The sequence below is a fragment of the Aquarana catesbeiana genome, linkage group LG08 (genome assembly GCF_042186555.1).
Source record: "Aquarana catesbeiana isolate 2022-GZ linkage group LG08, ASM4218655v1, whole genome shotgun sequence".
Classification (NCBI taxonomy): domain Eukaryota; kingdom Metazoa; phylum Chordata; class Amphibia; order Anura; family Ranidae; genus Aquarana; species Aquarana catesbeiana.
Window position 1 is genome coordinate 267,001,406 of NC_133331.1, and position 144,179 is coordinate 267,145,584.

The 144,179-nt window shown below is 44.2% G+C and overlaps 4 protein-coding genes and 1 pseudogene across 7 annotated transcripts; 3 read left to right on the top strand and 2 right to left on the bottom strand.

Annotated features, from left to right (window-relative positions):
* Window positions 1-33,062: 33,062 nt before the first annotated feature.
* On the bottom strand, window positions 33,063-48,336 carry LOC141106415 (uncharacterized). Its single transcript, XM_073597184.1, has 5 exons — window positions 48,209-48,336; window positions 43,360-43,492; window positions 40,973-41,116; window positions 37,498-37,630; window positions 33,063-35,635 (listed from the first exon to the last, which is right to left on the bottom strand). Exons 2-5 carry the CDS (start codon window positions 43,480-43,482, stop codon window positions 34,620-34,622), a joined length of 1,416 nt encoding a protein of 471 aa, XP_073453285.1. The 5' UTR covers window positions 43,483-43,492; window positions 48,209-48,336; the 3' UTR covers window positions 33,063-34,619.
* A 7,355-nt stretch (window positions 48,337-55,691) lies between these two features.
* Window positions 55,692-75,277, bottom strand: LOC141106417 (uncharacterized). 2 transcript variants are annotated; one of them, XM_073597185.1, is made up of 5 exons: window positions 75,139-75,277; window positions 67,664-67,822; window positions 61,626-61,778; window positions 61,441-61,510; window positions 55,692-60,717 (listed from the first exon to the last, which is right to left on the bottom strand). In XM_073597185.1, the coding sequence occupies exons 1-5, from the start codon at window positions 75,196-75,198 to the stop codon at window positions 59,078-59,080; spliced, it is 2,082 nt and encodes a 693-aa protein (XP_073453286.1). In that variant the 5' UTR covers window positions 75,199-75,277; the 3' UTR covers window positions 55,692-59,077. The 2 variants fall into 2 exon arrangements, with proteins under 2 accessions (XP_073453286.1, XP_073453287.1); XM_073597186.1 differs by lacking the exon at window positions 67,664-67,822 and having other exon boundaries at window positions 75,139-75,271.
* On the top strand, window positions 64,767-67,313 carry LOC141106416 (nucleolar RNA helicase 2-A-like; annotated as a pseudogene).
* A 34,509-nt stretch (window positions 75,278-109,786) lies between the features above and the next one.
* Window positions 109,787-137,137, top strand: LOC141106418 (uncharacterized). Of its 2 annotated transcripts, none has more exons than XM_073597187.1 (5): window positions 109,787-109,917; window positions 120,221-120,384; window positions 123,790-123,942; window positions 124,228-124,318; window positions 128,617-137,137. In XM_073597187.1, exons 2-5 carry the CDS (start codon window positions 120,262-120,264, stop codon window positions 131,040-131,042), a joined length of 2,793 nt encoding a protein of 930 aa, XP_073453288.1. In that variant the 5' UTR covers window positions 109,787-109,917; window positions 120,221-120,261; the 3' UTR covers window positions 131,043-137,137. The 2 variants fall into 2 exon arrangements, with proteins under 2 accessions (XP_073453288.1, XP_073453289.1); XM_073597188.1 differs by having other exon boundaries at window positions 128,620-137,137.
* LOC141106420 (uncharacterized) lies at window positions 131,072-137,137 on the top strand. 2 transcript variants are annotated; one of them, XM_073597190.1, is made up of 3 exons: window positions 132,699-133,020; window positions 133,149-133,592; window positions 133,669-137,137. In XM_073597190.1, exons 1-3 carry the CDS (start codon window positions 132,699-132,701, stop codon window positions 133,839-133,841), a joined length of 939 nt encoding a protein of 312 aa, XP_073453291.1. In that variant the 3' UTR covers window positions 133,842-137,137. The 2 variants fall into 2 exon arrangements, with proteins under 2 accessions (XP_073453290.1, XP_073453291.1); XM_073597189.1 differs by having other exon boundaries at window positions 131,072-133,020; window positions 133,149-137,137.
* Window positions 137,138-144,179: the final 7,042 nt, after the last annotated feature.

Genomic DNA, 144,179 nt, shown 5'->3' on the forward strand with positions numbered 1-144,179 from the left:
CTCAACACACAGCCATTAATGTCTAAACCGCTGGCAACAAAAATAAGTACACCCCTAAGTGAAAATGTCCAAATTGGGCCCAATTAGCCATTTTCCCTGCCCGGTGTCATGTGACTCGTTAGTGTTACAAGGTCTCAGGTGTGAATGGGGAGCAGGTGTGTTAAATTTGGTGTTATCGCTCTCACTCTCTCATACTGGTCACTGGAAGTTCAACATGGCACCTCATGGCAAAGAACTCTCTGAGGATCCTCCTGATCCTCGGGAGGAGCCAAGGACGCTCTGTGCAGATCAGCAGTATCACACAGTGTACTGCACTGAATCTGCTCCTGTCTAAGGCGGCTGACTGCTATAGTAAAACCTGCATATGCCTTATCATTATAAGGCACACGTGAGTGGATTGAAGTTTGCCTGTGTACCTTGGTATCCTAACTATTGCACAATGATTGGTTTTTTCTCTTATCTGCCTGTTTATGATTCTCACATTGGTTGTGAATAGAAGCAAAAAGCATATTGTTACTATGAAGGTCAATGAGCACCTTAATTAAGCAAGTGTTTTTAAACAGCTTTGCTAGTGATCAAAAGCTCTATACCAATCAGGATTCTACACCTGTATAATTGAACCTTCTGAATACATCCCTATATATTTATTTTTATGTGGATTTTTTATGTGAATTTTTTTACACATTTGGTGTCACTAATTTTTTATAATTTTACACTATTTTGATTGCTGGATTTTTTAGGAATTTTTACTCACCGCTGGATTTATTTGACTATTTATATTTATTCTTATATATTCATTTTCATGCACATTGTGAAGCGCTTCAAATATCATTATTTAGTATTCCAACATAACAACCCCAAACACACCTCCTAGACGACCACTGCCTTGCTAAAGAAGCTGAGGGTAAAGGTGATGAACTGGCCAAGCATGTCTCCAGACCTAAACCCTATTGAGCATCTGTGGGGCATCCTCAAACAGAAGGTGGAGGAGCGCATGGTCTCTAACATCCATCAGCTCTGTGATGTCATCATGGAGGAGTGGAAGAGGACTCCAGTGACAACCTGTGAAGTCTGGTGAACTCCATGCCCAAGAGGGTTAAGGCAGTGCTGGAAAATAATGGTGGCCACACAAAATATTGACACTTTGGGCCCAATTTGGACATTTTCACTTAGGGGTGTACTCACTTTTGTTGCCAGCAGTTTAGACATTAATGGCTGTGTGTTGAGTTATTTTGAGGGGACATCAAATTTACACTGTTATACAAGCTGTACACTCACTACTTTACATTGTAGCAAAGTGTCATTTCTTCAGTGTTGTCATATGAAAAGATAAAATAAAATATTTACAAAAATGTGAGGGGTGTACTCACTATTGTGAGATACTGTGTGTAACCCTGGATACTTTTACATAGTTACGTATTTGTCATATATTTCTATTATTTTGTTGTTTTTTGAAAAATCAGATAGCAACAATTAATGTATAATTCCTCTTGACATCCGGTGGCCGTCATATGACGGCCTCGACTTTCGGGGGTTATATCTGAATGATGTCTAAGGCTACAGACATCATTCAGATACCGGCATTTTCAGCCAGCGATTCCGTACACCATAGGAACGATCATAGCGGCTGTTGGTGCTTCTACCGACTCACCTCAGCGATCGGTGAGTCGGAGAGCAGATCCGCCGGCGCCGGATGTAGATCATAGAGATTTCCGGCGGACCAGATGTTCGCCGGAGTCTCTATGATCGTTCGGAGGCCGGGCGCGATGTTATGACGTCACGCCCCGCCTCTGCATTCAAAAAAACGGCACCACTTTGGCTGGGAAGCGGTGATCGTTTTTTTTTTTTTTTTTTTTTTTTTATTTTAGGCTTCCCAGCCTAGAGGTGAGATGTGGGGTCTTATTGACCCCATATCTCACTGTAAAGAAGACCTGTCATGCCATATTCCTATTACAAGGGATGTTTACATTCCTTGTAATAGGAATAAAAGTGATCAAAAAAAAAATTTTTTTTTTTAAAGTGTCAAAATAAAAGATTTTAAGTAAAATTAACAATAAAAAAAAAAGAAAAATTTTAAAGCGCCCCTGTCTCCGTGAGCTCGCACGCAGAAGCGAACGCATATGTAAGTCCCGCCCACCTATGAAAACGGTGTTCAAACCACACATGTGAGGTATCGCCGCGAACGTTAAAGCGAGAGCAATAATTTTGGCCCTAGACCTCCTCTGTAACTCAAAACATGTAACCAGTAAAAAATTTTAAAGCGTCGCCTATGGGGATTTTTAAGTACCAAAGTTTGGCGCCATTCCACGAGCGTGTGCAATTTTGAAGCGTGACATGTTAGGTATCTATTTACTCAGCGTAACTTCATCTTTCACACAATGCAAAAAAATTTGGCTAACTTTGCTGTTTTGTTTTTTTTTAAAGCATGAAACTGTTTTTTTTTAAAACGCATTTGAAAAATTGCTGCGCAAATCCCGTGCAAGATAAAAAGTTGCAATGACCGTCATTGTATTCTCTAGGGTCTCTGCTAAAAAAAACATATATAATGTTTGGGGGTTCTATGTAATTTTATGGCAAAGAAATTATGATTTTTGACATGTAGGAGCGAAGTGTCAGAATTGGCCTGGATGCGAAGTGGTTAAGAAAAACTGTGTAGTACATTGCATTTGTGTCCGTATAGTTGGGACAATGCATGTATGCTTTGCTAGCTCCTGAAGAAGTCAACTCAAGTTTGTCAACAAACTAAGAATCTGTATAATGCATATGATATTCCGTCATTTGATTTCATATGTATTTACATTTTAATATCAATTTATAATAAAACTAAAGGTGTCAACAGATAAATATCATAAAACATCAAAGTCCCATTTTTCTGCTGTTTCCAAAAAATCGTCCACACTAACTGTGTTGATGGAGGAATCAAGCAATTTTCTTTCTTGCAACCTATGGTTGAAGGGAAAAAAAAAGCATAATGTATTGCCAGCCTGTACATTGTAACTTTGCTATGTTTACACATTATCAGCCACCCTTGGACAAAGTGCAACAAAGTTACTTCATAGGCACCAGGATTACAGGATTGCATTATGTAAAGGACAGATTTTATAACTTTATGTCAACTCCTGTATGTAATGTGAATTTTTAGAGTAACCCAAGATGTAAAATTCAGATCTTCGACTTGAAGGAAGCAGAGGTCCACTTAAATGAGTGGCTGTGTATATTGTTTGGCACATGATCATTTATGATATATAATTCTTTTTATAACCTTTTTTCTCATTGGGTGGGTCTGGGGATGTTTACGCATTTGAAGGGTTTTTATCTTGCAGTAAAACCTGCATACCTAAGCTTCCATTCACATTTGACATTTCTAGAATGCACAACGAAACGCACAGAAAACACACGGTTTGCCACATGTTTCGGAATCACGCAACAAACGCGCGTTGCTTTTGCAGTGGCATTAATTATTATTAGCACCCCAAGAGTGGGTAGCAGTTGCGTGTTTAATGCAGGTTTCGTCATATCGCAAATGCACTACAAACGTGTGGTGAAAAAACCACAACACTCCACCCAAAAAAAGGTTTTAGAGCTTCTTGGGGGCGTTTGTTGCATGCAGGGCAGCGCTTTCAAGTGAATGGGCTGCCCCCTATGCACGACAAGCGGAAATGCTAAAATAATTTTTTTTAAAGATGCAAGCAGAAATTTGAGTTCCCTCAGATGTGAACCTAGCTTTAATAGTTATTGTGGTAGTGTTTTCACATACTGTAGTTACATAATTATATTTTCCCAGTAGTTACATAATTACAGTTTTTTTTAATCACGTTGAGCACATTTGCACCATCTTGTGGTTGAAATGCAAATTGCAACACAGGCACATTCAGCAGTGTTTGACCTCTCTGTGTATTCACTTATAAATATAAATCCTAAATACACTATATTACCAAAATTATTGGGACGCCTGCCTTTACACACACATGAACTTTAATGGTACCCCAGTTTTAATCCGTAGGGTTCAATACTGAGTTGGCCCACCCTTTGCAGCTAAAACAGCTTCAACTCTTCTGGGAAGGCTGTCCGCAAGGTTTAGGAGTGTGTCTATGGGAATGTTTGACTATTCTTCCAGAAGTGCATTTGTGAGGTCAGGCACTGATTTGGACGAGAAGGCTTGGTTTTCAGTCTCTACTTTAATTCATCCCAAAGGTGTTCTATGGGATTGAGGTCAGGACTCTGTGAAGGCTAGTCATGTTCCTCCACCCCAAACTTGCTCATCCATGTCTTTATGGACCTTGCTTTGTGCACTGGTCCAAATCATTTGGTGGAGGGGGGATTATGGTGTGGGATTGTTTTTCAGAGGTTGGGCTTGGCCCCTTAGTTCCAGTGAAGGGAATTCTTAAGGCGTCAGCATACCAAGACATTTTGGACAATTTCATGCTCCCAACTTTGTGGGAACAGTTTGGGGATGGACCCTTGCTGTTCCTACATGACTGCACACCAGTACACAAAGCAAGGACCAAAAAGACATGAATGAGTGAGTTTGTGTAGGCCAGTCATGTTCCTTCATCCCAATAGTTTTGGTAATATAGTGTAGCTTGAAACAAATCTGTCAGTTCCTCTTTCCTTCTCAGCTGTCACTCTCTTTAACCACTTGACAACCTCTGCACGACGAAGTACGTCAGCAGAATGGCACGGGTTGGTAAATGGGCATACCTGTACGTCCCTCCCTCATAGCAGACTAGCGGGCATGCGCCACGGGAGCGTGCCTGCGGGTCCCGCGGACTCAATATCTAGCGTTGGCCCGCGATCGTGGTCCCCTATATTGTAGACGCTATAACTTTTGCGCAAACCAATCAATATACGCTTATTGCAATTTTTTTTTACAAAAAATATGTAGAAGAATACATATCGGTCTAAACTGAGGAAGAAATTCGTTTTTTATATTTTTGGGGGGATATTTATTATAGCAAAAAGTAAAAAATATTACTTTTCTTTCAAAATTTTCCATCCTTTTTTGTTTATAGCGCAAAAAATAAAAACCGCAGAGGTGATCAAATACCACCAAAAGGAATCTCTATTTGTGGGAAAAAAGTTTCTTTGGCTGCAACGTCACACAACACATGTCAGTTAAAGCGACGCAGTGTCGTATCACAAAAAATGCTCTGGTCATTAAGGGGGCAAATCTTTCCGGGGCTGAAGTGGTTAATATGCTGTATAGACTTAAATATACATTTTTTATAGAACTATCTATAACATTTTTTTTTTAAAAAGTAGTGTTGAAAAAAGCACTTGTGGGTTTATAGCTGATCTATGGGGAAAAAGTCTGCTACCTTTCCCACCCCACCACTCTTGGACTAATCACTGGACACTTTCCATTGCTTGTCAGAAGAATACATTACAGAGGCCCTCAAAGGGCCTTCAAGATTTTAAGTGACACAGCATCATGACATCACATCTCATGGCAACAAGACTGGTGATTCGGCCTGGACTTCAGCTTCTACTCACTGGTCTCTATTACTAGAAGAGGCTGAAGGTCACAATGGATACAGATAAATAAAACTGGACATATATATTTAATAGCTGGGCAGCTGGGTACGAAGGATTATTTTCCCTTATGGAGATGGACTTTAAGTAATCATTTCTTTATAAAAAATATTAAAATATGCCCCCAATCAGTGTACACAATAAAAAAAGCAGCTCAGGCTAAAATACTCAACTTCAACCTGGAGTTTGCCATCCTAGTAATTTTTTGCTTTGAGGTGTCCTCAGTAGGGATGAGCTTCGTGTTCGAGTCGAACCCATGTTCGACTCGAACATCGGCTGTTCGATCGTTCGTCGAATTGCGAACGATATGGGCCGTTCGCGCCAAATTCGTGTGGCGCGTCACGGCCCATAATTCACTGCGGCATCGCAGTGCATTGCTTGCTGATGATTGGCCAAGCATGCACTATGACCCGCATGCTTGGCCAATCACAGCGCCGCCTTAACAGAGAGCCATAATTGGCCAAAGCCAAGGAGGCTTTGGCCAATTATGGCTCAGGGGATTTAGTACACGCCCCACACTATATAAGGCCGCCTGCACGGCGGCCCTGTGCAGTGTGTTCCGGTGTGCTTAGAGAGAGAGAGAGACAGTGTAATTTCATTTGAGTTAGCTAGATTAGGCAGGACAGTCAGTCAGTTAGCTGCACTTAAAGTGTATTGTGTATATATATGCATCCCAGGTGTTGCATATATATATATACACTGTATTCAGTTTAGCTAGATCCATTCCTGTTATCTTCTAGACTATTTACATTTAGTGCAGTGCGTCCTGCTCACAGTGTTCAGCTAGATCCGTTCCTGTTATATTCCTACTGACAGGCAGGCTTGTCTTGTTACAGCATTTTGAAGAAAATTACTGGTGTTCTTTTGATCCTATTAGTACCACAGTCAGGCAGCTAGACTATTTACATTTAGTGCAGTGCGTCCTGCTCACAGTGTTCAGCTATCTGTTATCTTCTTACTGACAGGCAGGCTTGTCTTGTTACAGTATTTTAAAGAAAATTACTGGTGTTCTTTTGATCCTATTAGTACCACAGACAGGCAGCTAGACTATTTACAGTTAGTGCAGTGCGTCCTGCCCACAGTGTTCTGCTAAACCTACAAGTAAGTGGGGTGCGTCCTGCTCACAGTGTTCAGCTAAACCTACAAGTTAGTGGGGTGCGTCCACCTCACAGTGTTCAGCTAAACCTACAAGCTAGTGGGGTGCGTCCTGCTCACAGTGTTCAGCTAGATCCGTTTCTGTTATCTTCTTACTGACAGGCAGGCTTGTCTTGTTACAGTAAATAGAGCTACCTGAAGAAAATTGCTGGTGTTCTTTTGATCCTATTAGTACCACAGTCGGGCAGCTAGACTATTTACAGTTAGTGCAGTGCGTCCTGCTCACAGTGTTCTGCTAAACCTACAAGTTAGTGGGGTGCGTCCTGCTCACAGTGTTCAGCTAAACCTACAAGTTAGTGGGGTGCGTCCACCTCACAGTGTTCAGCTAAACCTACAAGCTAGTGGGGTGCGTCCTGCTCACAGTGTTCAGCTAGATCCGTTTCTGTTATCTTCTTACTGACAGGCAGGCTTGTCTTGTTACAGTAAATACAGCTACCTGAAGAATATTGCTGGTGTTCTTTTGATCCTATTAGTACCACAGTCAGGCAGCTAGACTATTTACAGTTAGTGCAGTGCGTCCTGCTCACAGTGTTCTGCTAAACCTACAAGTTAGTGCAGTGCGTCCTGCTCACAGTGTTCTGCTAAACCTACAAGTTAGTGGGGTGCGTCCACCTCACAGTGTTCAGCTAAAGCTACCTGTAGAAGGTTGGTGGTGTTCTCATACTACAGGCAGGCAGTTGATTTTGCTAGCTGCAGTATCAGTACATATATATATATATATATATATATATATATATATATCCCAGCTTAGTGCAGCTACAGGCCATTAGTATGTCTGGAAGGCCAAGAAGGAGAGGCAGACAGTCACAAGCCAATAAGAGAGGGCAAGCAGGCTCTGTGTCTAGTGCTGGTCGTGGAGACGGTGCATCCTCATCAGCACGTGGCCATGGGACACACTTGGCCTTTTTTTCGGCAGCTGGCCATGTTGAGCCGCAACATGCGGAAGACTTGGTCGAGTGGATGACCAAGCCGTCCTCATCCTCCTCATCCTCTCTCACCCATGCCCAGGGTACTTTGTCTGGCAAAGCAGCGGCCTCTTCCCTCGGCTCAATGTCATCAGTGACTCCTTCCCTAGCCCCACCATGTCCTCCTGAGGAGTCCCTCGAACTGTTTGACCACAGTGTTGGGTACATGCTCCAGGAGGATGCCCAGCGTTTGGAAGGCTCTGATGATGATACTGAGCTCGATGAAGGCAGTAACACGAGCACGGACAGAGGGGGTGCCCAAGAAGGACAGCAATCTGGCAGTCATGCTCCCCCTGCTGCAGCATACTGCCAGGTTTGCTCCAGTGATGAGGAGGGAGGGGATGATGAGGTCACTGACTCAACGTGGGTGCCTGATAGGAGAGAGGAGGAGGAGGAGGAGGAGGAGGAGGCGGCACATCACCAACGAGGCAGGATGCCCTCCAGGGGCCAGCCTAAGGGCAGCACATTGACTGCATCACACCCCAAAGCTCCACATGTGCAGGGCGCTGCAGTCTCTGCACGTTATTCAAAAAGTTCTTTGGTGTGGGCCTTTTTTGAGTGCATCAGATCGCACCGCTGCTATTTGCAACATATGTCTCAAGCGTATCTCGCGTGGCCAAAACATCTCCCGCTTGGGTACCACATGCTTGACCAGACATATGTTGACCTGCCATGCAGTTCGTTGGCAAGCGTATCTAAAAGACCCACACCAAAGAACAAAGAGGACCTCTGCTTGCTCCTCATCAGCTGAGATTTCCAACCCCACTAGACCTTCAGTCCTCTCTGAGACCTGCACTGAGAGGAATGAAGGTGTAGAATTAGGTGTGTCACAGCCACGTACTTGTGGGCAATCTGATTTTGGCACACCGACGTCAGATTGTACCAGGCAAATTTCCCTGCCCCAGCTGCTGCACCGCCGAAAGAAGTTTGCTCCCAGCCATCCACATGCCCAACGGTTGAATGCTAGCTTGGCAAAATTGCTAGCACTTCAACTGCTGCCTTTTCAGTTGGTAGACTCTGCCCCCTTCCGTGAGTTTGTGGAATGTGCGGTTCCTCAGTGGCAGGTACCCAAACGCCACTTTTTCTCACGGAAGGCGATTCCGGCTCTCTACCAGCATGTGGAAGGCAATGTCCATGCCTCGCTGGACAGGGCGGTCAGCGGTAAGGTGCATATTACCGCTGACTCATGGTCCAGCAGGCATGGACAGGGACGTTACCTAAGTTTCACGGCGCATTGGGTGACTCTGCTGGCAGCTGGGAAGGATGCAGGACAAGGTGCAGTAGTGTTGGAGGTTGTTCTGCCACCACGCCTCCAAAATGCTAATGATTGTGACACACCTCTCTCCTCCACCCCCTCCTCTTCTTCTTCCTCCATGGCCTCTTCCTCGGAACCAGCGGTGCTCCGTAGTCATTCAAGGGGCTACGCAAGTACGCAGGCCAAAAGATGCCATGCGGTGCTTGAGCTGGTGTGCTTGGGGGACAGGAGCCACACTGGGGCAGAGGTTCTGTCAGCTCTGCAGGGGCAGGTTCAGAGGTGGTTGAAGCCACGCCAACTTAAGGCAGGAATGGTGGTTTGCGACAATGGCACCAACCTCCTCTCTGCCCTCCGACAGGGACAAATGACCCATGTGCCCTGTTTGGCTCACGTCCTTAACTTGGTGGTGCAGCGGTTCTTGGGCAGGTACCCGGGCTTACAGGATGTCCTGAGGCAGGCCAGGAAAGTCTGTGTGCATTTCCGCCGGTCATATAATGCCAGTGCTCGGCTGACGGACCTCCAAAAAGAGTTTAACCTGCCCAAGAACCGCCTAATCTGTGACATGCCCACCAGGTGGAACTCAACGTTGGCCATGCTGCAGCGGCTGCACACGCAGCAGAGGGCCATCAATGAGTACCTGTGCGACTATGGCACCAGGACAGGGTCAGGGAAGCTTGTTTTTTTTTCCCCACGCCAGTGGGCCATGATCAGGGATGCATGCACTGTCCTGTCACCATTTGAGGAGGCCACGAGGATGGTGAGCAGTGACAGTGCATGCATCAGTGACACTGTCCCCCTTGTCCACCTGTTGGAGCACACGCTGCGTGGAATAATGGACAGGGCACTTGAGGCAGAACAGAGGCAGGAAGAGGAGGACTTCCTTAGCTCTCAAGGCCCCCTTTATCCAGACAGTGTTCCTGCGTGCCCGCCGATCACACAGGAAGAGGACGAGGAGGAAGAGGAGGAGGAGGAGGAGGAGGAAGATTGTGTCAGTATGGAGGTGGAGCCTGGCACTCAGCATCAGCAGCAGTCTTTAAGGGATCAGTCCCAAGAAACACATGGACTTGTACGTGGCTGGGAGGAGGTGGCTGCAGACCATGACGTCCTTAGTGACCCAGAGGACTCCGGACCGAATGCCTCAGCAAACCTACGCTGCATGGCCTCCCTGATCCTGCAAAGCCTGCGTAAGGATCCTCGTATTCGTGGTATCAAGGAGAAGGACCAATACTGGCTGGCAACCCTCCTTGATCCACGTTACAAGGGTAAGGTTGCGGACCTTATCTTGCCATCGCAGAGGGAGCAGAGGATGAAACATCTTCGGGAGGCCTTGCAGAAAGGTCTGTGCAACGCGTTCCCAGAGACTGGGAGGTTACAAACTCCTGTTTCTGGACAACGTGTTGCTGAGGCTTCGGTCAGTCAAAGAAGGAGCGGTGGAGAAGGTGGCCGTCTGACCGATGCGTTCAGACAATTTTTTGGTCCGCAGCCCCAAGGTATGATCGGTTCCAGCAACCATCGCCAGCGTCTGTTTTACATGGTGCAGGAATACCTAGGGGCAAGATCAGACTTGGACACCTTTCCCACCGAAAATCCTCTGGGTTACTGGGTCTTGAGGATGGATCACTGGCCAGAGCTTGCACAGTATGCAATTGAGCTACTGGCCTGTCCTGCATCCAGCGTTCTTTCGGAACGCACATTCAGTGCTGCTGGAGGCGTGGTAACCGATCACAGGGTGCGTCTGTCCACTGACTCGGTCGATCGACTGACCTTCATAAAAATGAATGAGTCTTGGATCACCACCAGCTACCAAGCACCTGATGCTGATGTAACCGAATAATTTTTTTTGAAATCTCAGATCCCTTCAAAGACTGCCTATGCTGATGCTGAGTGACTATCCCTGAGTAATTATCCTCTTCCTCCTCAATCATCACGCTGATAGCTTGTAAGAACATTTTTGGTTCTGGGTGCCACCACCAGTGCCTAAGGCACAATTTTTCAGCCCCTGTTTAACAGGGGCGTGTAATTACGATTTTTGATGTAATACTTTGCAGCAGGGCTCGTTCCTGCATTCCAACTAGAGTGTCTGTGAGGGGTTGCAGTGTTGTGGCACCAGCACCAGTGCCTAAGGCCCAATTTTTCAGCCCTTGTTTAACAGGGGCGTGTAATTACAATTTTTGATGCAATACTTTGCAGCAGGGCTCGTTCCTGCATTCCAACTAGAGTGTCTGTGAGGGGTTGCATTGTTGTGGCACCAGCACCAGTGCCTAAGGCCTAATTTTTCAGCTCCTGTTCAACAGGGGCATGTAATTACAATTCTTGATCTAATATTTCACAGCAGAGCCCTGTGAGGGCTTACAGTGTTGTGGCCACAGCAACACCTAAGGCCCAAATTTCTGCTGAGTATATAGGGCAGGACCCTACTTTCAAACAACTAACTTACAAACAACTCCTACTTGCAAACGGAAGGAGACAACAGGAAGTGAGAATAAATCTACCCCTAGGAAGGGAAATTCTCTCCTGTAAGAGTTAATATGGGAAAAACATTTCTCCTTTCCACTGATGCTTTCCAATCCATTGGGACAAAAAGTGAGGTGAAATCTTCTGAAGAGGAGGAAAGACAGCAAAACAAATGTCACAGGGGTGATAACCCTTCCCTATGTTTTCCAAAAAGCTTAAAAAAGATTTTTTGGCTGGAGCTAAACACGTTAAAAATGTACCCGTTCAAAATTACAAAGAGATTCTACTTAACAACAAACCTACAGCCTGTATACTGCTGTTCAGAGTATATAGGGCCTGGTGGCCCCACACCTTTCCTTATTTTAATTTGGGTGCGGGGTTCCCCTTAATATCCATACAAGACCCAAAGGGCCTGGTAATGGACTGGGGGGTACCCATGCCGTTTGTCTCACTGATTTTCATCCATATTGCCAGGACCCGACATTACATTAAACCCGCAAGCAGTTTTAAATGAGATTTTTTCCTTTAAAAATGACATTTGGTGCAGGGACTGTTCTAAACACGGGAAACACGCGTCACTTTACAGGCATACTATAGACACCCCTCAGGTACGATATTTAAAGGAATATTTCACTTTTTTTTTTTTTACTTTAAGCATAATTAAAATCACTGCTCCCGAAAAAACGGCCGTTTTTAAAAGTTTTTTTTGCATTGATACATGTCCCCTGGGGTAGGACCCGGGTCCCCAAACCCTTTTTAGGACAATACCATGCAAATTAGCCTTTAAAATGAGCACTTTTGATTTCGAACGTTCGAGTCCCATAGACGTCAATGGGGTTCTAACGTTCGTGCGAACTTTCGGTCCGTTCGCAGGTTCTGGTGCGAACCGAACCGGGGGGTGTTCGGCTCATCCCTAGTCCTCAGTCTACCCAGATAAATGTCATTCAACTTGGAAGATGTAGGACATGTTATGAATGCAAGATGTCAAGATGTCACCATGACATCATTCATTCTGTAGCACCCTCTTAGAGTAGTATAGGCTGTTAGGTAAATTTAGTTAGCTCTTCTGTAATCAATCGAGCAGGGGTGGATTGTTCAGGACTGCTCAGTGTCTCACAAGCTGCTGCTCTGATAAACTTCTTTCTGTATTCTAGAGAAATCTATAATTATAGCAGGAGAAAGAACAGAGTGGGCAGACTAAATATTTTTGGAACTCTAGCCAATCCCTGGGGAGGCATGTCTAAGTGGTGGTGAGGGAGCTCATAAATAGTCTGAGACCAGCAATCCTGCTGGAGGAGACCCCTGTGCAGGGGGGCTCTGCCCCGGGTTAGAGTTCTGGAAGAAGCCATTAGGAAGTCACTGAGGTCCCAGTTAAGCTTAGCTGGGGGCCTATTCACAAGTTTGAGTCCAGGGATCAAGTTGGGTCTGGAGAAGCTCACTGGAGAGAGCCAGGAGGAAGTTGGTGGGAAAGAGTCAACGTCTCCTAGTGAGGGAGACGTAGACTCACACCACCACAGGACGAGGATATTGTCTGTGGCTGTGTGAGTAAGCAACCCCAGAGCTGAAGAGTAGTGACTGTGTGTAGCTTTTAAACTCTGGAAGGAGTACAGGTCACCATCAGCATAGGGATCCAGAGGGACATTCCTTTTTTGTACAAGTGCAGCCAGAAAGTTGAGAAGTCCTCAAGTTATTCAGATCTACATTTTATTGGGATATCCCATGCTCCCTCTCTGTATACAAGTTCATCGTTACCAATGAAAAAAAGAAACCCCTAGACTGTTCTTTGAAGACAGTGGATGAGTGAGGAAAATGCTGGGTGCCTGGCTGTGTGTGCTCTAAGTGGGGAAATAGAACCAAATTTACCAGCTACTCCTGCGTGGGTGCACTACAATTCATAGTGTATTGATGAAGAGAGTGGTGTGGATGTTACCATCGTTCTTTGCATCCTCAGAGGGCCAGTAAAGAAGTGATCCGGATCATCACATGACCAACCAGACATCTGAAAAGGTAGATATTGAAAAGAAACCATTAAAAAAAACTTGAGTAAAGGGGAGCTTAGTGCAAAGTTGGGTCTCCATAAATGAGTTTAGCATGGGTGTGTCCTTTGCCTACATATTCAAAAAGAAGGGAGGTATGGTCTTGTGTGGTGCACTGGAAAAGTGTCTTATCAGTTGGGTTCTTCCTTAATCTTTCATTTACCTGTCTCCGAGTTCGGACAGAGTTGTCATGTAGACTACCTGCTTATCTTAACTTTTATGAAATTACATTTTTGTCTGTTAAATGGATCTGGGCTTTGGTTATCTGAACGCAGGTCAACAGTCACCAGTCAGGCAAAATTGAGATTTATAATCTGAGAATACAAGGAGGGTTCATATTAACCCATGGCATAGATATTTCACAGTGAATTGATCAGGCATCAGATAAGAATAGAGGTAGGATATGACATTTGTTTAATCATTTTATATTACTTTTACATCTTTATTTATCTTGAGTTCTCAGTGTAGAGTCTAATTCATGTTGTAAACCTTTGCTGATCTTATTTTACAAGAATGCATTCTGCTCAGTTAAGGTTCTAGGGTCACAATAGCAAGCTGTGAAACCGATCTAAGATAAGATATCTTCGGATTGTTCAACAGTAGATAATATGCAAAACACAGTGATGCCTAGCAGCCAGTTTTCACTTTACTGTAGTATAATACAGGGAAGGGCCTATTTGCAATGATATAGTGGTCTGGCAAGGCTTCCATATACAGCAAGTGATTGGAGGTTTGATGACAGAAATTTGGGGCTGTTTCTCCCATTGAACCTTTACCTCTACCCTTATCTGATAAATATGATTACTTGTAGGCAGGTTGCCTATTTCAGCCCAGTTAGATGCTGCCCCAGTCGTGAGGGATAGAGTTAATTATGTTTCCCAGGGACAGGGGTCCAGAACCCAGAGAGTCCTTGACTGCTCATATGGTTGCCAAAGCCAGTCCTGCCAGCCTGCTGATATTCCGAGACTGGAGCTCCAACTAATGTACATCCGTTTTCAAGATCCTCTGACAGCCTAGGGGGATTGCTGGGACCTGTTGTCCATCCTGAAGATGCCAATCCTGGATACTACCATTGTGGACTCAGCTAGAAATTGAGTCTATCCTGTGCAGGTATGCTGGGGCAGCCACAGGCCTGAGTTAGGGATTAGTTTAGGGAAAGACCGTTGCCTTTGCTTGACTTTCATGCCATGTTTTTTAAGTAAAGCTTTTAAAATTTTGCCTTTGAATGGTCTGAAGTTACTCAAGGGGTGTAATGCAAGTAATCGGCACACATAGTCTACAACTCGGGTCAACTAAGCATATTGGGGTATGAAGACATTAGTGTAAAAGTTAATACAGTGTGAAGACACAAGTGGCTACCAAGGATAACCAAGGGTTTCTCTAGCAGCCTGTCGTAAGCATGTAGATGTGGCAGGTGGGATAGCCTCTTGCAGGTGGAGTTGTTGTCGGCACTTTCTCCATGAGTAGGTCCGTCTCCCATAGCAATGGGAGCAGATCAGCACCGCAAAGGTCCTTAGTCTGTGCACAGGTACTGAAGAGGAGGAGTTAAGTGAAGTGCACGTATGGAGTCCGCACTAGGTGCACAGACGGACTACATACCATTACTGGGAGTGAGGTAGTGGTGATATGCTGGAGAGGGCATTGGCTTTGCGTGTCCCTCCTTAAAGCAATAGAGACTGTGGTGGTGTATAATTACATTGAGAGAGTTTACTAGAGTTCAATCATCTGTTCAAGTAAAGGTACCCCATGCGTAAGGCAGTGACCCCAACTAAAGTGGCTAGCATAGCCCAGAAGAACCCACCCCAGGCCTCTCATGTGACCCTCTCCTCTTAGCGCACAACAAGGAGGGAAGCATTGAGGACGTGACTACCACCCCATGACCCCTGCACTTCTACATACTGTTCATCAGATAAGAGTACCAGCAGAATATAACATTTGCTGTGATCCATTTATATTACTTTTACAGCTTTCTTTATCCTGAGATCTCAACGTTTGGTCTAATGCATCTTGTAAGCCTCTTTAGATCTTATCTGACAAGAATGTATACTGCTCGTTTAATGTTCGATTGCGGGGACTGGCAACCCCTGACATGCCTTCCCTGCTGGCACATAAGGGCATTGGCTGTAACTGACAGCACTTGGGGGGTAGGGGGAAAGCAGGCAAAAAAAGTTCTACATTTTTAGGACGCTATCATCCCTAATACAGCAAGCATGCAGGGGGAAATATGGGGGCTGTAAATATAGCACCCAAGACTGCTTTTATACAGCAAAATACTATTTTTAAAAAGATATATAAATTATATTATTACAAAATAATAAAATCCAAAATATACATTAAAATCTTTATGCATACATAAATATATACAGTGATACATGACCATTACATAGTCAGTGTTTTTCATTTATAACCCATTCAAAGGTCAACGCATTTCACAGATTGGATCCATTTCTTTAGGACCCGTATGGAGGATAACTGTTGATAGACTTCACTTGTTTGGTCTTTACATTTGTCTCTAGAACAATTTATATAGTTAATAACTGATTCATGTCTGTAAAATAAGAGTCCACATGCGGCGCTAAAAGAACAGTTAATCCAAGAAGGGAGAGTTGATAAACCCATCACCAGCTTCAATGTGTATGGAAAAGCACACCACACCACGTGGAAATCCAATCTGATTACCGGAAAGCTGTTATAAGTAGGCATGTAATAAACAGACTGAGACCACCGCTACACTCTCCAGCCTTGAATGGTAGGTGTATAATATCCAAATACAGGACTCAGCACTATGCGCGCCATGAACGTTAGCATTATGCGGTGTTCGAGGCAAATTTGAAAGCCGCGGAACACCGTTAAAGTCTATGGGACACTAACATGAAAAACCAAAAGTGCTAATTTTAAAGGCTTATATGCAAGTTATTGTCATAAAAAGTGTTTGGGGACCTGGGTCCTGCCCCAGGGGACATGTATCAATGCAAAAAAAAAGTTTTAAAAACTGACGTTTTTTCGGCAGCAGTGATTTTAATAATGCTTAAAGTGAAACAATAAAAATAAAATAGTCCTTTAAATATCATGCCGGGGGGGTGTCTATAGTATGCCTGTAGAGTGGTGCAGTTTTCCCGTGTTTAGAACAGTACCACAGCAAAATGACATTTCTAAAGGAAAAAAGTCATTTAAAACTGATCGTGGCTGTAATGAATTGTTGGGTCTTGGCAATATAAATAAAAGTAATTGAAAAAAACGGCATGGGCTCCCCCCAGTCCATTACTAGGCCCTTTAGGTCTGGTATGAATATTAAGGGGAACTCTGAACCAAAAATATAAAAACAATTGCGTGGGGGTCTCCCCAAAATCCATACCAGGTCCTTCAGGTCTGGTATGGAAATTAAGGGGAACCCTGCGCCCAATTAAAAAAAAAATGGCGTAGGGGTCTCGCCCAAAATCCATACCAGACCCTTATCCGAGCACGCAACCTGGCAGGCCGCAGGAAAAGAGGGGGGACGAGAGAGCGCCCCCTCCCTCCTGAACCATACCAGGCCACATGCCTTCAACATGGGGAGGGTGCTTTGGGGTCTGACCCCAAAGCACCTTGTCCCCATGTTGATGGGAACAAGGGCCCCACCCTTGCCCGGTGGTTGTGGGGGTATGCGGGCGGGGGGCTTATCGGAATCTGGAAGCCCCCTTTAACAAGGGGACCCCCAGATCATGAGGGCATGTGGCCTGGTATGGGTTAGGAGGAGGGGCGCTCTCTCGCCCCCCTCTTTTCCTGCAGGCCTGCCAGGTTGCGTGCTCAGGTAAGGGTCTGGTATGGATTTTGAGGGGACCCCTACGCCGTTTTTTTTTAATTTGGGTGCAGGATTCCCCTTGGGGGGGACCCCCACACAATTTTTTTTTTTAAATTGGGTTCGGGGTTCCCCTTAATATTCATACCAGACCCAAAGGGCCTGGTAATGGACTGGGGGGGGGACCCATACCGTATTTTTCAATGAGTTTTATCTATATTGCCGAGACCAGACAATTCATTTCAGCCGCGATCAGTTTTAAATGACAATTTTTCCTTTAGAAATGTCATTTTGCTGTGGTACTGTTCTAAACACGGGAAAAATGCGCCACTTTACAGGCATACTATAGACACCCCCCAGGCACGATATTTAAAGGAATATTTCATTTTTATTGTTTCACTTTAAGCATTAAAAAAAGCACTGCTCCTGAAAAAAACGGCCATTTTTAAAAAGTTTTTTTGCATTGATCCATGTCCCCTGGGGCAGGACCCAGGTCCCCAAACACTTTTTATGCCAAAAACTTGCATATAAGCCTTTAAAATTAGCACTTTTGATTTTTCATGTTCGTGTCCCGTGGACTTTAACGTTCATGTGTTCTACTGAATTTTTTGCCTGTTTGCATGTTCTGGTGCGAACATAACCGGGGGGGTGTTCGGCTCATCCTTACACAGCAATCATCAGACACTCACATACAACTAGGTAATCTCGAACTCCAACATAAGGTGATGAGACATCCAAACAAAGGAAGAGATACGGCAGCCAATAGTGAAGCCAGTATGGCGAACACCTGGCGTTACCAGAACGTGCAACAAACGCAGTTTTGCCGCATGGTTTGGAAACACGCTGCAAACCCATGTACTGTTTGCAGAGCCATAATTTTGCTAATATATGTATTATCAAAAAACGCAATGAAACTATAAGGTAATACCGAAAGGTTTCTCAATAATCCTCTAACTTGAAAAAAACGTACATAAATAAATTAGATGGGATAGACCAGGCTTCACAAAAGGGCAAACCACGGTCTGGATCTGGACCAAATCACTGTCCTATGCGGACCCACCGCAGTCACGCCATTTAGGAGCCAGTTCTTCCCCTCAGCAGCCGCTAGCGCTGTCATCTTCGCAGACAAGGCAGCACAGCACTGATAAATGTACATATTCACTAGCACACCAAGGATCCTCAGATATCGTCCAAAAGCTTTTATTGCAGAAAGATCACATCACAAGGACAAGTGCAACGTTTCGGAGCCACGCAGGACCCCTTCATCAGGCATTTGAGGATCCTTGGTGTGCTGGTGAATATGTACATTTATCTGAGAGGTTTTTAGGATTCAGCTGGTAGTCAGTACAGCACCCACTACTGATGAGCTTTGTTTCCAGGAACAAGGCAGCACAGCACTGGACGGAGAGCGGGTGATGCCCCAGTTACCTGACTGGTTGCTAGGATGCAGGACAGTCCTAGCAACCAATCACAGCCTGATTAACAGGAAAAGTTGTGCAACCTTGGCCTTTCATCCAGAATTGTCCTGCCTCCTGATGTCAGCTCTAGACCAGCTGCACCTCCTGCCCTCCACCCTGTGTAAAGTAGGACAGGGAAGATGGCTATGTCACTGCTATCCATGAAGGATGGGGGGGGGTGTGAAGGTAGTTTGGAGACTGCAATGTGAAGGAGCAGGGGGGTGATATAAAAAGGGGGCAAGGACAGGTATGTGAAGGGGTGATGTGAATGGGGGGCTGGGGACTGCAATGTGAAGGAGGAGGGGGGTGATAGAGAAGGGGGGCGAAGACAGAAATTTGAAGGGGTGATGTGAAGGGGGGCTGCAATGTGAAGGAGTGTGGTGATATAAAGGGGAGCTGGGGACTGTAATATGAAGTGGGGCTAGGGACTGCAATGTGAGGAGGGGGGGTGATGAAAAGGGTAGGTTGAGGACACTGCTGTGAAGGGGGTCTAATGTGAAGTCTGTGATGTAATGGGGGGGAATCTTTCTTGATGTGAAGGGGGGCTATGATATGAAGGAGGGGGTTGTGATCTGCAGGGGGGACTGAGAACACTGATGCAATAATAGGATTGTGATGTGAAGGATCATTCAAGTGGGCTGCCTTATGTGCAGCAAGCAGAAACGCTCCAAAAAAATGCCAGCAGGAACACAAATTCCAAAACGCTCAGATATGGACCCAGCCTAAGCCTTCTGGAAAAAAAATACATGCAAATTGTACTACAAGAAAAGAAGGGTCCATGCCCCCCCCCCCCAAAGTTATTTGAAACATACTATTTTAAGCTTTCAAAATCATTGCTCCATGCATAGATCTCTAGCTCCCTCCTCTAATTCCCTACAAGCGGTATAGCTGTAGGAAAGAGGGAATGTGGCCTGCTTGAAGAGGACTACATGTCCCATTCTGCCCACCACTGCTGCAGTCTGTGGGTGGCCTTTAGGCTGTTTAGCTGTATGTTCTTTCATGCTTTGCGTCTTCATATAAGGCAGCAGCCACAGCACATTTCCTGGGGTGACAATGCTGTTCCCCCAAACACTTCATATCCCTGATATATACCTGCTGTACCATGTACTTGTATAAGAAAGTATCCTGTTCTCTTTGTATGCTTTCTTTGTGTGATATCCCTGGCGTTCCTGCTAGTCCCCTTTCCTAATAAAAACTGACCACACTAAGCAGGAGAGCAGAGTGTGGTCAGTTCTCTAGCTGTGCTCTCCTCCTATGATTAAACTTGTCCTGACATGCCCCCACTGCACAGCCATTTCCGTGTGCTGCTGCTGCTTCTCCTCCCCCAGCTCGTATGCAGCTGAGAACAGAGGAATGTGATCACTTATAGAAAAATGATAAATACCTATTTTCCCTTTTTTATATCTCTACACAAATGTTTTGCATTTAAAGTGTAAGTAAACCCTCCAATCGTTTTCAGCCAAGGAAGCTGCCTTCTTTGCCTCTGTTTATTCTACAACTGCCATGATGCTGCACATGTGATCAGTTATGACACCAGCCATTGGATGGTTTGACAGTTTGGTTGAGAGCCCAACCAATGGGAGTGTTTCATTTCGGCACATGCCAGAAATGTAACCGTTTTATGGATGGGTTTACTTCCGCTTTAATTTCTATTTTAAACTGAATAGGCTGTTTTACAAGGTGATAGTTTACAATCACACTAAATGATATTCTTTTGCTGTCTCCTTGTAACATTCTCTGTGAGCACCTGAATCTTTCCTTTACCTCCTCATTTTAGTGTGGAATGTTATTGCCGTCATGTGCACTGCTCTTTGGGATTTGTAGTGTGCATAGTCCAGAGCCTTTAGTCCAGACATGTCCAAAGTCCGGCCCGCGGATGGGGTTCATACAGCCCCACTGGTAATTTGGATCAATACAGTATATCTTTTGTGCCTCCCAATGAATCCCAGAGTGCTGAGAGGCACTCAGGGATTCGTTGGGGGGGAGAAAAGATATTTACTGTATTTTTCATTCCTCGGAGGGGACAGGGAGGGGGCGGGATGAGTGCCATTAGATTACATGCATGCCATGCCTACCTGTTTACTCTGTGGCCTCTGTAATAGGAAGTCTTGTCTCCTGGGCTGGCATTGCACGACTGTTCTGTCTGTCATAGGAGGCAGGACTTTGTATTAAAGAGGCCGCCGAGTAAACAGGAGATTCTCCTGTATGTAATCTGTTGGCGCTTGTCCCACCCCCCCTCCCTGTCCCCTCTGAGGCTGCAGATGGGCATGGATCAGGCTGCACTGATGCCAATGGTGAGGCTGCATTCAAAGGCTGCATTCATGGCACTGGTAAGGCTGCATTCATGGCACTGGTAAGGCTGCATTCGTGGCAATGGTGAGGCTGCATTCATGGAAATGGTGAGGCTGCATTCGTGTCAATAGTGAGGCTGCATTCATGGCACTTGTGAGGCTGCATTCATGTTAATAGTGAGGCTGCATTCATGACAATGGTGAGGCTGCATTCAGAGGCTGCATTCATGGCAATGGTAAGGCCGCATTCAGAAGTGGCATTCATGGCAATAGTGAGGCTGCATTCATGGCAATGGTGAGGCTGCATTCAGAGGCTGCATTTATGGCAATGGTAAGGCTGCATTCATGGCAATAGTGAGGCTGCATTCATGGCGATGGTGAGGCTGCATTCATGGAAATGGTGAGGCTGCATTCATGTCAATAGTGAGGCTGCATTCGTGGCAATGGTAAAGCTTCATTCATGACAATAGTGAGGCTGCATTTATGTTAATGGTAAAGCTGCATTCATGTCAATGGTGAGGCTGCTTTAATGTCAATGGTGAGGCTGCATTCATGGCAATGGTAAGGCTGCATTCATGGCAATGGTGAGGCTGCATTCATGTCAATGGTGAGGCTGCTTTAATGTCAATGGTGAGGCTGCATTCATGGCAATGGTAAGGCTGCATTCAAGGCAATGGTGAGGCTGCATTCAGAGGCTGCATTCATGGCAATGGTAAGGCTGCATTCATGGAAATGGTGAGGCTGCATTCATGTCAATAGTGAGGCTGCATTCATGGCACTCGTGAGGCTGCATTCATGGCAATGGTGAGGCTGCTTTAATGTCAATGGTGAGGCTGCATTTATGTTAATGGTAAAGCTGCATTCATGGCAATGACAAGGCTGCTTTAATGTCAATGGTGAGGCTGCATTCATGGCAATGGTGAGGCTGCATTCATGGCAATGGTGAGGCTGCTTTAATGTCAATGGTGAGGCTGCTTTAATGTCAATGGTAAGGCTGCATTCATGGCAATGGTGAGACTGCATTCATGGAAATGATGAAGCTGCATTCATGTCAATAGTGGGGCTGCATTCATGGAAATGGTAAGGCTGCATTCATGGAAATGGTGAGGCTGCATTCATGGCAATGGTGAGGCTGCATTCAGAGGCTGAATTCATGGCAATGGTAAGGCTGCATTCATGGAAATGGTGAGGCTGCATTCATGTCAATAGTGAGGCTGCATTCATGGCAATGGTGAGGCTGCTTTAATGTCAATGGTGAGGCTGCATTCATGGCAATGGCGAGGCTGCATTCATGGCAATGGTGAGGCTGCTTTAATGTCAATGGTGAGGCTGCATTCATGTCAATAGTGGGGCTGCATTCATGGAAATGGTAAGGCTGCATTCATGGAAATGGTGAGGCCGCATTCATGGCAATGGTGAGGCTGCATTCATGGAAATGGTGAGGCTGCATTCATTTCAATAGTGGGGCTGCATTCATGGCAATGGTAAAGCTGCATTCATGACAATTGTGAGGCTGCTATAACGTCAATGGTGAGGCTGCATTTATGTTAATGGTAAAGCTGCATTCATGGCAATGATGAGGCTGCTTTAATGTCAATGGTGAGGCTGCATTCATGGCAATGGTGAGGCTGCATTCATGGCAATGGTGAGGACGCAGATGGGCACTGACCCTTATTTTGCTTCACAGTTCTTTATTTAAAATTAAATTTTTTCCTTAAACTTAAAGTGAAGGTGCGTGTTATATGCTGATAAATACGATATATCCAAATAACACGCCCAAGCTCATCCTAATGCCCCGTACACACGGTCGGATTTTCCGATGGAAAATGTCCGATTGGAGCGCGTTGTCGGAAATTCCGACCGTGTGTGGGCTCCATCGGACATTTTCCATCGGATTTTCCGACACACAAAGTTGGAGAGCAGGAGATAAAATTTTCCGACAACAAAATCCGTTGTTGGAAATTCCGATCGTGTGTACACAAATCCGACGGACAAAGTGCCAGGCATGCTCAGAATAAATAAAGCGATGAAAGCTATTGGCCACTGCCCCGTTTATAGTCCCGACGTACATGTTTTACATCACCGCGTTTAAAACGATCGGATTTTCCGACAACTTTGTGTGACCGTGTGTATGAAAGACAAGTTTGAGCCAACATCCGTCGGAAAAAATCCTAGGATTTTGTTGTCGGAATGTCCGAACAAAGTCCGACCGTGTGTACGCCCTATTAGACTCTTCACCACACACAGCCACAAAGGCAAGAAAATTCTTGTTGGACAGTGTATTAGTTAATTTGCATTTAATTTTAATGGTTCAAAGAATGCCAGGCAAAATGGTTGGCCCTCACGCATGTTCACTTCATCAAATCTGGCTCTCTTTTAAAAAAGGTTTAGACACCCCTGCTTTAGTCCATCTGGGGAGGAGCTGTTTTCTTACATACAGTGGGACCATGGAGAACAAACGTAGTCACACTCTAATGAGCGGTTGGTACTGATCACTCACTGTGTTCATTCAGAAAATATTACTTATTTGCCAGCCCCTTCCCCTGCTTTTTATCCTGAAAGCATCCCTTGCAGCAGCCAGCAGGAGAGAAGAAACGCTGGCAGCACTGTGGAGGGACAAGGTGGGGCCAGGGGAGCACCACGGGGTCCAGGCAGCAGAGGGAATCAGATGGATAGTCAGTGATGATCAGTGTGACAGACGGGGGCAATGACAAAGTAGGGGGTGGGCGAGAGGGATACCTGCCCTGGGCGCAATGGTTTACTGTAGGGATGGGGCACCTTCCTTCTGTTACAAGGCTGACAGAAGTAGCAGTAGCTGACAGTTTCGCATGGGGACTGGATGACCTTGTCCCAGCACTGATTATAAGAACCATTCTCCCTGTATGAGTCTCTCTGCAGCAGCTAAAAGCTGCAGGAAGGAGAGGAAGAGCTGGCTTTTAGCTGCTGTGCAGAGAGCCATACAGGGAGATTGGTCCCCACCGTGCGGATCAACCCCGACTGTCCATGGGATTCCCCCTGCTATGGGAGTTTTCTATGCATTTTGGCACAGTTCACCTGTGGAGTGGTGCGAAAACTGCAGCAGTGTTGCAGTTTTCTGCACCGCAGGGGACAGCTCATGGGAAAGTGTGAATGGGGCACATAGAAAACCACTGGTTCCTGTGTGTCCTTGCAGAGAACTGTGTTTTTCTTATGCAGAAAAATGCAGCTCTCTGCTATAGTGGAAACGAGCCCTAATTCTGATTGCTAGCTCTTTAAACAATAAACCTCTTTCTGATTTTTGTTTGTTTTATTATTAGAATTATGTGGTTGATTTGAGGTTAGTGGTCACTTTTTTTTTTTTGCTGTAAGGCTTCCCTTAATAAACGTAGACTTTTGTTTCAGAGAGGATATTTGGAGACTAATTTTTTTCATTTTTTTGTTTTTTCTTTCATATTGATAGGACCCTTTACATTTGGAATGCAGCATTCACATGTTACTGACCTGTTCTTAGAGCTGCCCTTTGCTCACAGCATGCCCAAAAACGGAAAGGAGTTCATGAAAAGTGTGAAAGGAAACCACCACATTACTCACATTCACCACACGATTATACTGTAGATAAAATAAAAGTTAGGCATAGACTGATTAGGCCTTTTATCCCTGATTACAATTGTCTCCCGTGGGTAAATTTTATACTACTTCATCTTCTGTATTTTAATTCTTGCAGTAAAGTTCTAGCCTGTGTTTTTTCTCTAAGAATTAGGAGACAAATTACACAGCACCACATTTTTTAGAGTACAAGCAGAGATTTTACTACCTTTCATATATCTTAGCCAATTCTACCTCATTGATAACGAGCAGGGCCCTCTGATTCCTCCTTATGGAATTTTATTGTAACAGTACTGTTTGTGCAGCGCTTTACAACGTTAGGGCAAACTGTTGGCGCTATATAAATCCAGAACAATAATAGGGTAAAGTTGGCCACCAACAGGACAATTTTAATTATCATCTGTAGTCTCTCTCCGTTCTTAAAGGAGTTGTAAAGTCTCATGGTTTTTCCCCTTAATGCATTCTATGCATTAAAGTGAAAAACCTTCTATGCTACAGTTGCCCCCAGACCCCCCTTTTTCTTACCTGAACCCAATCGTTCCACCGATGTGCACAAGCCCAACGGCTCCAGCCGCTGTCTCGGATTCTCATTGGATAGATTGATAGCAACAGGAGCCACTGGCTCCTGCTGTTGTCAATCAACTCCAGTGACACGGGAGCCAGGGGTGGGGCCGAGCCCTGCTGTCTGTGTCAATGGACACAGCAGCAGAACTCATGAGCTCGCCCGCACGGGTGCCCCCAGGGAGAGTAGCTCTCCGTGGGGGCACTCGAAGAGCAGGAGCGCCACCAGGGCACCCCAGAAGAGGAGGATCGGGGCTGCTCTGTGCAAAACCTTCACAACATGTTTAATGAAGTTAAATTGATAGAAAATGGGCAGAATTTTGCTTAGGCTTTCCCTGTTCTCCTTGATCCAAAATTGTCCTGAACAATTTCTATCTGCAGGTCAAAATAGGTCTACTTATAGCGGCAGGTTGGCTCTATTGTGCAAAATCACATACCTGTACGCGATTTTGTGCAATAGCCGCGGATTGGACACAGGGGATGCCAAACAGCAGGTCCGGCAGACCCGATGACCGCCGCCCACCCACGATCGTTCCCCAGAGAGGCAGAACAGCGATCTGCCTTTGTAAACAAGGCAGATCACCATTCTGACAGGGAAGAAGATGCAGGAACATCTCTGTCTTTATCCAGTCAGACCATCCCTCACACAGATAAAAAGCACCCCCTAGGAGCACACTTAACCCTTTGATTGCCCCTGATGTTAACCCCTTCCCTGCCAGTGTCATTAGTACAGTGAATATTTTTAGCACTGATCACTGTATTAGGCTAGGTTCACACCTAAGACCTATCCGTCTCACAGCAGGGGTCTGGTGCGTGCTGGTTCACTGTTTCAGGTACGATTTCAGCCTGAATTTTGGGCTGAATAAGCACCTGAATATGGACCAAAACACGCACCGGACCTGCTGCGGAGATATGTGAACCGGCTCCATAGAGAGACGGTCAAAATCTCCTACTATTGTGATTTGTAATCCCCGCATCCAATTCGCATTGATGTGAACCCAGCCTTAGTGTCACTGGTCCCCCAAAAAATGTCAAAAGTGTCAGTTAGGTGTCCGATTTGTCTGCCGCAATGTCGCAGTCACGCCAAAAAATAAAAAAGCTGATCGCCGCCATTACTAGTAAAAAAAAAAAAAAAAAAAAAAAAATTCCATAAAAATATTCCACCATTTGTAGACGCTATAACTTTTGCGCAAACCAATCAATATACGCTTATTGGGATTTTTTTTACAAAAAATATGTAGCTGAATACATATTGGCCTAAATTGATGTAGAAATTAGATTTTTTTACATTTTTTCCATATTTTTTATAGCAGAAAGTAAAAAAAAATAGTTTTTTTTCTTTTAAGAATTGTTGCTTTGTTCTTGCTTATAAATAAAAACCACACAGGTGATCAAATACCACCAAAAGAAAGCTCTATTTGTAAGGGAAAACAAAAAAAGACAGCAATTTCATTTGGGTCCAACCTTGCACGACCACGCAATTGTCAGTTAAAATAACGCAGGGCCGTAATCACAAAAAATGGCCTGTCATTAAGGGGGTAAAACCTTCCGGGGCTGAAGCGGTTAATGAAAAAGTGTCACTGTTATAACTTCCTAAGAAAAACAAAAGACAATTATAATATAAGAGACAATAAAAAGGAGATATTTTCCAAGTAGAGTTTCTATCCTTTAATCCAACAAAATAATACATCCTTTATCCCCGGTCCCCTTCATCACCTAATATGACGGCTAACTTAGTACTATGCGGTACAAGAAAGTTTTATCATAGTCACATATCTCAGTTGGTTTACAGATGGAGGAGCTTTCGATCACACAGTTGTGAATAACATCACAAAATTCATTCCTCTATTGTCAATTCATTTTTTAGGCTCTAGCCTTTCAAAAGTACGGACAGCAATCTGTATTTACATACAACAGTTCATGAAAATACTATACTACATTACAACCATTTATACAAAAGAGGATTAAATGCATATTCAAAATTGTTGTTTTATATCCAAATATGACCTCCAAGTTGGCTGAAAAACTGTACACAGATGGGGAAATATAAAAAAATAATAGTTTCCCATAATAGAGAGAACATTATAATTTTTTGGTATCCAAAAGGATGTTTGAATGCAAATACTGCATGTGCCTTTGTGCATAAAGATTAGTAACTCCAGCCTATAGTATTTTTTCCTTTTTTAATGTAACAGAGGGTGCTAGAACAAACAATGATGGGTTGACACCAGATTTAAAAATATAGAAAACATTTTTTAGACAATTTTGCACTTCCAACCTTGTGGCAACAATGTGGTGAAGGCCTTTTCTGTCCCAGCATGACTGTGTGCCCATGTATAAAGCCATAAACACATGGTTTGGTTAATTTGGCATGGAGGAATTTGACTGGCCTGCAGAAAGATTCTTTGGCCTTAACCCTACTCAATACCTTTGGGCAAAATTGGAACACTGAAAATGTACTCGCACTTGGAAGAACTTGGCTGGCCTACAAAAAGATTCCTTGACCTTAACCCTACTCAATATCTTTGGGCAGATTTGGCACACTGAAAATATACTCGCACTTGGAAGAACTTGACTGGCCTACACAAAGATCTTCTCATCCGACATTAGTACCTGACCTCACAAATGTACTTTGTGGGTTTTACAGCTTTTATTAGGTTTTCCACAAGATTTGGGCTGTTTAGACCAAAGGAAGAGGAGGCCGGGGACACAGGCATAACTCAATATTAATGCCTAGAGCTTTAGAATGGGATGTCAACCATCGCACTTATATTGTTGAAGTGTCCACATGCTTTTTGTTGTATAGTGTAAGGCCCCTTTCATACGGGCGAGCCGATCATTTTTTCAGGCGGACCTGATGTCCGCTAACACCGGTCGCCATCAGTAACAGACAAATGGGGGACCCATTCCCCATCCATCTCATGGATCGGATGGAAATTGATAGGTGGTCAGTTTCCATCCAATTGCCCCATAGACGAGAGCGGGCTGCGTCGGCACTGCATGGCGGAGTGGACTTGTCATCTGCCTGCTCAGAGGAGAGAGAACCCCTGCTGAACAAGCGGATCCCGCTTCATGGAGGCACCCATGTGAAAGGGGCCCAACTTCAATCTCTTAATAAGAACACATACAAAAGGCTCCAACTGAGGCATGTCAGAGCTCTGGCAGATGGTTATCTCCCTGTAATGCCCCGTGCACACGCTCAGATATTCCTACGGAAAATGTTCGATGGTAGCTCCTTGTCGGAAATTCTGACCGTGTGTAGGCTCCATCGGACATTTTCCATCGAAATTTCCGTCACACAAAACTTGAGAGCTGGTTCTCAAATTTTCCGACAACAAAATCCGTTGTCGTAAATTCCGATCGTGTGTACACAATTCCGACACACAAAGTTCCACGCATGCTCGGAATCAAGCAGAGGAGCTGCACTGGCTACTGAACATCATTTTTCTCGGCTCGTCGTACGTGTTGTACGTCACCGCGTTCTTGACGTTCGGAATTTCCGACAAGATCTGTGTGACCGTGTGTATGCAAGACAAGTTTGAGCCAACATCCGTCGGAAAAAAATCCATGGATTTTGTTGTAGGAATGTCCGATCGTGTGTACAGGGCATAAGAGTTCAAATCAGAAATTCTTCACTGTGGAGTCCTGTGTGGCACCGCACACTTTGCAGAAAAAAATTCTGGTTGGGACCTATGCTCACTACGCATGAGCATTGCGGCCTCATTCATTTCCAAGAATGGTCTGTACACGACAGGCTCCAGCCTTGCAGCAGACTACAGTTCAGCCATTGGAGTACACAGGGCTGCAGTAGGCACGGGACCCACCTCGGACTTTGTTTCCTGCCGAGTCTGTGTGGCGCAGGACTGGGCTGCTCAATGAGGATCTGCATGGTGGGCTCAAGGTAATTATTTAGGTGTGTGGGTGACACTGAGGCGGGAAAACTTTCATGGATAACTTTATTAAAAGTTACGTTCTTCTTTAAAAGCTTCGCTAATGCAGAACAAAGAAATAAACAAACACTTTAAGTGAACCTATAACCCCAACCCTTCATATATTCCTGATATGTGGGTGCTGTACCATGTACTTGTATTAGAAAAGTATACTGTTCTCTTTGTATTGTTTCCTTCATGTGAAATCACTGGTGATTCTGCCAGTCCTTTTGCTTTCCTATTAAAAACGGACCGCACTAAGCAGGGGAACACAGCGTGGTCAGTTCTTTAGCTGTCCTGGGAACTCAGCCTGCTCTCCTGCAATGATCAGACTTGTCCTGACACGCCCCCACTGCACAGCCATTCACTGGGAAGCTCAGTGTACTGTCGCTTCTCCTCCCCCCAGTTTTTATGCAGCTGAGAACAGAGGGAACGTGATCATTTATAAAAATAAAAAAGCATTATAAAATACCTTATTTATTATTTTTTTTTTTATCTATACAAAAATGTTTTGCCTTTCATTTCTTTTTTAACCACTTGCTACCCAGGCCAATTCTGACACTTCACTCCTACGTGTAAAAATCATCATTTGTTTGCTAGAAAATTACTCAGGACCCCCAAATATTATATATGTTTTTTTTTAGCAGAAACCCTAGGGAATAGAATGGTGGTCGTTGCAACTTTTTATCTCACACGGTATTTGCGCAGTAATTTTTCAAACGCTTTTTTGGGGGGAAAAAAACCTTTCCTGCATTAAAAAAAAAAAAAAAAAAAAAAAAAAACCAAAACAAAAAAAAACAGTAAAGTTAGCCCAATTTCTTTGCATAATTTGAAAGATTTTTTTACGCTGAGTAAATAGATATCCAATGAGTGTGCGCAATTTCAAACTTTGGTATATAAAAATCCCCGGTGACACTTTAAACAGGTAACTTGTAAAAATTGTTTTGAGTTACAGAGGAGGTCTAGTGCTAGAATTATTGCTCTAACGTTCATGGCGATACCTCACATGTGGCTTTAATATCGTTTACATATGTGGGCGCGACCTACGTATGCGTTCGCTTGTGCGCGCAAGCACGGGGGGGGGGGGGGGGGGGGCGCTTTTTTTTTTTTTTATTGTTTATTTTACTTTTCATTTTTCTATTTTGACACTCCCACTGCCTGTAAGAACGATCAAGCTGCTGAACAGCCGCTATGATTGTTCTTACGGTGCAGGGAATCGCCGGCTCTAAAAGATGATATCTGAATGATGCCTGTAGCTGCACTCCACTCAAAGTCTTATGATGTCGTTGGAAGTGAAGTGGTTAAACTGAATGGGTTGTTTAACAAGGCGATCGTTTACAATCACTTCAAAGTAGGATATATATACAACCCTTATCAACTATACCCCAAGCAAAAAAAAAAATTTAAAAAGTCCTGACTGGAGTGCTACTTTAATTATTTCAAGTAGAAAAATAAAAAAAATCCTATTAAAATAGTCATGTTATATAGGCCCATGGGAAGTTTAGAAAAATACATATATTTTTAGTTATGGTGTTTCCATGCCTCATGCTCACCCTTTTCATAATAGATTAGGTCTGAATCTGTAAAAAAAATAAATGAACAATAATTATGATTTGCCTGGCTGCAGCTGCTGGAACATGTTCCAAAAGGTGAACTTTAATCATTATGCCTGGGTTATTTGCAGCTACCTTCAGGTGATTAGGCACGTTCAAAAAAGAAGGCTGCAGGGACATCCCTCTACAACACTTCCCACTCCTTGCTAGCCTAAGGTTGGCCATACATTGTACAACTTTCCTTTAGGATTTACCAAAACCCATATAATAGGAGGTCAAACCTAAACACTTTCCATAAACCGGCCCTTGTACTACATAATGAAAGTAAACTGAATAAGAAAATTGTATGGTGTATGGCCAGCTTAAGTCTAGTAGCAAGCAATAGGGAGATTATAAGAATGAGAAGGACCTGCATCCCATATCGTACTCCAAGAAATGGATTTTATTGGCAAGACAAAAATCCTAATTTTCTTAGTCATACTGTATGGAACAAAGGCTCTGTAAAAGTGATTCTAAAGGAAAGAATAATAATAATAAAAAAAAAAAACCTAAAGCATGTCATACTTACCGGCTCTGTGCAGTGGTTACGCACAGAGCAGCCCCAATCTTCTTTGTGGGTCCCCTGCTTGCAGTCCTGGCTCCTCCCACCCACCGAGTGCCCCCAATAGAAAGTCAACAAAACTGTTTCATAGGGGGAAGTAGAAGGGGTCAAAGCTGTGCTCCTTTTATCTTTGGCCTGGAAAAAGCCTGACATTCTGCCCATGAATTCTGACATTGGGTCAGAAAATTCCTCTCTGGAAGGAAGGGCAAGAGGAAGTTAGTGTGGCAGACGGGTTAGCAGAAGAGACACTACAAGGGGGGGGCTGGCACACAGGTGCACTAGCATAGCACCATTTCAGGTGCAAAATAGCAGCTAGAAACGGCGCCAAATTTAAAGGCAACCCGATGCAACCACTGACAGTATGGTTGGTGGCTCCCACACACCCCAGATGGGATCCAGAGCTAGAAATTGGGCACTGAGATTTAACAGGTGTCCACCCTGTAATCACCACTGATGCATCTGTAGGCAAGATTAACAGGGGAAATCCCCCATCATGGCTTTGACCTCCAGGATGGGCATACCCTGGCAGATCATGTCCCTGGAAAGCAGCCTGAACTCCAAGCATTGCCTTACGTTCCAAGGCAAGAACCTGCAGCAGAATCCAGTGTATGGCAGCAACATTATAGGTTGGCCCTGCTTCTTCCATGCAGCAGGGTCTGGGTCTGGTCCCTCTGAGGCTCTGCCGAGGAGTGCACAAATCTAGAAGCTACATTATGGAGGCACAATAGCTATGGTGTAGGACACGGGTCTCCAAACTTTCAAAAGTAAGGGCCAGTTTACTGTCCTTCAGACTTTAGGGGGGCCAGTGGAAGTAAACAATACCCCATAATTGATTTTAGTGGAGGGAATAGTGCCCTATTGTTGATATCAGTGGGAGTAATAGCACCCCACCCTTGGTGCCAGTGGGAGGAATAGTACCCTCATCATTAGTGTCAGTTGTGGATGGAAGTGCCTCAAGGGCCAGATAGAGGCGAGCCAAGGGCCACATCTGCCCCCAGGGCTGCAGTTTGGAGATCACTGGTGTAGGAGGAATCTTGATAGAAGAATCAGCTCGGTGGGATATCTTTGTCTTATTGTGTTTTCCTTCTATATCTTTCTGAGGGATAAAGGTGAGCTTCTATCAGAGAGAAGAGGTCCATCACCTAAGGAAACTAGCAAAAACTGCGGATAGCTGGGCGTAAGTGGTGGATGTTCCGGCAGACTTTTAATTTTTTGCCAGTGTGTCCAATCACCTGAGAGTAGCTGCACATGACCCAGTCCTAATGATCACAGAGCCTGTGTTCCATACTGTATTATCCCAGAAGAAATGCAACTCATCCCTACTCACTTCCTACCATGCAACACCACATATACTTTGCAATTGGCTGGGCTGCTCAGGCACCCAGTGTCAAAACATGGAGCAGTCGGAGTGTTCTCAGCCCTTTGTTTGCAACCTGGAGTGAAGAGAAGAACCCTGTTTAAGAGCTCGGCCACACTTTATAGCCTACAAAGTGGTGGGGGAACACAGGGAAGGCAGCCATTAGTTGCAGGGGCTGGAATTAAAGCTGAACACCAGGCAGATACTATATACACAACTTAATGCTCCTATGTAATCATTAATACATATTTAAATGCATTTTTTTTAATGCAAGCAGTATTTGTACCCGAATTGACTTGGTGTCAGCCTTTTGCCTTCCCTGTACAATAAAGCTCACACTGGGGGAGGGAGAAGCAGTACAAGGAGTCAATTAATTGTGCTGCAGTGCAAGAAGCATGTTGATGGGAGGAGAGAGCAGAATAGCAAAGAGATGAGCTCGTGAGTCTGCAGATTCTCCATTTGCTATCCAGTCCCATGATTAAGGTGGGGGGGGGGGGAGTAAAGCTGTATGAAGGACAGGAGTCCCTAGCACAATGATGGTGAATATTGGCACCCCAGATGTTTTGGAACTACATTTCCCATGATGCTCATGCACACTGAAGTAGTTGAGCATCATGGGAAATGTAGTTTCAAAACATCTGGGGTGCCAAGGTTCGCCATCACTGCCCTAGCAGGTAAGTCATGCACGGTACATGCATTTAAAGGCTTAATTTTGACCATTGTACAGTTAACCACCCAAATGAGTTTGTTACTTCCCTAAAAGAAAAACTTCCAACAGAGTCAGAGCTTATTTACACTTGCTTCACCTTTAACACACATTAAAGCACCTACCACTTCAACATGCTAGTTTGATGCTTCGGTGATGCTTTTTTTGAAGCTTGGCAAATGCCCAGTGTGTTGATTTTCTATTTGTTATAAAGGGGCCCAGTGGAACCCCAGCTCAGTAGTATCCCAGCTTATTAGTACCCTCGTTCAGCAGATCCCCTGCTCAGTAGTAACCCCCAGCTCTGCCGATCCTCAACCCTCTCTCCGGTTCCTGCTCACCTCCCACTATATTGCTTCCATGCTGCGCACTACATGTGACATTGACAGTTTCTCCTGCTCTGCTGATCCTCTGCCGCTCAGTCCTCTCTTCAGTCTCCACTCACCTTCCTCTATAGCGTTCCCATGTTGCACTCCACGAGCCATCTGCCAGTTGCTCTGCACCCTGCTCACTAGATGTGACGTCTGCACCAGACACGTTCAGGATATATACACGTGAAATGGAAGGAACTGCTGACATCTTTCTGGTTTGCTTGTTGGTTTCCCAGTGCATCCTGGGATATCTCATATCTGCAATACCGCCAAACCGAAGGCTCAATAAAAGCCCCTAAAAAACTTCAGGTGCGATGAGCAAGCATTTATAGACTTCTAGGGAGGCTTTATACCCCATGCTTTCTCGGTGCTTCATTTTTTTTTTTTTTTTAAGCGAAGCAAACAAAATGGTTACCTTAGAGTCCTGTTCACACGTTGTATTTAGTGACGGGGCTTTGATTGCTATTCAGAGTGCTTTAGAAAAACGCATCCAATGCCGCATTTTGAAGCAAGTATAAACAATCCCTTAGTGAGTCAAGTCAATAAACAGTGAATTTAAAGAATATCTAAATCCATTTTTTTTTTTACCTTTGAATAGAGTAGGAAATGACTAAAACCTCTGAGGTACAGAAAAAGCGCCCCCATCGAAGATTTCCCCCTCTATTCCAGTTTCAGTGACAGCTCAAAATGTTGGATCCCTCCCTAATGTTTTATAGGTCAATAAGAGAATGCACCCAGCAGACAGCAATAAAAACTTGAAAGTTTAGCCATTTCGACACACCTAAAAAAGGTATACATTAGTGTTTTCCTTTGCACCCAAGTAAATTCTATAGCAATATGTCCGATAGTGGAAAAAGAGAACTGTTTTTATGGTTATAATGATCTTCTACTCAATCCTGAACTCTTTGGGATCGAAGTGCTTACACAGCAGCACTGGTCTCCGATTAGCAATTCAAGGTCCTTTAAACTTTATTGGAAAGAACTCCATTTGCTCTAGTCATCCATATAGAAGAAAAGAGAGTCTTATTTCCAATACTTAGTGGGTCTTCCAATGCCTCTTCAGCTGGCTCTTCAGCCCAAACCCCTTCCCACAATCAGAACACTGGAACTTCTTTTCACGCATGTGCGTCTTTTCGTGGTTGCTGCAGTGTGAGCGCCGGGCAAAGCACCTCCCGCAGTGTTTACAAGGGTATGGCTTCTCGCCCGTGTGACAACGCATGTGCTTAAGTAAGTGAGAGCGATCTGCAAAACTCCGGCCACAGTCAGTGCACGGGAACGGCTTCTCGCCTGTATGCATGCGCTGGTGGATGATCATGTGCGATTTAAACGAGAACTTTTTATCGCACTCGCCGCACGAGAAAGGCTTCTCCCCCGTGTGATAGCGACGATGGGTCACCAAATTTTCTTTGTTCGTAAACCGCTTGCCGCAATGCTCACAGGTATATGGCTTCTCGCCCGTGTGAATGCGTTTGTGCCGTGACAGATGTGAGCTCTTGACGAAGGATTTGCCGCACTCGGTGCATGTAAATGGTTTTTCTCCGGTATGAATGCGACTGTGTTTAATCAGGTTCGCCAGGCAGGAGAAACCTTTGCTGCATTCGGTGCAGGAGAAGGGACGCTCGCCGCTGTGTAATCGCTGGTGTACTTCAAGGTTAACAAGGCGGGGAAAATGCTTGCCGCAGGTGGGACAAGCGAACGGCTTCGATTCAGCATGCTGCTTCTTGTGCTGGATAAGGAGCTGCTTGTTTGACAGAAAAATGCCGCAAAGGTTACATTTAAACACCCGGGTGTGAGCTCTTTGATGAGATAAGTAGGCGGCCTTGTTCTGGAATTTTCGGTCACACTCTTTGCACTTCACCATCAATCGGGGGTCGAAGGTTTCATCGCTCTCATCAGTTTTGTACCCCGTACCATTTTCTGAGGTATGGTTATCCTGTGAGGCGGGCTTCCTGTCCTTTTTCCGGATGTACCTTCTTTTTCGCGGCCCTTTCACTATTTTAGTTCTTCTGCGTTTTGGTTGCGGATTGGCTGCTTCTTTGAGAACTGTTCGACCTAAAAAAAAAAATAAAAAAATAAGGGGTTGAAAGTGAAAAATCACCGGTAAAAACCCAAACAAAACAAACCTTATCACAAGGAGGCGTTTCGATTTGCCTATTAATTCTGTATCTTGGAGTACAATGCAGGACACAGGCTGCACATCCATTGACCTTGGGTTATAGGCTGCTACCTTCAGGTGATCAGACACCGGCAAAGCTTTGCTGGGCTTACACCCCGGGCATTATTCTAAGAGCCAACCCCTCCTAAAGTCCTCAATTTTTAGAAAGGAATGCAGAGTCACAGAGAGGATGGTGGCCTGAGCCCTGTATTAGAGTACTCCAAGATACAGAATATACAGGCAAGTCAAAGGACACAGTAATGGCAAATTAGCCATCATAAATGGCATTAAAATGGCTGTAAACCCTCACATTAGTCGTCCATCAAGTCTGCTTGTTTTTATGTTTCTTAAACAAAAAAAGTTAATGAAAAATAGAAAAGTGACGGCAGAAAAGGGACAAAGTATAGACCTAAGTTTGTCCCAAGCATGTTTGAAGCAATTTACTGTTGACTGTCTCACTACCTCTGCTGGATGTTTATTCCAAGCATCAACTACCCTTTCAGTAAAATAATACTTTCTAGAATTCATTTTGAAATATACCCCGACTGGCCTCAGGTGATACACAGATGATACAAAGCCTCCTACACAAGTTCTACTTGTTTATCTGCAGTCTTCTCTACAGCCTAAGTCCAGAATTTATAAAGCTTGTCTGAAGGTTTGGGAAAAAAAAAAAAAAAAAAAGGGGGCAGAGAGCTGAAATCACACACTGCAGAGCTCAGCGAGGAGAGCAGATTGGAGGAAAGGAACACCCCCTTCACACAGGAACAGAGCTGAGGCTTTCAACCAGCTGGAGGTCCCTCCCCTGTCACCATTTTTCTCTTGGCACCAAGAAAATTTGTCAGAAGCAATTCCTGCGGATAGCAGAGGAATGAAGCAGCAGACAGAAATTACACTTAGGCTACTTTCACACTGAGGTGGGTGCCGGCAGTAAAGCGGCGCTATTTTTAGCTCCACTTTACCAACGTTTTATCGGCGCTAAGCGGCAGCTGAAAGCAGCGGCGGTTTGGCGGCGCTGCCCCATTGTTTTCAATGGGCAGAGGCGCTTTAGGAGCGGTGCAAAGATGCGGCTTGCAGGACGTTTTTGCAAGCGTACCGCTCCAGCGTGGAAGCCCTCGGGCTTTCACACTGGAGAGATAGGTGAGGCGCTTTACAGGCGCTATTTTAAGCGCTGTAGCGCCTGTAAAGCGCCACAGTGTGAAAGTAGCCTTAGTGCTCTGGATTGAGACAAGTACACATTATAGGGGGACATGCTTTGTTCAGATTTCATGTCTGAGGTTTTACAAGAACTTTCAGCCCAGACTCAATTAAAGTAGAATTCCAGCCTAAACCAATCTGCAAAATAGTTCGGTCAAAGAAGAATGGACAAAAAAATGTCACTCTAGATGTGCAAAGCTGGTAGAGATGTCCCCAAAAGGACTTGCGGCGAAAGGGGGTTCTACAAAGTATTGACTCAGGCAGGCTGAATACAAATGCACCCCACACTTTTCACATATTTGTAAAGAAAATTGAAAACCATTTATCATTTTCCTGCCACTTCACAATTATGTGCCACTTTTATTGGGATTTTATGTGATAGAACACGACAAAATATATTTATGTTTTTTAATTGTAACATGACAAAATGTGGAAACTGTACATTATAATTTACTGAAGACAGTAGTAAAGCACATCTACATCTTAAGAGAAATTTCTTCTCTCCTGTTTTGCAGGAATAACCTTACCGGCTTCTGATTGCATCCCTTAACCCTTGAAGACTTACGTTGTAATCGCTCAGATCGCGGAGTTTCTGTCGCTGCTATAAGGGTGTCACTGTAGAGGTTCTTGTGCTCATTATAATACTCCCATTCATCCGTGGTGAAGAAAACTGCAACATTTTCATGTTTGAGAGGGACCTGGAGCACAAAATAACATGATCAGTGTATGCAAAGGCACTCTATTGGATAGAGTGTGCAGTGGTTAGACCCATTCCTACATAGACCCAGATTGACCCTTCTATCTGTCCTGCTGAGCCCAGTCTCCAGGAAATCCAACATTTTAACCACTTCCTGACCAGGCCATTTTTTTGTTATACGGCCACTGCGTCGCTTTAACTGACAATTGCACGGTCGTGCAACGCTGTACCCGCAAAAAATGTATGTCCTTTTTTTTCCCCACAAACAGAGCTTTTTGATCACCTCTGCGGTTTTTATTTTTTGCGCTATTAAAAAAAAAAAAAAAAAAAAAAAAAAAGAAAGAAGGAAGGATGGGCAATTTTGAAAAAAAAAAAAAAAAAACCTGCAATATTTTTTACTTTTTGCTATAATAAATATCCCCCAATTTTTTTTTAAAAAAACACAATTTCTTCATTAGTTTAGGCCAATATGTATTCTTCTACATATATTTTTGGTAAAAAAAATAAATAAAATCGCAATAAGCGTATATTGATTGGTTTGCACAAAAGTTATAGCATCTACAAAATAGGGGATAGATTTATGGCATTTTTATTATTTATTTTACTAGTAATGGTGCTGATCTGCGATTTTTAGCGGGACTGTAACATTGTGGCAGACAGAGTGGACACTTTTTTGGGACCACTGACATTTACACAGTAATCAGTGGCTATTTATAGCTCTGATCGCTGTATAAATGTCACTGGCAGGGAAGGGGTTAACACTAGGGGGCAATCAAGGGGTTAAGTGTGTCCTAGGGAGGTGTTTCTAACTGTATGGGGGCTGGGCTGCCTGGAAGAAGAGAGAATGATGTTCCTAAACACTAGCAGCAGCAGATCTCCCTCTCCAACCCTGACAGGACGGGGATCTGTCTGTTTACACTGATAGTTCAGGCTCTCTGTAGCGCAATCGCGGGTGGCCATCGTGCCCGCCGGCCACACGCATCGGCTCCAGGGACACGCGGCAGATGCACGCCAGCTATAGCGATTTAAAGAGCCGACGTACAATGATGGCGATTCACGCAGCCGTGCCAACTTGCCGCATTACAACTGTGGCAGCTGGTCAGCAAGTAATTAAAGATGTCATGAGATAAACAGTTGAGGCAAAATCTTCCTGAATTCAGCACATCACTCCACCTCAGCTCTTGAGAGGAAAGTACTATCAGCCCCGATATGCAAATATCAAATGCCTTGATGGGTGGGTGCCACTCTGGAGGAGTGGGCATTCTTAGGAAGGCTGCATCTGCATATAGGCCACCCTGGGTTTTGCCCGCAATTGATGCCTAAGCTCCATATTTGAAAGAAATGAAATCCAACGAATAAAAGTGGGTGGGCCGGGGATAGTCAGCCTGGGGCAGAAAAGGCTAGATGATGCTGATGTCATCCAGACAGACTAAGGCTGGCCATAGATGGTTTGAATCGTAATTGGCTGAGATTTGAACTATGTATGGGCAGGCTGAATGCAATAGGTTGATAGATTTGGGTACAACCAGCCTGTCAGATTTTGCTTGCAGTTATCACTAGCGGATGCTGGCAATTATCACTGTCTTCCTACAGCAAGGGGGGGGGGACAGAAGAGAACACAATGTTTTGGTGGGAGGGATTCCCGTGTGAGAGCTTCTGCATTGATGGGGAAATCGTGTAAATTTCTTTTCTGCAACCAATTCACACCGTCTATGGCCTAACTTTCTGCAGCTTCGTAGCCTCCCTGGCGGTTTTCCCGAGTGTGGCTCGGGGTTAGAAATCAGGACCATTAGCGGTAACCCCGAGCCACACTCGGGATTACATCGCAGGATCCTGGTGTGGCTTTACTTACCTTGTCCCCGGGATCCTGCGATGTCCCCCGCAGTGTCCGTGAGCTCCGTCCTCCTCCGAAGCCTCTCCTTGCCAGGCTCCGTTCCCTGCGAGCGTCGCAACGCATGGGGGCGGAGCCTGGCAGCAAATTAAAAAAAAAAGTAAAAATCATAACACATACAGTACTGTAATCTTACAGATTACAGTACTGTATGAAATTATTTCACATCCCTTTTGTCCCCAATGCTTGGCCCATGCCCTGCATGCAGTTTTATGTAATATATACTGTTCTTTCTGCCTGGAAACTGGAGATTGTCCATAGCAACCAAAAAGTGTCCCTTTACGTCAAAAGTGGCTTTAGACCAGCTAGAAAACAGCGATAGTAAATTAGAACACTTGCAGATTTGAGCGATAGTGAATCGTGGGGAAATTTATTTTATTACTATTTATTTTTTTTAATTATTTATTTTTAATTATTATATTATAATTTATGTTTTTGTGTTTCAAACTTTATCATACCCGGGATATCTACTAGACTCTTGTTTGGACAGATCTAAGTGTGTTATTGTTAAGAATTACAGACCTACAATATAAAACGCCAAATTTCCATGCAAAATAATTGTACCGCTTTCAGCACCTAAAATGCGAAATAATCATACCGCCAGGGAGGTTAAGCACACAGGGTGCAGCGGAATCAGAACAAGCTATTTCAGTCTACGAGAGGAGCCTGTACAACTGTGGAAGACTGAAGGGAACACTGGAGCTCAGCTTTAAATAAATAATTGTACTGAACTTTTAAAAGCCATGAATGGGAATTTAGGGTACATTTACTAAAACTGGAGAGTGCAAAACGTCGTGCAGCTGTGCATGGTAGCCAATCAGCTAAGGAAAAAAAAGAAAGAAAAAAAAACCACACACACAACACGTGGAAGTTGCACCAGATATTGCACTCTACAGTTTTAGTAGATCAACCCCTTAGTGTTTAAGAGACCCTGTCATCAGATTAAAGTTTCTCAAATAATACCCTCCATATCTCAAGGCTGCTTTCTAAGCCACTGTCAGTGCCGGGTGCAGGATCTCAGCCTCAACAGCAGCTTGACATCTGTCAGTGCAAGGAGAAAAAAAACATAGCAGGAGCAACTAGAGCTTACTGCTCAATACGGTAGAATACATTTGAGGGACGGCAGCATAAGAACAGTGTAGTGACCGCACTGTCTACAGGGTGATAATGATGTACTACATAAGATGGTGGTGCCCCGCGGTGATCTGGGACTTTTTTTTTTTTTTTTTTTTTTATATAATTTGCCCTTTTCTCAGCAAAAAGTTATTCCAAACACATTTATTTCCTATTAAATTTATTATATTTTTACCTTATATTTAATTTATTTTATATTTGATCTTTGGAGTCCTTGTTTAACAGAAATTAAACGTTTTTCGGAGTGTGGAAAAAATACAAAGTGAGCATGCCAACTACTTAGCCATCACGATGCCTGGAACCTTCGGTGGTGCTCACCTCTCCAGTCAACAGCTGAATCATGTGGTTAGTGAGCTCTAGAATCTTGGCGTTGTTGATGGTCTCACTTGTTGGAGGTAGATGATTCAGGCTGAACCCTTCAGGGACAATGAGGTCACCCGGCTTCTTCACCATGATGTATTCCTGTGAATTGACACACATGTGTATATATGTAGTCAAAGGCCTTCAATGTGAAAGAGCAATGTATCATTACACCTGACTAGGCAAAGGGACAGTCTCTTTAATGGGACCCTGTCACCAGTTTTCAGTTTAAAACCTTTGTTAAATATGGACAATACAAGACAGTTGGATGGGAGAGATTGTCAAGGTGGACAATACAAGACACTTTGATGGGAGAGGTTGTCAAGGTGGACAATACAAGACAGTTGGATGGGAGAGATTGTCAAGGTGGACAATACAAGACAGTTGGATGGGAGAGGCGGTCAAGGTGGACAATACAAGACACTTTGATGGGAGAGGTTGTCAAGGTGGACAATACAAGATAGTTGGATGGGAGAGGTTGTCAAGGTGGACAATACAAGACACTTCGATGGGAGAGGTTGTCAAGGTGGACAATACAAGATAGTTGGATGGGAGAGGTTGTCAAGGTGGACAATACAAGACACTTCGATGGGAGAGATTGTCAAGGTGGACAACACAAGATAGTTGGATGGGAGAGGTTGTCAAGGTGGACAATACAAGACACTTCGATGGGAGAGATTGTCAAGGTGGACAATACAAGATAGTTGGATGGGAGAGGTTGTCAAGGTGGACAATACAAGACACTACGATGGGAGAGATTGTCAAGGTGGACAATACAAGATAGTTGGATGGGAGAGGTTGTCAAGGTGGACAATACAAGACACTACGATGGGAGAGATTGTCAAGGTGGACAATACAAGATAGTTGGATGGGAGAGGTTGTCAAGGTGGACAATACAAGACACTTCGATGGGAGAGATTGTCAAGGTGGACAATACAAGATAGTTGGATGGGAGAGGTTGTCAAGGTGGACAATACAAGACACTACGATGGGAGAGGTTGTCAAGGTGGACAATACAAGACACTACGATGGGAGAGGTTGTCAAGGTGGACAATACAAGCTAGTTGGATGGGAGAGGTTGTCAAGGTGGAAACGGTTAACAGAATGAGCAGGTTCCTGTTTAATGCCAAGTACCATCACAGAAGGTCTATCTGGCATGCATGTTAGGGGGAATCTTAATGGGCTTTCTATATCAGCTACTAGGGATCATAGAAACATAACTTTTTTTACTGCAATTCCTTCTGTACAAAGTTTACTGAAGAAAGAAATAAGGTATCACCTAAAAAAAACAGTTTACATATGCGGCTGGGACTTCTGCTTCTCAAAAAAAAAAAAAAAAAAAAAAAAGCAATCCATGATAGGGTCACGTTTCGGAGGTATTTCACAAGTGGTGAGGTGGCACTGTGTGTTGCTTTCTCACCGTCTGCTTTATCCTCTTGGACCCTGCATGTGGTTACAGGGTACTTGCAGAATGGCCCCATTCACTTGAATGAAGGTATAATTCCTGCTGCATTTGTACACCGCAGGCCCCTGCTTCTACAGCTTAAAGCGGAACTTCACTCTCTGAATCAACATTGACTATTTTTTATCCATATGCTGCTGGCATTAGTAAACAGATACAAAAGTACACTATTTTGCCAAAAGTATTGGGACGTCTGCCTTTACACGCACATGAACTTTAATGGCATCCCATTTTTAGGGTTCAATATTGAGTTGACCCATCCTTTGCAGCTATAGCAGCTTCAACTCTTCTGGGAAGGCCGTCCACAAGGTTTAGGAGTGTGTCAATGGGAATGTTTGATCATTCTTCTAGAAGCTCATTTGTGAGGTCAAGTTCCTCCACCCCAAACTCACTCATCCATGTCTTTATGGACCATTGCGTTTGAAAGATCGCTGCCTGAATACAGCACTACATGAAATATTGCAACAACCGCCATTTTATTCTCTAGGGTCTCTGCTAAAAAAAAAAAAAAAAAAAAAAAAAAAAATACAATGTTTGGGGGTTCCAAGTAATTTTTTAGTAAAAAATGCTGATTTTTATTTGTAAACAAATGTCAGAAAAAGGCCTGGTCTTAAAGTGGATATAACCATACATGGTAACCATTTTTTTATTTGAACAATGGTTTATTTGTATAATAAACCTCTTGGATATTTTATTGATTTACTGATTGTAACACATTTGAAGTCCCAAAGTTACCTCTTCCATCTCAAGTACTTGTGGGGTTGGAGGAAGGATTCTGTAGGGTTTCTAGATAAAGAGATGGTGCCCTAGGAAAGATTATAGGAAGGTCCCACCACCTAATAACATATTTGGTTCCATTAATGAATCTCCCAGAATTTCTTACCTGGCCAGTCAGGAGGAAGGCGATTTCCATAGTGATTTTTAGGATCCTTTCAGGGAATGGATTCAATCCCTTGTCTTTTTCCTCCAGGTCAGAGAATTGGTCTGTATACTGGAGATAATCCATGCTGTGATCACTGGAGGAACGATAGAAGAATACACCACAGGAAGAGCAAGTCAAAAAAGGAAATGAATAATAATAATAATAATAATAATAATAATAATAATAATAATAATAATAAGTAATACTAATACACCCAATCTAATTAAAAAATAGGGTGTTTGATGGTTCTGACTGATGAAAACATTATTATTTTATTACAGGTATTTATATAGTGCTGACAATTTACACAGCCCTATACATATTGTACATTTACATCAGCCCCTGTCCCCAAGGAGCTTACAATCTAAGGTCCCCAACTCACATGCATACAAGTACACATACAAAGGGCCAGTTTTGGGAAGGAGCCAATAAACCTTCCAATAATCAGTTGTATACATCTATTCCTTTCCCTAGAATAGTAGTTAAAGCGGGGGTCCACCTATCTATCGTTTTTTTTTTTTTTTTGAGTTCATTCACAAACTTTTCTTCTCAGCATTACATACTCACATATTGTGTGTAATATGTCCGCCTGTGTCAGATTTCATCGTAAAGAATAACTTATATTATTCACTGCAGGCGGTTTCCATCTTCATTGTGGGCATTTGAAGCCCACAAGCATTTATTTCCTGGATGTGGTGAATGCTGTGCTCCCAGCATTCCCTGCTCGTTCCCGCACATGCTCAGTGGCATCCTGGGAAGCCTGAGACTAGCTCCCAGGAGACTGTGCGGAGTCTGGGAGAGGCTAGAAACACGCCTACTCCCACGGGAGGAGAACCAGGAAGTGCAAAGAAGAATAGAAAAATAAAAGGTAATTACGGCGATTTAAATTTTTTTTTAAATGGCATGTCAGCATCTAGGCAAGGAAGAGAATACATACAGATATTGTTCAAAATTTGGGTGGAACCCCTCTTTAAAGTGGTTGTAGACCCTTCTATAGCCCAAAGTTTTTAGAGCTTGTCTGAGCTGTCAGACAAAAAGGGGTGGAGAGCTGAAGTTACACACTGCACAGCTCAGTGAGGAGAGCTCCGAGAGCTGATTTGGGGGATGGGGGGCACCCCCCTTCACACAGCACACAGGTACAGAGATGAGGCGGACAATCAGCTGGAAGTCTCTTCCCTGTCACCATTTTTCTCTTGGTGTCAGGAAAACTTGTCAGAAGTGACTAACGCTGACAGCAGAGGAATGAAGCAGCAGACAGAAATGACACTTAGTGCTCTGGATTGAGACAAATACACACTAGAGGGATGAGCTTTGTCCATAACTTGTGTCTGAGGTTTACAACCACTTTAGAAGCCTCAAAAGGCCAGGAGGTGGCCAGCGGAGAGGGGTTGAATGCCGGGAGGCAGAGGTGGGCATTCGGATCATGTAACCGCTGTGATTGGCTGTCATAGTGGTCACATGATCGGAAAGCTCCTGATTGCTAGTATGCATCGGGAGCTTCCCAGTAACCGCTGACTACCGCGCTGGGAGCGTGCTCTCCGCACAGTGTTTTACACAGGGCCACATATATGAAGGCCCACAAGCCGAGAGGCCCCATATATATGCATTCAGCCAGCATGAAGAGGTTAAAGTGGTTGTAAACCCTTTACAGACCACTTTTCACTACAGGTAATCCTATAATAAGGCTTACCTGTAGCTACCCCGGATATCTCCTAAACCTGCACGATTTAGAACATTGATGTCAAACCTTGGCACCCCAGATGTTTTGGAACTACATTTCCCATGATGCTCATGCACTCTGCAGTGTAGTTGAGCATCATGGGAAATGTAGTTCCAAAACATCTGGGGTGCCAAGGTTCACCATCACTGGTTTAGGAGATATCTATCCCTGCATCTGCCAACGTCATCGGCACATGCACACTGAAGCAATGGCTTGTTCGTGCCATTACAGGTGGCTCCCGCGCGGGAGTGACGTCATCGCGGCTCCGGCCAATCACAGCGCCGGGCAGAGCAGTGTGTGGGGCCTTCGATCTAAGGTAAGTATTTCATAATGAGCTAGTATGCTATGCATACTAGCTCGTTATGCCTTTGTCTTGCAGGTTTTTTTTTTGTTTACCTTAAAGTGGTTGTAAACCCACGAAAAAAGAAAAGAAAACGCCCCAGTACATATACAACCCCCGTCCCCAAAGATGGTGTGATTTTCTTTCAAAATCGCACGATTCTCCCATCGATACATTTAGTGTTGATGGGGAGGGTGTAGCCGCCCCACCTGAGAGAATACTCAGTGATTATTGTTAGTGGCTACAACTGCTGGAAAAAATTGCATGAAAAATCTGACAGGCTGGTTGTACCAAAGTTGATCGATTGACCAACTTGGGTAAAATCAGCCTGCCCATACATGTTTCTAATCTTGGCTGGTCCCTGCTGAACCGGCTGAGATTTGAACCTTTTATGACCAGCTTAAAGTGGTTGTAAACTAGGGTTGCCACCTCATCCCTTTCAACCCGAACACATATGAATTACACGGTTTCTGAGGCTAATGTAATGCAGGTAAGACACCAAGTGAGTTTAATTACCACCTTAATCAGCCACAGAACCTGTGTAATTAATAGATGTTCGGTTTTAAAGGGATGAGGTGGCAACTCTATTGTAAACCCCATTCTAGAAATTTGAACTAAGCACATATCTGTAGTGTTTACTTAACTCTCTCCAAAGCTCTAAGTGTCGTTTTTCTCTGGTGCTCCGTTCCTCAGTTATCAGCAGAGTCACTTCTGACAAGTTCTCCAACACATGAGAAAATGTGTGTTTCGGGGAGGGAGATAAGCTTGTGTATTCAGAATACAACTCTGCATGTTCCTTAATTCCTCTGCCTATGTGGAGGGGAGGGGGAGGGGGGTGTCCCTTTCCTCCAATCAGCTCTCACACAGTGTAAGCTAGAGCTGCACGATTAATCGTTAAGAATCAAAATTGCGATCTTTTTCCCTTCCCGATCTTCAAAACAGCATGTCACGATTCTTGCTAACAAGTGCAGAGAGTTCTCACAGCTGGAAAAAAAAAAATCCAGGCAGCCTGCCAAGTTTTATTACAATGAAGTATCTTTTCGTTCTTTTATCAAAGGAAAGAACTCCGGGTAGATGAGGGAAGTTTAACCATTTAAAGACCAAACCTTTGCTGACATTTGTCGCTTACAAGTAAAAATCATTATTTTCTGCTAGAAAATTACTTGGAGCACCCAAACATGATATATATATTTTTTTTTTTTTTTAGCAGAGACCCTAGAGAATAAAATGGTGGTTGTTGCAATTTTATGTCACACCGTATTTGAGCAGGGATTTTTCAAACGCAATTTTTTTTTTTTTTTTAATACACTGATTAATTTAAAAAAAAAAAAAACAAAAAAAAAAAAAAAACACAAAACTAAACAGTAAAGTTAGCCCATTTTTTTTTTTTTTGTATAATGTGAAAGATGTTACACTGCGAGAATTGTGATATTTATTCTAAGCAAAAAAAATTTTAGCCAGAATCGTGCAGCTCTAGCATAAGCCCAGACTACTCACTCACTGCTGAATGATGAAGAAAGATTTCAAAACACTTTTTTTTAAAGGGTGTAGAACGGGGAAGACAGCAGATAAACAAGTATAACTCATGTAGGAGGATTCGTTTCATTTCTGTGCATTATCTGAGGCTATTCCCTTCACTGGGTATAGGAGAGGGTTTACATCCACTTCAAGGCTACATTCACAGCAGCCATTTAGACCGCTGCGCTTTGAAGTGGCAGGAACCTGATTTCTGCTGCGGCTCGGTCTGGCCACCGTCCCCATTCACTATAATTCCAGTTCGCTGCAGCGATTCATGGCTCTACTCACAGCCGCTGATTCCCAGCAGTGATCCTTACTAGATGCACACAAAGTGCGCCCGGCGGTAATTACTGGCTGTGCAGAGAGCTGTGATTGGCTGCGACCACCGGTGACCTGGTAGTAGAGTGAACGGGGGCGGTGGTCAGACCTAGCCGAGCCGTAGCAGGAATTAGAAGATTCCTGCCACTGCAATTTGCACCGGTGTGAACGTAGCCTTACCCGGGGTCCTTGCCAAGCGTTGTGTGTTATTGGATGCACACAGCCAGGAGCGCGCATGCCCAGGTGTCTTATCTGTAAATGGGGGGGGGGGGCAGTTTAGAGACCATCTGTGTATAGGAGAAAAGGGGGAGTGTGAAGGAAGAAGACCAACATTATATGAAGGCTTAACGTCCTCAAATATCACAATAATAATAATAATAATAATAATAATAATAATAATAATAACAACAACAACAAAGACAACAATAACAACATTAACAATAACGACAACAATAATAACAAAGACAACAATAATAACAACAATAGCATTAACAACAACAACGACAACAATAATAGCAAAGACAACAATAATAATAATAACAACATTAACAATAACAACAATAATAATAAAAACACACAACACAAACAAAAAAATAAACAAAACAAAACACACAACTTTGGATCTCCTCTGACATGGGAGATGTGGACAGAGGGACATTAGGAGGTATTTGGGGGGACAAATCCTGCTCAGTGCAACATGATTGGTTCACCAAAATCTGTGACAGAAATACCAATCTGGGGTGCAATGACCTTTGAACCCTACAGGATTCACACTCCTCTCCATCCATCACCCCACCCACCCATCCATACTATAGAGTACACATTGTATAAGGATATGACCCCCCCCTCTATCCCTGTACTGATCTCCCTTCCTCACCCCCCTGTACACGGAGAGGACGGAGCCCGCCACCGACCTGCACACACGACCCTGCCTTTGTTGTGCTCCAAATCTGGACCACAGGCTCCAGAGATCAGCATCACACGACGTACGGACGTGCGCGCCCACGCCGCCGGGAACACACTGCGGGCGCGCCCAGCTACACGGTCCGCGGCCCCGAGAGGCACGTTCGTGCACGCGGGAGGCTTTCTATGGCTTTGTATCTGGAATGTGCGGACTCTGCGAAGAGATAGAGAGGAGAGAGAGGAGGAGGAGGGGGTTAGATAAATGACACAGAAAAGATACAATAGATAAATCACATAAAATAGATACATTACATAGAATAGATACATTACATAGAATAGATACATTACATAGATAGATAGAAAAATAAATACAAAAATAGAATAGATAGATAATAATAGTACAGATAGAGCTTACAATCTAGGATCTATCTAATTCTATTCTATTCTAACAAGCAGGACTCTCTGATTCCTCATGTATAGAATTGTAATGTAATTGTACTGTCTGCCCTCATGTTGTAAAACACTGCACAAACTGTTGGCACTATATAAATCCTGTATAATAATAGATAGAATATAATAGATACATAGAATATAAAATAATATAATAGATATACTGAATATGATAGATATTCTATCTATCTGTCATATTCTTCTCTATCTATTCTAATCTATCTAATAGATAGATAGATTATAATAGATAGATCAATAGATAGATAGAAAGATAATAGATATATAGATAGAATGAATAGATAGAATATAATATCATAGAAAGATATCTATTCTATCCTATTTGTATCTCTCTATCTATCTATCTATCTATCTATCTATCTATCTATCTATCTATCTATCTATCTATCTATCTATCTAATCTATCTATCTATCTATCTATCTATCTATCTATCTATCTATCTATCTCTCTGTCTCTCTCTATTTATCTCTACCTCTCTCTCTCTCTCTCTCCCTCTCTTCTCTATCTCAACCTCTCTCTCTCTCCCTCTCTCCCTCTCTCTCTCTCTCTCTCTCTCTCTATATCTCCCTCTCTTCTCTATCTCAACCTCTCTCTCTCTCTCTCTCTCTCTCTTCTCTATCTCAACCTCTCTCTCTCTCTCTCTTCTCTTTCTCTCTCTCTCTTTCTCTCTCTCTCTCCCTCTCTCTCTTCTCTTTCTCTCTCTCTCTCTCTCTCTCTCTCTCTCTCTCTCTCTCTCCCTCTCTTCTCTATCTCAACCTCTCTCTCTCTCTCTCTTCTCTTTCTCTCTCTCTCTCTCCCTTTCTCTCTCTCTCTCTCTCTCTCTCTCTCTCTCTCTCTCTCTCTCTCTCTCTCTCTCTCTCCCTTTCTCTCTCTCTCTCTCTATATCTCCCTCTCTTCTCTATCTCAACCTCTCTCTCTCTCTCTCTCTCTACCTCTCTCTCTTTCTCTCTCTCTCACTCTTTATCTCTCCCTCTCTCTTCTCTTTATCTCTCTCTCTTTCTCTCTCTCTCTTTTTATCTATCTCTACCTCTCTCTCTCTCTCTCTCTCTCTCTCTCTCTCTCTCTCTCTCTCAAAGATAGATAGATAGATAGATGACTGGCCATACATTATACAATTTTCTTGTACTACTTTCCTTTAGATTTACCAAAACCATATAATATGAGGTCACTATAAAAACTTTCAATTTGTATGCAGTCAGGGAGGCCCTTGCACTACATAGTGTATGGCCATCTTAATAGATAGATATAAAGGAATAGATAGATCTAACATATAGATAGATAGATAAACAGATATTGAATGGATGAAGGAAATATACATAGTATGTATAGATAATATAATATAAGATAGATAGATAATATAGATGGAGGAAAAAGTGAAATGGACATGAATATCACAAAAGCTCCACCTGTCCTCTTCTGATCCGACTCTGCAAGGGATCTGTTTAAAATACTTCTAGTATGGTCAGATCTAGTATACTGTAAAAATATAATCCTTATTTTCATAGTTACCATATGAACATTTGGTGAACATTGTGGTAAAAAAACAATGTGATTGTTCTATAAACAGGCCAGCAATGGAAGAAGCATATTTAAGGCAACACAGGAAAAAAAAAAAGATAAAACCACTCATCAAACACCTTTGTCAATATGGAGTACAGCAGCAAGAGTAACCCCGTATGAAATGCCATTCTCTCACTGCACACTTTTTATAAATAAACGGCTAACTTAGTGTGCCTCAGACTTTGGGGAGGGGGGGGGGGGGGTACTTGTTGGCGGACTGTGACCAGTGGGAGTAGAAAATGTCCTGGTATCAATGGGAGTAAACAGTGCCAAAAGATTGTTGGTCATTGGAAAAAAAAGTTATAAAATTACTGCCTGTCGTCTGTAGAATGAGAAATAGTTCCCCTTCATTGGTGTCAGTGGGAGGAATAGTGCCCTATCATTGGTGTCAGGGTACTCTTCCTCCTGACACCAAAGATGGGGCACAGTTTTTTCCACTGTCATTGGTGTCAATGGAAGGAATAGTGCCCCATCATTGGTGTCAATGGAAGGAATAGTGCCCCATTGTCAATGTTAATGGGAGGAATAGTGCCCCATCTTTGGTGTCAGGGCCCCATTGTTGGTGTCAGTGGAAGGAGGAATAGTGCCCCATCTTTGGTGCCAGTAGGAAGAATAGTGCCCCATCTTTGGTGTCAGGGCCCCATTGCTGGTGTCAGTGGAAGGAGGAATAGTGCCCTATCTTTGGTGCCAGTAGTAAGAATAGTGCCCCATCATTTATGTGAGTCGGAGGAATTATGTCCCATCGTTGGTGACAGTGAAAGTAAAAGGGCTCCATCATTGGTGTTAGTGGGAGGAATTATGCCCCACGGTTGGTGTCAGTGGAAGGAATGGTGTCTCATCGCTGGTGTCAGTAGGGGGGGGGGTGCCTCATGGGCCAAATGAGAGAAAGAAAAGGGCCACATCTGGCCCACAGGCCTCAGTTTGGAGACCACTGCTCTAGATGAAAACTGTAATTAGATGCACAGGTCTCACATGTAGACCATAGCATGTTCTTCTCATCATATAGCTCCTTGCATAAATGCAGAGTCTGACCATGAACAATAACAGCTGTTCCAAGCCTATGCGGCATGGTCACCAATTATTCTCTATTGCTAGGATATTGCACAAAGAAAACACTGGCCAATAAGAAGTCATTAGGAATAGGACAGTAAGGAGGTGAGAGAATTGAATTCTCAAGTTACTGTGTTGGGTATAAGGTCTGTGCCTTCCAATCATACTGCTAATCCAAATTTCTGCAGTCTGGAGCAATGCCCAATACTTCCAGTTATGAGGGACAGTGGGGCATTCTCCCACATTCAAAGTGCAGTGCAGGTTGTCTGAGTGAGTTTTTCAACACAGCAACACTGGAAATCTGTGGTGCTTCAGGTGATTAATTCAGCAGGGGAATGAGCAGAAGGCAAGTACATATGAAAGTTAGGAGCACAGGAGTGCCCAGGGTAGTTCCCAAAATTAGCCACTAGATCTTACTATAGTTAGAGTTGGGAATTCTATAATTAAGGGTAGCAAGTGGAAGAAGCTGCTAGAGGTCCCTAAATGAGTGATTGGTGTATACCACTGATAGTAAGAAAATGCCAGCCCTGCCCCTTCCAGTGTGGGGCATCTTAGGAAAGAGGACTCTATAAATAGGCTGGTGGGAAACTGCCTGGGGTGTTGGTTGTGAGAAGCAGTGTAAGTACCAAGGCATGCAAAGATCTGCTTTTTGAGGCTCTAGCTTCTGGGAGCTTCCCCTTTGGGTGGATGGGAAGCAGTGAAGGAGAGGTAATGGGATGTTGAACTCTGGCAAATCTCTAAAGGTATGGGCTGCTCATTGACTAGGTCAGTGGTCTCCAAACTGTGGCCCAAGGGCCAAATTTTGTCCTTTGCTTGCCTTTATCTGGCCCCTGGGGCACTATTCCTCCCACTGAAACAAGACACTATTCTGCCAACTAACATTAACGATGGGGGTACCATTTCTCCCACTGACACCAACAATGGGGCACTATTCCTCCCAATGATGGGGTACTATTCCTCCCAATGATACCAACAGTGCGGCACTATTCCTCCATATGATACCAAAGAAGGGGTACCATTTCCCCCAAGGATACCAACAATGGGGCACCATTCCTCCCAATGATGGGGTGCTATTCCTCCCATTAATACCAACAATGGGGCATTATTCCTCCAAATGATATCACCAATGGGGCACTATTCCTCCCAATGATAGTATCATTGGGAGGAATAGTACCCCATCATTGGGAGGAATCGTGCCTCATTGGTGGTATCATTGGGAGGAATAGTACCTCACTGTTGGTATCATTGGGGGGAATAGTACCCCAACAGTGAGGCACTATTTCTCCCCCTAATACCAAATGTGGTGATCTTTACTCCCACCAAAGCCAGGATAAATATCCACTCCTGTTGGCCACAGCCCAGTCCCCCTGAAGGACAATAATCTGGCCCTTTGTTTAGAAAGTTTGGAGACCCCTAAACTAGGCTATCATCTCTACTGTTCTCTGCTATGAAGGGATGAGCTGTCACTGCTGAGATAATGGAATGTAAATATGTAAATCAATTGTGTTTCTGTAAAGTGTTAAAAGGCTGCTGCTGTGTGGACTCTGCCATCTTGAGGTTAGGAGAAGGAAATGTCTTCTGGGGAAAAAAACTTGTTCTGGGTGAGGCTGCTATTGGGATCCAATATTGTAATTCCTGAGGAAGGTTTTGAATGGGTTACTGGTAGCGCTGGTCAAGCAAGGTCTGGGGCCTTCCTTGTATTGGTGCATCAGAGAGCCTATGGGCTTGAGTGGGATAAAGAGTACAGGTGCTCCCCCACCACGTGGAAAACATACTCCCCAGCAAATGTCTATGCCTCAACACAACACATCTACTCTGCCGAAGAAAGGAAAACCAATTATTATACCTAGTATGTTCAAAATCATTTTTTTTTTTTTTTAACAGTAGCTTACTGTATGCCGAAATAGTGTGCAGACACATTCTATTTTGTTGTAGTCTTTGATGGATCTGATGAGCCAGTATTCAACCCAACCAGCACCTGCAAACATTGTGGCCAGTCAGCTGCGATAACAGATTGGGGCAGTCGGGTTCACATTGGTACGACACAACAGTCATACCACTTTGGATCCGACTTTGCCCTGCAACTTGAAGTCCGACATGCATCCGACTTCAATGAACAGGGATCAGACTTTGATCCCCGACAATACCAGGCACTGTGTTTGGTATGAAGCTTTAGGGGAAACTCCACGGCAAATTAAAGAAAAAAAAAAACGGCATGGGTTCCCCCTCCAAGAGCATACCAGGCCCTTCAGTCTGGTATGGATTTTAAGGGGAACCTCAACACCGAAAAAATGGCATTGGGGTCCTCCCAAAATCCATACCAGACCCTTATCCGAGCACACAGCCGACAGGTCAGGAAAGGGGGTGGGGATGAGCGAGCGCCCCCCCCCACTTGAACCGTACCAGGCTGCATGACCTCAACATGGGGGGGTGGGTGCTTTGGGGCAGGGGGGCCCTGCGCCCTCCACCCCACAGCACCTTGTTCTCATGTTGATGACAAGGGCCTCTTCCCGACAACCCTGGCCATTGGTTGCCAGGGTCTGCGGGCAGGGAGCTTATCAAAATCTGGAAGACCCCTTTAATAAGGGGGCCCCCAGGTCCCGTCCCCCAAACTATGTGAATGAGTATGGGGTACATTGTACCCCTACCCATTCACCTAAAAAAAAAGTGTCAAAAAGAAAACACATTACACCCGGACTTTTAAAGTAATTTTTTAAGGCAGCTCCGTCGTCTCTTCCGATCTATTCTCCCCTCTCCGGCACTGTTGTGTCCTCTGCTGACGTCTTCTGCCTCTGTCAGTTCTTCTCCGCTCTCTCGCTCCGGTTTTTCTCCCTCTGTCCACTGTCTTCTCCCTCTGTTCTTCTTCCGATGTTTAATCAACGCTCTCTCCCGCTCTAATGCCGGGTGCGCGGTGTGCCACTACTTATATTGGCATGAGGCGGGGTCACCGCCCATCATGCCCCAGACGGCGACGTCATATGGGGCATGGCGTCCGGATGACGTCACACAGTGACCCCGCCCCATGCCAATATAAGTAGTGGCACACCGCGCACCCGGCATTAGATCGGGAAAGAGCGTCGAGTCAGAGGGAGAAGAACCGGAGAGTGAGCGGAGAAGAGCCAATAGAGGCAGAAGACATCAGCGGAGGATACAGAAGAGCTGGAGAGGGGAGAAGAGACTGGAAGAGACGACGGAGCTGCCTTAATAAATTACGTTAGAAACCTGTGTAATGTGGGGTTTTTTTTTACACATTTTTTTTAGGTGAATGGGTAGGGGTACAATGTACCTCATACTCATTCACACAGAGTGGGGGGCCAGGGTCTGGGGGCCCCCTTATTAAAGGGGGTTTCCAGATTCCGATAAGCTCCCCGCCCGCAGACCCCAGCAACCAACGGCCAGGGTTGTCGGAAAGAGGCCCTTGTCCTCATCAACATGGGGATAAGGTGCTTTGGGGCAGGGGGCCAAAGCACCCACCCCCCCATGTTGAGGGCATGCGGCCCGGTACGGTTCAGGAGGGGGGGGGGGGCGCTTGTTGGTCCCCACCCCCTTTCCTGACCTGCCGGGCTGTGTACTCGGATAAGGCCCCATTTTTTCACCGTGGGGGTTCCCCTAAAAATCCATACCAGACCGAAGGGCCTGGTATGCTCTTAGAGGGGAAACAAATAATGCCGTTTTTTTTTTTTTTTTTTTGGCGTGGAGTTCCCATTCAAGATCATCAGAGCACAAGTCGCACGCCATAGTCGGATCAGTCAAGACGGCAATCCAACTTTGATCCTACTTCAGCCCATTGAATATCACTGAAGTCGGATCAAAGTCGGACCAAAGTAGTGCAGGGAGCATTTTCAAAGTCGGACCGACTTGTGTCGGACCAGTTAGGACGGCTCCCATAGGGAAACATTGATTTTCACACGTCATGCGACATGAGCTTCCAATGTCGGAGCGTTTGTCGTACCAGTGTGAACCTGGCCTTATGGTCAAAAAGAACACATTTTATAATACTGCAATCATCTCCCTTGGTGGCCTCCTTCCCCCCTCTTAAAGCAAAGCACTGCTTGCTACCTATGCACCACCCGCCCTCCCTTGATGTCTGAAACATGATTATAAAACAGGTGGTGTCATAATAATGAGATTCCCAATAACAGACTGCATCACTAACTTTAGCTCCCCACCTCTTCGCTTTCATCAGTTCAGGCATGGATCATGACACTTTGGTGTACAGGGAATACAAGTATGAAGGATTATTGGTCGTTTCACAGCAAAGTTAAAAAAAATATATATTTTTTTTTTTCTTCCGTGAACATGTAGAAGAAATATATTTGTACGTTATTGTATTTTAAAAAGTCAATTTCAATTATGGAAATATGGAACAAATTACAATATATGAATTATTTGATTGTACAAATAAAAAGATAGACATCTTTTATTTTTTTTATTATGAACAAAATTCATTTAAAATAAATACATTTTCTTAAATGGAATAAAAAAACAAAACAAAACAAAAAAAAAAAACAGTTATGGCTACAATACTTACCGCCTCTCTGGCGCCATCTCACGCAGACTCACTATTTTGTGATCCAACGCTGGTCCTGTTGCAGATTGTATGATATCCAGGATCAATCCACTTCCTGTGAGCACAGGACATCAGGGGCTCACCCTTTAGGGGTGTCATCAGGTCACCCTGGACTCACAGGAGAATATTGCAGAGATTAATCACTTCAATACCGGGCACTTTCGCACCTTCCTGCCCAGGCCAATTTTCAGCTTTCAGCGCTGTCCCTTTTTAAATGGCAATTGTGGTCATACAACATTTTACCCAAACTACATTTTTATCATTTTGTTTCCACAAATAGAGCTTTCTTTTGGTGACATTTGATCACCTCTATGGTTTTTATTTTTTGATAAACGAATAAAAAAAGACCGAAAATTTTGAAACAAAAAAGTTTTTCTTTGTTTTTGTTATAAAATTTTGTTTCGCCTTCACTGATGGGCACTGATAAGGCGGCACTGATGGGCATTGATAGGCGGCACTGATGGGCACTCATAGGTGGCACTGGTGGGCACTCATAGGCGGCACTGATAGACGGCACTGCTAAGCGGAACTGATAGATTTAACTGATAGGTATCACTGGTGGCACTTGCAGGCATTTTTCTTTGGCACTGATTGGCATTTCCCTGGTCGTCTAGGGTGGAATACCTGGTGGTCCAGTGTGGTGGGCATCCCTGGTGGTCTAGTGGCATCCCTGGTGGTCCTGGACAGGCATCCGAGGGGGGGCTGTGCTGATAAACAATCAGCACAGCCCCCCCCTGTCAGGAGAGCAGTTGATCGGCTCTCCTTTGCTCACGTCTGTCAGATCATCGGCTCTTCCTGTTTACATTGTGATCAGCCGTGATTGGACACGGCTGATCACATGGTAAAGAGTCTCCGTCAGAGACTCTTTACCTAGATCGGAGTTGCGGTGTGTCAGATTGACACGCAGCAACAACGATTGCCGCGATGCGCGCTCCTGGGGGCGCGCAGCAGCTTGAAATCCTGAAAGACATCATATGAGGATATCGCAACCACTTTGCCGATCGTTTTGTTATATTGCGGGCAGCAAGTGGTTAATTATGGCAATATTCAGCACCCAGAAGAAGGGGAGGAGGACCCATGTGGACACGCAAATGATCCGAAGACCACAGGAAAAAAGCACGTATAAACATTAGAAAAAAAAAAAAAAAAGAGGGGGTGCTGGGTGGAGTTCACAAACAGGGAAGAGGAGTGTCCAGTCTGGAGTTACACTTTCAATCTGATTATCTTGCAAATACTTTAACATTCAATAAAAAAGTAATTTATTTTTATATAAGCGATTGTAAATGATCACCTTGTAAATCAACCCATTCAGTTTATACAAAAATGTTTTGCCTTTCATTTCTATTTTATATGTATAAAAAAATGGGAAAAATGTATTTATAATAATCATATGCAGCGGAGAACAGAGAGACTAAGAGCTGGGGGGAGGAGAAGCAGCAGCACACTGAACTTTACAGTAAATGGCTGTGCAGTGGGGGTGTGTAGGAACAAGTCTGATCATTGAAGGAGAGTACACCGAGTTCCCAGCTTAGCTAGAGAACTGACCAGTGTGTGCTCTCCTGCTTAGTGTGGTCAGTTTTTACTAGGAAAGCAAGGGGACTATCAGGATCACCAATGATTTAATACAAAAGGAAGCAAAACAAAGAGAACAGGAGACTTTCTCATACAAGTACATGGTACAGCAGGCACATATCAGGAATATGAAATGTTGCTGTTTGGCTTTATTTTGGATAGATTTTTTCATCTCATTTCCTGTCCTTGTGACAGCATGAGACAAAATAGGAGGCGAGATTGTCAGCAGGACAGGGACACAGACAGTAATTACAATTCTAACCCTTCCCCATTTTACTAATCATGATGTGTTTGTTGCAGTCTATACCCGGACTAGAGAGAGATGTCCCATCATCAATGGATGCACACATCTGGCTCAGGTGTGTCACCATAGTAAGCAGCTTCCTATAGGAGCACACAGAGAAGAGGAGCCAAGAGTGCCAGCGGGGGGACTGCAGAAGAGGAGGTTCCGGGCTGTTCTATGTAATACCATTGCACAGAGCAGATAAGTATACTATGTTTATTATTTTATTTTTAAGAAATTACAGCCGCTTTAACCACTTCAGCCCCGGAAGGATTTACCCCCTCCCTGACCAGAGCACTTTTTGCGATTCGGTGCTGCGTCCCTTTAACTGACAATTGCGCGGTCGTGCGACATTGCACCTGAACAAAATTGAAGTCCTTTTTTCCCCCACAAATAGAGCTTTCTTTTGGTGGTATTTGATCACCTCTGTGGTTTTTATTTTTTTGCACTATAAACAAAAAAACTGTGACAATTTTGAAAAAAAAAACAAAAACAAAAAAAACGCAATATTTTTCACTTTTTGCTATAATAAATATCCCCCAAAAATATATAAAAAAAACCTTTTTTTTTTCCTCAGTTTAGGCCGATATGTATTCTTCTATATATTTTTGTTAAAAAAAAAAAAATATCGCAATAAGCATATATTGATTGGTTTGTGCAAAAGTTATAGCGTCTACAAAATAGGGGATAGTTTTATGACATATTTATTATTCATTTTTATTATTTATTTTTTATTGGTAATGGCAGTGATCTGAATTGCTTTGATCGGGACTGCGACATTATGGCGGACACATCGGACACTTTTGACACTATTTTGGGACCATTGTCATTTATACAGCGATCAGTGCTATAAAAGCGCACTGATTACTGTGTAAATGACACTGGCAGGGAAGGGGTTAACCACTAGGGGACGATTAAGGGGTTAAGTGTGTCCTAGGGAGTGATTCTAACTGGGGGGGGGGGGGGGGCTACTACTCACATGACAGCGATCACCGTTCCCAATGACAAGGAGCAGTGATCTCTGTCATATCACTAGGCAGAACAGGGAAGTGCCTTGTTTACAAAGGCATCTCCCCGTTCTTCCGCTCTGTGACACGATCGCGGGCACCCGGCGGACCGCGGGACTCACGGTCACGGAGCACATGGCAGCGCGAGCCCACAATGCCGCATCTAAAAGGAGAAGTACCTGTACGCCCTTTTGCCCACCCGTGCCATTCTGTGGACGTATATCGTCGCACGACGGTCGGGAAGGGGTTAAGCAGTAAGAGAGAGAGCCCTGCTGGGGTAACAAACAGGAGAAGACCTGGAGGTTGATCAAACCTTGCACACTCCACTTAAACAGGATCAGAACATAATGGGTGGAGTTGCAATTTCATTTACAAAACTTCCATATCCTCTCCATGGGTTTTCTGATGTTTAAGAAGAGTGGCATTATTGTTGAAAGATTTGGCACACTTGGGACAAGAGTAAGGCTTCTCCCCCAAGTGAGCCCTCTGATGTATGACGAGATTTGTGGTACGAGTGAAACTTTTCCCGCACTCTTGGCACGAAAAAGGCTTCTCCCCCGTGTGAATCCTCTGATGTCTCACTAGAAGTGACTTCCGATTGAATAATTTCCCACAGTCATTACAGGAAAATGGTTTCTCCCCTGTATGAATCCTCTGGTGAACCACAAGGGCAGACTTCTGGGTAAAACATTTCCCACATTCTGAACAGACTGCTCTGTTGGACTCTCTGTGACATTTCTGATGTTTGATAAGGAACATTTTTGAGCAGAATTCTTTCCTGCATACCGGACAAGACAATTTTATTCCTTTATGTCCCTTTTGATGCTTCACAAGGTCTGATTTTTGAATAAAGCTTTTGCTGCAATCCACGCAAGTAAATGGCTTTTTGCCACTATGGCTTAATTGGTGTCTGATGTAATGAGAGTGTTGATTGAAACGTTTCCCGCACATGGTACAAGCAAAGGGCTTTTCTCCAGTGTGAATCATCTGGTGCCTCATGAGAGCCGACTTTAGACCGAAACGCTTCCCACATTCTGAACAGAGAAAACGTTTTTCGCCGCTGTGAAATTTCCGGTGCCTTACAAGGTCCAATTTGTAAGAAAAATCTTTTCCACAGTCTTTCTTTTGGTTGACTATTTGGTGTCCATCAAGGCCAGAGCTAAAGACTACGTTCTGCCCACAGTCCAAAAAACCTTCCACGTTGTCCACTTGATGTTCACCATTATGGTAGCTCCCAGCTTGATGGTCCCGAATGTGGACTTCACATTCAGCAAGATTGGAAGTACCACCAAAAGTTTTTATGGAATCTGAAGACAGGCATACTCTCTCTTCATTGTCTGTTCTTTGAGGACTTGGATCTTGTGAATCAGAATCATTGCAGTCAACCCAACACGTGTTGTCTCGTTGTTCTGGTTGATGTCCATCAAGATTTGTGAAACTGGAAAACGTTTTTGAAGATATTTCTTTGTGCATTTGTTGATGCTTTGTAAGATGTGATTTACAAGCAAATATTTTCTCACATTCAGCACAAGTCCACTCCTCCTGACTGTCTATCTGCTGATTGCTAGAGCGACCAGTCAAAGATTTTGGGGTTGGTGAGGGATTCATGTGTGTTCCTTGTCCAAAAGAATTGGCCAACTTTTTGTCAAAAATCTTAACAGCTGTATTGATCTTAGTCACTGGTGTTTGAATATTTAAAGCATTTGTGTTGTACATCAAAATGTAAGTAGATGGCCACTCAGTCTGCGTTCCCTTTGTGGCTTCTGGTTGTCCACCTTGATGTGATTTGAAATCATGTCCTCTTTGAGTGCCAACAGTGTCTGTCTGCTTATTTGTTAGGGTCAGAACTCTACAATCTCCGTTACTGGCTTCTTTTTCTGTTGAATTATTTTGTGACTTACATTCAATCAAAAGTCTTTCTTTATCAACAATTTTTGTATATTGTGTTACAAAAACATTGGAGGCTTCTGACATGGGTAACAGTGTCAAGCTTTCGGCTTCACAGCCATCTGTTAAGAAAACATGTGGAAGTTTAATATGATTGTGCATGAATTCTTCACTACCCTAAACTAAATTCAAACCATAAAAACTCAGACCATCCAAAACGAAAATAACTGCTTTGACCACTTGACGTCCGAAAGGTTTTACCCCCTTCATAACCAAAGCATTGGCAACCAGCAACCAGCACTGCGCTACTTTAATTGGCAATTGCAACACTGTACCCAAATGAAAGCGGCTTCAGCCTGCCTCCATCCAGGCAATGCCTTCAATGTGTTTTGCCCTGCTCCCGGGGCTTGGTCATGACTAAGCCCTGGGGGCAGAGAAAAACGCATCGGGGGCATGGCCTGGATGGAGCTGGGCTGAAGCCACTTTCACTTAAATTACATTCAGGCTTTGTTGGTGTGCAGCGACTGGGGGGGCTGTTCTTTCTTGACTGCACGCATTAAGCAAAGACAGTCTCTTTCCATGCCAGTACCTTCCTTCCCCAGGCTGGGTCACTGGAATTGTAGATGGCACCTGAAGCTTCCCTAATTTATGAGCACATAGTCAATTCCTCAAGCTGCATCCTGGTTGATGCACTTAAAGGGAAGACCCTCTTCCATATCCAGGTGGTCAAGCAGGTCTTGCCTAGGATGGATTATGTGATATGCTGTATTGTAAACAACCTTTGCGAGTAGAAGATATACAGTGACATAACACTGACTGGAAAGGAACTGAAAAATGCATCTTACCCAACAAGCATGGGTCTCCATCACAGTGATCTTTATCATGATGGTGGACATTCTCTGAAACATCTTCCACCTACAGAACCAAGACATGTTAGCTTTACTCTTCCACAGCATTGCCGCCACACTCCCACCAGTTCCGAATTTTAAACAGTACTGGATAACATCCCATAGTTCCCGACTTTGCTCACCTCTCCAGTCAGCAGCTCAACGATCTTGTTGATGACCTCTAGTACTTTCTTGCTATTTCTCTCAGGTATCAGAGAGGGAGGATGTGGCTTTTCCGTGGGGTGACGGGTGGATGTAGCAAGGTCACCAGATATCTTCTTCACTACCATGTAGTCCTGTGTATAAAGCAATAGAGTCAGGTCACTAACCAATCTAAAAATATCAACTTACATTGGCATTAACCACCTCAGCTCCAAAAGGTTTTACCCCCTTCATGACCAGGTCATTTTTTACTACTTAGCACTGTGCTACTTTAACTGGCAATTGCTCGGTCATGCAATGCTGTACCCAAACGAAATATATATCATTTTTTTGTTTCACACAAATCAAGCTTTCTTTTGGTGGTATTTGATGACCATTGGATTTTTTATTTTTTATTATATAAACCAAAAAATTTTGAACGAACAAAACAATATTTTTACTTTTTGCTATAAAACATATCCAATAAAATAAAAAATAAAAAAATGTATTAATTTATTTAGGCCAAAATATATTCTGTTACACGTCTTTGGTAAAAGAAATCCCAAAAAGTGTATATTAATTGGTTTGCAAATAGTTTGAAAGTTATAGTGCTGCCAAACTATGGAATATATACTGGTATTTTTATTTTATTTTTTATACTAGCAATGGCGGAGATCAGCAACGTAGATTGGGACCGTGATTGTGTTGCGGTCAATCTAACACTAGCTGATGCTGGCTGACACTGACATCAATAGAGACACTAATACAGTGATCATTGCTAAAATTTTTACACTGTCACTGTACTAATGACATTGGCTGGGAAGGGGTTAACATCTAAGGGTGATCAAGGAGTTAAATGGGTTTCTAATAATGTTTACTGTGTGTGTTATGTGCTGCTTTTACTAAGCAATCTGTTGTTGTTAACACAGCACTCTCTTCCCTGAATGAGAGAGCTGATCAGCGGGTGCCAGCGATCAATAATTGGCCAGTACCCACTGATCGGCTTGTGCTGTAACAAATCACAAGACAGCCGGGGATGTGTGTGTGCCCCCTACTTGGAAGCTCTGACCAAGTATCAGATATGTGATCCAGTGCAGAGTTGCCACCATGCAGCAGTATATTTGTGTGGGGCAGTCGGCAAATGGTTATTATGGAGTAGCCTCCTTCTCTCTCCTTGAGGGTATAGAAGTCTCTACTTTTCTAGGAGGCCTTTTCACAAGATTTTGGGGTCTGTCTTTGGGAAGTTGTGTTCATTTAACCAAAACAGCATTTGTCTGGTCCGGTACTGATGTTGGGTGAGAAGACCTCACCATGTTCACACTCCAAAGGAGTTCAGTAGGGTTGAGCTCAGGGCACTCAAGTTCCTCCACACTAAAACCCATTGAACTACGAATGCTGTAGTATTAACAATGCCCATCATTGGAAACACCTGAACTCAGCATGAAGGGGTGCCCACAAACTATTAACCCTATAGTGTATAGATCAGGTAAAATTTTAGCAATATCTAATTTTTCTGTAAAAGGCAAGCAAGTCCTCACCTCTTGTTCTCTCCCAAGCCTTCCTACTGCTTCGTTATTGTAATTTCTTATTTCAATTAATATCAATAGGGAAGGCTGGTCTCAACTTTTTCTGTTCATGCCTTGATCTTATATGCGTAGTATGAATTGTTCAGGTTCATTTTAATATTATTTAGTTTTCTCTAATTTTACAAATGAACCACTTGACCCCCAAAAGATTTTACCCCCTTCACGATCAGGCCATTTTTTGCTATTCAGCACTGAGTTACTTTAACTGACAATTGGGTACAGTGTTACATGACCGAGCAAATTACATCTATATATTATTTTTTTCACACACAAATAGAGCTTTCTTTTGGTGGCATTTGATCACCACTTGGTTTTTTATTACATAAACTAAAAAAGCCCAAAAATTTAGAAAAATTAATTTTCTACTTTGTTATAAAACATAACCAATAAAATCAAATTTCTTCAGAGGTCAAACTGTATTCTGCTACATGCCTATCGTTAAAAAAAAAATCCCACATCTAACACTTTTTGGGGACACTATACTATTAAGGATGCTAGTATAGCTCTGACTGTGAGCAGAATACGGACCCAGACAGACATTATACTAGTATTAGTGGTGATCAGAGACTTATAGTGTGACAAGTAGTACAAGACTGGCGTTAACTGACACTGGCTGGGTGACACTATCTGACATCACTAGTGACACTAATACAGTGAAAATACTGTACACTAACTATGATGCTGGCTGAGTGACAGGGGTGATCAGGAGGGCGATCATAGGGTTAACTGTGTGCCTAACAAGTGTATGTGTGCAGATTTTACTCCAATCTCAGCTCTGAATGAGAAGTGAGATTAGGAAGCAGAACCAGCCAGATCAGGCATGTGTGTTTACAAACAGACACAGGTCTCTGTGCTGTGATTGGCCACAGCCATCAGCAGGTTTGCAGCCAAAATCATTGGCTGCAAGCCTGCTGACAAACTCAAACTGTGTCCAACCACAGCACGAGAAGCAGGGGGTGCGCGCCTGTACATAATGAAGTTCCCCTGGGACTTATGGGTACGTCGTGGGGGAACAACAAAGCTGCTGGCCAGCAGGATGTTAAACTGCTGATCGGCAAATGATTAAAAACTGCCATCCTGATACTCTAACAAAGGGTACAACTTACCAAAGTAACCCTGTCAAGCCAGTAATTGTATTAGACACAACTCTGCTGATACCTTCTGGAGCTCCCTGGGGACAAAGAGACCTGGAAATGCTAATCTGGATTTGAATAATGTCCCCAAATCCTCAACTTTCCGGTCAGGTTTGCATTTTATTAATAGACAAGAGTGATGTCATGTGACCCATCCAGAATCCTCCTCACCTCTCCGGTCAGGTCTTTTTTTTTTATATATCAGAGCATTATCATTATCAGTGATGAGCTTGAGCGTGTTCATACTAAGATCCGGACCAAACCCACGTGTATTAATGCGGCTAATGCCCCGGCTGCAAAGGATTGGCCTATACAGGTAACAACTTCCCAACGGGCTCACACACGTGGGTTCAGGTCCCTGTCCGAACAGGCCTGAGCTCATCACTATAAGAATAATGTTATGTGACACTCCCAGAATTTATTTTTTTTTTTATTATTATTAAAAAAGTATCTCGCCCTTTTCACGCTGCCTCTCGTAGCGTGGCCAGCTGTTGATCCCCAGTCTGTCGGGTGCGGAACTTTTAGAGCAGCCCATCCATGCCCGGGATAATTCTAAACGAAGAAATGGAGAGCGGAGTCGGCAAGAATAAGAAATGCTCTAAAACTCCCACACCCAAGAAGATCAAGAGGAAAATCCAAAATGGGGACACAGAAGAACTTGAGCAAGCAACCGAACGGCTTGGTGAACGAAGATTTAAATAACAATGATCAGAAGACACCGAAACTGAAGAAGAAAAAAAAGAAGCTTGCGGAAAATGAGAGTTCTTTTGAAGCAGCTGAGCAGTGTAGTGAGGAGCCGGACAACTCGGACGCTCCAGCACCAAAGAAAGTAAAAAAAAACAAAAAACAAAAAAAGATCTGGAAGAGCCTGAAACACAGCAAGAAGCAGCTGAACCTGAGACCAATGGAGAACAAAGTGGAAAAAAAAACAAAAAAAAAGAAAAGTTCAAAGAAAGTAAAGGAAAATGTTGACAGTGAAGACAGTGACGTTCCTGTAGCTAAGAAAAGAAAGATTGAGCCTGAAATAAATGGGCTGAATGAGGAACCTAAAACAGAGGAAGAGGAAATTAACTTGGAGAAAATTGAGGGTGATTTTTCTAAATTTCCAATTTCCCAAGAAACTATTGCAAACTTACAAGCCAAAGGAGTCGCTTACCTGTTCCCCATACAAACGAAAACCTTCCACACTGCCTACATTGGGAAAGATGTTGTTGTTCAGGCTCGTACTGGCACTGGAAAAACCTTCTCATTTGCCATTCCTTTAATTGAGAAGCTAATCCAAGATAAAGCGCCACTGGCACAAGGACGCCCACCAAGGGTGCTGATCCTAACTCCTACTAGAGAGCTGGCAATTCAGATTATGAATGAAATTCGCAGCATATCTAAAAAGCTAAAGACTTGTTGCTTCTATGGTGGAAGTCCCTATCAGCAGCAAGTATTTGCTATAAGAACTGGACTTGACATACTTGTTGGGACACCTGGTCGTATACGGGACCTTGTCCAGAATTATAAATTGAACCTCACTGCACTGAAACATGTGGTGCTAGACGAGGTGGATATGATGTTAGAAATGGGGTTTGCTGAACAGGTGGAAGAAATTTTATCTGTCCGTTATACATCTGATCCTGAACAGAATCCACAAACTCTTCTATTCTCTGCAACATGTCCAGACTGGATGTACAACGTTGCCAAAAAATACATGCAAAAGGACTTCTCAAAGATCGACCTTGTTGGACACCGTAGTCAGAGGGCTGCCATCACTGTTGAGCATTTGGCCATTGAGTGTAACAGATTCCAGAAGCCAGCTGTCCTTGGTGACATTATCTAAGTTTATAGTGGAAGTCATGGGAAAACAATTGTTTTTTGTGACTCCAAACTAGAAGCTCATGAATTGTCGACCAACTGCTCATTGAAACAGTCTGCCAAAGCTCTACATGGTGACCTTCAACAAAAGGAGCGTGAAGTCATCTTGAAAGGCTTTAGAAATGGATCATTTGAAATTCTTATTGCAACAAATGTTGCTGCTCGAGGTCTAGATATCCCAGAAGTTGATCTAGTTGTGTTATATTCTGCACCAAGGGAAGCGGATGCATACGTCCATCGTTCAGGACGTACGGGTAGAGCTGGGCACACAGGAATTTGTATTTCTCTTTATGAACCCAGAGACAGACATTGCCTTCCAATGGTGGAGAGGAGTACGGGTATTAAGTTCAAGCGGGTTGGTATTCCATCCATACTTAATGTTGCTGAGTCCTCCAGTGCTGATGCAATAAAGTCACTGGAATCCATCCCAGCTGATGTCATTGAACATTTTAAAGTATATGCAGAAGAACTTATTGAAAAGAAGGGAACATGAAATGCTCTTGCAGCAGCTTTAGCACATATTTCTGGAGCTTCATCCTTGAAACAACGATCGCTTCTTAATATGGAAACTGGCTATATCACCGTTGTATTGAAGACTTCAGTTCCCATCCATACCTTGAGCTATGTTTGGCGTGCAATTAAAGAACAAATGGGAGAAGAAATTGATTCCCAAATTTACCAGATGTGCCTCCTAAAAGATGCCATGGGCGTTTGTTTTGATGTTAAGGAAGACACTTTAAAGACTTTTCAAGATTCCTGGAAAGATTCAAGGCGTTGGCAGTTTTCTGTGCCAACTGAGCTCCCAGCGCTTCAAGAATCAAGGAGAGACCAAGAAGGTTCACGTGGTAGAGGAGGCAGATCATTTGACAGACGCAACAACAGAAATTCATCACACAGAGGCGGAAATAGAGGAAGAGGCAGACAAGGAGGTTTTGGAAGGAGGAATTAGGACACTCAGTGAATTTGAACTAAATTTATTATTTTTTAACTTCAATATTCATGAGGACCAGCACTGCCCTACTTATTTTTGTTTTTCTGTTATCAAATGTTAACAATGCCACTTGCATTTTAAGCTGTATCACATCGCCCCTTGATAAAAGTTTATTAATTGAAAAAAAAAAAAAAGTATCTCTATATTGGATAGATAACGGTTAGACCCTCGTTTTTATTTTAGTGTGTGTCTTTGTTGGAGAAATGTACCCCTCTATATGTACTGGTGACCTTTGCTCCGAGTTTTCCTCAGAACAAGGGGTGGGGGAAAACTTCCACTGGGGACACCTGTTTTAGGGACATCTGTCTAACTACTTGGGACAGGAATTGAAGGGAAAAAAACAGCAAAAATCAACATGGAGGGGTGTTATCCCCTCCCTACTCCTTCCAAAATAAAATAAAAAAATGTGGCTATACATAAATATTACTAGAGAAAAGATTGATGTCAATTGGCAGAATCCTCCTCACCTCTCCAGTCAGCAGGTAGATGATCTGCAGAGTGAGCTGTAGAATTTGTTCAGTCATATGACTCCCGTCACTCTTCATTTCCATTGGGATTTCTGGGTGCTCTTTGTATGTCCGACTATCTTCAGGTTGAATTGTTACTACATTTTCATTCAGATAAACCTGAACAACAGGAATTTAAAGATGAATTAAAAAAAAACAAAAAAAACGAATTTTTGGTTTACCTGTTTTTTTTTTGGAGTACATCACAAGACCCTTCATATTCATAACTACTTGGGATGTTCTATAGCAGCGTTTCACAACTCCAGTCCTCAAGGCGCACTAACAGGTCATGTTTTCAGGATTTCCCTCAGCCATTCCTTTAAATTGGAATGGCTGTGGTAAATACTAAGGCAGTGAAACTGATTAAATCACCTGTGCAAATTAATGGCGAGCCTGAAAACATGACCTGTTGGGGCGCCTTGAGGACTGGAGTTGAGAAACACTGTTCTATAGCATTGACGATGAAGGAAGGATAACAGAGCAACAAGGCCAACGTGCCCAAAACCCCAAAAAAAACACAATAAGGGAGAACCCCATCTACCAAAATAAAGCCCCACAGGGACAAAGGGGACTGGGTGGAAAAATCTGTGCCATGGCCAGTAAAAGAAATCCTCAACAAAATGCAGAAACTGTTGGTGAAGTCAACAGTACCTTCAGCAACTTAAGACTCCTGAGGTTCAGAATAGGCCAGACATCTCTGCTTTGCATAGGAACCATAAACGGGTCAGAAAAGAAGCCATGAGAACTCTCCCCTTCTGGTACAGGTGCAATGCCCCCCGGGTCAACAGCCCGTCCAAAGCTACAAGGAAAACCTCTCTTTTTTTGTGGATCTAAAGATACAAGTGTAGAGGGGAAAGCCACTAAACTCCAGATTGAACACCACACTTCAGACCCTGCAGACTGACTTCCTGAGTTCAGACAACCATGAAGACAGACCTTACCACACTCGCATGAGTGAGGATTCCCCTTTACTGAATGGAGGCCTTGCCTCCAGAATCATAGGGCCAGTTCTTCTTACAGAACTGAGACGTAGGCTTAATTCTTACGGAAGGAATTCTACTTAGGCCAGAAACCAGTGATGCCTTCACCCTTGCCGTGTTCTTTAGGGGTAAGAGCAAGGATGGCCCAAACAAGCATTCACCTCTCAAAGGGCAGCCTCTCAATTTGTTTCTTGCAGAAAAGTTTCGCTGATCAACACTGAGTCATAGGATCTTTTTTTTATTTTATTTTTTTTATATAAATTATTGATTTTTGGAGAGACAACAGTACAAGAATATCAAATAGACAAGTCAACATAGGGTAAAGGATCCTTCTTATTTGGACCAACATGGTACCCACTGGTGAAAGCTGCCTTTTGGAGTCTTCCAAAGCATTCATTGAGAAGCTTGATGTTCCTGGAAAAACTTCCAGGAACTGCTAGATGGCGGGTCCCCTTGATCCGATTTTCTGGGAATGGAACATACGCTTTGTTCAAACATTAAGAGCTTGGCAATCTCCCACACAGCCACTGTAGGCTGAAAAGCTGCTCCGACCAGGGAGAAGGACACCTTAAAGAGCCTCTAACCTCTTAACCATGGTGTATTTAAAAACAGGACCTCGTACACCAGGACCTTCCGGGTCTTATTTAAGTAGGAAATGGCTGGGTCAACAGCAAGTGAACTCCATTTCTTGTAGAATTCCTCCTTCATGGGGTACTGCTGAGCAAATAGATACAAAGGAGTGTACAACTTCACCGGGTAGGTCGAAATGGCATACATACAGCATCTTGCTGCGAGTAAATGTGCACTGTTAAGGATTTGGGGTGTTTTGAAGGCCATTGGGATCCAAACATAGTGACTTTCAGAGAGGAGGATTCTGGAAGTGGTTCAAGATACTGAGCACCACCTCCATCAGAATGCTCACTGTGGTTTGTAACAGCCCCGTACCCTGAGGCTCCTCTTGGGAGAGCTCATCTACATCCCAATTCTTGGCAACTTCCTCCTCATCTTGAGGATGTTTCTCTGATGCTTCATCCTCCTGCAAAGGAGGGAGGGAAAAGGACAGCACACCCACTTGCTTCCCCGCCAATTGAGAAGTCCTGAGTGTTGATCCCACAAACCAGAAATGGCAACAGATACTTCCTTGCTTGGGACAAAGAAACCCCACTGTGCCCCTAAGACAAAGGAAATGTTAACGCAAGAATTCAGAGCCATTCTGACCCTTAGGAGGTCCTTCCCCCACCTCTTTGCCTGCACAAGGACATGGCTTGCTGAGGGTTTGTAGGTCTATAGAACCCTATAAAAGAGCAGCCACCTAGCTGAGAGGAGATTGGCCAAAGCCAGAACACCTAAGTGGCAAATCACCTCTGATAGACAAGTGTCCCAATACTCGCTGTGCACTGGAACCAATGTGCTGTCCAAGAGCCTGCGATCACACATTACTATATCCACAAAACGACAATATGGTGCATGTGCATAGAGGCACTGCTATGTATCACTCCACATGGCAGCAGCACAGTTCATCCCCTCGCTTGAACGTGGGGTGTGAGTACTGTCCCTGTCTGGCCTTCTGGTCGTAGGCGACTGAACCAGATGAAGCCCTTGAAAGGAGATCTTTAGAGAGATATAGCTGTGGGCAGATCCTTCACCTAAGGACATTAGCTAGAAACTAATGCCGCGTACACACGGTCGGACTTTACGGCAGACTTTGCCCGGCGGACTTTTCTACGTACTTTACGACGGACTTTCTGAATGAACGGACTTGCCTACACACAATCCACAATCCTGTCGAATTCGTACGTGATGACGTACGACCGGACTAAAATAAGGAAGTTCATAGCCAGTAGCCAATAGCTGCCCTAGCGTGGCTTTTTGTCTGTCGAACTAGCATACAGACGAGCGGACTCGAGTTCGACGGATAGATTTAAAACATGTTTCAAATCTAAGTCCGTCCAACTTTTGAGCAAACAAAGTCCGCTGGAGCCCACACACGATCGAATTGTCCGACGAAATCCCGTCCGCCGGGCAAAGTCTGCCGTAAAGTCCGCTCGTGTGTACGCGGCATAAGGCTTAGCTGAGCTAGAAGGAGCTATGCCTGGGCAGGAACTCCTGCCGTTTCTGGCTACTCACCTGAAGGTGGCAGCATAATCCCAAGTAGTCATGATAATGAAGTGTCCTATGATGAACAATTAAAAAAACTAATTTGTATAATACCCATCAAAAGGAAGGAATGAAAAGCAAAACTTTTCTTAAAGAGGAAGCTTTAGACAAACAGTCAAACAAAATACAACCTTTTTTTCCCCATGCGTCTGTAGGTAAGATTTTCTAGAACCAACACCCATAACCCCCCACCCATTTTGTTGGCTCACCGCTCTTCCCAGCTTGAGCTCAAATTACAGAAAGCATATGTCTTTAATTAGGGTATCACTATGATTGTCTTTAGAGTTACCATTCTGCAGAGCAGTGATGCCTAATCTGCATCCCTTTGGCACTTCCTGTGCGGCCCTTGGGGCCCCTGCAGGCACTAATCTGTCTTTCCTTGTCGCCCTGTTGGAGCAACAAAATCTTAAAATCTTGAGTAAGGTTTCCTCCGTCTATGTCTCTCTATTGAAGTAAGTTCCCAGTCTCCAACAACTCCTATATCATGTTTACAATCTCTGACAGTCTTTCATAGCAGTGGTTCTCAGCCTCAGTCCTCAAGTACCCCCAACAGGCCATGTTTGCATGGTTTCCTTTGATTTAAAGCACCTGTGCAAGATAGATAAAATAGCTGTCCAAAATACTCTAAGAGAAATTCCCAAAACATGGCCTGTTGGGGGAACTTGAGGACTGAGGTTAGGAACCACTGTCACGTCTGCGGTCTTTGGACCAGTCTCTGGCGTCACGTCCGCGGTCTCTGGACCAGTCTCTGGCGTCACGTCCGCGGTCTCTGGACCAGTCTCTGGCGTCACGTCCGCGGTCTCTGGACCAGTCTCTGGCGTCACGTCCGCGGTCTCTGGACCAGTCTCTGGCGTCACGTCCGCGGTCTCTGGACCAGTCTCTGGCGTCACGTCCGCGGTCTCTGGACCAGTCTCTGGCGTCACGTCCGCGGTCTCTGGACCAGTCTCTGGCGTCACGTCCGCGGTCTCTGGACCAGTCTCTGGCGTCACGTCCGCGGTCTCTGGACCAGTCTCTGGCGTCACGTCCGCGGTCTCTGGACCAGTCTCTGGCGTCACGTCCGCGGTCTCTGGACCAGTCTCTGGCGTCACGTCCGCGGTCTCTGGACCAGTCTCTGGCGTCACGTCCGTGGTCTCTGGCGTCACGTCCGCGGTCTCGGACCAGTCTCTGGCGTCACGTCCGCGGTCTCTGGACCAGTCTCTGGCGTCACGTCCGTGGTCTCTGGCGTCACGTCCGCGGTCTCGGACCAGTCTCTGGCGTCACGTCCGCGGTCTCGGACCAGTCTCTGGCGTCACGTCCGCGGTCTCGGACCAGTCTCTGGCGTCACGTCCGCGGTCTCGGACCAGTCTCTGGCGTCACGTCCGCGGTCTCGGACCAGTCTCTGGCGTCACGTCCGCGGTCTCGGACCAGTCTCTGGCGTCACGTTCGCGGTCTCGGACCAGTCTCTGGCGTCACGTCCGCGGTCTCGGACCAGTCTCTGGCGTCACGTCCGCGGTCTCGGACCAGTCTCTGGCGTCACGTCCGCGGTCTCTGGACCAGTCTCTGGCGTCACGTCCGTGGTCTCTGGCGTCACGTCCGCGGTCTCGGACCAGTCTCTGGCGTCACGTCCGCAGTCTCTGGACCAGTCTCTGGCGTCACGTCCGCAGTCTCTGGACCAGTCTCTGGCGTCACGTCCGCAGTCTCTGGACCAGTCTCTGGCGTCACGTCCGCGGTCTCTGGACCAGTCTCTGGCGTCACGTCCGCGGTCTCTGGACCAGTCTCTGGCGTCACGTCCGCGGTCTCTGGACCAGTCTCTGGCGTCACGTCCGTGGTCTCTGGCGTCACGTCCGCGGTCTCGGACCAGTCTCTGGCGTCACGTCCGCGGTCTCGGACCAGTCTCTGGCGTCACGTCCGCGGTCTCGGACCAGTCTCTGGCGTCACGTCCGCGGTCTCGGACCAGTCTCTGGCGTCACGTCCGCGGTCTCGGACCAGTCTCTGGCGTCACGTCCGCGGTCTCTGGACCAGTCTCTGGCGTCACGTCCGTGGTCTCTGGCGTCACGTCCGCGGTCTCGGACCAGTCTCTGGCGTCACGTCCGCGGTCTCGGACCAGTCTCTGGCGTCACGTCCGCGGTCTCTGGACCAGTCTCTGGCGTCACGTCCGCGGTCTCTGGACCAGTCTCTGGCGTCACGTCCGCGGTCTCTGGACCAGTCTCTGGCGTCACGTCCGCGGTCTCTGGACCAGTCTCTGGCGTCACGTCCGCGGTCTCTGGACCAGTCTCTGGCGTCACGTCCGCGGTCTCTGGACCAGTCTCTGGCGTCACGTCCGCGGTCTCTGGACCAGTCTCTGGCGTCACGTCCGCGGTCTCTGGACCAGTCTCTGGCGTCACGTCCGCGGTCTCTGGACCAGTCTCTGGCGTCACGTCCGCGGTCTCTGGACCAGTCTCTGGCGTCACGTCCGCGGTCTCTGGACCAGTCTCTGGCGTCACGTCCGCGGTCTCTGGACCAGTCTCTGGCGTCACGTCCGTGGTCTCTGGCGTCACGTCCGCGGTCTCGGACCAGTCTCTGGCGTCACGTCCGCGGTCTCGGACCAGTCTCTGGCGTCACGTCCGCGGTCTCGGACCAGTCTCTGGCGTCACGTCCGCGGTCTCGGACCAGTCTCTGGCGTCACGTCCGCGGTCTCTGGACCAGTCTCTGGCGTCACGTCCGCGGTCTCTGGACCAGTCTCTGGCGTCACGTCCGCGGTCTCTGGACCAGTCTCTGGCGTCACGTCCGCGGTCTCTGGACCAGTCTCTGGCGTCACGTCCGCGGTCTCTGGACCAGTCTCTGGCGTCACGTCCGCGGTCTCTGGACCAGTCTCTGGCGTCACGTCCGCGGTCTCTGGACCAGTCTCTGGCGTCACGTCCGCGGTCTCTGGACCAGTCTCTGGCGTCACGTCCGCGGTCTCTGGACCAGTCTCTGGCGTCACGTCCGCGGTCTCTGGACCAGTCTCTGGCGTCACGTCCGCGGTCTCTGGACCAGTCTCTGGCGTCACGTCCGCGGTCTCTGGACCAGTCTCTGGCGTCACGTCCGCGGTCTCTGGACCAGTCTCTGGCGTCACGTCCGCGGTCTCTGGACCAGTCTCTGGATTCACGTCCGCGGTCTCTGGACCAGTCTCTGGCGTCACGTCCGCGGTCTCTGGACCAGTCTCTGGCGTCACGTCCGCGGTCTCTGGACCAGTCTCTGGCGTCACGTCCGCGGTCTCTGGACCAGTCTCTGGCGTCACGTCCGCGGTCTCTGGACCAGTCTCTGGCGTCACGTCCGCGGTCTCTGGACCAGTCTCTGGCGTCACGTCCGCGGTCTCTGGACCAGTCTCTGGCGTCACGTCCGCGGTCTCTGGACCAGTCTCTGGCGTCACGTCCGCGGTCTCTGGACCAGTCTCTGGCGTCACGTCCGCGGTCTCTGGACCAGTCTCTGGCGTCACGTCCGCGGTCTCTGGACCAGTCTCTGGCGTCACGTCCGCGGTCTCTGGACCAGTCTCTGGCGTCACGTCCGCGGTCTCTGGACCAGTCTCTGGCGTCACGTCCGCGGTCTCGGACCAGTCTCTGGCGTCACGTCCGCGGTCTCGGACCAGTCTCTGGCGTCACGTCCGCGGTCTCGGACCAGTCTCTGGCGTCACGTCCGCGGTCTCGGACCAGTCTCTGGCGTCAATCCGCGTCTCGGACCAGTCTCTGGCGTCATGTCTGCAGTCTCGGACCAGTCTCTGGTGTCATGTCTGCAGTCTCGGACCAGTCTCTGGCGTCACGTCCACGGTCTCTGACCAGTCTCTGGCGTCAAGTCCGCGTCTCGGACCAGTCTCTGGCGTCATGTCTGCAGTCTTGGACCATCTCTTTTGTCAAGACCGCAGTCTCTGACCATCTCTCGTATCATGTCTGCAGTCTCTGACCATCTCTTGTATCAATAGTCTATGACCATGTGCGGGCTCGATCTCAGGCCAGGCTATGTGTGTCCATTGACACAGACAGCATGGCTCAGCCCCGCCCCCCAGCTCCCTCATCAGTGGATTTGATTGACAGCTGCAGGAGCCAATTGTTCAGTGGGGAGGAGAACACTGTACCTCCACAACAGAAGCAGGTTAGCATCTGCAATCTACAATCTATAAAGCTTGCAATGACTTGAAGCAGATTTGTTTTGCAGAATAAAACTGAAGTCCGGACAGTTGTATATTTGCAACAGGAATGCAGCTACTGATACATTTCAATACACAGAATATTGTACATTTAAAGCTGCCCAATAAGATTATGCAGGACTTGCACAGTGCGGGCCAATGAATACAAAAACACAGACCTGAAGTGTCCCTGGAGTGTCCCTATTCCCCTCTTCCCTTACTGTCACAGCGGCTTCCATCAAATCATGACAACACACACGTTACTCTGCTGCAGACATGCTAAACATCCGCGCCGGCGCACTGGAAGACTACTGGCCCGGGACCCGAGAACTGCGCGTGCGCCTTGCCAGAACGTGATGCCGTTTTGCCAGAACTTAATGCCGTCTTGCGACCATGTTTGAAAAGGGCACCTGTAGCAATACACCCACGCTGTAACCCTGAAACTTACTTCGATTTTGTGACTGGGGATGGGAAGACACTTGTATGTTTGGGAGACAATATATTACTGAATGTAGAATGGACAAAATGATTTTTGCAGCTACATGGACTGGGGGCTTGCCAGGAACACTGTGGTTGTGGGGCAGGTGCTTTTTAACTGCTTGCAGGGGCGATTTTTTAATCGCGTAATTAGCGTGATTTTTTTTTAAAACCAGTGCGATTTTGACATTTTCACATACAAGTTATAGAATCAGCATTTGTAGAAAATTACATATCTACTGTATATATAGTATGTATTTTCTGAAAGCAGAGGCTCTGAAGAATTAAAAAAATGTCTGTTTTCACATAAAAGTTATAAAATCAGCATTTTCTTTTTTTTCCGCTAGAAAATTACACACATATATATATCTATATATAGATATATATAGATATATATATTATGTATTTTCTGAAAGCAGAGCCCATGGAAAATAAAGTGGTGGCTCTTTTCACAGTGAAGTTAAAATCAGCATTTTTTTGCTAAAAATAAAAAAATCACATATATAAGTATATATGTATATGTATATATATATATATATATATATATATATATATATATATATATATATATATATATGTATATATATATGTATATATATATATATATATATATATATATATATATATATATATATATATATATATATGTATATGTATATATATATATATATATATGTATATATATATATATATATATATATATATATATATATATATATATTTCTGAAAGCAAAGGCCCTGGGGAATAAATCAGTTGCTATCGCAATTTTTTTCATGTCACACAATATTAGCGCTAGACATGTGCAATTCGTTTCGGTCCGAATACAAATTCTGATGAATTTTTGGTTATTCGGAGATTCTGATGTATCTGGATCTCCAAATTAAATAGTAAGGAATAGTAAAGTATTTCATTGAAATCTATTGGAATTCATTAGAAAACTAATAAACAAAACAAATTTTAACAATTTCAGAACAATTGCCCGAAAGCACCCCCCCCCCATTTTGAGGGCTCTGTGTCCCCCACCCCAAAGCACCTTGTCCCCATCCCCCACCTTGTTGATGGCGACAAGGGCCTTTTCCCAACAACCCTGGGCTGTGGTTGTCGTGGGCTGTGGGTGCGAGGCTTATCGGAACCTGGAAGCCCCCTTTAACAAGGGACCCCCAGATCCCGACCCCCCCCATGTGAATGGGTAATGGGTACATCGTACCCCTACCCATTCACCAAAAAAAGTGTCAAAAAGTAAGAAAGACAGGAAACTATTTTTATTTTTTAATAAAGGATTTGTCAAAAACTGTGTCCCTCGATGTCCATCCATTGTCCATCATGACGCCCGCAGACCCAAAAAATAGAAAAACGTCAAAAAGTGCTCCGCCTCCTAAGAGCTTACCCGTCATATGTGCTCTCTTCGGTTTTGACAGTTCATATATAGGCAAAGGGCGGGGCCACCCAGCTACATCACCCAGTGGCACCGCCCCTTCTGACATCATGTGATGTCAGAAGGGGGTGGGTAACATAACCGAGTGGCACCGCCCTTGCCTATATAAGAACTGTCAAAACCAAAGAGAGCGCATATGACGGGTAAGCTCTTAGGAGGCGGAGCACTTTTTGCCATTTTTCTATTTTTCAGGTGAGCGGGCATTGTGATGGATGATGGATGGACATCGCGGGACACTATTTTTTTTTTCTTCTTTTAATAAAGGATTTGTCAAAAACTGTCTTCTGTCTTTCTTACTTTTTGACACTTTTTTGGTGAATGAATATGGGTACGATGTATCCGATAGCCATTCACATGGTGAGGGGGGTCGGGATCTGAGGGCCCCTTTGTTAAAGGGGGCTTCCAGATTCCGATAAGCCCCCCACCTGCAGACCTTGACAACCACAGCCCAGGGTTGTCGTGAAGAGGCCCTTACCCCATCAACACAGGGACAAGGTGCTTTGGGGTGGGGGGGCGTAGAGCCCCCCCTACCCCAAAGCACCTACTCCCCCATGTAGAGAGCATGTGGCCTGGTATGGTTCAGGAAGGGGGGGGGGGGCTTGGTCCCAACCCCTTTCCTGGCCTGCCATGGCTGCTTGCTCGGATAAGGGTCTGGTATGGATTTTAGGGAGGACTCTACGCCATTTTTTTTTTAAATTCTGGCGTGGAGTTCCCCTTAAAATCCATACCAAACCCAAAGGGCCTGGCATGGACTGGGGGGGGGGGGGCGTACGCCTTTTTTTAAACATTTTTTTATTACTGGCATTCTTTATTTTTATATTCATCTGTCAGTGGAGAAGCTCGCTGACAGATGATGACTGGTTATTAAGGACACGGGTTGCCGACTTCCCAGCCCGCTGCTTAACAACCAGCTATTTCTTCATACAGAATTCAAATCCGTTGATCGTTTTTCGACCGATCCGAATTCTAATCGCTCCAAAGAGTTGGAATTTGTTAGAAAATTAATCAATGAAACAAATTTTAACGAAAACGAAACAAAGTAGAAAAAAGAATTCCGAAACCAAACTAAACTAATTCCATAACGAAACTAAATTAGTAACATAACAAATCTATCCAAAACTAAACAAAGCTTTTTTTTTCCCTTCTGCACATGTCTAATTTGCGCAGTTCTTTATCAAAAACAAATTTTCAGGAAAAAATACATTTAAAAGATATTATATTGCTTTTGGGTGCACTAAAACTCATTCATTTTTAACCAATAAATTGGGTAAGGTTGCACCGATTAAAGAGATACCAAACATGTCAAGATTTAAAATTGTGCATACCTGTGAAATGCCGTCAAACTGCGGTACAAGAAATTGTCCATAGGTGACGCTTTAAAAGCTACACAGGTTATCAGTGTAGAGTTAAATGTGAGCTCTGGTGCTAGAATTATTGCTCTTACTCTGATGTTCACATCAAGACCTCACATGTGTGTTGCGCTCACCGTTTAGTTCTGTGTGCGGGACCTATGTGCATGTGAGCACGAGGGGGGGGGGGGGTGCTTTTAATTTTTTATTGACTTAATTAATTTTTTTTGCACGTTTGTTTTTATTTAACTTTATTGCTATCAAAAAGGGGTGAACAAGCCCCCTTGTGGTAGTTTTGGGCAGGTGACAGGTATTCTTTATGGAAACATCAGGGATCTATTAGACTCCCAATGCTCTTTCTAAAGCAACAGAAGTGAGGGGATAAAAGAGAGGTTCAGGAGCACATGTTGTTATTACTGTGTTTTTCAGCTTCCCTGTAACATCCAGATTTAATGAAAAGTTTATTATAGCGCTGTTAAAGCAGAACTAAAGGGACAGATATACACCTAAGCTCCAAAAGGTTTGACACCCATGAGCTCCCTCCAACACCGGCATTAGACATGTGTGGCTCGTTTCGTTCTGAATTGAAATTCGGATACATTTTTCGTTATTCCGTTATTCAGAAATTCGGATGTATCCGAATTACAGTAGTAACAAATTTAAACAAAATAAGGAATCAAAATTTCGTACGAAATTCAAATTCGCATTTCCGAAGAGAATAATATAGAATATAAAATAAAGGAATAGAATAGAACATAATATAATAGAAAATAAAAGAATAGAACAAAATAGAATAGAAGAAGTAGGACATAATAGAAAATAAAAGAATAGAGTAAAACAGAACAAAATAGAATAGAAAATAAAAGAACAGAATAAAATAAAATAGAATAGAAAATAAGGGAATAGAATAGAATAGAATAGAAAGAATATAACCATCTTCTAAAATTTGAATTTCAAATAGAAAAAATTTGAATTTCAAATAGAATAAATTTGAATTTTGAATAGAATAAATTTTAATTTAAATAGAACAGAAAATAATAGAACAGAATAGAAAATAATAGAATAGAAAATAAAAGCATAGAATAGAATAAACAATAGAAAAAACTAGAATAAAATAGAAAGAATATAACAATATAAGTGTTTTCTGAAATTTGAAATTCTAATTTTTTCTATTTGAAATTCGAATAGAATACATTTTTTAAAGGTGCGATTGACATGTGATGCTGTCGTGCAACAATCGCAGCAGAATTACATTGTGTTTGGGGTGCCATTGAAGGATAATGGCACCCAAACGCACGTCGTTCATTTTGCTGTGATTGCCACGTGATTTGGAATCGCTCGCAGAATCACAGTGATTCCAAATCACTAAATGTGGATGGGAGATCTTCCTCTGAGATGCATGCTGATGGGAATTTTAGTAAAAGGGGAGAAGGCCTACGCCTATAGCAAGGGCATTATCCAACTTTAGTCAGAGCTGCACAGTTTGTTTTTAGTCTACAGACACCTCTTTTCTATATAGGCAGTTTTTTTATGTAAATAAGAGGTGTCTGTAGACTAAAAACAAACTGTGCAGCTCTGACTAAAGTTGGATAATGCCCTTGCTATAGGCGTAGGCCTTCTCCCCTTTTACTAAAATTCAAAAACTGTAGCTGCTGACTTTTAACCGCTTGCTGACCAAATACTGTTTACGCAAAGCGGCTCCTTTGTGCACTTCCAGGTCTGGGGCATGCACGTGCCCTGCCGGCGACCCGCTCCTGCTGTGATTGGACTGCTGTAGCCAATCTGCGGGTCCAGCAAGCACAATGTCCACCGGGAGCCGCCGATCGTTTCCAAGAGAGACAGAATGTTGGTCTGCCTATGCAAACAAGGCAGATCGCCGTTCTGTGAGAAGGAAAGGTAGTGATCCTGTGTTTCTGCCTTCCTCTAGTACAAGCACCTCCCACAAAGTTAGCAAGCACATTTAACCCTTTGATCGCCCCTGATGTTAATCCCTTCCCTGCCAGTGTCATTAGTACAGTGACAGTGCATATTTTTAGCACTGATCACTGTATTAGTGTCACTGGTCCCCAAAAAGTGTCACTTAGTGTCAGATTTGCCTGCCTCAATGTCGCAGTCCCGCTATAAGTCACTGATCACCGCCATTACTAGTAAAAATTAAAAAAATAAAAGTTCCATAAATCCATACCATAGTTTGTAGACGCTATAACTTTTGCACAAACCAATCAATATACGCTTATTGGGATTTTTTCTTTACCAAAAAAATATAGCAGAATACATATTGGCTTAAACTGATGAAGATTTTTTTTTCCATTTTTTTACTGTTATTGTTTTAAAGCAGAAAGTGAGAAATATTGGGGGTTTTTTTTTCAAAATTGTCAGTCTTTTTTTGTTTATAGCGCGAAAAATAAAAAACGCAGAGTTGATCAAATACCACCAAAAGAAAGCTCTATTTGTTGGAAAAATGTACATCAATTTTATTTGGGTACAGCGTCGCACGGCCGCACAATTGAATTAAATCAGGTTAATAAACCTTCCGGAGGGCAAGTGTTTAACCGCTTGCCGACCACCTGCCGTCGATTGACGGCGGCAGAATGGCACTCCTGCACGAATCGCCGTAGCTGTACAGCAGGTGCTTTAAGGAGTATAGGGCGCGTGCAACCGCCGCGTGACATAGGAGCCCATGCGCGTGGCCGGCGGCCGCGATGACCGACGGCTACCCGCGATTGCTCCTGAGAAGGAGAGAACGGAGATCTGTCAATGTAAACAGACCGCTCTTCTCACCCTTGACAGAACGGAGATCTATCTGTTGTTCCTACTGCTTAGGAACAGCAATCGGTCTCCTCCCCCAGGCAGTCCCATCCCCCCCACAGTTAGAATCACTTCCTAGGACACACATTTAACCCCTTGATCGCCCCCTAGTGTTAACCCCATTCCCTGCCAGTGACATTTATACAGTAATCAATGGCTAATTATAGCTCTGATCATTGTATAAATGGTCCCAAAATAGTGTGAAAAGTGTCCGATCTGTCCGCCGCAATGTCGCAGTCCCAATTAAAATCACAGATCGCCGTCATTACAAGTAAAATAATATTAATAATAAAAATGCCATAAATCTTTCCCCTATTTTGTAGACGCTATAACTTTTGCGCAAACCAATCAATATATGCTTATTGCGATTTTTTACCAAAAAATATGTAGAAGAATACACATTGGCCTAAACTGATGAAGAAATTAGTTTTTTTATATATTTTTTGTGGATATTTTTTATAACAAAAATATAATTTTTTTTTTTCAAAATAGTCAGTCTTTTTTGTTTATAGTGCAAAAAATAAAAACCGCAGAGGTGATCAAATACCACCAAAAGAAAGCTCTATTTGTGGGAAAAAAAAGGACGTCAATTTTGTTTGGGTACAGCATCGCACGACCGCGCAATTGTCAATTAATGGCCCGGTCAGGAAGGGGGTAGTTTCTTCCGGGGCTGAAGTGGTTAATAAACAGGATCAAAAACCATGCTCACTTGATCCTTCCCTCTGTCTTCTCTCCCCGGCACGGGCATCTCAACTGAGAGGACCCGGCTGTGACATCTTGCAGCTTCACAGCCGGGTTCCCACTGCGCATGCGCGGGCCGCACTGCGCATTGTGAATGGTCCCACAAGTATTCTGGGATCTGTGATGTATCCCAGAAGACTGCGGGGGTGGGGGAGGGGGAGAGGAGAGCTAGACGATCTGAGCGGAAGTGGGTACCTGTCAAAAACGGGTAACTGCTCCCCCCCCCCCAAAAAAATAGTGCCATTTGGTGAAAATGAGGGGGGAGGAGGCCTTAAAGTGGAACTTCCCCTTTTGGGTGGAGAGCCGCTTTACAAACTTTTGCATGGGGGGGTCCCGGACAGCCGAGGCTCTCATGTAACATCGCCGGATCAAGATGGGGCTCAGGTAAGTATCAGGGGGGCTGAGGGGGGCTGCTGCACACAGAAGGTTTTCTATCTTAATGCATAGAATGCATTAAGATAAAAACCCTTCTGCCTTTAGAACCAATTTAAGTCCATTCCAATAGTGAATGAGATTACACCACGTCTGAGTTTCAATTAAAATTAGGTTACGTTGCTGACCGAACAGCGGTATAAAACTTTTCCACTTACAGCTCAGTCCGTACCCTTTGCAGCCCTTTGGACTTTAGCTGAATTCTTATTTGCAAATAAAGATTTTATGCGACGCATGGCTGTGGTGTGGAAATATTTTAGATCTTATGTGGCCGTGTGTGTGACGTATCTCAGGAGTAGTGGACCAGTACTGTTCATTGTGCAACACTTGGCTGTGAAAAGTATGCAATAAATGACTGGTTATGGACTGCACCAACTTTACTAGTGTGGCAAAGAGAAAAACAAACAACCTTGCACCTGCTTGGAAGCTGATACATTTCACTGATGTCAGAATTTGACTTGTCATCATTACTTCTTAGGAAGGAGCTTTTAACCACTTGCTTACTGGGCACTTAAACCCCCCTCCTGTCCAGACCAATTTTCAGCTTTTAGTGCTGTCGCACTTTGAATGACAATTGCGCGGTCATACAACACGGTACCCAAATGACATTTTTATCATTTTTTTCCCACAAATAGAGCTTTCTTTTGATGGTATTTGATCACCTCTACGGTTTTTATTTTTTGTTAAAAAAAATTTAAAAAGACAGAATTTTTTTTTAAAAATTATATTTTTTTTTATTTTTTTATCAATTTTTGCAAACAGTTAATTTTTCTCCTTCGTTTATGTACGCCGATGAGGCGGCACTGATGGGCACCGATAGGTGGCAGTGATGGGCACTGATGGGTGGCGGTTATGGGCACTGATGGGTGGCAGTGTTGGGCACTGATTGGGCACTGACTGATGGCAGCACTGCTAGGTGGCACTAATAAGTGGCACTTGTGGGCATTGATAGGTGGCACTTTTGGGCATTGATAGGTGGCACTTGTGGGCTTTATTAGGTGGCACTTGTGGGCTTTATTAGGTGGCACTTGTGGGCACTGTGGGCACTGGTAGATGGCACTTGGAGGCACAGATGAGGCATCTGTGCCTCCTTCCTCTTCGGGACCGATGTCCCTTTGACATGAGCCGGTGATCGGCTTTTTTTTCCTCCTCACGCTGTCAGCGTGAGGAGAAAACGAAACCGATCACCGAGCTTTTGTTTACATCATGTGACCAGCTGTCATTGGCTGACAGCTGATCACATGGTAAGGGGCCGGGACCGGCCCCTTACTCGGATCTGTGATCACCCGAGTCTCCGTGACTCGGTGATCACAGCGCGCACACCGCGCGCCCTGCAGGGTGCGCGCGGTGCGCGTGCATAGGGGAGGACGTCATATGACGTCCTCCCGGAGATTGAGGTCCGCGCTGTAGCCGTCATTCGGCTATGGCCCGGACCTCAAGTGGTTAAAGAATCAATAGGTAATTTTCAGTAGTTATGCAAACTAAATACATAGGCAAGGCACACTGGTTTGTCACAAGTATGTAAGGGGCAGGTGGGTGGTTAGTCATCACGGTGCCAAGAGGGTCATATGAGAGGCCTACCCCGTGGTGGGTTCTTCTGCACCAGCTCTGTGATGTCGTCATGGAGGAGTGGAAGAGGACTCCAGTGGCAACCTGTGAAGCTCTGGTGAACTCCATGCCCAAGAGGGTTAAGGCAGTGCTGGAAAATAATGGTGACCACACAAAATATTGACACTTTGGGCCCAATTTGGACATTTTCATTTAGGGGTGTACTCACTTTTGTTGCCAGCGGTTTCGACATTAATGGCTGTGTGTTGAGTTTTTTGGAGGAACTGCCTGAAGAGCTCAGAGACAGAATTGTGGCAAGGCACAGATCTGGCCAAGGTTACAAAAAAAATTCTGCTGCACTTAAGGTTCCTAAGAGCACAGCGGCCTCCATAATCCTTAAATGGAAGACGTTTGGGGCGACCAGAACCCTTCCTAGAGCTGGCCGTCCGGCCAAACTGAGCCATCGGGGGAGAAGAGCCTTGGTGAGAGAGGTATAGAAGAACCCAAAGATCACTGTGGCTGAGCTCCAGAGATGCAATCGGGAGATGGGAGAAAGTTGTAGAAAGTCAACCATCACTGCAGCCCTCCACCAGTTGGGGCTTTATGGCAGAGTGGCCCGACGGAAGCCTCTCCTCAGTACAAGACACATGAAAGCCCGCATGGAGTTTGCTAAAAAACACCTGAAGGGTTCCAAGATGGTGAGAAATAAGATAATGAGACCAAGATAGAACTTTTTGGCCTTAATTCTAAGTGGTATGTGTGGAGAAAACCAGGCACTGCTCATCACCTGTCCAATACAGTCCCAACAGTGAAGCATGGTGGTGGGTACACTAGGAACCTTGTACAGGGTTCACATTTCTACACACAGGGTACCTTTGCTTTGTGCCATCTTCATCAGTGCCCTGGGACAAGGCTGAGGCTGTTGTGGGGGAATACTTGATCTTAAAGCAATGTGACAATGTACACCTTCTTTGTAATCTCCATTTAGGAGGGACATGCTGAACCCTGTTCACATCCACCTGTCCAGAGTTTTCCGCTACCATTTCCTAGTATGAATAGGGGCCCCACCATGCACTCTGTGTGGGCTCCACATCTGCACTTACCTAAATCTTGAACCTCTGTACCTCTGTACAGGATGGGGAACCTCTGCAGAGCGGATCCGCTCCTGTTGCTCTGGGAGACAGATCGCTGGTGGAAGAAGTGCCGACAACATCTCCCTCGCTGCTAGAGACCGTTCCACCTATAACAACTACACGGTACTGACGGGCTGCTTGTCCAACTTCCATTACCCTAGGTAACCACTTGTGTTTATATATTACTCCACTCCACAATGATATCTTAATACCCCAATGTTTTAAGACCCACTCAGTGAACTATGTGTGTGCTGGTTACTTGTGATATGCCTCTTCAGTAACTTCAGACCAGGCAAGGGCAATGTTTCAATACTTTACTTAGAAAAAATGAACAATTAACATTCTGAAGTCCAACATACAAGTGCAAGGTTATCCCTGCTCCTAACTACAGGATTGTGCTTCCCTTGCATACCTGCAAAGGTGAAATCCAGCTATTACAGTTCTTCAGAGGCACTCTCATGCAGATGTAAGTCCTTTAGAGGCATGCTCCAGTGCTGGCATCTTTGGAGTGAAACCCAAGTCCAATGACTTTACTTCCTGATGGTGATGGATGACCTCCATCTGCTCCTCCTGGGTAATATTCTCTGTTTCTTTTCCTTAAGGGTTGCGGTTTTAATTTCTTGCTCTCTCTTGGGCTCTTCACGGGGAAAAATCTCTGAAACCTCCCCAACTCCCTCCCTGGGAGGTTCTGCATGTACCGGACCACTGTTATATATTTATATATTGCAGAATTAGTGGGCCAGATCCAGAGAATAGCCCGCCAAAAGACCAAAGAACAAGAAAAGGCATTAATTCCTACCCTCTCAGGCTGGGACAGCACCTATCTAGCTATTTCGACCTGCCTACAAGTAAACTGAAGCATACGTTTGTTAGCGGGTACTAAATTATAGCCCCAGTAGCCTGCTTCCTTTGCTCTATTAAAGCGTTGAAACCCCATCAGACTGTTTTACATTCAATATGCATTCTGGAGTATCAAATTCCTTTGCCTCCCACCCTGTGCCATGGTTTCTTCCTCCTCCCCTCCAAAACATGCATTGATTACCTCATACGTAAAAAGTCCTTGCTGGATCCCACCAGTTTGAACAACTTAGGAACAGTCTCCTTGCTCCTATTTACCCCAAAACTTCTACAACCCCAATTCCAAAAGGAGTTCAGACACTGAGAAATATTTTTTAGATGCAGCTTTTGATTAATGAACCTCTGTCAATCTTTACTTTACTGACACTTTGACTTTCTAAGATGCCTTTTTTATACTCAATCATGTTATTGACCTGTTGCCAGTTAACCTAATTAGCTGCAAAAAGTTACACAGAAACATGGAAAAGTGACGGCAGAGAAAGACCGAGTAGTCCATCGAGTCTGCCCATTTTTAATTATTTTTCCTTAACTTTATTGTTTGACTATAAATCTATAAGAAAAAAGGGGGGTTGAATCGCGCTAAAACAGATTGGTGATCATACACATCATCACCGAACCAAATATTTAGAACTAAGTGAAGAGTTCCCCTTTAGTGTATACATAATATACAAAACACATGTCAAATGAATAATCAATCCAAAAATAAAATGTTCAAAGTGATAATAAAAAGTCCATGTATAAAAAATAAATAATAAATCACCCGAGTGATATAAAAGTATCTTAAAAAAGTTCCAAAAACATAAATTCTTGCTGTGAGAAGAAAAAAGCGTGCTTGCTCCACCACCGTGAAATCAGACTGGCCCCTTACCATAAACTCATGATCCCCCGTTACAGAGGATCAGAGAAAGCTGTTTGTTAATCCTGCTTCGAACCACGACCAATGGATCAGAGACCTTATACCGAGATGGGACATCAAAGACTGCAGGGTCAGGCTAAAGATGTTCACACTGACAGGTACTCAGACATCAGCCCACAGCATTGCAGATATGGTCATAAAAGGAAAAAAAGGCTCCATATAGTGTAAAATCATTGACTTTATTGGATAAGTAAAAGGTTAAACTCACATGTTAGTAGACAATAGCAGGCATGTAGTGTAGTCTGGAGCGCCGGCCGGAAGCTCACAGACAGCCCGTCCTACTGGAAACAACAGCAGCAATGGGAGGTGACGAGAACACGTCGCTCTGCCCTACGCGGCGTTTCGTGATAGAGTCACATCATCCAGGGCCCCATATTGACAGAAATACACAGAATTGTTGACATTTTTGCAGATTTATTAAAAAAGAAAAACTGAAATATCACATGGTCTTAAGATTTCAGACCCTTTGCTGTGACACTCATATATTTAACTCAGGTGCTGTCCATTTCTTCTGATCATCCTTGAGATGGTTCTACACCTTCATTTGAGTCCAGCGGTGTTTGATTATACTGATTGGACTTGATTAGGAAAGCCACATACCTGTCTATATAAGACCTTACAGCTCACAGTGCATGTCAGAGCAAATGAGAATCATGAGGTCAAAGGAACTGCCTGAAGAGCTCAGAGACAGAATTGTGGCAAGGCACAGATCTGGCCAAGGTTACAAAAAAATTTCTGCTGCACTTAAGGTTCCTAAGAGCACAGTGGCCTCCATAATCCTTAAATGGAAGATGTTTGGGATGACCAGAACCCTTCCTAGAGCTGGCGGTCCGGCCAAACTGAGCTATCGGGGGAGAAGAGCCTTGGTGAGAGAGGTAAAGAAGAACCCAAAGATCATTGTGGCTGAGCTCCAGAGATGCAGTCGGGAGATGGGAGAAAGTTGTAGAAAGTCAACCATCACTGCAGCCCTCCACCAGTCGGGGCTTTATGGCAGAGTGGCCCGACGGAAGCCTCTCCTCAGTGCAAGACACATGAAAGCCCGCATGGATTTTGCTAAAAAAACACCTGAAGGACTCCAAGATGGTGAGAAATAAGATTCTCTGGTCTGATGAGACCACGATAGAATTGTTTGGCCTTAATTCTAAGCGGTATGTGTGGAGAAAACCAGACACTGCTCATCACCTGTCCAATACAGTCCCAACAGTAAAGCATGGTGGTGGCAGCATCATGCTATGGGGGTGTTTGTCAGCTGCAGGGACAGGACGACTGGTTGCAATCAAGGAAAAGATGAATGCGGCCAAGTACAGGGATACCCTGGACGAAAACCTTCTCCAGAGTGCTCAGGACCTCAGACTGGGCCGAAGGTTTACCTTCCAACAAGACAATGACCCTAAGCACACGGCTAAAATAACGAAGGAGTGGCTTCACAACAACTCCGTGACTGTTCTTGAATGGCCCAGCCAGAGCCCTGACTTAAACCCAATTGAGCATCTCTGGAGAGACCTAAAAATGGCTGTTCACCAACGTTTATCATCCAACCTTACAGAACTGGAGAGGATCTGCAAGGAGGAATGGCAGAGGATCCCCAAATCCAGGTGTGAAAAATTTGTTGCATCTTTCCCAAAAAGACTCATGGCTGTATTAGATCAAAAGGGTGCTTCTACTAAATACTGAGCAAAGGGTCGGAATACTTAGGACCATGTGATATTTCAGTTTTTCTTTTTTAATAAATCTGCAAAAATGTCAACAATTCTATGTTTTTCTGTCAATATGGGGTGCTGTGTGTACATTAATGAGGAAAAAAATGAACTTAAATGATTTTAGCAAATGGCTGCAATATAACAAAGACTGAAAAATTTAAGGGGGTCTGAATACTTTCCGTCCCCACTGTAAATGGATTGAGTGACGTAAGTGGTTGGTAAGGACACAGGGGCTGCAAGCAGCCGCCACTTCCTTCACTGATAGCCGGAAGCTGTCACGTTCGTCCACACTGAACACCCTAAACATTTGGCATTCGGATGAACGTCCAAACACTAAACTCATCCCTAGTCACCGTAGAATGGTAGGTTCACTGTATAGATATTGCTGGAGCATCTGACACTGGAAACTGAATTCTCCAACATGAACTTTACAGCTGTGGAAGAAGAGTGAGATAAAGGAAGGAATCAAAATATAAAATAGAATAACGCAGCATCATAACCTAGAGGCTAGAGCTCCCTCTAAGGGTACACATTACAATGACTTCCTAGGGAGCTGCTGGAAAATGGGTTTTCCTACCGCTTCCAGTGGTGACTAGGAAGGAGCTCAGAAATTTGGATAGTTTGGGCTAAATCCAAACTTTCGGGACATTCTGCAGAAATTGCCCAGCCAAATGTACTCTAAAGTGATAATAAAGGCAATAATGAAAAACAAAAAACCAAACATGGCATACTTACCCTCTCTGTAAAATGGTTTTGCACAGAGAACCCCCGATCCTCCTCTTCTCGGGTCCCCTGCTGGTGCTCCTGGCCTCCTTGTAGCTTGCAATAGGGGGCACCCCAGCAGGCATGTCCATTCCATGCGTGTCCATTCAGACACAGAGCTGCGGCATGGGCCTGCCCCTTCTCTCTCCTCATTCACTCACTGGCTATGATTGACAGTAGCGGGAGCCAATGGGGGAGGGCTGGGGGGCTACTGCACAGAGAAGGTTTTTTACACATGAAGGTAAAAAACCTTGAACCTTTAGAACCACTTTAGTGCTTCGCAAAAAGCCATCCTGGGACAAAAACTTTTACCTGACCTAAAGTCAGCTGCAAAACTTTGGCTAATGATGGTTTTTGGCCAAATTCCAGCCCACACACTATAAAAGGCTGCTTTCCCAGCCATTAGTCAGTGTGTTGAAGTGAAAGCAAGGGACAGTATTGCAGAAAGGGAAAGGTATACAGTGCAGTGTGCAATCACAGAGCTATATAGTGTGGTATATACTGTGCTAAATGCATTGTTGATGTACTGTATATATACAGTATATATTTTATATATATATCCAGTTCCCGCCCAGCTTATAGTCAACTAACAGCCAGGCGGGACTTTCGTCGTCCCAGATAGACGTCATATGATGTCCTCCCAGAACGCGCCCCTCTTGTGCAGCCACAGGGCCTCGATGTGTCGCCTCGCTGCGGTGCGATCTGTCACCAGCTGTGTCCGCCGGACACAGCCAATGACTGATCACTGTTCCGCCCTGCTGCCGGTTCCATGTGATTTGTGACCAATCACAGCAGATCACATGACAATTGGATGGTTTCCTTTCATGCCATCCATTGTGTATAATTGTGTTGCTAGCTGTGATTGGTCACAGTAATCAAATAGTACAGACCTGGCCAATCGCAGCCCACCTATACCATGTGATTAGCTGTGGCCAATCACAGCTAATCACAACAAAACAGACTGAAACAGCTAATCACAACAAAACACACTGAATTAATCAGTTTCATTTAGTAAAAATGGTTGCTTATATCAATGAAATTCACTCGTATAAGCAATCATAAGGTGTAAAAAGCTTCCCTAGAGTAGTATAGTGTTACTATGTTAACACTGTATTACTCTGGTCACAGTGTGTAAAAAATAAATAAATAAATAAATAAATAAATAAATCCTTTTTTTTTAACAAAAATGATTAATTTTGTATTTATTTATTTTTTTACATACTGTCACCAGTCAGTGTCCCTGATCACCACCACACCTGTTATATGGTTTATATTAGGTAAAAAAAATTGTGACATTTTTTATGTCTTTATTTTCCAAAAAATTGTGACGAAAAATTAAAACTTCAAATATCCCCTGAAGAAGGAAAAGTACACTCCAATGCGATTTTCCGAAACATGTCGGGACAAATGCTGTGAAATTCAAATTGAGTTCTACTCATCATGAGTAGCACTTTGGATTACCAGCCTTGGGTGATATATATTGTATAACTCTTGATGTTTATCAATGGTGCACTGTTTGTATTGTGAACTATTTTTAATTCTTTAAAACTATTTTTCTATTTTTGTATATCAATAAAGTTGGCACCCTTGTGCCTTTTATACTTATCCACTCTCTATTTACTCCTTCCTACCCTTTAAAGTCCAAGGGGGCATCCATTCAGTGCATTTCTTTGCATTTTTCTCTTTACAGTATTGAGCTGCATAGTTAAAAAAAAAACACATAAACTATGCAATATAGCTGGCTATAACAGAGGGGCTTCTAGTAATTATGGGCATTGACTTTACATGGTATAGCAGCAGGAGGGGAGGGGCAGGAGCAGATCGGCTCTCACATCAATGACTCAATAGCTGACAGGCAGGGAGGGAGGGGAAGAGGGAGAAACTGCGGGATGACAGAGGCATGTAAACTGAGCACGGTACCATGGATCAGCAGCCATGATTACCATGGTCAGCACACTTAGGGGGACACAGGAACAGGCAGGATCAACCAGGTATTTTACAGCATAGAATGGGACAAATGACACCGTACAAGCACTATGATGTTATTCATGCTTTAAAGGAACAACCACTTTAATAGTTTATATTTATCAATGAACAAAATGGAAAGTAAACGAACAGAAGAGAAGTCCAAATTAAATCAATATTTGGTGTGACCACCCTTTGTCTGCATGCGTACGTAGAATTGATGCTGTCTGGAAGCAGTTTTTACATAGTTACATAGTTAGTCAGGTTGAAAAAAGACACAAGTTCATCTAGTTCAACCATAAAAATAAATAAATTAATAAAAAAAAAAATTATACAATCCCATATACCCAATCCTATACCCACATTTGATCCAGAGGAAGGCGATAAACCCCAGGAAAGCATGATCCAATTTGCTACAGCAGGGGAAAAAATTCCTTCCTGATCTCAGAGAGGCAATCGGATTTTCCCTGGATCAACTTTACCTAGAAATGTTAGTACCCAGTTATATTATGTACATTTGGGAAAGAATCCAGGCCTTTCTTAAAGCAATCTACTGAGTTGGCCAGAACCACCTCTGGAGGGACTCTATTCCACATTTTCAAAGCTCTTACTGTGAAGAAACCTTTCCGTATTTGGAGATTGAATCTCTTTTCCTCTAGGCGTAAAGTGTGCCCCTTGTCCTCAGTGTTAACCGTAAAGTGAATAACTCAACACTACGTTCACTATATGGACCCCTTATATATTTGTACATGGTGATCATATCCCCCCTTAATCTCCTCTTCTCAAGAGTGAATAAATTCAGTTTCTCTAATCTTTCCTCACAGCTGAGCTCCTCCATGCCTCTTGTTAGTTTGGTTCCCCTTCTCTGCACTTTCTCCAGTTCCCCGATATCCTTTTTGAGAACTGGTGCCCAAAACTGAACTGCATATTCCAGATGAGGTCTTACTAATGATTTGCACAGGGGCAAAATGATATCTCTCTCTCTCTCTCTCTCTCTCTCTCTCTGGAGTCCATATCTCTCTTAATACAAGAAAAGACTTTGCTCGCTTTGGAAACCGCAGCTTGGCATTGCATTATATTATTGAGCTTATGATCTACCAAAACCCCCAGATCCTTCTCCACTATGGATTCCCCCAGTTGTACTCCCCCTAGTATGTATGATGCATGCATATTCTTAGCCCCAAGTGCATAACTTTACATTTATCAACATTAAACCTCATCTGCCACATAGTCGCCAAAAATAAGACATTGAGGTCGGCTTGTAAATTGGAGACATCCTGTAAGGACGTTATTCCACTCCATAGCTTGGTGTCATCTGCAAAGACTGAAATTGTACTTTTAATCCCAGACCCAATATCATTTATAAAGATATTAAAAGTATCGGTCCCAGCACTGAACCTTGGGGTACACCACTGATAACCTTAGACCATTCAGAGTAAGAAGCAGCCACCTCTCTGTCCAAGGTTTTACTTACCTCTTCATTAAAAGAAATCAAATTGAAGGAACTTGGCAGGTAGGTTGTTCCAAACATCTTGGAAAACTAACCACAGATCTTCTGTGGATGTCGGCTGCCTCAAATCCTTATGTCATATCACGTATTCCCAGACAGATGTTGTTCCAGCACTGCTTGTTCTTCTTTATGCTGAGATACTTCTTAATAACATTGGCTGTATGTTTGGGTTGGTTATCCTGCTGCAGAATAAATTTGGAGCCAATCACACTCCTCCCTGATGGTATGGCATGATGGATAAGTAACTGCCTGTATTTCTCAGCATTGAGGACACCATTGATCCTGACCAAATCTCCAACTCCATTTACAGAAATGCAGCCCCAAACTTGCAAGGAACCTCCACTTCACTGTTTCCTGCAGACACTGATTATTGTACCGCTCTCCAGCCCTTCACCAATAAACTGCCTCCTGCTACAGCCAAATATTTCACATTTGACTTATCAGTCCAGAGCACCTGCTGCCATTTTTCTGCACCCCAGTTCCTATACTTTTGTGCATAGTTGAGTCGGTTAGCCCCGTTTCCATATTGGTGGTATGGCTTTTTGGGTGCAATTCTTCCATGAAGGCCCTTTCTGGCCAAACTTCTCCAGACAGTAGATGGGTGTATTTGGATCCCACTGGTTTCCACCAGTACTGTGCTGATGGCACCGCTGGACATCTTCTTATGTCAAAGGGAAGTAAGCATTATGTGTCTTCCATCTACTACATTAAGGAGTAACTCCACTTTTGTTCAGAAAAAAATATCCCCTCTGGGTGATCAATGTACATTGCAGGGATTTTTAACAAACTTTGTTGCAGATTCCTACCTTTTGTTATTCTGAAACAATAGAAAATGGCAGGGTCTGCATCCCTTTAGATGTGATTTTTTTTGTGGGTGTATCTCACAAAAAAATTAAATTTTTGTTGCAGGGGTACCTGAAATCTGACTTGTTTCTTAGTACAGACTTCTGGGAAAAACAGTGCGCCAGTCGCACAAACAGAAAATTACATTTTAAGGGGGCGTTCTGCATACCATCTGTGTACAGAATGCCTCCAGGTTGCCGTATTGCATTGCATTTTACAGAAAATTGCAGCGGCTGCAGATTGAAAAGTAAAGGTTGTTTTTAATAACATTTAATTACAATTGTGCCGCAATTGTATATGCTATATAATTTTTTTTTCTTTATGCTATTTTTTTGTCCCACGAAAGTGGAGCTACCCTTTAAGTTTTCTTTGGCTGACCACTGCGTCTCCGGACCTCAGCTCTGTCCGTTTATTTTTGCTTATTCAAAAAATCTTGAAACCACAGTCTGCTTTGAAATCTTTGTCTGGGAGAGACCTTGCTGATGCAATATAACTACATTGTGTCTTGTTGTTACATAGTAGGTGAGGTTGAAAAACGACACAAGTCCATCAAGTCCAACCTATGTGTGCGATTATATGTCAGCACTACCTTGTATATCCCTGTAACTTGTGGTCTGTCTCTCCATGGTTTATGGTTACATAGTTACATAGTTAGTCAGGTTGAAAAAAGACACAAGTCCATCTAGTTCAACCATAAAAAAATAAAAACAAAAATAAAATTAAAAATATCATACAATCCCATATACCCAATCCTATACCCACAGTTGATCCAGAGGAAGACAAAAAAACCCCCAGAAAAGCATAATCCAATTTGCTACAGCAGGGGAAAAAAAATCCTTCCTGATCCCAGAGAGGCAATCGGATTTTCCTGACAGACTCCATGGCAGCAACGTGCGGGTTAAGTCCCGCCTCTACTACCCTATAGGACACTACTCCCATAAATCTTTGCTCCCTGCCCCCGGCCGTGTTCTTTTTTTGTCCTCCTCGCAAGACCTAGTGTTGGTCTTCCTACCTGAAGATGTTTATCCCCACGATCAAGGTTGGCCGAAGCTGCCACTTGGATCAGGATAAGTCGCATTACTCCGCTAAGCCCTAGCTATTAGCAGGGTATGGAGTGGGGCGTTGGAAGAGGCGCAGGAAGAAGCCGTTTTCCCTGGCCACTGACAGGCGAGGCCGCGCATGGGTTGGATAGCCAGCTATTAGCAGGTGACCCCTTGTTGCCCCTGGAAAGTCCGGTGTTTACCTTCGGCCTGATGATCGTGGTGGGATTGGTGAGATGTTTCCTTGCTATCATGGCAGCAGTTTCTGTTGGAATTCCTTGTTGTTCCTCTCCCTTGTGTGTCTTTCCCCCTCGTCTTACTGTTCATGTGGTTGCAGGCATGGCGGCTGGTTCTTCCTGCGTTCCAGCCGCCGTTTTTACTTTCACTTTGTGTCCGGCCGTACTGCGCATGCGCGGACGGCACGAAACCGAGGCTTGGTTTTCGCGCATGCGCGATAGCGGCAAATCGCCGCTAATCGCGCATGCGCACTGGCGTTCGCTCGTCACGGGCGGTGACGTCACTGGGGCGCCCTATTTAAACTGGGAAAATAGCCTGCAGACCCTGGGAATGCCTGCAGGCTGTTTTTGGCTCTTCCCCACGCTCCAGTGAATCAGCTACTGGTAAGTAGCTTTACATACAGGAGGGCTGTCGCTCCCTGGCTCATAGCCAAGTTAATTTGTATGCTTTACGTTAACTTTGCAGTCAGATGGATATTTCTGAAGACATGAGCTCTCCACCGCCTGCCTCTGGCCAGCCTCCTCTCACAAGGTACAAGGGCAGGTCCCATTGCCGAGGGTCCTTAGGCGGGTGGGGGGGGTGTATTTCCGCAGATGATCGTTCTTTCTAACTGCTCTGTTTTGTTTCTGTGGTTCTCTGTCTTTTGCTTTAGCCCTTCCAGGTCAGAACAGCGTCGCAGCTCGCACAAAGGAAGTGATTCGTCAAAGTCGCATCACCGGCAATCCTCTTCCAAATCTAAGCATTACGGCTCCTCCTCAAAATCAGGACACCGTAGTGAGGAGCGCTCGCACTCCTCAGTGGCCCACTCCAGCCACTCATCAAGTGTCTGCTGGGGATGCAGATCACAAGTACCTGTCGGTAAATCGCTGTGCGATTCCTGCTTCGCCAAAGCTTCCAGGGAAAGAGGTGATTCGGACCAACAACTTAAAGCCCTAGTTGAGAGGGTTGTGAAGGAATCACTTAAGGGTATTGAGGCAGTCCGGCCTGTTACCCCTCAGGCAGAGCCACCAGGTTCCCCAGTGAGGGAAACTCAGTTGCAGGACACCTGGGAGTCCTCTGTACCTAGCCACCCTTCAGTGGTCAACTCTGACAGTGACTCGGATGAAGATAATACCTGTGTGGGTTTTGACTTCGCTCTGCTACCTCCCTTGGTCAAGGCGATTAGAGAAACTTTAATTTGGGAGGATCCGACGGCTGTCCCTCCCAAACAGAGAAAATTCTTTAAACAGCTAAAGAAGGAGCGAGTTAACTTTCCTTTCTTTTCTGAGTTGGGCGAGATCATCACAGATGAATGGAGCAAGGTGGAGAAGAAGAACTCCATGCTTACTAAAATTTCAAAGCTTTATCCCTTTAGGGAGGAAGAAGTGAAGCATCTGGAATCAGCTCCTTTGGTGGACGCAGCTGTGATGAGGCTGGTGAAACACGTGACACTCCCCTTGGAGGACACAGTGTCCTTTAAAGACGTTCTAGACAGACGGATTGATGCTGATTTGAGGAGAGTGTACCTTACAGCAGGCATGGCTTGCAAACCAGCCTTAGCCCTGGCAGCCCTGTCCAAAGCTATGGAGGTGTGGACGGATAGTGTTCAAGATACGCTAAGGAATATTTCAGATGACACAGCGAAGAACTCGCCTATTCAAGAATTAAGGCTAGCATCGGCTTTTCTGGGTGAGGCCTCGATTGACATCATTCGCCTGGCGGCCCGAGTAATGCTCTCGTCGGTCACCGCCAAGCGGGCTCTTTGGCTCCGCCCTTGGCTGGCTGACCCAGCCTCTAAGCAGGTATGGTGCCGAATTCCCTACGGGGGCTCTTCTCTTTTTGGCAACAAGCTGGATGAGGCCATTACACGGGCTACTGGCGGGAAGTCGGGGTTCCTACCTCAGGATAGGCGCCTGCAAGGCCAAAGAAGATCCTTCCCGAAGAGGCAATATCAAGATCGATCCAGAGAGGCTCGTACTTACAAGCCAGGCCGGGAATTCTCCAGATCCTGGAAATCAAGGCAATCGTCCTTTAAGAAGGCTGCAGGTAGTGAGTCGAAAGGGGAGAGGCAACCTTCCAAATCTTTTTGAAAGTGGGCCCGCTCAGGCAGACCGTGTGGGGGCCCGTCTCTTCCACTTTCGGCATGTCTGGGCGGCTTCGATTCACGATTTCTGGACAATCAAGACAGTCTCCTCTGGTCATGCCTGGACCTTTACCGACCCTCCCAGACTCAGGTGGGTACCCACTACTCTTCCGGCATCAGAAGAAAAAAGGACAATACTTTTAGCCTACATAGAATCTTTGTTGGCCCAAGGCGCTGTCATCCCAGTCCCAGTCAGCCAGCAAGGCATGGGAATGTATTCTCCCCTCTTTCTGGTTCAGAAGAAGAGTGGGGCCTGGAGGCCGGTCATAGACCTAACCCATCTAAATCGCTTCATCAAAAAGGAGAGGTTCAAGATGGAAACACTCTCCACAATTCAACAGTCAGTTCAACCAGGGGACTGGATGGTGTCCATAGACCTCAAGGACGCCTATTTTCACGTTCCCATCGCGGAAAACTTTCAACAATTTCTCCGCTTCTCCATGGGCAACCTTCACTTACAATTTACATGCCTTCCCTTCGGGTTATCAACTTCTCCTCGGGTTTTCTCAAAGGTGCTGTTGGCAATAGTAGCTCTCCTGAGAACCAGGGGGATTCGTCTACATCACTACCTGGACGACCTGCTTCTCTTGGCACAGGACAGGGTGCAACTCATAGCACACAGAGGGCAAGTGATTTCCACACTACAGGAATTCGGATGGATTCTGAACCAGGAGAAGAGCCAGTTAGACCCATCGCAGTCTCTGGTGTTTTTGGGTGCCCTCTTCGACACGGTCGGAGGCACCATTTCGTTGCCGGAAGAGAAGATCTCGACATTCAGAGACAGGATCCACCCAGCTCTTTCTACTCCTCATCTTCACGCTCTCCAATGCCTGAGGATCATTGGCACTATGGTGGCGGCGATTCCGATGGTGAGGTGGGCCCAATGGAGAATGAGGCCTTTTCAGAAGGGCTTCCTTCACCAGTGGAAGGGCAGCAAGACCCAGCTGATTCGGATTACTGCATCCATGAGGCACTCTCTCCTATGGTGGCTCCAACGGGAAAACCTCTCCAACTGCCATTCCATCCTTCCCATTGCTTGGGTGACTATAACAACAGACGCCAGCAACAGGGGCTGGGGTGCCCACTGTCTGGCGGAAGTGGCTCAGGGCACTTGGGAATTCCCCTCCAGAAGGATAGTGTCAAACATCCTGGAGCTGAGAGCAGCCTTCCAAGCACTTCTGGCGTTTCGGCATCTCATTCAAGGCTCCTCGGTCCTACTCAGACTGGACAATACCACAGCAGTGGCATACATAAGAAGGCAAGGGGGGACTCGAAGTCTCTCCTTACTACAAGAGGTAGAGCCAATTATGTCCTGGGCCCAGAAAAACCTGAAGGATCTGACAGCGACATATGTTCTAGGGGTTCAGAATGTTCAGGCAGACTTTCTTTCTCGGAGGCTCCTAGACAACAACGAGTGGTCTCTCCACGAAGAAGTATTCAAGTGGATTCTTTCGTTGGGGTTCCTTCCGGAAGTCGACCTGTTCGCCTCCCCCTGCAACAAAAAGATGGCAAGATACTATTCAAGGTACAGGGACCCTCAAGCGTATGGGGTGGACGCCCTGACGGAGAAATGGTGGTTCAACAGAGCCTATGCCTTTCCGCCAACTCCGATCATCCTCCAATTCCTGAAGAGGCTCAGGGCAGAGACAGCAGAGGTGTTAGCGATAATTCCTTATTGGCCCAACAGGCCCTGGTTCCCTCTCCTAACACTCCTCAGTGTCCGAGATCCGATCCCTCTTCCATCCAGACCAGACCTCCTGTCTCAGGGGTCGAGGCTACACCCTTGCCCGGATCACCTGCGCCTAAGGGCTTGGCTTTTGAAAGGGGAAGGTTGGAGGCGCTAGGCTGCCCGGATGAAGTAATTCCCACTCTCCTTAGTTCAAGAAGGAATAGTACTAACCGAGTGTATGAGAGGATCTGGGCGAAATTTAGCAGCCATATGTCTTCCAGGTCCAACTCCTGTGATAATCTGGCGATTCAGGACGTTCTAAGTTTTCTGCAGACGGGTCTGGACATCTCACTGTCCGTCAGTTCTCTGCGTGTCCAGGTTTCCGCAATATCAGCTTTCTCCGGAGTCGCATGGGCCAAGCACCCTCTGGTCCAGCAATTTTTCAAAGGAGCAGTCAGGCTTAGGCCACAGAGGAAACCTAGATTCCCCAAATGGGATCTTCCGTTAGTCCTGGATTTCTTTGCTCAACTTAACAGATCTCTCTCAGTCAGAGAATTAACCCTCAAGACTTCGTTCCTGATAGCTATAACTTCGGCGAAGAGGGTCTCGGAAATTCAATCCCTGGGGTCCAAGGAACCATTCATCACCTTTTTTCTGGACAGAGTGGTCCTAATACCAATGCTTGGGACAAATCCCAAAGTTACCTCGGTCTTTCACGAGAACCAGGATATCACACTCCCTACCTTCAAATCCACTGGAGGTCCAGATCCACACCCTCTCGATGTAGGAGCTACTCTCAATCAATACCTGGAAGTTACGGCATCTTTCCGTCAATCTGAATTTCTTTTTGTTCTATTCCATGGGAAAAACAGGGGCTCTAGGGCTTCTGTCAGATCCATCGCGGCTTGGGTGGTTCAAGCCATTCAATGGGCTTACAGAGAGAAAGGCTTGGCTCCTCCTGAGGCGGTTACAGCTCACTCTACGAGAAGTCTTTCGACGTCCTGGGCGGCCTCACGTCATGTTGCTCCTGATGTGATCTGCAGAGCAGCTTCTTGGTCTTCGATTCATACCTTCATGACCCATTATTGTGTTGAGCCAGCAACCTTATCTTCTGTTAAATTTGGTTTAAAAGTGCTGTCGGCTGACAGTGTTAAATAAATCTTTTGTTCAGCATTTAGCCCACCCGGGTGTGTATGGCGAGTTATTTCCCACACGTTGCTGCCATGGAGTCTGTCAGGAAAACGGAAAATTCCTATCATAATACTTACCGTAATTTTCCTTTCCTGATGGACTCCATGGCAGCAGGAGTTCCCTCCCCGAATGGCTGAAGTAGGCTAGTTACCGAACACGGCCGGGGGCAGGGAGCAAAGATTTATGGGAGTAGTGTCCTATAGGGTAGTAGAGGCGGGACTTAACCCACACGTTGCTGCCATGGAGTCCATCAGGAAAGGAAAATTACGGTAAGTATTATGATAGGAATTTTCCGTTTTCCCTAGATCAACTTTACCCATAAATGTTAGTATCCAGTTATATTATGCACATTTAAGAAAGTGTCCAGGCCTTTCTTAAAGCAATCTACTGAGCTGGCCAGAACCATGTCTGGAGGGAGTCTATTCCACATTTTCCCAGCTCTTATGCCGCATACACATGATCAGATTTTCCGCCAGCAAAAGTCCGATGTGAGCTTTTGGTCAGAAATTCCGACCGTGTGTATGCTCCATCGGACTTTTGCTGGCGTAATTCCCGCCAGCAAAAGATTGAGAGCAGGTTCTCTATTTTTCGGTCATAAAAAGTTTAGATCGGAAATTCCGATCGTCTGTACCAATTCCGACGCGCAAAATTCCTCTGCATGCTCGGAAACAATTCGATGCATGCTCTGAAGCATTGAACTTCATTTTCTCGGCTCGTCATAGTGTTGTACGTCACCGCGTTCTTGACGGTCGAAAGTTCAAAGAACTTTTGTGTGATTGTGTGTATGCAAGCCAAGCTTGAGCGGAATTCCATCGGAAAAATCTTGCATGGTTTTTCCGACGAAAATCCTCTCGTGTGTACACGGCATTACTGTGAAGAAACCTTTCCGTATTTGGAGATGAAATCTCTTTTTCTCTAGACCTACAGGGCCGTCTTTAAGGCAGGGCAAATGGGGCAGCTGTCCTGGGCCCTGTCATTATTGTGGGGCCCAAAGCAGCTGCCCCATACTTGCCAACTATCCCAGTTTAAATTCCCTCATCCCTTGAGGTTTTAGTCCCGTGCTGTGTCCTGATATCTCAGTGTGAAGTTCTGTTACTAATGCTGCCCAGCTCTGCCTTGTTGTTGTGTACAGATGACTCACCTGCAGACCCTGTGTTTACATGTAAATACCGGCATTGAAATGTAAATAGCAGTGGCATTCATATGTAAATAGTGGCAGACTGGCAGCATTCTATGTAAACAGAGGTGGTATTCATATGTATATCAAGCCCCCCTGAGGTCATATCCACCAGTGCTACCCACTGGGGAGATAAAGGGGCATGCTTGAAAGCCCTGCCTACAACTGTGGTCATTAAGCCTACCATCAGCCTGTTCTACAAAGGTAAGGAAATTAGTGGGGGGAGGATAGTGTGTGGTGTGCAGAGGTAGGCAGAGAAGGAATTAGAGTTTGGGGTGCACAAGTGAGCAAGGTCCAGTCCATGGTGTGCAGCCAGTGAGGTGCTGTAACCTCTAGCAACCAACCAGTGTGCAGTAACCAATCAGTGAGCAGTATTGATGTACAGTAATCTCTAGCAACCAATCGACAAGCAGAAATCATGTGCTGTAACCTCTAGCAACTAATCAATGAGCCGAAATGTTTGCTGTAACCTCTAGCAACCAGTCAGTGAGCGGTAATGATACGCTGTAACCTTTGGCAACCAATCGTAATCTGTCTGATCTGATTCAGTGTCAGGGCTGGCTCAGCTGTCAGCTAATTGCCAGCTCTCATCTCTCTCCACAGTTACCCAGCTGTTGTTGATTCTGCTCGTCAGTCCTGCCTACTTAAAGATCTCCAGCTCACTGTGGCTGCCTCCGGTACAACCTGAGTTGCAGGCTGCCCCTGTTGCTGCGCCAGTCTCTGTGCAGGCACCTGCCTTGAGTATTACTTCTATAAGAGGTATGTCTGGTTCGACCCTGCTTCCCCAGCGATTTGGGGGCGATCCAGTTTAATGCAGAGGGTTTCTCAACCAAGTTGAGATATACTTTGAGATTTCTGCCCCAGACGTTTCAGAAGCAAAGTAGGGTTCGTGATATCTTTGCTTTCTGAGAGAGCCTTGGCCTGGGCTAACCCTCTATGGGAGATGCAAAAACCTGTTGTCTTGAGTTACCCTGAGTTTGTGGTCTTGATTAAAAGGGTATTTGACGTTCCTGCACGCTCCGCTTCTGATGCCAAGTGCCTCATGTCTATCAAACAGAGTACAGGAACTGGCAACCATCGCAATCACTGTCTGATCTGATTCAGTGTCAGGGCTGGGTCAGCCCTTCCTTCTCTGAGCTGGCCGCTCAGCTGTCGGCTAATTGCCAGCTCTCATCTCTCTCCATAGTTACCCAGCTGTTGTTGATTCTGCTCGTCAGTCCTGCCTACTTAAAGATTTCCAGCTCCCTTCATTCCTGCCTTCGCCTTGGTCACATCACAAGAAACCATCTCCTGCATTCCTGTTTAAGGACTGGCTTTGCTGACGTCCCTTCTGGCTCCTTATCCTGCTTGCTGTTCCTCTACTTGGATCCCTGACTTCTGGCCTGGCTGATTACCAGATCTGGTTACTGAACTCTGGCTTGGCTGATTACCCGATCCGGTTACTGGACTCTGGCTATGCTTTGACTACACTTACTCTATTTACCTTTTTATTTTTATTAATAAGCAAGTGTGATTTTACTGTACTTCTGTCTCGGTCTGGTTCATGGTTTCTGATATTCAGTAAACTGATTTTGAGTCTAGCTGCTATTTATTGTATGTATCAGAGCAGGTGGAGAGCAAAACTGCATGGGGGGGCCCCAAGAATATTTTTGCCCAGGGTCCAATCAATATTAAAGACGGCCCTGGGTGGTGTTCTATCAGACTACCGCTACCCATCAGAAAATGTAATGGAAGTGAGGTTGCAAACAAAATTGCTTACTGCGCATGCGCTATGCGTTTCAATAGGTTTCTTATTGTGACAGAACACAAAGGCAGCAGTGGACATCTTCTTACACCCAGGCAAGTTTTCAATTTCACACTTATTTCAGCAGTTAACTCACCTTATATACCGATGTAGCAATATGGACTACAACCTCAAAGTACAGTAATCCTCCGGTATTTCTATTGTCAGAAACCATGAATCAGACTGAGACAGAAGTACAGTTAAATCTCACTTGTTGTCCCTCTAGTGCTCAGTGTTATCAAATGAGAGGGGGGGAGGGGGGACTTTAACCACTTCCGGACCGCCGCACGCCGATATATGTCCAAACTTTGAAGGGGTATATCGTTGTTATGGCAGCAGCTAGCTGCCATAACCCCGGTACCCCCGTTTTCGTGCGGCGGTACTCTTTCTGATAAAAGTGGTCCCTGTGGCGGATTCGCCGCAAGATTACTTTTATCGGTGGCGGGAGAGGGCCCCCCCTCCCGCCGCGATCCGGTGCCCTCCGCCGCTTACCGGAGCCGTCGATAGCGGCAGAGGCGATCGCATCCGTCTCCCTCCTGTGCCTGGAGACGAGTGAGGCTAAGATGGCGCCCACTCGTCTCCATGACACTGCTGGGCGGAAGCGACGTCAAAACGTCACTTCCGCCCACGCCTCTTAAAGGCATATTTTTTTCAATGTCATTTTTTTAAATGACTTTTTTTTTTTTATTGCATTTTAGCGTAAATATGAGATCTGGGGACTTTTTGACCCCAGATCTCATATTTAAGAGGACCTGTCATGCTTTTTTCTATTACAAGGGATGTTTACATTCCTTGTAATAGGAATAAAAGTGACACAATTTTTTTTTTAAAAACGGTGTAAAAATAAATAAAGTAATGTAAAATAAATAATAAAAATAAATAAAAAAAAAAAAAAAAAACCCCCGTCCCGACGAGCTCGCGTACAGAAGTGAACGCATACGCGAGTAGCGCCCGCATATGAAAATGGTGGTCAAACCAACACATGTGAGGTATCGCTGTGACCGGTAGAGTGAGAGCAATAATTCCAGCTCTAGACCTCCTCTGCAACGCAAAACATGCAACCTGTAGAATTTTTGAAATGTTGCCTATGGAGATTTTTGAGGGTAAAAATTTGACGCCATTCCACGAGCAGGCGCAATTTTGAAGCATGACATGTTGGGTATCAATTTACTTGGCGTAACATTATATTTCACAATATAAAAAAAAATTGGGCTAACTTTACTGTTGTCTTATTTTTTTATTCAAAAAAGTGATTTTTTTTCCAAAAAAAGTGTGCTTATAAGACCCCTGCGCAAATACGGTGCAAAAAAAAGTATTGCAACAACCGCCATTTTATTCTCTAGGGTGTTAGAAAAAAAAAAAACATATATAATGTTTGGGGGTTCTAAGTAATTTTCTAGCAAAAAAAAACCTGTTTTAAACATGTAAACACCTAAAATCCAAAACGAGGCTGGTCTTTAAGTGGTTAAATTAGGTGCGTGGGGTAGAGCCAGACAAAACCATATACATATGTAAAAAATTGTATTCTTTATTAGACCAAAGATAGGGCATGGATCAACCCATATAAACGCATAATAGCACATTGGCATATAAAATACAAAGTATCAACAAAGTATTTTTATATGCCAATGTGCTATTTATATGCGTTTATATGGGTTGATCCATGCCCTATTTTTAGTCTAATAAAGAATACAATTTTTTACATATGTATATGGTTTTGTCTGGCTCTACCCCACGCACCTCATCTAAAGTTCCCCCCCCCTCTTTTTTGCAAAAGCAACCAGGGATGGAGGCGCAATATTCTCCGTTGCGTCTCATTTAAAGTCCCAAATATTCCCTTTTTTCTTTGATACTGATTAGGGATGGAGGTGTGTGTGTGGTTCAAGAGCCTTCACTTCCTTGTATCTGCCCCCTAGTGGTCAAGTCACCATATTGAACACAGCTGATTTTGATGGACACACTGCTGCTGTAATTGTCTCTACTCCTTTGAGCTGAATTGGTTCAGTGTGTTCTGCAGCCTACAGGTTGGCCGGTGTTTTGTTTGCACGGGAGCTGCGATGCATTCCCACACATTATGGGGATGGCGGATTGGGCGGGCGATTTCGTCGTGCATCGGCGCCACACCTTCCACTCCATGCGTGCGACGCCCAGTGTGCGTCCCTTCACGCAGGTGTGTGCTATTTCAGCTTGGCTGACACATGGTGAGTAGGTCTGGCTGCTGCCGTGCTATCTCTCCCTTGTCATGCCAGTGTGACGCTGGATGGGACCCTGGCCGGTGGGCTCACCCTGCAGTTCCCCTTCAGTGACCTTTTCTCAGCAGTCCCATATTGCACTCCATTTTTGGTTCATATCCCATTGGGATCCACATGGGTAAATACATAGCAAGCTCTTGATTTATTCTTAAATTCCTCTATTACAAGCACCACTAATATTTCTTCACTCTAGTTTTCATTAACCGCCTCAGCCCCGGATGATTTTACCCCCTTCCTGACCAGAGCACTTTTTGCGATTCGGCACTGCATCGCTTTAACTGACAATTGCGCGGTCGTGCGACGTGGCTCTCAAACAAAACTGATGTCCTTTTTTTCCCCCCACAAATAGAGCTTTCTTTTGATGGTATTTGATCACCTCTGCGATTTTTTTATTTTTTGCGCTATAAACAAAATAAGAGCGACAATTTTGGAAAAAACGCATTATTTTTTGCTTTAATAAATCTCCCCCAAAAATATAAAAAAAAAAAACATTTTTTTTTCCTCAGTTTAGGCCGATACGTATTCTTCTACATATTTTTGGTAAAAAAAAAAATCGCAATAAGCGTTTATTGATTGGTTTGCGCAAAAGTTATAGCGTTTACAAAATAGGGAATAGTTTTATGGCATTTTTATTAATAATTTTTTTTTTTACTAGTAATGGCGGCGATCAGCGATTTTTATTGTGACTGCGATGTTATGACGTTGGACATTTTTGACACATTTTTGAGACCATTGTCATTTATACAGCAATCGGTGCTATAAAAATGCATTGATTCCTGTGTAAATGACACTGGCAGTGAAGGGGTTAACCACTAGGGGGCAGGGAGGGGTTAAATCAGTACTAGGGAGGTGTTTCTAACTGTAGGGGGATGGGCTGTGTGTGTGTGACGTCACTGATCTCTGCTCCGATGACAGGGAGCAGAGATCAGTGACACTTGTCACTAGGCAGAACGGGGAGATGCAGTTTACATTAGCATCTCCCCGTTCATGCTCTCCGTGAGACGATCGCGGGTATCCCCCCGGTGATCAAGTCCGCGGGACCCGCGACCCGACTCACGGAGCTCCCGGCCAGCGTACGCGCGTGCACACAATGACACGGCGGGAAATTCAAATGGATGTACCTGTACGCCCGTTTGCCCAGCCGTGCCATTCTGCCGACGTACATCGGCGTGCGCCGGTCGGGAAGCGGTTAATTTCTCCTGATTTCAGGAATCTCATCTCCTCTTCCCTATTCTTACTATATGGACACCCTATGTTTTCATTCTGTTCACTTTGTTGATATGCTTCACAATATACTTCTATACTGTGGGGATGGGTTTACTCTATATGACATTTCTTTTTATTCATACCAATATGGTAACAAACCACTTACTTTATTGTATATTACACAGAAATCCCATCCACAGTTACACCAAGATTTTTCCATACACACTTTGTTTTTGGGGGGACTGTGTGTGTGCTCCTGATCCATGCTTGGGTCCTTTCCTCAGCTCCCATGCTGGACATAATCATCTGGCTGACCTCCGGCAGGTGGTATCTCATGGCCTAGTATCAGCTCTTATGTGAGTACTTTTCAGTTATGGCCGTTTATTTGTTCATCGTCATCATCTTTAACCCCTCTACCCCTCCAGTCTGTGGTTATATCAAACTATAATGGTGATTTTTTTTTTTTTTTTTAAATCCCATTTTTAGTACATGGATGCACTTTCTCCTGATGAGTGGATAGAAGTCCATGAAACGTTGTCAAGCTTATTTTGATGCATCCATTTCATATTCATGATTCTAGATGGTTTTTATTGCTCTACCACCCGGATATAATGTTATGCCTACTCCATTTGGGGGACTGTGATGTATAATATTTACTTTCTGTGTCATGTTGGTGACTATCCTCAATATGTATGTTGGTCCTTTTGTATTTTATATGCCAATGTGCCATTATGCGTTTTTATATGGGTTGATCCATGCCCTATCTTTGGTCTAATAAAGAATACAATTTTTTTACATATGTATATGGTTTTGTCAGGCTCTACATACTGTATCTATACAATATTGTATATCTTGTTCTTCCAGTTATCTAGGCCATGTTCAGTACTAGTGTTTGATTTTACCTTTTAATAGTTTTTTTATCATATATTTGTACTGTCTCTATTGCCTTCAAAGTCTCACCCATAGGGGTTTCCTCTCTCTTCTGTTTCCTCCGGGATGTGGCACACTGGGGATTTTGTATCATTAGAACCTTTTTTGTCGGTGTACCGAGCTTTACATCGGGAGATCGAGACGGCAGATTCGCTGCACAAGTGTCACTACACAAGATACTGTTCGGAAGACATCGGTTTGGTCGTTGGTAAGAGGGCAATCGCCCAACCTTTATCCACCCTTTGTCACGGTGTCACTGGTACACTTTGCACAGACATCTTTACCTTAGGAATACTTTACTGAACCTGTTTTGAACACTGTGCTTACACATCTTTAGACTTCTTCATTACAAGGAACCTATTGCTTCCCACTACACCTTATTGGATTACAGTTTAATGAGCTCCTACATGCTAGTGAAGACCATCAGATCTGCAACGGGGACACTACTGCTATTACTGATACAAGGGCCATTATACCATCACTTCTAAGCCTGATCTCTCCTTAGGGTAACAGGTATAGGCTCCATCTTCAGCAGTGTGTCAGTATAATCTGTTAGCTGTATTTATCCCTTCAGGTGCTAGCAGTATTTCTTTGAGGAAGTGTATATAACATACTGTTTTATTTGCTAATATCTTGTCTTGTGTCATTGTGGCGCTGTTGCCTAAAACTCAGCAGATCTATTACCTCCTCTTTGCGACAACATTCCTTTTATTCTGTTCTAGTAAATTTTATCAGAACATAAATACACAGAGTTGTCTGATTTATTACTTTAAGGTGGTACAAGAATGTCTGAACCCGGAGTGTCAGGTGGGTTGGAATGTTCACCAGGTCATGGCAGTGCACATGAGCAGGTAATTCCAAGCAGTCCCTTAGGGGATTGTGCTACACTGACATAGACCATTTCACTTGGTCGTGGTGATATATATATTTCAGTATATAATCAGTTTGGCGCTGAGCAGTGCAGGGTGTACCAAGATGGCCGTCATCACCTTCAGCCTGGGTGTAAGAAAATGTCCGCTGCTGGCTTCGTGTTCTCTCAGATTAAGAAACCTATTGGAATGCATACTACCTAGTACCACTACCTTTTAGTCCCTTGCTCCATCTGTCAACCACTTGTCATATGCAGCCGTCCGGAATCATTTCCTTATATTGGAACGCATAGCGGCCATGTTGGAATGCATGGCGCAGGCACAGTAAACATTTTTTGCTCAGAACGTCACTTCCGTTACATTTTCTGATGGGTAGCGGCAGTGGCGTAGCTAGGGGGCGGCTTCTAGGGCTATAGCCCTGAGCTTCTAGGGTGACCAGGGCAGGTGCTGAGGCAGAGGGGGGGGGGGCAGTCCGCCCCGGGTGCCACACACTGGTGGGTGTCAGGCCAATGTCGCCCACTGTGTCAGCTTTAATTTGAATGGCCGGGCGCCCGCCGTCACAAAGTCTCGCCTTGCTCTTCTCTTCCTGTCCTCTCTGATCCCTGGCACTGGTGAGGCTGCATTGCTGGGCACAGGTGAGGCTCCATTGCTGGGCATTACACTGCTGATGTAATGAAGGGGGCTCTGTGGACCCTGATGTATTGAACAAGGCTCTGTGGACCCTGATGTAATGAAGGGGGATCTGGAGACCCTGATGTAATGAAGGGGGCTCTGTGTATCCTGATGTATTTAAGGGGACTCTGGGGACCCTGATGTATTGAAGGGGGCTCTGGGGACCCTGATGTAATGAAGGGGGCTCTGGGGACCCTGATGTAATGAAGGGGGCTCTGGGGACCCTGATGTAATGAAGGGGGCTCTGGGGACCCTGATGTAATGAAGGGGGCTCTGGGGACCCTGATGTAATGAAGGGGGCTCTGGGGACCCTGATGTAATGAAGGGGGCTCTGGGGACCCTGATCTATTGAAGGGGGATCTGGGGACCCTGATGTAATGAAGGGGGATCTGGGGATCCTGATTTATTGAAGGGGGATCTGGGGACCCTGATGTATTGAAGGGGGATCTGGGGACCCTGATCTATTGAAGGGGGATCTGGGGACCCTGATGTAATGAAGGGGGATCTGGGGACCCTGATGTAATGAAGGGGGATCTGGGGACCCTGATCTATTGAAGGGGGATCTGGGGACCCTGATGTAATGAAGGGGGATCTGGGGACCCTGATCTATTGAAGGGGGATCTGGGGACCCTGATCTATTGAAGGGGGATCTGTGGACCCTGATGTAATGAAGGGGGATCTGGGGACCCTGATGTATTGAAAGGGGATCTGGGGACCCTGATGTATTGAAGGGGGCTCTGGGGACCCTGATGTATTGAAAGGGGATCTGGGGACCTTGATGTATTGAAGGGGGCTCTGGGGACCCTGATGTAATGAAGGGGGATCTGAGGACCCTGTTGTAAGAAGGGAAGGCTCTCTAGGGGACTTTCTTTACTTCACTGCTATGGGCTGTAGCCCCAGATCTTTTGTAGATCTAGCAATGCCCCTGGGTAGCGGTATTCTGACAGGACAGGTGGCCATAAGGTTATGGCTGATCCTGTATAGTAGTCAGTGGCACTTGTGTGATTATTTCTTCTTAATTACATATTTATTCATTACATTTTATATAGTATATATTATTATTATTATCAGAATTAATATTTGATTCTTCTACCCCTGCAGCAGCTCAGTGACCTCCCTGTCCTCCCACCACTGCCCCCCACGAGCTCCTCCCCCTGCAGAGCTGAGCGTCTCTTCGCCGTAGCAACGAGGATGTGACGTCAGGGGGCTCCGGATTCCCCGGATAAAACTACGTCTCCCGGCATCCCCCGCGATCCCCGGAGGCAGCTGGGCTGCTGCTGCTGCTCCTCTGTGTGTCGGGGCCTTTGTGCGGAGGAGAACGGAGGAGGCCAGGTACACGGAGAGAGCTCACAGTGCTGGGGCCGGGGCTGGACAGCCGCTGGAGGGAGGAGAGGGGCTCTGGTCACCTTCATTGTGTGTCCCCATAGGGGGGCCTGTCTGATATTATCACCTTTACTGGTATTAGACAGGGTGGGCAGCTCCTCCCTTCACTCAGCCTGTCACCTTCCAAAGACCACCAATCCAATCACCTGGATTTATTATATTTCTGGCAATGAAAATATATATAGAGAAATAGATCTCCCAAAAAATGTATATAGAACTTTCATATAAATCTATAATTTGCTGAGTTTGGGTCCCCCATGGGGCATCATTTGCTCCTTTATAATTGCTAGAATTGTTCAGGTGACCCCAGAATAGGTCATAGTCTAGGCTTTACAGAAGGGAAGCCATAGGTGAAGGACATGGGATCTCCAATGGTTGGGCAGATGTCATCCTATGGTGATTGATATGGATGGAAGGATCTCCAATGGTTGGGCAGATGTCATATTATAGTGATGGATATGGGGGAAGGATCTCCAATGGTTGGGCAGATGTCATCTCATGGTTATGATGATGATAATGAATATGGGGGAAGGATCACCACTGATCCGTTAGATGCCATCCTATGGTGATGGATCTGCACAAGTTGGAGAGATGTCATCTCATGGTTATGGTGATGGATATAGTGGAAGCATCTCCACTGAAAAGATTTCATTCTATGGTAATTGATATGGGGGAGGGATCGCCACTGGTTGGAGAGATTTCACCCTATGGTGATGGATATGGGGATGGATCTCCACTGGTCTGTTTGATTACCATCACCATAGGATGTAATCTATGTGGGGGAAGAATCTCCACTGGTTGGAGAGATTTCATCCTATGGTGATGGATATGGGGGATGGATCTCCACAAGTTGGAGAGATGTCATCTCATGGTTATGGTGATGGATATGGGGGAAGGATCTCCGCTGGTCAGAGAGACGTCATCCTATGGTGATGTACATGGATATGGGGTCAGAATACTCACTGGTTGGAGAGATGTCATCCTATGGTGATGGATATGGGGGAAGTATCTCCACTGGTCAGATAGATTCTATCCTATTGTGATGGATATGGGGGATGGATCTCCACAAGTTGGAGAGATATCATGTCATGGTTATGGATATAGGGGATGGATCTCCACTGGTCGGATAGATTTCATCCTATGGTGATGGAAATGAATATGGGGGAAGAATCTCCACTGGTTGGAGAGATTTCATCCTATGGTGATGGATATGGGGGAAGGATCACCACTGGTTGGTCAGATGCCTTCCGAGGTGATGGATATGGGGGATGCATCTCCACAAGTTGGAGAGATGTCATCTCATTGTTATGGTGATGGATATAGGGGATGGATCTCCACTGGTCGGATAGATTTCATCCTATGGTGATGGAAATGAATATGGGGGAAGAATCTCCACTGGTTGGAGAGATTTCATCCTAATGGTGATGGATATGGGGGATGGATCACCACTGGTCGGTTAGATGCCTTCCTATGGTGATGGATATGGGGGATGCATCTCCACAAGTTGGAGAGATGTCATCTCATGGTTATGGTGATGGATATGGGGGAAGGATCTCCAATGGTCAGATTTCATACTATGGTAATGAATATGGGGAAAGGATCTCCACTGGTTGGGGAGATTTAATCCTATGGTGATTTATAATGAATATGGGGAAGGAATCTCCACTGGTCGGATAGATGCCACCCGATGGTGATGGAAATGGGGGATGGATCTCCACAAGTTGGAGAGATGTCATTCCATGGTTATGGTGATGAATATGGGGAAGGATCTCTGCTGGTCGGAGAGATGTTATCTTATGATGATGGTCATGGACATGGGGTAAGGTTTTCCACTGGTCGGAGAGACATCATCCTATGGTGATGTACATGGATATGGGGTCAGAATACTCACTGGTTGGAGAGATGTCATCCTATGGTAATGGATATGGATCTCCACAAGTTGGAGAGATGTTATCCTGTGGTGATGGTAATGAATATGGGAAAGAATCGCCACTGGTTGGGGAGATTTCCCCCATATCCATCACCATAGGATGAAATTTCCCCAACCAGTGGCGATCCTTCACCCATATTTATTACCATCACCATAGGATGAAATCTATTGGACCAGTGGAGATCCTTCCCCCATATCCATCATCATAGGATGCAATCTCCCCAACCAGTGTCTATCTTCCCCATATTCATTACTATCACCATAGGATAACATCTCTCCAACTTGTGGAGATCCATCACAATAGGATGGAATCTATCTGACCAGATGAGATACTTCCCCCGTATCTGATAGATGCCATCCTATGGTGGTGGATATGGAGGATGGATCTCCACAAGTTGGAGAGACGTCATCCTATGGTATGGTAATGGATATGGGGTAATGATCTCTTCTGGTCAGAGAGATGTCATCTTATGGTAATGGACATGGGGTAAGGTTTTCCACTGGTCGGAGAGACGTCATCCTATGGTGAGGATATGGGGTCAAGATCTCCACTGGTTGGTGAGATGTCATCTTTTGCTGATGGTAATTGATATAGGGTAAGGATCTCCACTGGTCAGAGAGATGTGCTATTATGGCAATGGACATGGGGTCCGGATCTCCACCGGTCGGAGAGATTTTATCCAATGGTGATGGATATGGGGTCAGGATCTCCACTTGTCAGAGAGATGTCATCCTATGATAATGGATAAGGGGTGAGGATCTTCACTGGTTGGAGAGATGTTATCATATGTTGATGGTAATTGATAAGGGGTAAGGATCTCCACTGGTTGGAGAGAAGTCATCCTATGGTGATGATGATGGTAATGGATATGGGGTAAGGATTCACATTGGTCAGAGATGTCATCCTATGGTTATGGATATGGGGTAAGGATTTCCACTGGTTAGAGAGATGTCATCCTAGGGTTATGGTAATGGATATGGCGTAGGGATTTCCACTGCTTAGAGAGATGTCATCCTATGGTAATGGATATAAGGTTAGGATCTCTGCTGATCGGAGAGACGGCATCCTATGGTGATGATAATGAATGTAAGGTAAGGATCTCCAATAGTCAGCCAAATGTCATCCTATATTGATGGTAATTGATATAGGGTAAAGATCCCCACTGGTTGGAGAGATGTCATCATGGGGTGAGGACCTCCACTGGTCTGTGAGACATCCTCTATGATAAAAGTAATGGATATGGGGTGAGGATCCTCGCTGGTTGGAGAGACGCCATCCTGTGGTGATGGAGATTGATATGGGGTAAGGGGCTCCGCTGATCAGAGAGATGTCATCCTATGGTGATGGTATTGGATATAAGGTAAGAATCTCTACTGATCGGCCAGATGTCATCCTATGGTGATAGATATAGGGGAAGGATCTCCACTGGTTAGAGAGATGTCATCCTATGGTGATAAGGGTAATCAGAAAGATTTCATCCTGTGGTTATGTTCATGGAAATAGGGTGAGGACCTCCACTGGCTGGAGAAATGTCATCTATGGTAAAGGTAATGGACCTGGGGTGACGATCTTCATTGGTTGGAGAGACATCATCCTGTGGTGATGGTAATGAACATGGGGTAACAAATTAATTGAAATAGTGTTGTGCTGTTCATAAACTCCAATTGATAACGTTACTGAGCATGAATCATAAAGTGCTAAGTGATCATATATAATAACTTAACGCAAAACATTTACCAATTGATATACTGTATATGCACAAATCTATGTGGACCACCTGCAAATAAATATAATGCTGATATAAAGTGCCAAGAAAAAAAGTGTCCAAAGTCCAAATGTAAGAAAATCCAGGAGATAATCCACACTTCCAAATATGTGAAAAACCAGTGATATCCCAAATAACTTGCAGCCACCTTGTCACCTCTGGGTGCACGCTCACCTTAACGTTTTGACCATTAAGGTAAAAAATCACTTTTTTATTTTTTTTTAATCAGTAGAAGCTGATTCACTTTTTGGTCCCTGCAGTCCTCCTCCTCAAATATTTTATTTTAACCACAAAAAGGCAAATCTAGGTTCTCACCGGAGCCATATATACACAGTAACATAACAAATACATTGAAAGCGTAAAACAATAATCCACATAATAATCAAATTGTACATAATACCTTCTGTTTGTGCTATAATATAGCGCCGTTTTTATAGCGACCTGAGAAAAAAAAACAAAAAAAAAACAACCCTCAGCAGCTGTGCCTGGAATCACCTTGTCCATTTTCCGTTTCCTAAATTACAGAAGAGCAAGAAAATTTTTTTAAAAAAATAAAGGGGGGGGGGAGGTAGGGCGGCTCTAATGAGCAATGGATAACTAGTTATAGGCTGTCTAATTATATTGTCTATACCCGACACTCATGAGTTGAGCAAAGTCAAACCTTCTTCAGAGAGGATAAATGTATTCCACTGTCTCCATAACTCCGAATACTTTTCTTGTTTGTTTTGTGCTAAAAGTATAAGATCTTCCATCTTAATAATCTCTTCCACCTTATGGAGCCAGCATTCAATAGTAGAAGGTAACATATTTTTCCACCTAAGGAGGATACATGCTTTCGCAGCGTTTACTAAGTGTATTAGGATAGATTTCTCATTTTTTAGATGGGATAGTCTAACATGCAGTAGGAAAAAAGCTGAGTCCCTTGGTATCTTATAGTCAGAAAATGTTTGGATAATGTTCCGTACTTCCCTCCAATATGGTACTATCTTTGGACAAGACCAAAAAATGTGTAACATTGTACCTCCCACCTGCTGGCATCTCCAGCAGCAATCTGGCGTTTCGGGATAAAATGTATGTAGTTTTTGTGGGGTATGATACCACCGTGTCAATATTTTATAATTCGTCTCCTGGTTCTTGGTACAAATGGATGACTTAAACGCAAGTCTAATTTATATTTTGTCTTTGACTGGTTGTGAGCTTACAGTTCATCTGCTCTTCCCACCTCTCCATCCAAGATAGATATGGTTGTTCCGGGGGGGGGGGGGGGGGGGGGTAATCAGTAGACCATACATCTTCGAGAGTGTTTGTTTGCGTTAAGGTCCCCTCCTCCGAAAAGTACTTTTCAAATGTGGATAATTGTCGACCGAGCCTCCCCGGGGAGAGAATGATGGAGCTGCAAAGCATTCCAGAATGGTAGACCAAAGGGGCCCCAGGGTTCCATTAGTACAGCTATGGACGGCCATCTGTCTGGTAGTAAAAAATGCGATGCTTGAAAGCAATTAGTCTGTCGTAGGGTGGAAAAGTGATCGTCTCTCAAACCTGGAGGGAATCTTGGATTCCCAAGTATAGGCATCAGTGGGGAGTCTGGTGACGAGAGTGAAGTTTTGGCAATCACCTGTGAACAGGTACATACTGTAGGGCCTATCAAAGGGTGTACCTTTTAGATAGGATGGGAGATTATCGTAACACCATGGTGCCCCTTTCACTAGGACATCGGTTTGCACCTGTTCAATCCCAATCCATAGTTTGCTTATTAAATGTCGATTCCAGTCTATAAGTCGTCCCACAGTTCCTTTCCACAGTTTTTCAGCTCAAAATAAAAAAAAAAGGATCCGCTCATTGTGCAGTATATCGATTAAAAACCTATTTATTAAAATCTCTATCATACACACTCACATTATGCAATTGTGGATAGCATGATCATAACCCATATCAGCAGGGAATCCTCTCCCAAAACCCTCACCGAAAATGACATCACAGGCCGCTCCCGAAAGACCTACCGATTAACCAAACTGCAATTTTTGACCTTCTGGTAAAAACACTATGGTGAGTGTGCATTGCACCCACAGGTGACAAGGTGGCTGCAAGTTATTTGGGATATCGCTGTTTTTTTTTACGTATTTGGAAGTGCGGCTTGTCTCCTGGATTTTCTTACATTTGGACTTTGGACACTTTTTTCGTCAGTTCAAACTCAAATACACCTAATAAACTATATGTGATCTAAACTACATCATATAAAACTGAAAATTGTATATCAAACAAAATAATATATAAATGTGTTCCTCAATTCATATATAGTACAGCAGCCTCAAATCAAAATGCGTCAACCAGATTTTCATATATTTCAATAAACGCATAATAATTAAAGTAAGTAATTATGTTAAAAGCAATGAGTGCAGATGTGGAAGATATCAACCTTTACTTGTATCGAGCACCATTAGACTTCCTGTAGTTTGATATAAGGTATTGCCTCAATCTAGATTAGTGTTTCTCAACTGCAGTTCTCAAGGCGCCCCAACAGGTCATGTTTTCAGGCTTTCCGTTATTTTGCACAGGTGATTTGTTCAGTTTCACTGCCTTAGAGATTACCACAGCTGTTTCATCTGAGGGAAATCCTGAAAACATGACCTGTTGGGGTACCTTGAGGACTGGAGTTGAGAAACACTGATCTAGATAATAGGAAATAAGGTAGGGGCGGGCACCATCATCCTTGAACTTGGAATAGTGAAAAGTGGGTGTGTCGGGGGCTACTCCAAAAAATGCCCCATGACAACAAAAATTGTTGTGGACTATCTAGGTCCCCAGGGATTTAGACAAGGTAAATATAAAAATATACATTTATTGAAAAAGAGAACATAAATAAAAGACATTGAATACAACAATACATAAAGTGGTTATTGCATACAGTTACAGGCGATTCAAAAAGAGAACAGGTAAACCCCACTGGTATATGGGGAGTAAAGATGTAGGTTCAAACGTAATCCTCTACATGTTTCGTGACAAAAGTTGCTTCTTCGGGAGGAGTCGACCATAAACATCTATAGAAAAGTACAGTCTTATAATTATGCAGTCACAGATAATACGAACAGTAAAGAAGACAAGGGATACAATTTACATAGATACAATAAATCGGATAATACTGGAGTTGTTATGGCATGGCTTAACAGTGGGAAGCCCAAGGAAGGGCACCAGACGGCACAGTTTGAGGCACCCTAAATGGGTAATCCCCCCGCGGCGAATATGGGAAGCACTAAAAGGTGCAATAACTGAAATAAAAAAAATATATAAAAAATATGCTAGCGTGGGTCTATATAATCTGTTAAAGTGACGAACGGGGGGGGGGGGGGAGTGCCCTTCCTTGGGCTTCCACTGGTAAGCCATGCCTGACTGTAACACTCCAATATTATTTGATTTCCTGGAGTGGTTTAATTCCTTCAGCCTCGCATCACAGGTGAATAAAACACTTTATGGAAAGTGTAAGTATTTTACATAGTTGATCTTTCTGTGCTTTTACCTGCAATTTTGTTGCTGTTGACACTGCCTCTTTGAATGTGCCTATATGTTAGAGGAAGCAAGTTGGCTCTTTGCTCTATAAAATAATCATGTACAGTAAAACCTTGGTTTGAGAGTAACTTGGTATAGGAGCGTTTTGCAAGACAAGCAAAATTTTTATATAAATTTTGACTTGATATACAAGCGATGTCTTGATATATACAAGTAATGTCATGTCACTACTGAGTATAAAAGAGAAGAGAGGCGCCTCTAAGTGTAGCAATATGGTTACATTTAATGAAGGTACAACATTTAGCAACTCACATAGTTGATGATTAAAACAGGCACATCTAAGTATGCAGGCATCCAGGGTAAAGCTGATCACAGACCAGGCATGTCCAAATTCTGGCCCGCGGGCCAATTGCAGCCCGTGTCCTGGTTTCAAATGGCCCCACTGGTAATTTGGATATATATACAGTATCTCACAAAAGTGAGTACACCCCTCACATTTTTGTAAATATTTAATTATATCTTTTTTTATGTGGCAAGACTGAAGAAATGACATTTTGCTACAATGTACAGTAGTGAGTGTACAGCTTGTATAACAGTGTAAATTTGCAGTCCCCTCAAAATAACTCAACACATTAATGTCTAAACCGCTGGCAACAAAAGTGAGTACACCCCTAAGTTAAAATATCCAAATTGGGCCCTAAGTGTCAATATTTTGTGTGGCCACCATTATTTTCCAGCACTGCCTTAACCCTCTTGGGCATGGAGTTCACCAGAGCTTCACAGGTTGCCACTGGAGTCCTCTTCCACTCCTCCATGATGACATCACGGAGCTGATGGATGTTAGAGACCTTGCGCTCCTCCACCTTCCATTTGAGGATGTCCCACAGATGCTCAATAGGGTTTAGGTCTGGAGACATGGTTGGCCAGTCCATCACCTTTAACCTCAGCTTCTTTAGCAAGGCAGTGGTTGTCTTGGAGGTGTGTTTGGGGTCGTTATCATGTTTGAATACTGCCCTGCAGCCCAGTCTCCAAAGGTAGACGATCATACTCTGCTTCAGTATGTCACAGTACATGTTGGCATTCATGGTTCCCTCAATGAACTGTAGCTCCCCAGTGCCGGCAGCACTCATGCAGCCCCAGACCATGACACTCCCATCACCATGCTTGACTGTAGGCAAGACACACTTGTCTTTGTACTCCTCACCTGGTTTCCGCCACACACGCTTGATACCATCTGAACCAAATAAGTTTATCTTGGTCTCATCAGACCACAGGACATGGTTCCAGTAATCCATGTCTTTAGTCTGCTTGTCTTCAGCAAACTGTTTGCGGGCTTCCTTGTGCATCATCTTTAGAAGAGGCTTCCTTCTGGTACAACAGCCTTGCAGACCAATTTGATGCAGGGTGCAGCGTATGGTCTGAGCACTGACAGGCTGACCCCCCCACCCCTTCAACCTCTGCAGCAATGCTGGCAGCACTCATACCTCTATTTCCCAAAGACAACCTCTGGGTATGACGCTGAGCACTTGCACTCAACTACCTTGGTCGACCATGGCGAGGCCTGTTCTGAGTGGAACCTGTGCTGTTAAACTGCTGTATGGTCTTGACCACCGTGTTGCAGCTCAGTTTCAGGGTCTTGGAAATCTTCTTATAGCCTAGGCCTTCTTTATGTAGAGCAACAATTCTTTTTTTTCAGATCCTCAGAGAGTTCTTTGCTGTGAGGTGCCATGTTGAACTTCCAGTGACCAGTATGAGAGAGTGAGAGCGATAACACCAAATTTAACACACCTGCTCCCCATTCACACCTGAGACATTGTAAAAACGGAGTCACATAAAACTGGAGAGGGAAAATGGCTAATTTGGCCCAATTTGGACATTTTCACTTAGGGGTGTACTCACTTTTGTTGCCAGCGGTTTGAGTTATTTTGAGGGGACAGCAAATTTACACTGTTATACAAGCTGTACACTCACTACTTTACATTGTAGCAAAGTGTCATTTCTTCAGTGTTGCCACATGAAAAGATATAATAAAATATTTACAAAAATATGAGGGGTGTACTCACTTTTGTGAGATACTGTATGTATATGTGTGTGTGTGTGTCTGTGCAGGCTGCATTAATTTGCAATGGTGAGGCTGCTGATGGGCACTGTGCAGGCTGCATTCCTGAAACTTCCCTCTTAAAATAAAGGTGCATATTATACTCCTGTGCGTGTTATACGGCCATAAATATGGTAGATCCAAATAACACACCCAAGCTCATCTCTTCACCACACACAACCACAAAGGCAAGGGGAATTTTTGTTGGGCAGTGTATTAGTGCTCGGACGAACACACTTAGACCGAATTTTAATGGTTTAAAGAATGTCAGGCAAAATGGTCGGCCCTCATACATGTTCACTTCATCAAATCTGGCCCTCTTTGAAAAAAGTTTGGACACCCCTGACATAGACCCCTTCCCTTTCACACTGGTGCTCAACGAGGGCTTCAAGCCTCACTTTCAGATAACTCTACTGCAGGGTAGTCTTCCCGGTCACGATTGCAGACTGACAGAGGTGAGAACCAGCGGTACGGGGGATGGTCTATGTGGACAGCTTTACCCGGGATGCCTGCATACTTAGATGTGCCTCTTTTAATCATCAACCATGTGAGTAAATGTTGTACCTTCATTAAATGTAACCATATTGCTACACTTGGAGGCGCCTCTCTTCTCTTTTATAGTCTGGAGCTCCTGCTGGATTTTGCTTCTAATCCCCTTGTAGACGCCTCCATTTGTTGATGAACATTTTATGGTTACACAGCCTATCACATTGCTATAATCTTTTTATATGGACTATAAACTGGAGGACTTATAAATAAATGGTTGTGGAAGGAATCATTTGAGTTTCCATTATTTCTTATGGGGAAATTTGCTTTGATATACAAATTCTTTGGATTACAAGCATGTTTCTGGAACGAATAATTACTAGCAATCCAAGGTTTTACTGTATTGGTAACTTTTTTTTTAAATTTTTAAATTTTTTATATATTTTTTTTTTATCTGTGTATTTTTAGCTAAAAGATCTTGACGGCCATCCACACAGCCCCGCGACTACATGGACACAAGTCCACATTTGGAAATTCCTCAAGACTTCCAGATGATGAATGAGGAGAAGAGTAACATGACTGAAAGGATCTTGAGTCTGGTTTTAGAGATACTGTATCTGCTTATAGAAGAGGTGAGAGGCTAAAGCTGACCAAACACTATACATTCTGATTGTAGATCTACAGTGGGGAAATAATTATTTGATCCCCTGCAGATTTTGTAAGTTTGCCCGCCTACAAAGAAATTAAGGATCTATAATTGTTATCATAGGTGTATTTTAAATGATAGAGACAGAATGTCAACCAAAAATCCAGAAAAAACACATGATACAAATGTTATAAATTGAGTTGCAGTTCAGTGAGTAAAATAAGTATTTGATCCCCAAGCAAAATATGACTTAGTACTGGGTGGAAAAACCCTTGTTGACAAGCACAGAGGTAAGACGTTTCTTGTAGTTTGTGACCAGGTTTGCACACATCTGAGGAGGGATTTTGGTCCACTCTTTCTACAGATCTTCTCTAAATCCTTAAGGGTTCTTGACTGTCTCTTGGCAACTCGAAGTTTCAGCTCCCTCCATAAATTTTTGAAAAGATTAATGTCTGGAGACTGGCTAGGCCACTCCATGACCTTGATGTGCTTCTTCTTGAGCCACTCCTTTGTTGCCTTGGCAGTATGTTTTGGGTCACTGTCATGTTGAACGACCCATCCATGACCCATCTTCAGTGTTCTGGCTGAGGGAAGAAGGTTCTCATCCAAGATTTTACAATACATGGCTCCTCAATGTGGAAAAGTTGGCCTGTACCTTTAGCAGAGGAACAGCCCCAAAGCATAATGTTTCTACCTCTGTGCTTGACTGTAGGGATGGTGTTCTTAGGGCCATAGTCAGCATTTTTCTTCCTCCAAACATGGCGAGTCCCCTCCTCAAGAAGCCACGCGTGCAGTCATGCCAATAAAAATCTAAATGATTCAGAGAAGGATTGAGAGAAAGTGCTGTGGTCAGATGAAACCAAAATGTAACTCTTTGGCATGAACTCGACTTGCCTTGACGTTTGATCCTGACCTTGACCCAAACACACACTACTTTTAATTTTTTTTTTTGTTTAATCAATTAATTTTTTTACACACTTTTTTTTCTGTGCAAGGATAGAGAGTGATACAATGTATCTCTCTCCTCCATTCACAGAAAAAGAAAACATGGGGACAGGTTTAGAGTGACTGATCAATCAGAGGCTATCACAGCGATCTGGAATCAGGAGTTCCGGTTCCTGATCGTTAGTATGGGGCCTGGGGCTCACGGTCTCTGTGCTGGGAGCGCGCCATGCGTTGTGTTTCCAGCACAAAGGGAGATACGCAAGTATCCGGCTCCAGGGCACAAAGCCCAGTGCAGTGGGGCCACATATTTGTGTGACAACGGCGTTAATGCTTACCTTTTTTGAGGGCAATACATTTGACCCTGGTTCTCTTTAACCACTTGCCAACCCGCCACAGTACTGGCCCCCTCCCGATGACCGATGTGTCCACTGGACACAACAGATTGCGGATCCCAGTATTTGGGGCTCGGTGATCCTGTGATCGCTATTGTTTATGCTGTAGCTGGCCCACAGCTATCGCATGGTACCTGGGTCAATCACAGGGCCCTGTACCATGTGATTAGCTGTAGCCAATCAGGTTAGCCCATTCATAACAGTTGAACCCCCCCCAGAGTAGTACAGTGTTACTGTGGTGACACCATACTACTCTCATGACAGAATAAAAAAAAAAATCGTAAAAAATTAAACAAAATGTTAAAGAAAATGAAAAAAAATAAATAGTACAAATATATATTTTTTAACATACTGTTACCAGTCAGTGTTCCTGATCACCGCCACACCAGTCATATGACAATGCTGTACTGCACTGGTGTGGGGGAAAAAATGTTTTCTATTAAATATCTTCGTTGTCAAAAAAATTGTGATTAAAAAATTACAACTTGCCATGCCTCTTACTAAATGTCTCAGACTGCAAAAAGAGGTTATTTTGCGGGGTATTTGTATTGTCCTAGAATTTTAGGGCCTCAAGAAAAAGGTAAATCAGAATTGATCAGTTTTCAAATATATATATCATAGCTTGTAGATTCTAACTTTCACACAGACCAATGATAAAAAAAAAAATCCCAATATGTGTATATTCAAAGACATGTGGCAGAATACATTTTGGCCTAAATTTATGGTTTATGACAGTAGAAAATTGTTTTTTTTTTAAATTTTGGTCTTTTTTTTTATTTACTTCGCAAAAACTTAAAAACCCAGTTGTATTCAAATACCACCAAAAGAAATCTCTATTTGTGTGAAAAAAAATGATAAAAATGGCATTTTTATAAAAATGTACAGTATTGCATGACCGCCCGATTGGCAGTTAAAGTAGCGCAGTGATGAATGGCAAAAAATAGCCTGGTCATGAAGGAGCTAAAGTGGTTAAAGCTTCTGACAAAATCTTGTGCATTCAACACAACCTAGTGTCAGATGTCTGTGGCCCTGGCTATGCAGTGCGCACAGTAAGGGGATCAATGATTCGGCTTGCCTGGAAGTATTACAGCCTACAGAAGAATCTTTACATGTAACTCTTGAAGGCTACTTTCACACTGGAGTCGCCGAGCATTAGCGCTAAAGCGCTGCTCGTTTTAGCAGAGCTTTTGCAGTGCTTTTCGGCTGCTAGCGAGATGCTTTTAACCACCGCTAACGGCCGAAGAAGGGGTTAAAAGCGCCTGTGTTGCAGCGCTTCCGAAGTTCTTTTTCAGGAGCTTTGGATTCATTTCAATGGGCAGGGCGTTTTGGGAGTGCTAAATACAGCTCTCCCAAACCGCCCCATAGATGCTGCTTGCAGGACTTTTCCTAACATCCTGCAAGCGCATCGCCCCAGTGTAAAAAGTCACACTGAAATGAATGGGAGGCGGTTTTCAGGCGCTAATATGCCTGAAAACCGTCTCAGTGTGAAAGTAGCCGAAGAGAGAGAAGCTCAGACTTGATGTTTGCCAGAGAGTAAATTGCTTTTTTTAGGCTGCTTGATTTAAAATTTTTACTTTAAGCAATAGAGTTTCGGGTTTTGAAAAAAAAAAAAAAAAACATGAATACTACTTCCCTAGTTGGATGCAACATCAATCCGATGCTGCATCTGTTCTCAGCTGTCTCTACGCTGAGAACTGAGCAATCAAAGACAGCTGATCGCTCAGTTCTTGGGTCTTCAGTGAGAAGAGAGCTAATGACTGTCAGTGAGCTTTGCCCCTCCAACGCTCACTAGAGTGCTGGGCTGAGGAGAGTGCGGGAGCGGTTGGCTCAGGCTCTCATCGGTATGATGAGAGGCTAAGTGAGCTGCCGCTCAGACATCTTGGGGGATCTTGATAAAGGATCTTGATAAAGATTCGGCTGAATGATATCAGCCAACAGTGGGCTTCAGCCCACTATACATGGAGCACAGAACAGTAGGATGACTTCTTATAAATAATGTTTCCTTCTATGTAGTCCTGTTTAATGTTACAATTGACATCTATTTCAATATATAGGATTATGTCATTGTGAAGGAGTCCGGAGGCCACGTGAAATACAGTAGTACCACACAGAGACCATTGGTGGAACCTTGCTCTCAGTCACAAGGGAACAACATCAAAAAGATCCTCGAAGTTACCAATAAGATCACTGAGCTGCTTGCAGGAGAGGTAAGTGGTGCAGTAAATTCTGGGACATTATCCAGTAATGAAAGGGATGTGTCTAGATCAGGGGTCTCAAAATGGTGGCCCTCCAGCTGTTGCAAAAATACAAGTCCCATGAGGCATTGCAAGGCTGACAGTTACAAGCATGAATCCCACAGGCAGAGGCATGATGGGACATGTAGTTTTGCGACAGCTGGAGGGCCACCAGTTTGAGACCTCTGGTCTAGATGGTGACTATATCATTGTGTGGCTCAGCTTCCAAAAAGGTGTCAGTCTGCTTTTTATATACAGGAATGGGAATATTTAGAAGAGCATGATGGCCTTGAGAAGCAGCTGGACATTGTGGAAAGCCGTAGGAAGAAACAACAGCCTAGTTTGGAAGGTAAGAGGGGCCTTTGATCTAAAATGAAGTTCCTAGATCTGTTTATCCACTTGCAGACTGCCCCATACACATATATGGCAACGGGCGGCCGCTGCGTGCCAGATCATGTACATGATCCGACACTTCCAGGTAGGGGGCGTGCGTGCCACCCTCTCTGTACTGTGATTCAGTGCAGCACAAGTTGATCAACAGGTCCCGGCCAATTATTTATGACCGGGACCTGCTGATCGGCTTAGCGAATTTTAGTACAGTGCTCTGTGTTTACTAACAACACAGGGCTCTACATGGAGCAGCAGTGGGTGTTTTTTTCTCCCTTCTTTAATCAGCCACATCAATTTGTAAAATCGTCACATATTACACATTGTTAGGCACACAGTTAACCCTTTGATTGTCCCTAGATGTTAACCACTTCTCAGCCGGTGTCATTAGTACAATGACAGTATATAGTATTAGCACTGATCACTGTATTAGTGTCACTGGTGATGTCAGTGTCAGTCAGTTCCCCCCCCCCCAGCATCAGTGCCAGATTGCCCGCTGCACTGCATCAGTCCCACTATAAGTCGCTGATCACCGCCATTACTACGAAAAAAAAAATAATACAAAATTCCAGTATATATACCATCATTTGTAGACGCTATAACTTTCATGCCAAACGCCAACCAATCCATATACACTTATTAGGAATGTTTTTTTTTTTTTTTTTACTAAAGACATGTAGCAGAATACATTTTGACCAAAATTTATGAAGAATTTTGATTTTTATTATTATTGGATATGTTTCTAGCAGAAAGTAAAACTTTTTTTTTTTTTTTTAATTTTCGGTCTTTTTTTCATTTATATAATAAAGCTAAAAAAAACCCAGTGGTGACGAAATGCTTCCAAAAGAAAGCTCTATTTGTATGAAAAAGATCATGTAATTTTGATTTGTGTACAGTGTTGCATGACCACACAATTACCAGTTAAAGTAGCGCAGTGCCAAATTGCAAAAAATACCCTAGTCATGAGAGGGGTAAAATCTTCCGTAGGTTTTTATTTATTTATTTATTTATTTTTCCTTTTTTTGTCAGTCGGGAAAGGGGTTAAATGTGTGAATGGTTGGTTGTGGATCTGGAGTTGCTTCTAATTTTACTGTAAAAGAGTGAACTCTTTTTGATAAGTTTATTGGCTCTGGTTAAGCTGTTCTCACGCCTGAGACGGCATTCTTGGACTTCCAAAAGTTAAACCAACAAGTTTGGCCAAAAACTAGAACCTCCTTATGAAGGCTTTGAATTCTGTGTAAGAGGGTGAAAAAGGAACCCACTGAAATTGTGAAATGTGAAATAAATGATGCCCCAAACTTTCTAAACAAAGGGCCAGTTTACTGTTCTTCAGACTTTGGGGGGAGAGGGGCCGGACTGTGGCCAGTGGGAGTAGAAAATGCCTTAGGCTGGGTGGTCAGTGGAACTAAAACAATTACATAGCGCCTGTGGTCAGTAGGAGGAAGAATAGTGACTCCTCATGGGTATTGGTGGGAGATACAGTGCCCCTTCGTTGGTGTCATCGGTAGAGTGCAAGGAATGGTGCCTCATCATTGATGTCATTGAGGGGATTAGTGCCTGGCTGTTGGTGTCAGTGGGAGAAATGGTGCCCCATGGTTGAAGTCAGTAAAGGAATAAGTGCCCCATGGTTGGTGTCAATGGAAGGAATAATGTCTCAATGGTTTCAGTGGAAGGAATAGTGCCCCATTGTTGGTATTAGTGGAAATAATTGTGCCCCATTGTTGGTGTTAATGTGGAAAGAATAGTGCCTCATTGTTGGTATCAGTGGAAGGAATAGTGCCCAAATGTTGGTTTCAGTGGAAAAGAATAATGCTCAAATATTGGTGTCAGTGGGAGCAATAGTTCCCCATTGTCGGTGGCAAGAAGTATGCCCCACTGTTAATGTCAGGGGAAGGAATGGTGCCTCATTGTTGGTATTATTGGAAGGAATTGTGCCCCATTGTTGTCAGTGTAAGGAACATAACCCAAATTTTGGTGCCAGTGGAAAGAATAGTGCCCAACTGGTGTCAGTGGAAGGAATTATGCCTCATATCAGTGGGAAGAATAATCCCCCAAGGGTCAGTTAAAGGCAAAGGGCTACAGTTTGGAGATCACTGCTCTAACGGCCTTCAACACATTTTGTAAATTTTCTTATGTTGGTCAGGAATTTTAAAATCTGCTACTGTTGTGCTATCCTTTTTAAGTAAGCCTTAGAACTGCAGTGGAGAAAACAATAATTTAATCCCCTGCAGATTTTTTAAATTTGCCCGCTTACAAAGACATTAAGGGTCTATAATTTTTATCATAGGTGTATTTTAAATAATGATAGAAAGAGAATATCGACCCAAAATCCAGAAAAAACACATGATGCAAATGTTATAAATTGCAGTTCAGTGTGTAAAATAAGTATTTGATCCCCATGACTTAGTACTTGGTGAAGAAACCCTTGATGGCAAGCACGGAGGTAAGGCATTTCTTGTAGTTGGTGACCAGGTTTGCACACATCTCAGGGGGGATTTTGATCCACTCTTCTTTACAGATCTCTAAATCCTTAAGGTTTCTTGGCTGTCGCTTGAACAACTCGAAGTTTTAGCTCCCTCCATAAAATTTCTATAGGATTAAGGTCTGGAGACTGGCTAGGCCACACCATGACCTTAATGTGCTTCTTCTTGAGCCACTCTTTTGTTGCCTTGGCGGTATGCTTTGGGTCATTGTCGTGCTGGAAGACCCATCCCACGACCCATCTTCGGTGTTCTGGCTGAGGGAAGAAGGTTCTCGTCCACGATTTTACAACACATGACCCTATTCATTGGCCCCTCAATGCGGCAAAGTCGGCCTGTACCATTGGCTGAGAAACAGCCCAAAAGCATAATGTTTCCACCTCCGTGCTTGACTGTAGGGATGGTGTTCTTAGGGTCATAGTCAGCATTTTTCTTCCAAACACGGCGAGTCAAGTTAATGCCAAAGAGCTCAATTTTGGTCTCATCTGACCACAGCACTTTCTCCCAATCTTTCTCTGAATCATTTAGATGTTCATTGGCAAACTTCAGACTGGTCTGTACATGTGCTTTCTTGAGGAAGGGGACTTGCCATGTTTGGATGAAGAAAAATGCTGACTTTGACCCTTGGAACACCATCCCTACAGTCCAGCACGGAGGTGGAAACATGATGCTTTGGGGCTGTTTCTCTGCTAAAGGTATAGGCCGACTTTGCCGCATTGAGGGGCCAATGGATGGGGCCATGTATTGTAAAACCTTAGATGAGAACCTTCTTCCCTCAGCCAGAACACTGAAGGTGGGTCATGGATGGGTCTTCCAGTATGACAATGGCGCAAAACATAGCACCAAGGCAACAAAGGAGTGGCTTAAGAAGAAGCACTTTAAAGTGGTTGTAAACACTTTACAACCACTTTTCACTACAGGTAAGCCTATAAGGCTTAACTGTAGCTACCGTGGATATCTCTACACGGTTTAGGAGATTTCCCCTGTATCAGCATGTGCCGACGTCATCGGCACATGCACACTGAAGCAACGGCTCAGTCGTGCCGTTGTTTCAGCTAATGCGCCGTTACCGGCGGCTCCTGTGTGTATGCTATGCATACTAGCTCATTATACCTTTTGTCTTGCAGGTTTTTTTTTTATTTAGTTTAAGTTCATGTACTGGTCTAGCCAGTCTTCAGACCTTAATCCTATAGAAAAATTATAGAGGGAGCTGAAAAGGTTGAGTTGCCAAGAGACAGGATTAAGAAACCTTCAGGATTTAGAGAAGATCTGTAAAGAAGAGTAGTGAACCAAAATCCCTTCTGAGCTGTGTGCAAACCTGGTGACCAACTACAAGAAATGTCTTACCTCTGTACTTGCCAACAAGGGTTTCTCCACCAAGTACTATGTCATGTTTTGCTTGGGGATCAAATACTTATTTTACTCACTGAACTGCAACTCAATTTATAACATTTGTATCATGTGTTTTTTTTTTTCTGGATTTTTGGTTGAAATTCTGTCACTATCATTTAAAATACGCCTATGATAACCATTTATAAACCGTTCATTTCTTTGAAAGTGGGCAAACTTACAAAATCTTCAGGGGATCAAATAATTATTTTCCCCACTGTATTGGAACTCTGTTTTACAAACTTTTTTTTAAATAACAAAGACTGTATACATATAGGAAAAAAATAGTGCTGATCATTTCTCTTTTTCTTTAACATTTTGCTAGCTTTTTATCTTGATCTATGATTGTTTAACCTCTAACTCTTTTTTTTCTATTTTAATTTCTCTGAAGCAGACTCCTCAACGAGCAGTAGTGAGTCTACAGCGTTCCACCCAGCTTCTGTTCCTGTGTATATCAGCAAAGACCGAGGCATCATCACAGTCAGTCCTCACAACACCTCCTTCAAAGTGGTCCAAAGCGGCTCAAAACCCACCATTGTCACAGCCACTGCCTCAACCACGGAAGGCTTTAAGCTCCCTGAAATTTACATTCACATTCCAACGGATCAGATTGACTATGAGCCCATTCCTAACAACTTCACATCTTACGTTCCAGAGAATTTTTCCAGTTTGGACATCTGTAAGCCTGTGGTCCATAGCGATGAAATGTCTACACCTGGTGTCAGAGAAAAGCTCGCACAGGTGGATTTTATGGCTGTTAAGATCAAAGAAGAACCAGCAGATTGGGATGAGGAACACCTTGGAGTGCAGAGGGAGGAGGAACAGATGGAGCACTTGCCTCACAGGTCAGAAAGCGATCCAGCATTGTATACAGAAAGTATTACTCAGTCCAATCATGGTTCATTTACTTCTACATACATAAAGCAGGAGGCAGCTTCATATGAAGAAAGGCAACTAACAAATTCTGATATTACTTCATTGGCACACTACTCACAGGTACAAAAGCTGTCAAACCCCTCCACCAGTGAGAACGTTTCAAACACAAATGGCATGCTGACTAGTGGAAACTCACATGTACAATATGTGTCTGCTCACATCAAGGAAGAACCTGAAGATGCATGCGAAAATGATGTTATAATGGATTTAGCTAACAAAGGCCTATCTCCTGCTTCTTCTTTCCTGGGAGCACACATTGAGGAGGTCTCCTACAAATATTATTTGGCACATTCCAGCAATGCCCAACCAGAAACGGACAATCCAGAAAAGCCCTTTTGTTGTTCAGAATGTGGCAAGTGCTTCAAGTACAGTAATCTTTTGATGCACCATGCCAAGTCCCATCAGAAAAAGCCTCTAATCTGCTGCGAATGTGGGAAACAGTATTCATGCAAGACAGAGTTTGAGATCCATCGGAGGATTCACACGGGCGAAAAACCGTTTGTGTGTTCGGAGTGTGGAAAGGGATTCAGGAGGAAGTCGCATATGTTGCGTCATCGGCGAATTCACGGAGACAAGCAGCTCTTTCCGTGTCCGGAATGCACCAAGTGTTTCCACCGTCTAGACGTCCTCAATCAACACCGTAAAATACACAGAGCTAACCCACCATGTGATGTGGAAAGCCTGCACGTAAGTAACATTGACAACTCGGTATCCAACAACGATGAAGATATACCATCTCAAAACGCATCTACAGATTATGAGGAAAATGTTGGCTTTGCCTGTCCGGAATGTGGTAAGTGTTTTCACTCTTTGCATGTGCTCGAACAACATCGTAAAGTGCACCAAGCCAACACTACTAATTCTGATGTGGAAGACACTGATAACATGAACCACGTGCACACAAATGGTCAAGAGGAGTCTCAAAATACAACCTATGAAGAAAAAGTTGGCTTTGCTTGTTCAGAATGTGGGAAATGTTATAATGAGATGTCGCAATTAGAGAAACACCAACGAGTACACATGGGAGAAAAGCCATTCTCCTGCACTGAATGTGGCAAATCATTCCGATTTGAGGCCCTTTTGGAGTTGCATTGGGGAAGCCACATTGCCACAATCTCTTGTCCTGAGTGTGGCAAGAACTTTGCCAGCCAGAGCCTTCTAAAATACCATCTGAAGGTCCATGCAGGGGCTAATGAGTGCATCTGTTCAGAGTGCGGAAAAGAATTCCCTAGCCGCTCGCAACTCGTTGACCACTACCGGACTCATACTGGAGAGAAACCTTACATGTGCCCGGAATGCGGAAAGTACTTTAGGCGGAAGGCGCATGTGGTTAGGCACCGCAAGATTCACGCGGGAAATAAACCATACTCTTGCCTGGAATGTGGAAAGTGCTTTGAGAGCCAGGAATTTCTGAGCCGTCACACCAAAATGCATCGGCGGAAAAGGCCACACTCATGTTCACAGTGTGGCAAAAGTTACACTAAAAAGTCCCACCTTTCCCGCCACCAGCGTACCCATGCTAAAGAATCTCCATATACTTGTGGTGAGTGTGGCGAGTCCTTCCAATACCCCGCCCTCCTGAATCACCACTTAAAAGTCCACACTGGTCAAACTAACTACAACTGTCCTGTGTGTGACAAAAGCTTTGGCTCCCAGTTGGCACTGGCCAGACACCAGAAGACCCACTCCAAGGAGAAGTCTTTTATTTGCATGGAATGCGGAAAGAGTTTTACCTTCTATTCCCACTTCATGAGACATCAAGCCACTCACACAGGAGAAAAACCTTATGAGTGCCAGGAGTGTGGAAAGCGGTTTACTCGTGATGCACACCTTGTCCGACATAAGCGAACCCACAATAGTGGAAGAGCTTCACAAGTTTGAGTTGACAGAAAAAACTGGTTTAGATTACAAATTATTTATTACCTTTCTTAGTTTTATGTTCTTCAGTTATATGTTTTATGTAGCATGAGATGCAATGATTTTGGTCATTTTTGTGTATATTTGAAATCTCAAATAGGGACTTTGCTTTAAAGGGGACCTGTCACATATGAACAGTGGAGGACAAAACCAAAAATGGATAAATCCATCCACTGACAGCCAGCGACACGTAATGGCATCTTTGGACAGACCAATAGAAATGATGAGAAAATTACCAATTAAAATGGCCAGCATCCTTTTGTTTATATAGTCAGGACTTGGAACTATCAGTGTTCCTGTTCTATTTAGAATCTTTAGCTTACGTCAAAATACGGTTGTGTATGTTACTACGGGAACAGTGATCAACGATTGGAAGCCATACATAGTTTGTAGGTAGCCAAAAAGGATTATACTACATTGTCATTTTTTAGTTGTCTAAATGTTTTACTCTGATAGAATGTGAAGGTTTATTCTCATCACACAGTTAATTGTAACTTCCTCATCTCCTTCCTGCGCCGGAAAGCATCTACCCACACTTTCCTCGTGCTTCAGAAGCTGTGATAACTTTGAGATCTTTAGGGAAACCTGTCGGGACAGTTACCCTCCAAGATGAAGCTTCCATTGCATAATTTCTAGAAGCAGCATTAAAACCAGGGAAGGCTCAGCATGCTGTTCTCTGGAAATGGTTCTGATTTCCTCCAATATTTGGTGTATATTTTTATCTGTTCTTGTATTCGCAATTAATTTATTTTTGCTTTGGAGATTTCAGCATGGTATGTGGCTTAGGAGGCACCAATGTTTTGGATGTGAATTGTCACCGCAATGGTACTTATGATGTGGCGTCATGGTATTCGTTGAGGTGGTGGTAGTCATTTGCCTGTGGTTTACTCTTGGGGGGGCTAGGTTCAAATTGAAAGGGTCATTTTGGGGGTTAAGTTAAAGTGGTTGTCAAGGTTAAAGGTTTTTAACCTTAATTCATTCTCTCCATTAAGGTACAAAAACCTTCAAAGATTAGCTTCCCCCCCGGCCAAATGCTTACCTGAGCCTAAACGAAATCAAGTGCTGTGCCAGAGAGCAGCGATGCTGCTCTCTCTCTCCTCATTGGATATGGAGCCAATAGGTCCTGCTGCTGTCAATCATATCCAGTGGGGGGCGGGGCTGAGCCAGGCTCTGTATCTGTAGACACACACAGCCCGGCTCGTAAACAGGCCTGCACATCTGCCCCCATAGCAAGTGCTTGCTGTGGGACAGACACTGAAGAGGAGGAGTGGACAGCGCCAGCAGGGAACCCGGGAAGAGGATGTTCAGGGCCACTCTGTGCTATACCATTGATTTTAGTAACACTTGTAAGTGTACGTAAACCCTTATTTAAAGTGGTTGCAAACCAAGAAAGTGAAATACAAACAGAACACTAAATCTAATAAAGAACGAGGGCACAAATCATTTGTGCATAATATAGCAGGTAGAAGAACAGCATGCCATCTGTAATCCTCCCTGCTCTCCTGATTTAAAAAAAACAAAAAAAACAACACCATGAAAAAAATGTTGGTGCCACACCCCTTCTCCTTTGATTGACAGCCTGTGTAATTAGACACATGCCTGAGCCTATGTGAAGGGGGCATGTCTGCTGCTGCTGCTCTGTACCTCACTGTGACTGAGATTGGAGCCGAGTTTACTTTCACTTTTCACTTTCACAAAGCTCACTGGGTGAGCGGAGCAGAGCGAGAGAGAATACAGAGAGACATACATCGGAGAATACAGAGAGATAGACCTCGGAGAATACAAAGGGAGAGACCTCAGAGAATACAAAGGGAGAGACCTCGGAGAATGCAGAGAGAGAGACCTGGGAGAATACAAAGGGAGAGACCTCGGAAAATACGGAGGGAGAGACCTGGGAGAATGCAGAGAGGAGGGAGACCTGGGAGAATGCAGAGAGAGAGACCTGGGAGAATGCAGAGAGGGAGGCCTGGGAGAATGCGGAGAGAGGGAGGCCTGGGAGAATGCGGAGAGAGGGAGGCCTGGGAGAATGCGGAGAGAGGGAGGCCTGGGAGAATGCGGAGAGAGGGAGACCTGGGAGAATGCGGAGAGAGGGAGACCTGGGAGAATGCGGAGAGAGGGAGACCTGGGAGAATGCGGAGAGAGGGAGACCTGGGAGAATGCGGAGAGAGGGAGACCTGGGAGAATGCGGAGAGAGGGAGACCTGGGAGAATGCGGAGAGAGGGAGACCTGGGAGAATGCGGAGAGAGGGAGACCTGGGAGAATGCGGAGAGAGGGAGACCTGGGAGAATGCGGAGAGAGGGAGACCTGGGAGAAAGCGGAGAGAGGGAGACCTGGGAGAATGCGGAGAGAGGGAGACCTGGGAGAATGCGGAGAGAGAGACCTGGGAGAATGCGGAGAGAGAGAGAGACCTGGGAGAATGCGGAGAGAGGGAGACCTGGGAGAATGCAGAGAGAGAGAGACCTGGGAGAATGCAGAGAGAGAGAGAGACCTGGGAGAATGCAGAGAGAGGGAGACCTGGGAGAATGCAGAAAAAGGGAGACCTGGGAGAATGCAGAAAAAGGGAGACCTGGGAAAATGCAGAGGGAGAGACCTGGGAGAATGCAGAGGGAGAGACCTGGGAGAATGCAGAGGGAGAGACCTGGGAGAATGCAGAGGGAGAGACCTGGGAGAATGCAGGGGGAGAGACCTGGGAGAATACAGAGGGAGAGACCTGGGAGAATACAGAGGGAGAGACCTGGGAGAATACACAGAGAGGCTCTGTGATTAGGTGGAAGGGGGATTGTGTGATGTTAGGTGTCCGCCCTGCAAGCTTTACTGCTATGCCATACCCATAGAGTGGCAGATTTCTGTGGGCTACAACCAAATAAAGATGACTTTGAGAGGTACACAGTGTGAGTTGGGTTAGAACAACATTATCTACTAAACATTGCGAATAAATGATTTTGTGGGGTTTTGGGTTTACAACCACTTTAAAAGAAAATACATGGCATAATGCATCAATGACTACATTTTCCACAAGAAAATAATATTTTAAAATTTAAATATTTTCCAGATTATTGTGTTGCGATCTTTTCAGGAAACCCACTGTTGAGTTTGCTTCGTGTTGCAGGCTGACTATAGCAAGCCAGTGTTTTCCAACTAATAGGAGCATTGTTAGCCTGCCTACACGCTCCTTCACTGGGATTGTGAATGTCATGCCAACGTCCTGTCGATTTTACATTACCACTGGATGTCTGCATGTCCCTAACCTCTTGTCTTGTCTCCCACACCGTCCTGTGAGAAACAGGCTCACATCTGCGCTTTCATACAGTCCTGGCCAAAAATATTGGCACCCCTGCATTTCTGTCAGATAATGCACCACTTCGCCCAGAAAATCGTTGCAATTACAAATGTTTAGGCATTCTTGCGTTTATTTCTTTTGTTTGTATTGGTATGAGACAAAAAAGTGGAGAAACAAAGAACCAAATCTGACACATTCCACTCAAAATCCAAAAATGGACTGGACAAAATTATTGCCACCTTCTCAAAATTGTAAGACAATTGCAATAATAATTGCAATTCCAAGTTTGTGATGTTCCTGTAATTTTGTAATTAAACTGTATCAACCTGTATCAATTAACAGGTGCTGACAATATAGAAATCACACTGGAAAAATTGACTCAACTTTTCTGTTGTGTGTCTCTGTGTGCCATGCGGAGCATGAAGAAGAGAGTGCAGCAAAGAATTGTTTGAGGATTTGAGAACAAAAATTGTGGAAAGGCATAGACAATCTCAAGGTTACAAGTCTATCTCCAGAAGTCTTAATGTTCTTGTGTCCACTGTGTGCAACATTGTCAGCAAGTTTACAGCCCATAGCACTGTAGCTAATCTCCCTGGACGTGGACAAAAGAGAAGAAATTGATCAAAGATTGCAATGAAGGATTGTTGAAATGGTGGATAAAGTACCTCGATCAACTTCCAGACAAATTCAAGCTGACCTTCAGGCACAGGGTACAACTGTGTCAGCTTGAACTATACGTCACCTTCTGAATGAAAAGGGATGCTATGGTAGGAGACCCAGGAGGACCCACTGCTGACAGAGCAATATAAAAAGCCAGATTGAAGTTTGCCAAAGCTTACCTGAGGAAACCAAAATCCTTTTGGGAGAATGTGCTGTGGACCGGCGAAACAAAAGTACAGTTTTTTGGTAAAGCCCATCATTCTACTCTTTTCAGAAAGAGAAATGAGGCCTTTAGGGAACAGAATACAGGTCAAACATGGTGGAGTTTCACTAATGTTTTGGGGTTGCTTTGCTGTTTCAGGCACTGGATTCTTGACCGTGTGTATGGCATTATGAAATCTGAAGATTAACAAAATTCTGGGGTGCAACGTAGGGCCCAGTGTCAGAAAGTTAGGTCTCTGTCAGATGTCATGGGTCTAACAGCAGGACAATTACCCAAAGCACACGTCAAAAAGCACCCAGAAATGGTCATTGTACGTCGGTACTTTGACGCTAAATACCATTGTTATGGCAGCACCTAGCTGCCATAACCCCGGTATTTTCGGTAGCTGTGGAGACTTTCGCGTCCTCTCCCCTAGCAGGCCTGGAGCCGAGTGAGGGAAAGATGGCCCCCACTGGGCTCCATTACATTGGATGGCAGAAGTGACGTAAAACGTCACTTTCGCCCAATGGTCTTAAAGGAGAATTTTTTATTTATTTTTTTGCATTTAAGTGTAAATGAGATCTGAGGTCTTTTTGACCCCAGATCTCACATTTAGGAGGTCCTGTTATGCTTTTTTTTCTATTACAAGGGATGTTTACATCCCTTGTAATAGGAATCAAAGTGACCGCAAAAATTTTTTAGAATAAAATAAAAAAATTTAAAGCACCCCGTCCTGCCGAGCTCACACGCAGAAGCGAAGCCCGCATATGAAAGTGGCGTTCAAACCACACATGTGAGGTATCGCCGCAATCATTAGAGCGAGAGCAATATTTCTAGCACTAGACTTCCTCTGTAACTCAAAACTGGTAACCTGTAGAAATGTTTAAACGTCGCCTATGGAGATTTTTAATGGTCAAAGTTTGTCGCCATTCCACGAGCAGGCGCAATTTTGAAGCATGACATGTTGGGTATCAATTTATTCAGCGTAACATTATCTTTCACCATATAAAGAAAAAATGGGCTAACGTTACTGTTGTCTTATTTTTTTAAGTCAAAAAAGTAGTTTTTTCCCCAAAAAATGCGCTTGTAAGACTGCTGCGTAAATACGGTGCGACAAAGTATTGCAATGCCTGCCATTTTATGGTCTAGGGTGTCTGAAAAAGAAATACATAATGTTTGGGGTTCTAAGTCATTTTCTAGCAAAAAAATGATTTTAACTTGTAAACAAGTGTCAAAAAGTGGCTTGGTCCTTAAGTGGTTAAGACAAAGCGCTGGAGAGTACTGAACTGGTCAGCAATGAGTCCAAATCTTAATCCCATAGAGCATCTGTGGAGAGATCTCAAAACGGAAGTTGGGAAAAGGAACCCTTTCAATCTGAGAGACCTGGAGCAGTTGGTGAAAGACGAGTGGTCCAAAATTCTAGTAGAGAGATGTAAGAAACTCATTGATGGTTACATGAAGCGATTGATTTCAGTTATTTTTTCCAAGGTGTGTGCTGCCAAATATTAAATTGAGGGTGCCAATAATTTTGTCCAGTCCATTTTTGGAGTTTTGCATGGAATGTGTCAGATTTGGCTTTTTTGTTTCTCCATTTTTTTTGTTTCGTCCCAATACAAACAAAAGAAATAAAAATGAGACTGCCTAAACACTTGTAATTGCAAAAAAATTCTGGGTGAAGTGGTGCATTATCTGATAGAAATGCAGGGGTGCAAATATTTTTGGTCATGACTGTATATACAGTCATGCTCATAAGTTTACATACCCTAGCAGAATTTGATTTCTTGGCCATTTTTCAGAGAATATGAATGATAACACACAAACATTTCTTTCACTCATGGTTAGTGTTTGGCTGAAGCCATTTATTATCAATCAACTGTGTTTACTCTTACTTTACTTTTTTTTTTTTTTTTTTTTAAATCATAATGACAACAGGAACTACCCAAATTACCCTGATCAAAAGTTTACATACCCCAGTTCTTAATACTGTGTATTGCCCCTTTAACATCAATGACAGCTTGAAGTCTTGTGTGGTATTTGTGGATGAGGCTCTTTATCTTCTCAGATGGTAAAGCTGCCCATTCTTCTTGGCAAAAATCCTCCAGTTCCTGTAAATTCTTGTGCTGTCTTGCATGAACTACATGTTTGAGATCTCCCCAGAGTGGCTCAATGATATTGAGGTCAGGAGACTGAGATGGCCACTCCGGAACCTTCACTGTATTCTGCTGTAGCCAATGACAGGTCGACTTGGCCTTGTGTTTTGGATCATTGTCATGTTGGAATGTCCCATGGTACATCCCATCTTCCTGGCTGATGAATGCAAATGTTCCTCCAGTATTTTTTGATAACATACTGCATTCATCTTGCCATCAATTTTGACCAAATTTCCTGTGCCTTTGTAGCTCACACATCCCCAAAACATCAGCGATCCATCTCCGTGTTTCACAGTAGGAATGGTGTACCTTTCATCGTAGGCCTTGTTGACTCCTCTCCAATTGTAGCATTTATGGTTGTGGCCAAAAAGCTAAATTTTGGTCTCATCACTCCAAATGACTTTGTGCCAGAAGGTTTGAGGCTTATCTCTGTGCTGTTTGGCTGTCTGTGCTGTTTGGCGTATTATAAGCGGGATACTTTGTGGCATTTGCGTAGTAATGGCTTTCTTCTGGCGACTCGACCATGCAGCCCATCTTTCTTCAAGTGCCTCCTTATTGTGCATCTTGAAACAGCCACACCACATGTTTCAGAGAGTCCTGTATTTCATCAGAAGTTATTTTTGTGTTTTTCTTTGCATACCAAACAATTTTCTTGGCAGTTGTGGCTGAAATTTTAGTTGGTCTACCTGACCGTGGTTTGGTTTCAACAGAACACCTCATTTTCCACTTCTTGATTAGAGTTTGAACACTGCTGATTGGCATTATCATATCCTTGGATATCTTTTTATATCCCTTTCCTGTTTTATACAGTTCAACTACCTTTTCCCGAAAATCATTTGACAATTCTTTTTGCTTTCCCCATGACTCAGAATCCAGAAACGTCAATGCAGCACTGAAAGATGCAAGGGTCTGTCAGGAGTCCAGAAACTCATTGACCTTTTATACACACACACTAATTACAAGCAAACAGATCACAGGTGAGGATGGCTAACTTTTTTAATAGCCATTCAAACCCCTTTGTGTCAACTTGTGTGCATTTTATCAGGCCAAAATCACCAGGGTATGTAAACTTTTGATCAGGGTCATTTGGGTAGTTTCTGTTGGCATTATGACTTAAAAAGAGTAAACACAGTTGATTGATTAATACATGGCTTTAGCCAAACACTAACCATGAGTTAAACAAAAGTTTGTGTGTTATCATTCATATTCTCAGAAAACTGGCCAAGAAATCATAAATTCTGCCAGGGTATGTAAACTTAGAAACAACTGTACATGCACAAGCCCACCTGAAACACGAAACGCGTAGTCCTGGACAGACCACCAGTATACGTCCTAGACGGGAGCAGTGCAATTGATTTTATGGTGCATGTGCACTAACTGTAACTGGCAGCAGGGGTAATTTCATGTGCATATCATATGCGTTTAAAAGAAATAAAAAGTACGTTGGATTTTTAGTTGAATTCGAACTTCAGTATGCTTTACATTGCCACATTTATTGGTACAATTTCTTGGAGAGGGTTTAGTTCTGCTTTAAGGGTCCATAAGTAACATCATTGACACACACTAAATGTGTGTCAATTTGTACAGCTTTTGTACAGCAACTAAAAGTGGTTTTATAAAACTAGCTTATGAAAAAAAATTTCCATCCTGACAGGTTCTCTTTAGCTATATTGTTAAGGAAGTGGCTGTAGACTCTTCATTGTAGCAGCCTTTGCGAAAAAAGCCACCAGTCTGATATGAGCGAAGGATTTTGCAGGTGCTTAGGGGTATGTCCGGTTGTAAATCTACCAAGATATCAGGAGCAGGGGCAAACCGTTACAAAAAAATATCCTACAAAGGACCCAAAGTGGGGTCATTATAAACCTTTCCATGAACAAGACGAGATATGTTGAGTCTTGTATTCTTAAAGGGTATGTAATCCTAACCTTCTCTGTTTTTAATCCGTTTTGTTCCATTAAATATGCCACTGGAAGCATTTTGTTATATCTGATAAGTGCAAGAAGATGTGCTTTCTGACTGTAGTGACTGATATCGGCTACATTATTCTAAGGACTATGGGACCTTGCCCATTATTTCATGGGTAGGAGGACAGGAGGAGGTTCCAGTGGTTAAGTCTTATAGTTTCCATTGTCCTAATACAGTAGGGTGAGTGAGTATTGTTGTACCAAGACAAGAATTGTGTTACTGGCAGGATCACCAGGAAAAAAAAGCCTAAAAATGAAAACTAATGATGCCACTATATGTAGGGAATGGTAAGCTGCAATATATTACAATATATTACATTTCTGTTTTGCTCTTTGATCTCTCTGAGACACCAGATGTTGCACTTAAAGCAGTATTAAACCCAAAAGCCAACATTTATTATAGTGCAGCTTTCCAATCATTAGATGTGATGGCTGCATTCGTTTTCTTTCTTTTGGGCTTTCGTTTTTTTAATTTCATTTGGTGATCTGGCCACTAAATCTGTTGTTTTTCAAAAGAACAAACTTTCCACCAGATCAGTGATAGTGTTAAGACAAACCATTTACCACTGGCAGGGGTACTGGCAATGATCAGCTTTTATTAATTCATGTAAAACCTTTAACGCAAAACAAACAAAACTGTTGCTATAACTGCTTAGAAAGTGTGAGCTGCAGTTTGGCTTCAATTTGTTAGTATATCTAAATCTGCTAGTACATATTAACACTCCCCTCCCCCCCAGACTGACAATGCTGCTATACTCATCCCTCCAGAGTGGGGGCACTCTAATACAGGAGGTGTGTTAAGGCCCATACACATGATTGGACTTTTTGACAACAAACATGCAAATTACCTGTTTTTAGGCAACATCCGACCGTGTGTACGCTCCATCGGACAAACTTTTTCGGTTTTCATCGGACAAATGTTGGCTGTGCAAGCAGACAAACTTTCCGGCAACAAAAGTCCTATGTTGAAAAATCCTATCGTGTGTACACAAGTCCATAGGACAAACACGCATGCTCAGAACCAATGCAAAAAAAAAAATCAGACAACACTGCAGAAGTTGACCAAAGGGAGGCGGTAAAGAGCTGAAAAACCACCTGATTTGGTGAAAGTTGGCTGAAAAAGTCCTGCCGTGTGTATGCATACCAAGTTCCCGGCCAACGCCCTTTGGACAGAAATCCACAGAAAAGTTTGTTTGAAGTCCGATCGTGTGTATGAGGCTTTACTGGCTAGATCACAGGTGAAAACAGGGGAAGAGCCTAAAGAAAAAAAAAAAAAGAAAACAAATGCAGCCACCATATCTAATGGTTGGTAAGCTGCAATTTATTAAATTTTTGGTTTTGGGGTTTAATACCACCTTAAGCTCCACACTCTACCCCTCTCTTGTAGCCACTCTCATTCATTAAATGCTCTCTATAAAAGACATTTGTTGGTTACATAAATGTTCACCCTCTTTACTCCTCGAGTCACCTTTGGTTGCAGATACAACTCTATGCCGTATCAGCTTTGCTGGATTCTTCAATGGTTTTCCATTCTTTTTGGCAAAATTGGCCTTATTCTAGCACAGTGGTCTCCAAACTTTCCAAGCAAACGGCTAGTTTAGTGTCCTTCAGGATTTGGTGGGGGGCAGACTGTGGCCATTGGGGGTAGAAAATACCCTGGCATCAGTGCCGCATGGTTGGTTTTAAGCAATAGTGCCCCATTGTTTTCAGTGAGCTGAATAGTGCCCCATGGATGGTGTCAGTAGGGGGAATGGTGCCCCATCATCAGTGTCAGTTGGAATAGTGCCCCAAGGGCTAAATAAAGGCAAGCAAAGGACCACATCTGACTCCCCCAGGCTGCGGTTTGAAGACCACTGTTCTAGCCCGTTGGATTTGCAAATATGAGCACTTTGCAGTAAGACCAAAAAGTTCAAATTCAGTCTCATCAGACCCTTTATTCCACCTCGGCCTCTTAACCCTTAGGGCTAGTTTACACTTGCTTCAAAACATGGCTTCAGACAGGCTTTGTTAAAGCTCTCTGAACGCCAGTAAAAAACCTCCTGTCACTAAATAAAATGGTTAGCTTACAGTCCTGTTTACACCTTGCTTTTGCTTGGGGCTTTGGTGGAGCTTTGATGGGGCTTTGATGAACCTTTGGTGGAGCTCTGATGAGCCTTTGGTGGAGCTTTGATGAACCTTTGGTGGAGCTTTGATGAACCTTTGGTGGAGCTTCGAGCGAGCTTTGCCATAGAGTTCTATGGAGGCTTTGAAGACGCTTTGAAGCCCCACTAAAGCAACATTGGGAATCATTTTTGCAGCAAAGCAAAAGCAAAGTGTAAACAGGACTGTAATCTAACCATTTTATTTAGTGACAGGAGCTTTGACTGACGTTCAGAGATCTTTAACAAAGCCTGTCCGAAGCCTTGTTTTGAAGCAAGTGTAAACTAGCCGTTAATGTGTGTTGAAGCCAAAGCAAGTGTAAATGAGCCCTTAGGGAGTATCTTGCCAAAAATGTTATTTTTCTTGCAGAGGATGCCTAAAACCCGACTTGTATCTTAGTGCAGAGTTCTTCACCCAAGCAGGAAATTACATTTCCGGGGGGGCTGGGGGGCGTTCTGTACACCAGCTCTATATAGAAGGCCTCCAGGTTGGCATATTTCATTTAATTTCGCAGAAAATTACAACAGCTGCAGTTTGCGAATGAAAGATAATTTTTAAATAACATTAAATTACAATATGGCTTCTGTTGAAATTGTATAGGTACATGACTTCTAAAAACAGCTGCCTGCTCCAGAGTTGGCTCTCAAACAGCTATAATGGTTGGACATTCAAGCTGAGCTCCATTAAGTTCTATACACCATTCAAATACATGAGAACAGTTTCATATGCAGCAAGATTTATATTGCTGTTCATCTAATCCTGAGATTTGCACAGCCAGCCTGATGACTCAAACTTGTGCAATACAGTCTGGTCACTGATTAGACAATAAAGGAGCAGTAGAAGACTTAGAAGGGTTATCTCTCTGCTCCCCCTTCTATGAACATTCGCAGATGTGTATTGCAAGTCCAGTCCTAGGGTGGCAATCCTGCTCCCCCCTACCCCTTTATAGTGCGGTGAGTGTTGTCACTTAAGGACAAGAAGTGTGTTACTGGCAGGATCGGCAAATAAATATAAAGGGGAAGAAAAAAAGCTTGAAAAAAAAAAAACTAGTGCAACCACCACAGCTATGGACTGAGAAGCTGCTATAGATTACATGTACAGTGCGTTGCAAAAGTATTCACCCCCTTGGCTTTTTACCTATTTTGTTACATTGCAGCCTTTAGTTCAATGTTTTTTTAATCTGAATTATATGTGATGAAACAGAACACAATAGTCTAAGTTGGTGAAGTAAAATTAGAAAAATATATAAATAACACTATTTTTCAGAAATAAAAAACTGATAATTGGCATGTGCGTATATATTTACCCCCTTTGTTATGAAGCCCATAAAAACATCTGGTGCAACCAATTACCTTCAGAAGTCACATAATTAGTGAAATGATGTCCACCTGTGTGCAATCTAAGTATCACATGATCTGTCATTACATATACACACCTTTTTGAAAGGCCCCAGAGGCTGCAACACCTAAGCAAGAGGCACCACTAACCAAACACTGCCATGAAGACCAAGGAACTCTCCAAACAAGTAAGGGACAATGTTGTTGAGAAGTATAATCAAGGGTTAGGTTATAAAAAAATATCCAAATCTTTGATGATCACTAGGAGCACCATCAAATCTATCATAACCAAATGGAAAGAACATGGCACAACAGCAAACCTGCCAAGAGACGGCCGCACACCAAAACTCATAGACTGGGCAAGGAGGGAATTAATCAGAGAGGCAGCACAGAGCCCTAAGGTAACCCTGGAGGAGCTGCAGAGTTCCACAGCAGAGACTGGAGTCTCTGTACATAGGACGACAATAAGCCGTACGCTCCATAGAGTTGGGCTTTATGGCAGAGTGGCCAGAAGAAAGCCATTACTTTCAGCAAAAAACAAAATGGCACTTGAGCAATTGAGTTTGCGAAAAGGCATGTGGGAGACTCCCAAAATGTATGGAGGAAGGTGCTCTGGTCTGATGAGACTAAAATTGAACTTTTTGGCCATCAAAGAAAACGCTATGTCTGGCGCAAACCCAACACATCACATCACCCAAAGAACACCATCCCCACAGTGAAACATGATGGTGGCAGCATCATGCTGTGGGGATGTTTTTCAGCATTCGGGACTGGGAAACTGGTCAGAGTTGAGGGAAAGATGGATGGTGCTAAATACAGGGATATTCTTGAGTAAAACCTGTGCTGTGTGATTTGAGGCTAGGACAGAGGTTCACCTTCCAGCAAGACAATGACCCCAAACACACTGCTAAAGCAACACTTGAGTGGTTTAAAGGGAAACATGTAAATGTGTTGGAATGGCCTAGTCAAAGCCCAGACCTCAATCCAATAGAAAATCTGTGGTCAGACTTAAAGATTGCTGCTCACAAGTGCAAACCATCCAAATTGAAGGAGCTGGAGCAGTTTTGCAAAGAGGAATGGGCAAAAATCCCAGTGGTAAGATGTGGCAAGCTCATAGAGACTTATCCAAAGCGACTTGGAGCTGTGATAGACGCAAAAGGTGGCTCTACAAAGTATTGACTTCAGGGGGGTGACTAGTTATGAACATTGACTTTTTCTGTTATTTTGTCCAATTTGTTGTTTGAAGATTTTTTTTTTTATTATTGTGAAGCAAAGTTGTGGGCATGTTCTGTAAATTAAATGATGCAAATCCTCAAACAATCCATGTTAATTCCAGGTTGTGAGGCAACAAAATACAAAAAATGCCAAG

What these genes read in the sequence shown, in the direction of transcription:
- LOC141106418 (XM_073597187.1), top strand. Translation starts at nt 120,262, where the DNA reads ATGGACACAAGTCCACATTTGGAAATTCCTCAAGACTTCCAGATGATG. An exon ending in TGTATCTGCTTATAGAAGAG is followed by an intron (nt 120,385 to 123,789) that starts GTGAGAGGCTAA and finishes TTCAATATATAG; the next exon opens with GATTATGTCATTGTGAAGGA. An exon ending in ACAACAGCCTAGTTTGGAAG is followed by an intron (nt 124,319 to 128,616) that starts GTAAGAGGGGCC and finishes ATTTCTCTGAAG; the next exon opens with CAGACTCCTCAACGAGCAGT.
- LOC141106417 (XM_073597185.1), bottom strand. Translation starts at nt 75,198, where the DNA reads ATGGAAGCCGCTGTGACAGTAAGGGAAGAGGGGAATAGGGACACTCCA. An exon ending in ACACTCCAGGGACACTTCAG is followed by an intron (nt 67,823 to 75,138) that starts GTCTGTGTTTTT and finishes CCTGTTGTTCAG; the next exon opens with GTTTATCTGAATGAAAATGT. An exon ending in TTGAGCTGCTGACTGGAGAG is followed by an intron (nt 61,511 to 61,625) that starts GTGAGCAAAGTC and finishes TTGGTTCTGTAG; the next exon opens with GTGGAAGATGTTTCAGAGAA.
- LOC141106415 (XM_073597184.1), bottom strand. Translation starts at nt 43,482, where the DNA reads ATGGATTATCTCCAGTATACAGACCAATTCTCTGACCTGGAGGAAAAA. An exon ending in CCTTCCTCCTGACTGGCCAG is followed by an intron (nt 41,117 to 43,359) that starts GTAAGAAATTCT and finishes GTCAATTCACAG; the next exon opens with GAATACATCATGGTGAAGAA. An exon ending in GCGATCTGAGCGATTACAAC is followed by an intron (nt 35,636 to 37,497) that starts GTAAGTCTTCAA and finishes TTTTTTTTTTAG; the next exon opens with GTCGAACAGTTCTCAAAGAA.
- LOC141106420 (XM_073597189.1), top strand. Translation starts at nt 132,699, where the DNA reads ATGTCTGCTGCTGCTGCTCTGTACCTCACTGTGACTGAGATTGGAGCC. An exon ending in GAGAATGCAGAGAGAGAGAC is followed by an intron (nt 133,021 to 133,148) that starts CTGGGAGAATGC and finishes AGAGAGGGAGAC; the next exon opens with CTGGGAGAATGCGGAGAGAG.